The 144,179-nt window shown below is 47.4% G+C and overlaps 2 protein-coding genes across 4 annotated transcripts; both read right to left on the minus strand.

The window, feature by feature from the left end:
• Window positions 1-15,465: 15,465 nt before the first annotated feature.
• On the minus strand, window positions 15,466-16,436 carry LOC141409629 (uncharacterized protein C3orf36-like). The gene is given in 2 exon segments (XM_074031059.1): window positions 15,466-15,896; window positions 15,899-16,436. Coding segments are annotated over 2 exon segments (711 nt in total). The 5' UTR covers window positions 16,307-16,436; the 3' UTR covers window positions 15,466-15,593.
• A 3,556-nt stretch (window positions 16,437-19,992) lies between these two features.
• SLCO2A1 (solute carrier organic anion transporter family member 2A1) lies at window positions 19,993-117,542 on the minus strand. 3 transcript variants are annotated; one of them, XM_045386971.2, is made up of 14 exons: window positions 117,286-117,542; window positions 75,079-75,216; window positions 69,279-69,441; window positions 42,276-42,503; window positions 40,985-41,083; window positions 38,830-38,966; window positions 36,543-36,621; window positions 35,833-35,997; window positions 34,557-34,746; window positions 32,352-32,517; window positions 29,840-30,003; window positions 25,685-25,749; window positions 23,024-23,147; window positions 19,993-22,128 (listed from the first exon to the last, which is right to left on the minus strand). In XM_045386971.2, exons 1-14 carry the CDS (start codon window positions 117,379-117,381, stop codon window positions 22,011-22,013), a joined length of 1,932 nt encoding a protein of 643 aa, XP_045242906.1. In that variant the 5' UTR covers window positions 117,382-117,542; the 3' UTR covers window positions 19,993-22,010. The 3 variants fall into 3 exon arrangements, 2 of the variants coding, with proteins under 2 accessions (XP_045242906.1, XP_073887158.1); XR_012430707.1 differs by lacking the exon at window positions 32,352-32,517; XM_074031057.1 differs by lacking the exon at window positions 69,279-69,441.
• Between the last annotated feature and the right edge of the window lie 26,637 nt (window positions 117,543-144,179).

The raw sequence follows: 144,179 nt of genomic DNA on the forward strand, positions 1-144,179 counted from the left end.
TTGCCATTGCTTTTGGTGTTTTAGACATGAAGTCCTTGCCCATGCCTATGTCCTGAATGGTATTGCCTAGGTTTTCTTCTAGGGTTTTTATGGTTTTAGGTCTAACATTTAAGTCTCTAATCCATCTTGAATTAATTTTTGTATATGGTGTAAGGAAGGGATCCAGTTTCAGCTTTCTACTTATGGCTAACCAGTTTTCCCAGCACCATTTATTAAATAGGGAATCCTTTCCCCATTTCTTGTTTTTGTCAGGTTTGTCAAAGATCAGATGGTTGTAGATGTGTGGTATTATTTCTGAGGGCTCTGTTCTGTTCCATTGGTCTATGTCTCTGTTTTGGTACCAGTACCATGCTGTTTTGTTTACTGTAACCTTGTAGTATAGTTTGAAGTCAGGTAGCATGATGCCTCCAGCTTTCTTCTTTTTGCTTAGGATTGTCTTGGCTATGCGAGCTCTTGTTTGTTTCCATATGAACTTTCAAGTAGTTTTTTCCAATTCTGTGAAGAAAGTCATTGGTAGCTTAATGGGCATGGCATTGAATCTATAAAGTACCTTGGGCAGTATGGCCATTTTCACAATATTGATTCTTCCTATCCATGAGCATGGAATGTTCTTCCGTTTGTTTGTGTCCTCTTTTATTTCATTGAGCAGTGGTTTGTAGTTCTCCTTGAAGAGGTCCTTCACATCCCTTGTAAGATGGATTCCTAGGTATTTTCTTCTCTTTGAAGCAATTGTGAGTGGGAGTTCACTCATGATTTGGCTCTCTGTTTGTCTGTTATTGGTGTATAAGAATGCCTGTGATTTTTGCACATTGATTTTGTATCCTGAGACTTTGCTGAAGTTGCTTACCAGCTTAAGGAGATTTTAGGCTGAGACAATGGGTTTTCTAAATATACAATCATATCATCTGCAAACAGGGACAATTTGACTTCCTCTTTTCCTAATTGAATACCCTTTATTTCTTTCTCTTGCCTGATTGCCCTGGCCAGAACTTCCAACACTATGTTGAATAATGAGTGGTGAGAGAGGGCATCCCTGTCTTGTGCCAGTTTTCAAGGGGAATGCTTCCCACTTTTGCCCATTCAGTATGATATTGGCTGTGGGTTTGTTATTAATAGCTCTTACTATTTTGAGATACATTCCATCAATACCGAATTTATTGAGAGTTTTTAGCATGAAGGGCTGTTGAATTTTGTCAAAGGCCTTTTCTACATCTATTGAGATAATCATGTGGATTTTGTCTTTGGTTCTGTTTATATGCTGGATTACATTTATTGATTTGCATATATTGAACCAGCCTTGCATCCCAGTGATGAAGCCCACTTGATCATGGTGGATAAGCTTTTTGATGTGCTGCTGGATTCAGTTTGCCAGTATTTTATTGAGGATTTTTGCATCGATGTTCATCAGGGATATTGGTCTAAAATTCTCTTTTTTTGTTGTGTCTCTGCCAGGCTTTGGTATCAGGATGATGTTGGCCTCATAAAATGAGTTAGGGAGGATTCCCTCTTTTTCTATTGATTGGACTAGTTTCAGAAGGAATGGTACGAGCTCCTCCTTGTACCTCTGGTAGAATTCAGCTGTGAATCCATCTGGTCCTGGACTTTTTTTGGTTGGTAGGCTATTTATTATTGCCTCCATTTCAGAGCCTGTTATTGGTCTATTCAGGGATTCAACTTCTTTCTGGTGTAGTCTTAGGAGAGTGTATGTGTCCAGGAATTTATCCATTTCTTCTAGGTTTTCTAGTTTATTTGCGTAGAGGTGTTTATAGTATTCTCTGATGGTAGTTTCTGTTTCTGTGGGGTCAGCAGTGATATCCCCTTTATCATTTTTTATTGTGTCTATTTGATTCTTCTCTCTTTTCTTCTTTATTAGTCTTGCTAGCAGTCTATCAATTTCGTTGATCTTTTCAAAAAACCAGCTCCTGGATTCATTGATTTTTTAAGGGTTTTTTGTGTCTCTATCTTGTTCAGTTCTGCTCTGATCTTAGTTATTTCTTGCCTTCTGCTAGCTTTTGAATGTGTTTGCTCTTGCTTCTCTAGTTCTTTTAATTGTGATGTTAGGGAGTCAATTTTAGATCTTTCCTGTTTTCTCTTGTGGGCATTTAGTGCTATAAATTTCCCTCTACACACTGCTTTAAATGTGTCCCAGAGATTCTGGTATGTTGTATCTTTGTTCTCATTGGTTTCAAAGAACATCTTTGTTTCTGCCTTCATTTCGTTATGTACCCAGTAGTCATTCAGGAGCAGGTTGTTCAGTTTCCACGTAGTTGACTGGTTTTGATTGAGTTTCTTAATCCTGAGTTCTAGTTTGATTGCACTGTGGTCTGAGAGACAGTTTGTTATAATTTCTGTTCTTTTACATTTGCTGAGGAATGCTTTACTTCCAACTATGTGGTCAATTTTGGAATAAGTGCGACGTGGTGCTGAGAAGAATGTATATTCTGTTGATTTGGGGTGGAGAGTTCTGTAGATGTCTTTTAGGTCCACTTGGTGCAGAGCTGAGTTAAATTCCTGGATATCCTTGTTAACTTTCTGTCTCGTTGAGGTGTCTAATGTTGACAGTGGGGTGTTAAAGTCTCCCATTATTATTGTGTGGGAGTCTAAGTCTCTTTGTAAGTCTCTAAGGACTTGCTTTATGAATCTCGATGCTCCTGTACTGGGTGCATCTATATTTAGGATCGTTAGCTCTTCTTGTTGAATTGATCCCTTTACCATTATGTAATGGCCTTCTTTGTCTCTTTTGATTTTTGTTGGTTTAAAGTGTGTTTTATCAGAGACTAGGATTGCAATCTCTGCCTTTTTTTGTTTTCCATTTGCTTGGTAAATCTTCCTCCATCCCTTTATTTTGAGCCTATGTGTGTCTCTGCATGTGGGATGGGTCTCCTGAATACAGAAACTGATGGGTCTTGACTCTTTAACCAATTTGCCAATCTGTGTCTTTTAATTGGAGCATTTAGCCCATTTACATTTAAGGTTAATATTATTATGTGTGAACTTGATCCTGTCATTATGATGTTAGCTGGTTATTTTGCTTGTTAGTTGATGCAGTTTCTTCTTAGCGTCGATGGTCTTTACATTTTGGCATGTTTTTGCAGTGGCTGGTACCGGTTGCTCCTTTCCATGTTTAGTGCTTCCTTCAGGAGCTCTTGTAGGGCAAGCCTGGTGGTGACAAAATCTCTCAGCATTTGCTTGTCTGTAAAGGATTTTATTTCTCCTTCACTTATGATACTTAGTTTGCCTGGATATGAAATTCCGGGTTGAAAATTCTTTTTTTTAAGAATGTTGAATATTGGCCCCCACTCTCTTCTGGTTTGTAGAATTTCTGCCGAGAGATCTGCTGTTAGTCTGATGGTCTTCCCTTTTTGGTTATCCGACCTTCCTCTCTGGCTGCCCTTAATATTTTTTCCTTCATTTCAACTTTGGTGAATCTGACAATGATGTGTCTTGGAGTTGCTCTTCTTGAGGAGTATCTTTGTGGCGTTCTCTGTATTTCCTGAATTTGAATGTTGGCCTGCCTTGCTAGGTTGGGGAAGTTCTCCTGGATAATATCCTGCAGAGCGTTTTCCAACTTGGTTCCATTCTCCCCGTCACTTTCAGGTACACCAATGAGATGTAGATTTGGTCTTTTCACATAATCCCATATTTCTTGGAGGCTTTATTAATTTCTTTTTACTCTTTTTTCTCTAACCTTCTCTTCTCGCTTCATTTCATTCATTTGATCTTCAATCACTGATACCCTTTCTTCCAGTTGATTGAGTGGGTTACTGAAGCTTGTGCATTTGTCATGTAGTTCTCGTGTCATGGTTTTCAGCTCTATCAGGTCATTTAAGGGCTTCTCTACATTGGTTATTCTAGTTAGCCATTCGTCAAATCTTTTTTTCAAGGTTTTTAGCTTCTTTGTGATGGGTTCGAACTTCCTCCTTTAGCTTGGAGAAGTTTGATTGTCTGAAGCCTTCTTTTCTCAACTCGTCAAAGTCATTCTCTGTCCAGCTTTGTTCCATTGCTGGCGAGGAGCTGCGTTCCTTTGGACAGGGAGAGGTGCTCTGATTTTTAGAATTTTCAGCTTTTCTGCACTGCTTTTTCCCCATCTTTGTGGTTTTCTCTACCTTTGGTCTTTGATGATGGTGACATACAGATGGGATTTTGGTGTGGATGTCCTTTCTGTTTGTTAGTTTTCCTTCTAACAGGACCCTCAGCTGCAGGTCTGTTGGAGTTTGCTTGAGGTCCACTCCAGACCCTGTTTGCCTGGGTATCAGCAGCGGAGGCTGCAGAAGAGTGAATATTGCTGAACAGCAATTGTTGCTGCCTGATTGTTCCTCTGGAAGCTTTGTCTCAGAGGGGTACCTGGCCATGTGAGGTGTGAGGTGTCAGTCTACCCCTAGTGGGGGGTGTCTCCCAGTTAGGCTACTCGGGGGTAAGGGACCCACTTGAGCAGGCAGTCTATCCGTTCTGAGATCTCAAACTCTGTGCTGGGAGAACCACTACTCTCTTCAAAGCTGTCAGACAGGGACATTTAAATCTGCAGAGGTTTCTGCTGCTGTTTGTTTGGCTATGCCCTGTCTGCAGAAGTGGAGTCTACAGAGGCAGGCGGCTGCCTCCTTGAGCTGCGGTGGGCAGCTTCCTGGCTGCTTTGTTTACCTACTTAAGCTTCAGCAATGGCGGGCGCCCCTCCCCCAGCCTCTCTGCCGCCTTGCAGTTAGATCTCAGACTGCAGTGCTAGCAATGATGGAGGCTTCGTGGGCGTGGAACCCTCCGATCCAGGCACAGGATATAATCTCCTGGTGTGCCGTTTGCTAAGACCCTTGGTAAAGTGCGGTATTAGGGTGGGAGTGACCCGATTTTCCAGGTGTTGTGTGTCACGGTTTCCCTTGGCCTTTGCACTTCCCCTTTGCCCTTCCCCTTTGTACTTCCCTTCCCCTTTGCACTTCCCAGGTGAGGCAATGCCTCGCCTTGCTTCGGCTCTCACTCAGTGGGCGGCACCCACTGTACTGCACCCACTGTCCAACATGCGCCAGTTAGATGAACCCAGTACCTCAGTTAGAAATGCAGAAATCACCTGTTTTCTGTATCACTCACGCTGGGAGCTGGAGGCTGGAGCTGTTCCTATTCAGCCATCTTGGAACCGCCCCTAACATTTTATACTGTAGAATATTATACACATAAGTATATTAAGTATAAATGTACAATTCAATGAATTATGACAAAACAATCTACCCACCATGAATTCAAGAAGTAGAACATTGCCACAGTCATAGAAACCTCCCTCATACCCCTCCCCATTACTAAAATTTCTCTCCTTCCCAAATTTAACCACTTTTATAACTCACAATATGATAGTCTAGTTTTGCCTGTTTTTGAAATTATTGGTTATATATTCTTTTGCGTTTTAGTTTTTCACTCAATGAAATGTTTGTACTGTTCATCCATGATGTTGTGATTACTATGGTTCATTTATGTTTATTGGTGTATGTATATTGGATATGTTTGTGTATATGTGTGGTATTGTTTCCAGTTTGGGACTACTATGAATAATGCTGTTAGGACATATCTTAAACATGTTTCTCGGTGCACGTGTGCAGTGCGTTTCTGTTGAGTATGTGCCTAGGAGTGTAATTTCTGGGTTAGATGATATGCAGGTATTCAACTTTAGTATGTCAAAATATCTTCAAAATGAATACACAAATGCCAAAATATCTTCAAAATGAATACACAAGTTTACACTTCCACCAGCAATATATGAGAGCTTCTATTGTTCCATGTTCTGGCCAATACTTAGTATCATCAGTCTTTTTAACTTTAGTCATTTTGGTGAGGGTATTGTAGAATCATGTTGTAGCTTTAATTTTCATTGCCTTGATGACTAATGAGATTAAGTACATTTTAATATATTTGCTGGAGATATCCTCTTCTGTGAAGTATCTGTTTAAGTCTTTTGCCCATTTCTCTATTGGGTGTATCTATTTATTGTTTACATGTAGAAGTTTTGTGTACATATTTTGGTACAAATCTTTTGTCTGCTGTATAAGTTGGTAATTTATTTTCTTCTCCATGGCTTGCTGTTTCACTCTTTTAATGGCGTTTTCAATGAAAATAAGTACTTACTTTTAATGTAGTTTAATTTATCAATTTTTTTTATGGTTAGGGCTACTTGTACTATGTAATGTCTTTCTATAAGAGGACACTACTGAGGTCTTCCACTTCTGTCTGGGAGGTAGAAAGCTGCAGGTGAATGTTGTTCCCATTCTTAAAACAACAACAACAAGCTCTGGCAGCCTGCAAAGGCATAACTTTTCATAAATCCATCAGAGAGTTGAGGTTGCATGGCAACCCAGAAACACACAAACTATTTTACCTTTAGCGAAACACAGGAAGAAGAGGAGGCCACCATCTAAGTGGGTAAAAGGAAATCAGCTAATATTTTCATAAATTCCTAAAAGCTGAGTTTGGTCTAACATATCAGTCGGGAATAACTGAGAGTTCCAGATACGAATTTGCACACACTCATAAGATTCTCCATGGTTCTTCCCTGGGTGCTCATTAGAAAGATGTGGCAGAACAAGAGATCAGAGAAGCCTCCCTTGGGTGGTGCAGACATGCAGAAGGTGATTGGCTATGGCTGAAACACCAGCTATTCCCCTCATCTCCTATCTTATACAAACCAACAGCCTGAAAACGTTGGGATGGGGCAGCAAGCCTTCACACCCCTGTGCTATTAGAGGAGGAGTAGGAACATGTCCTAGAACAAAGCACGCTCTAGACCTGCCTTGTAAATGCCTAAAATCAAGCCCTAATGAGATGCTTAGAGGGAACAGAATTTGGAGGTTGAGACCCAATAAATTAGAAGGACTTGACAAATATCTGGGATTTTTATAGATTTTTCCTGACAAAGTATATAAAACCAAGCCTACATAGGTTCAAGGTGGTCAGCTAATAAGTGAACCACCTACTAGAACAAAAATCACCATTCTTTAGATGATGATAGCAGAATCTGGAGTCTCTACAGGATAACATTCATAATATCCAACAGACACTAAAAAATAACTAGAATAGCAAAGGAAAAGGAAAATGTGACCCAAAGTCCAGAAATAAAAGTAATCAAGTGAAATTGACCATGAGATGGCCCAGATGTTGGATTTAGCAGACAGAAAATTTAAAGTAGCTATTATAAATAAGGAATTATAAATTAAAAATAAAGAATTAAAGGAAAATATATTCAAACAACTAAATGAGAATATTATTTTAATGAGTGAATAGTTCAGGAATCTCAGCAGTGAAATGGAAGTTATTAAAAAAGGATCAAATTGTATTTCTGTAAGTGAAAAATATGAAAACTGAAATTTAAAAAATCACTGGATGGTCATAAGAGCGGGTTAACAGAAGATGACAGAGCAATAGAAATTATCCAGTCTGAGGACCACAGAGGAAAAAGAATGAAGGAAAATGAACAAGACCTGTGGAATGTATCAAATGGTCCAATATGGTTAATCACAGTTCTAGAAGGAGATGAGACTAAATACGGGCTAGAAAAAAATATTTCAAGATATAAGGCTGAAATTTTCTCAACTGAAAAATAACAGTGAATCCCAAGCAAGATAAAATAGCCCAGTGAACTATAGATATAAATAAATACATAGAGATAAACATAAATAAAAGATAAATATAAGAGAATATAAATAAAAGCACACTTAGGGACATCATGTCAAACTGTTGGAAATCAAAGATAAAGAGAAAATACTGAAAGCTGCTAGAAAACAAAAGATAACAAGACACATTGCATACAGAGATCAGTGACATAAATGGACTGCTAACTTCTTAGCATAAATAATGGAATGACATTTTTAAAGTGCAAAGGAGAAAAACTGCCAACCCAGATCTTTATATTTATATCCAGTAAACAACATCTGTCAAAAATAAGTTAAAGTCATTTTCAGGTTAACAAAAGCTGAGACAATTTGTCACCATGAGAACTGTGGTACAAGAAATTCTAAGGGATGTTCTTCAGGCTAAAGATAAAGGATTCCAGGTAGAAACTTGGATCTATGGAAAGTAATGAAGAAGGCCAAAAGTGGGAAGTAGTAATCCAACTCTAAGTTTAGTAACTTTGGTAAATAGTTTAATATTTCTTTTAAAGTCAAATATATACTCACCATATGATCCAGCAATTCCACATCTAGGTATTTACCCAAGAGGAATGAGAACATGTCTTTAAAAGGACACTAACACAAATGTTCATAATGGCCCCCAAACTGGAAGCAACCCAAATGTCCATCAGCAAGTCAAAGGTTGAAACATGTAGATATATGGTATTTATACAATGGAAAACTACTGAGTAAAATGAACTTGGCACCAAAAACAGAATTCATAAGAGGAAAAATTAATAAATTGGATCTCATAAAAATGAAACTTTTTGCTTTGTGAAAGTTCAGGTGAAGAGGATGAAAAAATGAACTATAGACTGGGCGAAATAATTTGCCAATCACATATCTAACAAAGGACTAATATATACAGAGCATAAAGAACTCTCAAAACACAACAGTTAAAAAACAATGTAATTAGAAAATGGGCAAAAGATGTGAACAGACATTTTACCAAAGAGGATATACAGATGGTAAATAAGCACATGAAAGATGCTCAACACCATCAGGGCAATGCAAATTAAAACCACAATGAAATGTTACTACATATCTATCAGAATCACCAAACTAAAAGGGTAACAATATCAAATGATGGCAAGAATACAGAGAAACTGGATCACTCATGCATTACTGGTGAGAATGTAAACTGGTATTGCCACTCTGGAAAACACTAGCAATTCCTTAAAATATTAAACATGCAATTATCATATGACTCAGCAGTTACACTCTTGGATATTTATCCCTAAGAAATAAAAACTTTTCTTCCCACAAATACCTACATACAAGTAGTCTGTTTTATTCATTATTAGCCCCAAACTCGAATCAGCCAGATGTCCTTCAAGAAAAGAATGGTTAACATAATTCTCAGCAAACTAATACAAGAACAGAAAACCAAACACTGAATGTTCTCACTCATAAGTGGGAACTGAACAATGAGAACACATGGACACAGGGAAGGGATCATCACACTCCGGGGCCTGTCAGGGAATACGAGGGTTAGGGAAGGGATAGCATTAGGAGAAATACCTAAAGTAGATGATGGGTTGATGGGTGCAGCAAACCACCACGGCACATGTAAGAAACCTCCACGTTCTGCACATGTACCCCAGAACTTAAAGTATATATATAAAAAAAGAAGTGAATGGTTAAACAAACTGTGGTACATCCATACCATACAATACTACTCAGTAATAAAAAAGAACAAACTACTGATACATGCAACAACTTGAATGACTGTCCAGTGAATTATTTTGATATTGAGTGAAAAAAATACATACCATATGATTATATATACCATCTATTATGTATACCATTATATATACTATATGGTCTCCTCGTTACCATACATCTTCTCCCCAGGGAACCACTGATCTGATGTCTATCACTGTAGATTAGTTTTGCCTGTTCTAGAATTTAATGTAAGTGGAATCTTAAGTATGTCCTCTCACCTTAAGCCTTCTGGGTGAGATTCATCCATGTTGTGTGTGTGTGTGTGTGTGTGTGTGTGTGTGTGTGTGTGTGTGTCTGTGTGTGTATACATTCTAGAATGTACCTTCTAGAAAGGAATTTTAGGAAAAAAGGACAGATTTTAGAAATGAAGGATAGGTTAGTTACATTTTAGAAACGAAGGATAGATTAGTGTGATTGCCAGGGGCTAGAGATGGGGTGGAAGGGGGCAAGAGGAAGGGAGGTGAGTGTGTTTATAAAAGGGCAACAGGAGGCTGGGCGCAGTGGCTCATGCCTATAATCCCAGCACTTTGGAAAGCTGAGGTGAAGCCTGGCCAACATGGTGAAACCCTGTCTCTACCAAAAACACAAACATTAGCCAGGTGCGGTGGTGGGCGCCTGTAATCCCAGCAACTCGGGAGGCTGAGGCAGGAGAATTGACCCTGGGGGGCAGAAGTTGCAGTGAGCTGTGATCAAGCCACTGCACTCCAGCCTGGGCAACAGAATGAAACTCTGTCTCAAAAAAAAAAAAAAAAAAAAGGCAACAGGAGAGATTCTTATGGTGATGGAACTGTTCAGTATCTCCACTGTGGTGGTGGATACATGCAGCTACACAGGTGATAGAATTGTGTAGAGCTATAGGCACACACACATATATGCACACACCAATGAGTACAAGTAAAGCTGAAGAAATCTAAAATAAATGGATTGCATCAATGTCGATATTCTGGCTGCAATGTTATAGTGTTGTAAAATGTTACAATTGGGGATAATTAGGCAAAGTATACAAGGGATCTCTCTGTATTATTATTATTATTATTATTATTTTGAGATTGAGTCTTGCTCTTGTCGCCCAGGCTAGAGTAGTGCAGTGGTGCGATCTTGGCTCACTGCAACCTCCGCCTTCTCCAGTTCAAGCGATTCTCTTGCCTCAGCCTCCCAAGTAGCTGGAATTACAGGTGCCTGCCACCACGCCCAGCTAATTTTTGTATTTTAGTAGAGACAGGCTTTCACCATGTTAGCCAGGCTGGCCTCAAACTCCTGACCTCAGGTGAACCACCAACCTTGGCCTCCCAAAGTGCTGGGATTACAGGTGTGAACCACCATGCCCGGCCATTACAAATATCTTGTGGAAAATTAACCAAGCATAGGATAGTTAAGGTAGTATTTTCACTTTTTCAGATAGTCTTATCAGCATTTTTATGTGAAAACTGAAAAAGCAGACACTAAATTTTTGCCTTCATAGAAACTTAGATGATCTGATTGTCATAATCTGATCCTACTTAAGAGACTACCTATGGATATAATGGAAAACAAGAATATTCAACAGGCAGTCTTCATGATAAGCCTTTACTAGGTTCATTCTACAAATATGTGACTTTTAAAACTACCTATTTTATTAGATATTTAAGATGTAGTAAAATCATTTGAAACACAAACTGATGGGCTTAGGCCATTCGAAATAATGATTTCATGACTATTAAAGATGTTCATAATGTAAAGATTTAAAAACGATTTTTTTTTTTTTTTTTTTTGAGACGGAGTCTCACTCTGTCGCCCAGGCTGGAGTGCAGTGGCACGATCTTGGCTCACTGCAAGCTCCACTCCCCAGGTTCACGCCATTCTCCTGCCTCAGCCTTCCGAGTAGCTGGGACTACAGGCGCCCACCACCACGCTCAGCTAATTTTTGTATTTTTAGTAGAGACAGGGTTTCACCGTGTTAGCCAGGATGGTCTCGATCTTCTGACCTCGTGATTCGCCCGCCTTGGCCTCCCAAAGTGCTGGGATTACAGGCGTGAGCCACCGCGCCTGGCCAAAAATGATTTTTAAAGTTAAAATTCATTTTGCATGTGGGGTAAGGAATCAACTACTGATTCATACAACACCATGGATGGATCTCACTCAAAAGCATTCTGGTGAGAGGACATACTTAAGATTCCACTTACATTAAATTCTAGAACAGGAAAAACTAATCTACCGTGATAGACAGCAGATCAGTGGTTCCCAGCGGAGAAGTGTATGGTAATGAGGAGACCATAAAGGAGCAGGACAGAACTTATTTGGGAGATGGAAATGTTCTATATCTTAATTTGGATATGGAAGTCACATGGATGTCACATTTATCAGAATAAATTGACCTCACTCTAAAAATATATTGGCTGGGCACGGTGGACTCACACCTGTAATCCCAGCACTTTGGGAGGCCGAGGTAGGTGGATCACTTGAGGTCAGGAGCTCAAGACCAGCCTGGCCAACGTGGCAAAATCCCATCTCTACTAAAAATATAAAAACGAGCCGGGTGTGGTGGTGTGCATCTGTAATCCCAGCTACTCGGGAGGCTGAGGCATGAGAATTGCTTGAATCCAGGAGGCTGAGGTTTCAGTGAGCTGAGATTGCACCATTGCACTCCAGCCTGAGCAACAGAGCGAGACTCTGTCTCAAAAAAATAAATAAATAAATAAATAAAAATAAAAATAAAAATATATGGATACTATTGCATGTAAATTAAACCTCAAGATGATTGATTAAAAAGCACTAATGATGCCAAGTTTTCAAAATGATACAGAGCAACTGACTTCTCCCACACCAGTGGGAAGCATTAAATGGCATGACTTTGGAAATCGGCAGTTTCTTATAAAGTTAAATGTCCACATAACCTGTGATCCAGCAAGTTTTGCTTCTAAGTATTTCCCCAAGAGAAAAGAAAACATAGGTCCACAGAAAGACTTGTGCACAAATGTGTACTGCTTAATTTTTAAGTAGTTTTATTCATAATAGTAAAAACATTATAAACAACTAAAATGCCAAAAAACAAATGAACAGAAAAACATGTTTTGCCTAAATGCCAAAAAATAAATGAACAGAAAAACAAATGATGATCTATTTATCCAATGAAATACTGCCCAGCAATGACAAGGATTTGAACTACTTGTACACATAGCCACACGAATGAATCTCAAAAACATGCAAAACAAGAGAAACCAGATACAGAATGTATTATATGACCCTGATTATATGAGATTCTAGAACAGGTTAAGTTAATCTATAGTGAAATAAGGCTTATCATTGGTTGCTTGCACAAGGAAGGAGGATGGAGTGAGGAGGTAGGGATAGTATTGTCTGGAAAGAGGTATCAAGAAATTTTCTGGTGGTCATGGAAATGTTCTATATCTCGATTAAAATGGTGGTTGTATTGTTGTATACATTTGTCAAAACTTATTGAACAGTAAGTAGGCTTAAAGTTAATGCTTTTCATTGTTCATAAATTATACGTCAGTAAAGTAGATTTTAAAAAGTCTTTTTAAAGCTTATTTTCTATTGCCTCCAAGTTTTTGGTCTAATCAACTAAGGTTGGAATGCCATTAACTGAGACAGGAAAGTCAGTGAAAGGAGGTTTGGGGAGGACGAGGAGCTTAGTGTTGGACTTGATTCTCTAGCAGGCCACAAGCAGTCACCTGGCGATCACCCTTGTTCCTCACATCTTCTGCCCATCCATCCTCAAGCATGGCCAGTCTTCCCTGGTCATTATTTCTCAAACAGCCTTTCTTTCCTTCTGGGCTTGTCTGTTCCAACATCCACCTGGATTTCTGGTGTTTTAACTTGACTCTTTAAGGGTGTGTGTATGTAAGTTTTAAATACCTACAAGCGCCAGGCAGATGATGTGGGAACCGCAGCTACCCTGAGAGGACATCTGAAGGTCCATCTGAAGGACTGCCCTCTACTCAGCTCCAGTCCACTGTTTTTGGGCTGGAGTGCTGCACCAGGGTTTTTCAAGAGAAAACTCGAGTCAAACTCTCCTGGTGTTTGGAGCTAACTTAAAGACATGTAAATATCTTGTAAGCCAACTAGAACCCTTGTGCTGGGCCCAGGCTCAGCCAGTTTCCAATGCCTGTTTTATAACAAGGCAAGTTCTGGTGCTAGGATGGGCTCCAGTGTGGCCTTTTGCTAACCCCGCATTCTGCACTGGCTCAACCTGGCTGCCAGGAGCCTGTGGGTGCCTGGGATGCTCCTGCTGCTTGCTGGTCCTGCCCTTGGCTCTGACGTCTCCCACTCTAGTATCCCAGTGGCCATAATGACAAGGAGGCCTCCCTCCTAAGGACTTTTGCCAGCCAGATTTCCTCTTCCAAGTACACATGTAGCCCCAGTGGCCTTTTACACCCTGAAATCTGGTTGTATCTTGCTGCTGTTAAAAGTCTGTCAGTGATGCCCCATCATCCACTGTTAGTTACTAAAGGAGATGTGCATGATACACTCTCCCTCTAGAATCCACCTTCCACCACGCTCTGCCTGAGGCACCTTGCAACTGGGGGCACTACTTACACCCTGCCCTCCAGGCAAACACTGGTCCAACTTTCTCACCTCTGAGTCTTCACTCCTGTAGTCCCCTCCGCCCAGAACACCTTCTCTAAGGCCCCTGTCAACAAACTTACCCTATCCTTCAAGACACAGTTAGAGTTCACCTCTGCTCCAGATCTCCAATCCCCTAGGGAACGGGCCTCTTTCACCTTTGTTAATCCACCACATACACCCGCTTCCCCCTGCATTTCCGTGCAGGCATCTGTTTGCACTTCTCCTTCATGGCACTATTGCACCTGTAATTGATCGGCCAATTGCAGCCACAGTTTGGATGCTTTCTTGGTTGTCTATCTGCCTTCTGTTTGTCTTGTTCACGCCTTTAGGCCTGGTGCCCAGCTTGCTCGGGTGCCTGAGTCTGTGATGGGATGGGTACCTGTCTTGCCCGGGGTAGACAGTGCCCGGAATGCTGACATCAGTTTCTTTCTGACATGCACGCCTATCTTAGGGCCAGGCCCCCAGGAGGTGCTCTGGTGAAGGTTTTTGGATTTGGAAGGAGGAGGAAGCAGAGGCTACTGAGCCCCCTGCAGTGGCTTAATAATGGGTCCCAGATGGTGCCAGTGACGCAGTGGGGAGGCTGACAGCTTCTGGGTGCGAATGGCCCCACAGTGCGGCCGGGGACCACCCTGCCCACGGCCGGTCAGAGAGCCTGAGGAAGCCGCGTGTGCCTGCGGGCCCTCTCGGTGCCTCGTGGCACCTTACCCTCTATTCCCCTTGTTCTCTAACGTGTTTAATACACTTTCGTGCTGAAAATATAAACAGACTAAACGGTGCTTTACCCCGGGGAGGCAGACAGGAAGTTTCCTCGAGGCCGTGTCCCGTGAGCAGGCGCCAGTGGGCTCAGTCTCCGGGCTCCGGGGTGGCCCGAGTAGGGGGAGGCCTGCGTGCAGTGGGCGCGGGGAGCCCAGCGGGCCGGAGGGCGCCCCGGTGGGGAAGCGGACTGTCCGAGGCGAGCTGGGTGGTGGGAGTACCGCCTGGCTCGCTGTGGGGCCGCAAGGGGGTCCCGTGGCGGGCTGGGCGTGGAGCCTCCGCGGTTGGCTTCCCCGGGCCGCACCGGGGCGGGGCGGGGGGCGGCGCCCCCTGGTGGCCGAATGAGACTCCAGGGCGCGAGGGGCCGCCCACCCCGCCTCGCCCACCCGGCGGGGACCTCGCGCCCTCTGTGAGGAAGCCAGAGGAAAGGAGCCGAGACCGCAGTCCCCTGGACCCGTTTCCTTGTCTGTGGGATGGCATGATAATTGCATCTCACAGGGCTGTCGTGAAGATTCAAGGAGCAAATGTATGTAAAGCGCTTCGGATGTCTGGTACATTGTGAGCCTTCAACCCACCTGAGCTGTTGAAACTCTGGGATTCAAGCGGCTCGGGTCAAAGAGGAACGGTGTGACACCTGCCTCTGTCCTTTCCAGTGTGGACTCAAGGGAAAGCGTGTGTCTCATCCAGACCCCCCAGTCTCTCTTTTGTAAGCTGGCGGTCATGAAATGTAATGAGGACAAAGGTTTAAACAAATATTGGTCCCTGGGATCTGGGACCTCTGAAGTCACTTTTAATGGATTTGGGGATTTCACAGATTTAAAAAGGGGTGCCTGCTGTGTGGCCCATTTATAGACCTGTAGAGCGAAGAGAAGGAGATTAGTCACACTGGGGGCTGGAGTAGAAGCCATTTTAAATTAGCTGCCCCGCTCTGCCTTGAGACTGAGACTTTCTGACTCTCACTTTCACGCTTGGGTTCCAGCGCCCAGATGAGAAGAGAGAGAAGGTAGAAGAGGAAGGGAGGGAGGGAGGGGATAGAGCAGTGGCCACCAACTCTCCCTGAGCGGGGCAGAGTGGGTCGTTCTCCCCAGGTGGGCAAGGTGGGGGCCCCATGGGTATGCTGGGCAGGGGTGGAGTGTGCTGGGAGCATGCGGAAGGACTGCGCCTCTGCTCCTCGGGGTGTGGCGCGACGCACTCAGGAGCCCCTTCTCTAGGGGCTCAGGAGACTCCAGGAGGGTACTCTGAGCTAGGAATGCCTTCCTGAGCCTGGTTGGTGGGGCCTCTGAGGCCGTTCCTTCAGGCCCTGAGTGGGCAGAGGGGCAGGTGAGCACTAATCCAGGAGCCAGGACTAGGCTGAGCCCACTACTCACAGCCTGGGGTAAGCCAGCCTCAAGACCCTCCAGGATGGTCTCAGCCTGGATCCGACTGCCTCTCCTGCCTGACCACTGTGCTCCTTCACAGGCCTCTGGCCGGCAAGTTCTCAGGATGTGCACAGGTTTTCCTGCTTCCTTACCTTTGCACACCTTTGCTTGTTCCTTTTGCCCAGAAAGTCTTTCCCAGCACACTTGACTGAAACCCAGTCTCTCCCACATGGCTAGTATCAAGCCCCTTCTCCCATCGCTCATCAGATGAACTCAGAGCACTGGTACTTTGCCCTGTGTTAAGGTCTTGTCCTAGCTCTGGATTGCATGTCCTTGAAGGGTAGGGGCCATGTGTTTGTCACCTCTTGTCCTTATACACATCAGGTACTCTACACAAATGAAGGGAGGCGTGAGGGACAACTGGAAGGGGCCTTGTTTTCTTCATGTGCAGGATGGGACTAGTCATAGCGGCCCCACAGGGCTGGTGGGAACTCGGGTGCGATTCTGCAATGAGAGTTACCCCATCTCCTCCTCGCCCACAGAGTCTTGCTCCGTCAGCTGTCCTGCTGGACTCTGCAACCTCCCCATCCTGTGGCCCCCTGCCCCAGCAAATCTCTTCCCTCTGAAGCCATCTTTTCTTGACCCTGCATCTCTCCCAGCCACCACCCCATCTCTGCCTCCTCTGAGCAAATCGTCTTTCCCACCTCCCCAGCCCTCTGCAGATGCCTCGGCCTTGCCTGGGCATCATCTCCTCAGCTTTGGGGACCCACAGTTGGTGCTTCCTCCATTGGGAAATCTTTCCAGACTGTGTTTCCCAACCCCGACAGTCCCGCAAAGCTGGTTTAAGTGTCCTCTGGTGAGCAACTGTGTCCACCTAGATTCACTACCCACAGTAGAGGGTTTTAGCGCTCAACCATATCTGCTCTTTCCTTCTTCTGAGCACACGGAATATTCTGTCCTGCTCTTGTGGCAGCTAGACTGGGAGCAGAGTGAAGAGTGTTACTTTGGGACAAAGCATTGCTTAGCAGTGCGGGATCTTCCAGAACTTTCTTCCCCTGCCCCATCGATCATAGCAGCTTATTATGAAATGGAGGTACCTCAGGTTCCAAACAGTCTGGGTTACTGAGACACTGGCTGTGGGGGGGCGGGCTCTGAGGCCATATGTCCAGGCCCTGAGCAGGCAGAGGGGCACTACTGAGCCACTGACCTGAGAGTCACCCAGATCACCGCAGGTTCTGTGAGTGAGATATCTTTTGTTGTGTCAAGTGACTAAGATTAGAGAGGTCTGTTACTACAGCATAGCCAAGCCCTTCCCCACTGATTTACTGATTAAAGAAGTGTTCTAAATGGGTTAATGGCTTGGTAAACTGTGAAGATCTGTGCACATTTTAGTTATTATTATTGCTGTCAAGTTGTAACAGGGCTGGAGACGTGATGCGGCTGGGAGAGTGGAGGAATGGCCAGGGTATGTCATGGAGAAAAACCCTCTCATTTATGATTTGCCAAGGGCTTGCCCAGGATCTGTTTCCATATTTAATCTCTGATGAAAGGTTATAATGAGTCTGGTATCTGGTGCTACTGACAGAAGATGGACCTTTCTCCCCGGTATTTAATTCCTGTGGTTGTGAAAGATAGGATGTATTTCTCCTGGATTTGCTACAATATAGTATTTTAATATCGATTTGATACTGACTGGCTTCAGACTCCAGCTTAACTCTATCTCTCCATCTTTGAGAGTGGTTGAAGAAAATCACATGGCTTTGTTTCTTGAGCAAGAATCTGCTAAGCAGTCACCAGATGGGGCTGTTCCCTTGAAGGCCTGTGTGCAGGATTCTCAGGGCCTTTTCTTCTCAAACCCCTTCCCTCTTTTCTCCACAACTCTCCTTTAACTCATGGTGCTATAGGGATAAATTGCCCTGTTTAATGAATAGCTGTTGAATAGAAGGTAAGTACATGAACTGTTACCTGGTTCTCCTGCCTCCTTTACCCACTTTAATTGGCCCTCAAGAGATTCCCCCACTTCTGTCCCATGGGCCAGTGAACATCAGTGGGAAAAGAGGGGCCTCTCCACCATTTTAGTCCATGCTGACTCTTCAGAATGACTCAGCTGGGGAGATTGGGCTGGACCAGAGAGAGGTGGACAGCCTGGTTTGAGTCTAGGCCTGGCCAGCTATTATGTGAAGCTGTCCACAATGGTTGCTTCCTCAGAATCAGATTCCTCACCTTTAAATGGGACATCCATCATGGAGGATCACCCCAGAGGGCTTTGGGCCAAAGGATAATTGATAGAGATATGGTATTTAGTTATCACTGTATTTGTACTTTTTCCAAGAAGCGTCAAAGAAGGATGGACTATAAAAGGTTCCTGCACACTCTTCCTTTTCTGGCTTTTTTGTTCAGCCCGTGAGGGGCTGGATTGGGTGAAGAGAGGGAGTGGTGCAGAGGAGTGGGCTTCCTAGGACTGGGGCTGGGAGAGGGCATGGCTGCGAGTGTGCACAGGGAGGTGGGCCTAACCCTGGGGTCTAGGCTTTGTAGGATTTCCAGGCTCAGGTGAGAAGCAGGGCCATTAAACAGCCTCAAATGGGAAAGGGACCAAAGACCCACAATGGCACCCTTGATTCAAGGGTAAGTGGCATCCAAGGACTTTCAGATGGCTCCAGGAGCCAGAACCAATCATGGTTGATACTGAATTTCCAGCCAGACAGCAGGATGGGGGGTTTGAAATCAATAACTGATTTAAAGAAATAAGTAATTTTTTTTTCTTTTTGCACATCCAAGCTTGTGAAATGAGAATGTCTCAGTACTGATAAGAGCCTCATATAAATGTGAGCTCTCGGATTGTTTTTCATGCCCACTCACTCTTGGTTGCAGTCATCCAAAAAATCAGATTCACAGGCATCTCTTCACAGGCATCTCTTCACCTTGTTATCCTTCACTCACCTTTGAATATACCAAAGGCCTATTGAGCCTCTACATTTCTCAGTGGCCTAAGCACAAATGGGCATCCCCCAGGCTCCACTGCACTGACAGTCCACCTCACAGGGTTTGGGAACCATCCACATCAATCTCATGAGGGGCCATTAAAAGTGCCATTCCTGGGTCCCTCTCAGACCCACAGAAGTAGACTCTGGGGCTGGGTGGAAGGTGTTGGGAATTTGCATTTTAACAACATCCTCTATGAGTGTTACACACTCAAGAAAGTTAAGCTTTGCTCTAGAAGTGAAATGAAAGTGACACTATTATATTCCCTGCTGACAGCTGAGAAGAAAGATTTTCTGGGGAGTAGTGGTACTGGTTGTGACCATGTGATCAATTATGATTATGGTATTTATTCTGTTTTGTGCCATGGACTTAGCCGTTTGCGTCCAACTCCCCTTCTGGATATAAACCCAAGAGCAGTGATCTGGCCTCCTCAGAGCCCAGCAGAACTACACTGAAGGGATAAGCAGTGTCTGGTACCTGCCTGATACCAGGCTAATGGGTTGACAGTTGCATTACCTCTAATCCTCATGGCCATGGGCTCCTGGGGTTTATGTCATAAGCACTTTCTCCGTTTACAAGATGCAGGTGCTGGCAGAGCGCAGTGGCTCGCGCCTGTAATCCCAACACTTTGGGAGTCCGAGGTGGGAGGATCACTTGAGGTCAGGAGTTTGAGATCAGCCTGGCCAACATGGTGAAACCTTGTCTCTACTAAAAATACAAACATTAGCCAGGTGTGGTGGCGCAGGCCTATAATCCCAGCTGCTCTGGAGGCTGAGGCAGAGGCTGAATCTCTTGAACCCTGGTGGCAGAGGTTGCAGTGAGCCAAGATTGTGCCACTGCACTCCAGCCTGGGTGACAGAGCAAGACTCCATCTCAAAAATAAAATAAAAATAAAATAAAATAAAGTGCAGGTGCTCTCTGTTCTCTGACAGATGTATATGACAACATAAATTCAGGACCAAGTTACCTCAATAGCAAAATTAGAATATTTTAATAGTAATATCATAATAGAATAAAGGTTTGGGAGGGCAACCATAATCTTCTAGAACCTGAAGGTTGGCATTCATTGTTCATAAACTCAGCTGAAGGCAGTGCCTTCCAAATTTGGTTAGATTGCTGTGGGAAAGACCAGGGTTAGTTGCAGGGAATCATTTTCCAAGCAGAACCATTTCAAATGCTAAAACTGGCCCCTGAGGTTATATTGAGCCTCCCTTCCTGAGTGAGATGTTTGGAAATGAGGTGGCTTTGGAAATAAGCCTGTCTGTAACAGTGGTTTCCACAAAGACGTCAGTCTCATGGCATTGGATATTGTTTGGACACTGACATGAATGTTTTGGCATATCACCATATGAGGCCTTTCCAGAGGTGGCTTCTAGTATGCTTCTGGAGGGGGTCTTCCAAGAATAGTGGCACTTAAGGGTCATGTATGGCCATGACCCATGCCCAGTTGTTCCAGAGGTCACGGTGAGACAGAGCTGTCTGGCAAAGGGCCAGGTGCAGAGTCAGTCTGGGGGCCATGGATGGCATGGATAGTGAGGTCAGGATCCTTCATGCCAATCTGTGGCTGCTTGCTGTCCCCACCTCTCCTCCTGCTCTCACCAACTCCCATGCCCCCAGTCCCACACTGCCACCGAGCACACCCTGGGAGGAGGCCCTAATGTAAATGGAGGGAGGTGAGGTAAAAGCTCAGGGAAGCTCCTTGGGGAACCCTGTATTAGCGCTGCTTTGCACATAGTCGGTCTCCGATAAATATATTTGTTGATGAATGGCCTCCTTTGTTGGCTTCTGTCTCTCAACCTCTATCACATAGCAGCGGTGTCTGTCAGCCCAGGCACCCACCTCTCTGGAGGCAGCAAGAAGAGGCTGAGAAAATGGTGATGGTGTGAGCACATCTGAAACCAGGAAAGCCACCCTTGACTGGCTCTGTTTTGTGGGCCGCAGCTTGCCCTCCAGCTTGGTGGCAGTGGACATCCACTCTGCTTCGTCACTTGCTTTGCTGACATGTCTTCTGCCTCTCTACTCCTTGGAATACGGGCTGAAGTCCAGACAGGGAAGAGCATGTGAAGCCACCTCATCTGCTGCCAGGGAGATGTGGGAGTTCTTCCCATTACTCTGAGATGAAGGGGTCGCGTCCCCACATTGAAGGGGTGGGAGGTTGGGCATCAGGACCATTTCATAGGCCTTCCTTGGGTCTTCACTATGCTGTAGCTTTCTCAGTTTGAAATGTGCCCCAGAAAGACAGGGATAAAATGTGAGGATCTAAGGACAGAAAGTCCAAGGTTCATATGGACAGCACTTAGATGACCCATCCTTGGGGTTTCTCAGTCCCCGCTCTGGTGCCTGTGTGCAGGTAATGGGCAGAGCCTGTACTTCCCAACATGGCAGCATCCAGAATGGCCTCTAGGTATAGGAAGTGACGATCTGAGGGGGAGGGAGCCAGCCCCTCCCATAGTCTGTGCTGATGCCAAACCCAGGTGCAAAGGGGGCTACAGCCAGGCTCCCCAGTCTCCCAGTGGCTCTGGCTATTAATAACTCAGCCACTTCCTTCTTCCTCTCACCCCTGCCACTCTGCAGGGTGTGGGCAGTCAACGGGAGCGTGGAGCTGCCTGGCAAGAAGGGCAGATACCCTTTTCTCTCTCTGTTTAGGATTCGCCCCAGGGCTGGTGAGGGGCCTGGCTGCCTCAATGGGCATCCTCGATGAAGAACTCAGCACTGAAGTGAGCCTGGGCATCTGGAGGCCCCTTCCAAGGGGCCAGGGAAGACTCAGCCCCCCAACTCTGGCCCATGCAGCCCAGGTGCACAGTGGCCCTTAGGAACTGTGGGGAGGACTCTGGGAGGAGGAGGTAGGGAAGGCAAATGAGGACTGGGGTTTTCTTTCTTGTTTAAAAATACAAAAAGGAAATGACGTGTTAACATTAGTGAATATAGGCAGGTGTGGAAGAGGCACGGTCCGCTCTCTGGAGCAGGGCAGTGGCCCGGGCGGGGGTCAGATGAGGCCTGCCGCCTTCTGCACATTGTACTCCTTGTTCTTCTTCACCCTCCAGCTGATGAAGCAAAGTAGCAGCATGCCCAGCGCCTTGTAGCCCATCTGCAGGCCCAGGTACCTGTGGGCAAGAGGAGGCAGGACTGGTGAGGGAGGGGGCTCTGCAGCCCACATCCCAGGGCCAGGACCACCGGGAAGAGCCACGTCATTCCCATGCTGGCCCACGAAGGGTGTGGGCACCATCCAGGTGTGGATCACTTTCCTCATTTCTTTGACCCAAAAGGGAACAAAGCTGCAGGGAAGCAGGCAGGGAGTAGGCATGGGACTCCTAATCCGGGGCTCATCATCCCTCCACCGGCTCTTTCCAGAGGACCAGAGGTGACCCAGCTGCCCCAGCCAGCCCTGGAGGGTCCTGTCAACCAAGCAGAGCCAGAAGGAGAGGGGCCTCTTCTCATTGCCCTCTTGACCTGTCCCTTTTGCGGCTTTCTCTGCCACTCCCATACCATTTCCAGCCCCTGCCCAGTCCCCTGAAGCCCACCTTCCTGTGGTTTCTGGGCCATATGACAATGGCAGCAGGTGAGGTGGCTGGAAGGGGTGCAGAACCCAATGGCACTGCAGCTGGGCATGGCCCATTGAGGCAGGTTGGTCCGCCTGCCCTGGACCTCTGCCAGGAGCCATGATATGGCCCCTCTGTCTCTGAGCAGCAGGAGGCTGCCCCCATTGTTCCACAGCCATGGCCTCTTCCTTGGGCTGCAGCCATCCCCACCCTTTCTTTCTGCTGCTGCCCCTTCCAAACGCTTTCAGGTCATGGAAGTCCCTGGACATCTCCCTGTGAGCCCTGAAAAGCCTGTTATAGTAGCCCCTGCTCCCTGTCCATGGCAGGGCCGCAGAGCTGGCCCTTCATGTTCTCTTCTTCGGAAGCCTGACAGCCCCCACAGTAGCCACCGGGCATATGACTACTGTCATCTCAAGCCCAGGGCCTGGCTCCGGGACACACATGCGTGTTGGGCCCTCACCTGTCTCGGAGAGCATCGTTGTCATAGTAGGCGCAGGCCCCTCGCCTCCCCAAGCACAGCGAGTTCCACCGGATGCAGGAGTGGTCAATGGTGAGGCCATAGAGGGCTGGAGATGGCAGCCAGGCTGGAAGAGGGTTCGGAAAGCCCTGGTCAGATGGAACTGCAGGCAGAGGTGCCCAGCAGGGGTGTGGGAGCCAAGTCCCCTGCACGGTTCACATATATGAGAATGGCTCTGCTGCACCCATAGGACTCACAGTGACTCTGGAAAGCAGAATAGCTTTCAGTGAAGCCTGAATTTCTCTTTCACCAGAAGGCTTAGAAGAGAAAAGGGACCTGGGCCATTGTTTCAAGGCAGAGTAAGTCACAGGGATCACCTTGATGCCAGCTCAGACATCCAACATAGTTCTCCTGAGGTCAGCTCAGAGTGGAGCTACATGGGCCTCCACTGTGTGGCAGGAGGCTCTCCAGGCATCGACTTCTTAGGTCCTCACACTGGCCCTGAGGTGTGGGTGCCCACTTTTTAGTGAAGAGGAAGGGGTTCTTGGCTGGGACACTGTAACATAGCCAAGAGAAGTCAAGGCAGGACTTTGAACCCTGGTTTATGGAGGTTCGAATCCCATGCACTTCCACCACACCAAGCTGCCCTATTGGATTAGACAATACCCCTCTGCAGACCTCCCAATACCTGGCTTCTCAGAGCTTCTTCTCCGGGCCCCCGAACTTCCCAGCAGCTGAGTGCTAAGATTTGGCTCGGCAGGGGCTGTGCCTTCCTGGCTGTGAAATATTCTGGACGCCTACACTATGCGTGGGTAGTGTACCACTAGCTACAGCTCTAGGCAGTTACTGGACTGGGGAGGGACTTGTCCAGGATTTACACCAAGGCTGGCCCATCCCATTCTCAGAACCAGGGTGCTGAGAATAACCTCCCAGACTTTGTTTAGGGCCCTGTGAGCAACTGCTTCCAGAAGAAAGACAGACAATATTCCACTTGTGGCGCTGCCCACAAGTGGGAAACTACAAGAAGAAGCCTCTCCACTCAAATCCTGCTCACTCCCAAGTCTCCAGGTGAACAGAGGGATGAAAACTGGCCAGGCAGAGTGACATATGACACTTCCCTGCATAGAAACAAAGTCCAGAAACATTGTCGACCCAATCCCAATGGGTAATTAAAAACCTGTAATAGGAAGTCCTTTTATCTACCCAAGAGTGGATTGTGTTCTTGGGTGATACATGGAACCCCTCCAGGCCTGGGTTTTCTCACTGTGGTCCCACATTGAGTTATCTGAGCTCAAATGGAAAAACAAAAGCAGCAAGTGCTTCGAGCAGTGCGATAGAGTCGAGAGAGTCCTTGTTTTCAAGGCCATTTTCGTGGTTGCTGGAGGAAGCAGGAAAGGGCTCTTTAGAGCCTGTCCTAGTTGCTGGATGGGCTGAGAGGAATGTGAGGTCTCCTTCCCAGCAGAGGTTTTAGAGAAAGTTAAGTTATAAATGAAAATAAGGAGCTCTGATGACAACAGAGCCTCTGCTGGGAGGACAGGTAGATCCTGGCCCCCTGCTTCCTCTGTTTATAATGCAGGCAGCAAGAGCAGGGTCTAAAGAGGCTCTGCAGGGACTAGAGGAACAAGAAATCCCACTGAAAAAGCTGGTTCATTCCCATCATCCAAACACTTCTCCCAACCTGGGGTTGGATTGGGCCCAGCAAGGGCTCCCGCTCACCTGGCCCCAGTAGGAACATCACCAACACATCTCAAAATGGGGATGGAAGCTGCTGCTCTCACCGCAGGGTGCGGTGTTGACTGAGGCACAGTGGGCTATACATCATTTCAGCATTTATGGTCAGAAATGACACCTTATAGTAACTGAAGTTCCTCTTGCTGGAGTCTCCACATTCCCCTCTGTAGTTTGCACCCTTAATTAATACATCCTCAGTTCAATTAGGTCCCTTTACTTCTGTGTGCCTGACATTACAAGGATCCCTCTATTACTGCCTTGTGTTAAATCTAGTGTACGGATGTGTCAAGAAGGAACAGCCAGTGTGAGCAGTCCAGGAACGGGCCTGCATTGTGCCCCCAGCCCTCCGCCCAGGCACCCCTGCTTGAGGCAGCTTGAGCACCCCTGCTGCCTCAAGCAGCTCGCCCTCCCGCAGGGCACTGTTGATCACTTGTGCACAGTGCCATTCCTCTGGTGGGCTCTGGACTGCTTGAGGGCAGGCAGGACTCACCAGCAGAGGGCCCCACGTGGAAGAAACTTTGGCTGAATAGTTTTAGGAGGAGTGAATTTTGTAAATGGAAAGGAAGCCAGGGCTGGGCTCAGCCGCTGCTCTGACTTGGCAGGAATGCAAAGTTTTGTTCCTACAGTGAGTTTTGGGAGAAAGATTTAAAAATACCTGCCTTTAACACTCTATTAGGTATTCTCAGCTGTGTTCACTTTTAATTTTTCTTACATAACTTAGTTAGGAATGAATGCCACAGATGGAGTCTTTCCTAACCTCAAGCAATCTGGGAAACCATCCACATGGATTTTGGCATCTGCTGTTGATTATGCACAGCTTCTCTTTGCCATGGAGATGAGATGGTGCTTCCTCCATCGCTACCTTGCACCCATAGCCCTCGGATGCCCCATCGCCTGCGGCCACTTTTGGGAAGAGGGGTCTTAGACACTTACCCAGCAAGCGCATCAACAAGAACTGCACCCCGATGGCAAATGACTTTTCCTCCTGGTTCACCACACTGAAAAGACAGACAGCAAATCAGCAGTGGGAGGATTCAGGGCTGCACGATCCCTTGGCTAAGGGACAGCCAGCCTCAGAGCAGGTCAGAACCAACCCTCATGCGGCCTGACAAGCCCTCTGGTGATTGGGTTCACCTGGGCTGAATGCTCTAGTTCTTTACATCAGTGGTCTCAAAGTGTGGTCCCTGGATCATCAGCATCCCCTGGGAGCTTGTTAGATATGCAGATTTTCAGGCCCACCCCGGACTTACTGAGTCAGAAAGTCTGGGGATGGGGCCCAGCAATCTGTATTTTACCTCCAGGAGATTCTGATGTACCACTGAAAACCACTGGTCTGTGTGATTTTCAGGGCTGCCCAGAGCCCCCTTCAAGAAGCAGAGGGCAGTAGAGGCTAGGAGTGGAGAGAAGGATGCTGTGGGTGTGTTGATAGCAGCAGGTCTGAACAACTCCCACAGAATGTCTTATACCAGTAAAAGACAGCCCTGCTGCAAAGTGTAATTAGAGCCCTTGGGCTGCAGGCTTCTGTGCACAGCTAAAAGAATTCCCTACCCCGGGCTAGCTCTGGGTGTGTGCATACAACTCCGCCCTCAGAAAGGTCCCATGTTTGGCTTAATGCTCTGCTGCAGCTGTCTGGAAATTCTTAATTTTTGAGCCAGGGGCTTTACATTTTCATTTGTAATAGGTCCTACAAATTAGGTAGCTGGTCCTGCCCCTAATCATCTTCCTTCAAGAGAGGAAAATGTGTTTGGCTAAGGAAGGAGATTCAGAGAGAGCGGGAGACAGCCCTGCCGTCCCAGCTGGGGAGTGGAGAGAGGGAGAGGACACCCCCACACAAGGTGGGGAGCCAGCAGCTGGCCAGCAGAGGCACCTGATGAGTGACTTTACTCCAGGACTCTCTGTGCTCTGGGCACACACACTCCCAGTGAGTGCTTGTTGGGAAGAGCTTTCAGTACTAGGGGACAGTGAGGAAGGGAGCTCAGAAGTAATCCCCAGGCCTCTACCTATGGTTTGTTTCACCACCACCATCACAGTTCCACTAGCAAACTGGAAAGTGACCTTTGCCCAGCCCCTGAGGGATGGTCCGGTGAGAGAAATACTCACTGGGGCAGGGGAAGAGGCACCCCTTGGGGCCCCCCAGTATAAAGTGTCTCAAATCCTGTTGTGCCTACAGATCCCTCCAGTGGTCCAGTTCATAATAGATGCCTGCCTTGTCTTGGCCCTTGCCCTGGGCCCACTCATTCTCAATGAAATGGGACTTGGCCACCCCAATTTGGCTTTTGATTGAGGTCCTGGGCCCCTTCTAGTCTCTGTCCCATGTGGCCCTGAATGAAAGCTGGCTTTCTGACCTCTCTTTCTCCTTCCACATTTTCAGCTAGCCTTCACTTCCAGCTTGTGTTCCCATGGCTAAATGGGGGCCAGGGCTCATACAAATAATGCTTGGGTCACCTACAAAGTCATTTTTTTTCTTCTGAGACAGAGTCTCATTCTGTCACCCAGACTGGAGTGCAGTGGCTCAGTCTTAGCTCACTGCAACCTCTGCTTCTCAGGTTCAAGCAATTCTCCTGCCTCAGCCTCCCGAGTAGCTGGGACTACAGGCGCCCGCCACCACGCCCGGCTAGCTTTTGTATTTTTAGTAGAGACAAGGTTTTGCCATGTTGCCCAGGCTGGTCTTCAACACCTGACCTCAAGTGGTCCACCCACCTCGGCCTCCCAAAGTGCTGGGATTACAGGTGTGAGCCACCACACCCGGCCTATGAAGTCATCTTTAAGCCTCTCCTTCTTCACACTAAATAGCCTCAATTCTGTCATGTTTCCCAGTGGGATTTATCTTTAAATCGTTGTGGGATCCGGGGGCCTCCTCTCCACCTCCTACCCCTACTCGACCTAGAAAGGAGAGCTTTTTCTAGAGAAGCCCATCTTGTGGTTGAAATGATGCTCTGTTCTTCCTGACTTCCTCGTCCCTGGGATTTGACAGGAGTCCTCTGGGAGGAGATTTGACAGGGATTGCCCTTTTCCCTGCTGCACAGGGACTTGCCAGGGAGATTTTCTTACCCTGTCCCATCTCCTCATCATGGCCTTGTGTAGTTTTATGTCAGGGCTAGAGGGTCCACTGTGGTCCATCTGACCCAAGGTGCAAGAAGGGAAGCCTGCTGAAGAGTCTCTGGTGAAGGTGTCAGTGCTTTGAATGTGCAGGATGGGGAGCAGCAGAGAAGGGAGTGACTGTGGTGTCAGGGAAGGCAGCACGCTGTGGGTTCCAAGCATCCTTGCACCTTCTTGCTGAATAAGCTCAAAATGCAAGGTCCTGACTGCTGTTTTCCTGCACTGTTTCTCAGAGTTGTAGTTGCAATGAGCAACCTTGAGGCATGAGTTAACGTTTCCTCCAAGACCAGGAGCAGCATTGCTCACTGGTCACCGTAGAAGTGGCGGCTCTTCTATGCTCAGTGTTCTTACAAAGTGTGCACCTGGGCCTCTCTGTGTCACCCCTGTAGGATTTGGGGGGCAAGGACAACTGACACACCCTAAGTTTTGTGCTTTCTGTGCTGTCATAAAGTATTTTGTCTTTGACCCAGGAGTCTCACATCTTCTGCCAGCATCCTTGAAATAGTATTTGATTTGATAGCTTTCAAGCTAACTTGATAGCTCACTTATAAATACGGTAAAATCCCAGATCCCAACAAGTGGCTGCATCTGCTCCTTTCTTTTCTCTGAGCCTTCTGGGGAAAATAGGTCATAGACACCTAGCTGGCTGTTAATTATTATTATTATTGTTATTTGATTAATAGTGATAATTAACCAATATATAGAACACCTTATATTTGCAAAGCAATTTACCATGTAATCCTGACACCAACCCTTTGAGGTCGATATCATTATCATCATTTTATGAATGAGGAGACTGAGGCTCAATGAGGCTAGGCAACACCCTAACACAGCCAGTATGTGGCAGAGCAGGGACTTTGATCCTGGCACCGGGAGTCCAAATCCTATGTTTTTGCCCTCTCTACTTGCGAGGTGAGTGAGGACAGGAGGGAGGGAAGCAGGGGTGGGTTAGGTGAATTTGGTACAAGTGTTGTTTTCTCCTTGCAGCCAGTGAGGTGAAGAGCAGGTCATTCCCAGTGAAAAGCTCAGAGGCATTCATTGCCAGCTGCCAGCTGTAACGGGACGCCCTGCTCCTCCCCTCCAGCTCTGGCCAGCCACTCCCTTCCTGACCTGAGGACTTGGTCCTGGAGCCAATCATACCGGGATTTTCTCATTTTCATCCTTTTCCATAGCCCTCACTCTGACTCTGAAACTTTCCACATTTTCCTGCCTTGCTTTTATGCATCCAACTAAATTCTCTTTGCTCTTCTCATTTCTTTTAGAATTTAAAAATAAGCAAACCTACAGGAGTTTCCAAGGTGTGGAGCCAGGCAGCCTGGCTTCAACAAGTGGCTCAGCCATTCACTGGCTCTGCCATACTACACTAGTGATTTTTTTAAAAATTATTATTATTTTTTGAGACGGAGGCTCACTTTGTCACACAGGCTGGAGTGCAGTGGCATAATCTTGGCTCACCGCAACCTCTGCCTCCCAGGTTCAAGTGATTCTTCTGCCTCAGCCTCCCAAGAAGCTGGGATTACAGGCACCGGCCACCACACCCAGCTAATTTTTGTATTTTTAGTAGAGATGGGGTTTTGCCATGTTGGCCAGGCTGGTCTTGAACTCCTGACCTCAGATGATCCGCCTGCCTCGGCCTCCCAAAGTGCTGAGGTTACAGGCATGAGCCACAGCGCGCAGCCTAGGCTTGTGATTTAACCTCCAATGTTCAGAGTGGAGGCACCAACAGGGCCTGTGTCACACGGACGCTGTGGGACTGAATGAGGCCCTGCAATGAGGAGCTCAGCACAGCGCCTCCTAGGGCAGGGCTCCCAGCACTGTTGCCATTATTATTATTTCCCCTCAGCAAAAGAACATTGCACTTGTCATTCAAAGGACTCTGAGGGCGAGGAAAGGGGGGAGAAATGAGAAATAGGCAACTAGGCGCAAAGTCAAAGGGAGTTGTGGGGAAGGAGAAGCCATGCCCCAGACCCCCAGAGGTTTGCCACTCACCGCAGAACCATCATGTAGAGGGGGTTGTGGGAGATGCAGGCTATCAGGGACACGAAGGAGATGAGGAAGATGGCCGGGAGCAGGAAGTGGGCACAGGGGACAGGGCACGATCCTGTCTTTGCTGAAGCGGATCCCCCAGTCACACAGCTGCAGTTCAAATAGATCTTGAAGAAGAAGGGGAGGGGAAAAGGGGAAACTTTGTGATTATTTCACTTTCACACACTTCAGAGGTCTGCACCAGCTCTTCCTGGAGACTTAGCTTTCAACCCTTGTGTTCTCTGGATCTGGTTCCCAGGGAAGCTGGGTGAGGCTGAGGAGGCCAGGTGAGGATTTCAAGCTGGCCCAGGGGTCCCACCTCTGTCACTGTTTGGGCAACAGAAACCATCTTCTGGGATGGGCTGGGCTCCTCCAGAAGTCACATCTGCCTCTGGATTCCCCGGGAACACTGCCAGGCTAGGCCCCCCACCCCCAGCTTGGAGCCAGGGGCTCAGGAGGGCTCTCCTTTGGGCCAGTCCTCCTGTGCCCAGCAGTGGCGGTTTTGCAGATTGTTGTTTTTGCTGTTTGTGTGTTTATTGCAGAGGGAGGCATAACCAGTAGGAGGGCAACGGGAACACAGTGGAATTCCCTGAGTTCTGATGCTGTCAGGCCTTTGCTGGAGCTCCCTGCCTGAAAGAAACTCCTTCTGCCTAGAAGGGACTCCTGAGGAGGCCCCTGTCTCAAGTCTGCAAGTCCATATGGCTCAATACTGTTGTCCAACTCACTTTAGTGGCCACTGCCCTTGTCTGGTGGTCTTCACCTTCCTTCGCTGCCCTTGTCAGATGGCCCAGCCTGTGACAATTTCAGTGTCCAAGCAGTTACAGGACTAATATTGGAACTAATGGACTAGTATGTCTCCTTCTGCCAACAGTGGTAACTATGCACCCTCTTCACTTGGCCCCTAGGAAACTCCAAAGTTAGTTATATACAATATGGCTATTACTCTCTTCAGTCTAGATTTTTTAAATAGAGACTTTTTTCTTTATAATTTACTGTTTTTTTTCTTGATATTTTGCTAATGGATTTTTGTCTTGAGGTACGTATGCTGTTATGGGAAACTTGCCAAGATTATTTCTGGAAGTAGGTGACTCAGAGGTAACTTAACAAAGATAAGAAAACCACAGAAGCCAACACAACTGGAAGGCAACTCAAAGAGCATCTTGTCCAAGTTCCTTGTCCTTCCTCTGCCTGGGAGCCACGCTCCTTTGCCCACGGAGGTGGCAGTGGCAGCAGCCTTGCCCTGTCCTTTCAGAGGAGGTTGGTAACTAGGCACTAGCCTTGCCCATCTCCTCCATACAGGCTTAAGGGAATAAGGCATGTTCCTAGCTTACGTTAACTGCACAGTCTTCTCATTGCTCAGCAGTTCCTAAGCCTGGCCCGCCTGGCTCTGGCTCCTGCCTGCTCCCTGGCCAGCTGGGCGTGACACTCCTCCTGCAGCACCAAGCCTGGCCTTTTCTCTTCTTTCCTACAGCGTGCCCAGTACATTCATGCCCATGGGACTTGTACTTGCTGCTCCCTTTAGCTGGAATGCTGCTCCTGGTGTGCATAGAATTCTGTTCTGATTGTTCAGTTCTAATGTCACCCCCTCCGGGAGGCCCCTGGGAACTCTCCATCCTATTAAGTCCTTCCATGGCATGGGTTACTTTCTAGAATTACCCTGTGTGTTTATTTGATAGAATGCACACTCCATGAGAACAGGGACCTTGTCTGATGGGTTCACTATCACATCCTCAGCACTCACGGCTGTGCCCAGTGTTCTGTTTATTGAATAACTAAACAAATGACTCAAGTCAGTTTGCTGCTGGCTGATCCTAGGAGGTGTGGAGCCACAGAAAAATGGACTGAACTTTGCCAAGCGGGTCCAGTGAATGGAGGCTGCCCAAGTGGAAGGCTGGTGGCCAGAAGATAAATGGCTTTGAATAGAAGTGCCCCAAACTGAGGCAGAGCCCTGCGTTCAAGTCCCAGGTCAGCCCGAAATAGCTGCATGACTTCAGGCCAGCCATGTGGCCACACCTGGGAGTTGAGGGGTTGAACCAAATGCCCTCAGCTACTGCTTCTGGCTCTACCCTTCCAGGTCCATGTCACAGAAGGCTAATGCCCTCAATTTATCTGGGCCACGGCCAGCCTGCAGGACCCAGAGATGCCCGTGAGGATCCTTCAGGATGGGGCTCCAAGGCCTCAGCTGAAGGAGTGCTTTGACTGGTTTCTGCTCTGAGCAGTTAGGCCTCAAGAATGTGAATTTGTTGGATGTCGGCCAGTCTTTAATTGACTGTGGGCTGTCGGCATCTGGTCATGACCTCAGGGGTAGGGAGGTAGAGAGACGTTGGATGTGGCTCAGAGGAGGCCAGGATGCTGGTAATGAGTGTGTGTGTGGAGCCCCGCCTATCCTGGAGCCGAGAAACAGTCTTTGAGGGCATGCACTGAGCTCCGAGATCCTGTGGGGCTCCTCTTGCCTCTGGACCCTGGCTGCCCTTACCAATTGCTTGGAGGTTGCAGAGCTCATGTTGATGTTTCTGCAGCCAGCGTGGCAAGGGGAGAGGTACTCAATTCCATTGTCCCCACAGACCGGGTGGAAGATAGAATCTGGGCACGAGCAGTCCCTGCGGCAGGCAGGAGGCTGCGGATGTATAGAACTTGATGTGCTGCCAGCAAAAGAGGAAATGGGGAGTCAAACAAAGCAAGACCAAAGAAAAACCCTACCCTCCAGCCCAGTGTGAGTTCCTGGCCTGATGAGTGTGTCTGTGCATCTTTATTTATTTTGGGCCAGTGCCACCCTGGGATGTGGATTATGCCTGGTGGAGCCAACAGTGAATTTGCCACTGGTTAGTGGTCACGGCATCTCTCCATTTCTTCTGCCACTAGGAGCCCAAATCCACTAATTATGCGCTGGGAAGGCCTGAGTGGTGAATCCCCTGCCACAGTAGGGGTCAAGACAACCAACCAACCAGAAAGGGCAGCTGCAGTGGGCAGGTCACAGACAATATTTGCCTTCCCTCTTCTTCAGCCTGAAAAACAGTGGCTGGGACCACTGAGGCAATCCAGGATTTAGTTAGCTCTCTGTCTCCTGGCTTAATGTAGACCTTGCCTAGGTTACTGTATCCCCTTGAGCTTCAACCAGAGCTTTCACTGGTTGATCTCACTGTTCCCCGGTATCTGACATTCATGACCTTCTTCAGGGAGGGTTGGGAAAGGGGCTGACAAACCACTGTCCAGATATTTCACTAGTATAACTGTACAAATGAGAGTTCATCTCATGTGCCAGACGCTGTGCCCGGGGGCACATGCATAATCATCACAATGAGTCTACAGTGAATTACTCGCCTTCTGTGGATTAGAAAACCAAAGCTTAGAGAAGGTAAGTAACTCCCCCAACTAGTAAGGAGCACTGGCATAGAGTCCAGGCCTGTCTGAGGACAAAGCCGTGTGCTAAACTCCCAGTGGACGCTGCCAAAAGGCCCAAAGGCTTCTCGACTTTTCTCAGTCCACAGTCAGCCTGCAGAAGTGCCGTACAGACCAGGGGTGAGCTCCCTACCCCAAGCAACCCTCCCTTCCCTCAAACCCCTTCTCTCCTTCACCCACCAAAGAGAGAGGAGGTCATTTCAAAGAAAAAAAAATAGAGAAAATACCAGGGCTAAAAGGTACAGCATCTCCAAATGTTGCAACTTTATTAGGCAAAGTCTAAAAAAAAGCTTGTTGACAGGTGGCACCTGGGAAAAATAATAATAAAATGTCCCTTGCTTGGCTTCGTCCCCCTCACAGGGCTCTGAAGCTCTTCCTGAACATAAAGCCCAAGTTAACACTGTGACCCATATCGCTGTCTGCAAACCCACAGGCAGACTTTACCTGCCCTCCTCCTCACCTGCCCTAAGTTTTCAAGTCTGCCATCACTCTCATTATTATTCTCCAGATCTTTTCAAGTCTCCTTTCATCTCTCTTCAGCAGCTCAATGAAACTGAAATTCTAGCCAGCACAGAGCTGATGCTAAACATAGCTTATTTCCTGGTTCCTGTGGCTCACAGCCCTACAAATTCATCCTGAAATCAAACAAATTAGTTTTTGGTGCTTCTTAAGAAAACAGAACTCTAACCCTGATTGCTGGTGGCCCAGTAAGAGCCTTTGATCTCTTCTCATAATGGAGCATACCATTCAATACCTGATTTTCTAAGTTGCCACGTGAGAGATCAGATCAAAAGTGGGCCGGGCGGGGTGGCTCACGCCTATAATTTCAGCACTTTGGGAGGCTGTGGCAGGCAGATCACTTGAGGTCAGGAGTTTATGACCAGCCTGGCCAACATGGTGAAACCCCACCTCAACTAAAGATACAAACATTAGCCGGGTGTGGTGGTACACACTTGTAAGGCCAGCTACTTGAGAGGCTGAGGCATGAGAACTGCTTGAACCTGGGAGAAACACTTGAACCTGGGAGGTGGAGTTTGCAGTGAGCGAACTCCTTGAACCTGGGAGGTGGAGAAACACTTGAACCTGGGAGGTGGAGTTTGCAGTGATCATGCCACTGCACTCCAGTCTGGGTGATGGAGCAAGACCAGAATCTGTCTAAAAAAAAAAAAAAAATGTGTACAGCAGAGAAGAGAGTTGAGGAAGCAGGAAGGAAGATGTGTAACAGCCAGATCTAGGCCCTGGCCTTAGCAAAGGGGATCTCTGTGCCCCTTATTCCCATTACCTAGGGGGGTAGACTTCGGCCACAGTTGGGGTGGAGCATCCCATGAAGAACAGAGGAACACAAAGGATCATGGAGATGGTGATGATGGTGGTAGCTACGCGGGGAATGGTTTGCAGAGAGAAAACAAAGCGCTTCATGAGGATTCCTCCAAACAGCATCCCCAAGGCTGCAGCAGGTAGGTTCACAGCACCTGTAAGTGAAAAGAAGCAGGTGATCCAGGTGCACAGGCCTGGGACTGCATGTGGGCTACAAATAGTGAGCCGGATCACTGAGAAGGAAGCATGGTTTCAGGAAGGAACAGTTGGTATGTTAAATTGTAATATAAATAGCTGACATTAATTGAGCATCTACTGCTTGCCAGGCACACCTAGAGAAATATCTTGAGACAGGATTGCCTTGCCTATACAAAGAATATAGAAGTGGGGTTCTTGTAGCTTAAGAGATGTGGGTTGAATATGCATTTATTAAGCACCTTTCATTCCTTGGGGCCTCTTTGCATGGGACCACATGAGGTTAGCAACACGAGAGTGGTGACCCCTATGTACCAGTCAGAGATGGAAGGCCTGAGGGGTAAAGTCACAGCCAAGGACCAGCCAGGGGGTACACGGGAGTCACCCTCAAATCTCATGCACTGATCACCTTGCCAACTCCATATGGTTAAACTCACCTGTGAGTTGAGCCCAGTGATTTCCTAGGGTACTTGGTGGGACCACATCTGTAGTTCTCAACACAGTTGAAAAAATACTAATGCTGGGCCCCACCTCCAGAGATTCTGGTTTCATTAGCCTGGGGTAGGGCTGGGCATCTGTGTTTTGTAAAGCTCTCCAGAGGAGCCTCTGGTGCAGCCTCGGTTGAGAATCACTAAACCATGTACTCTCTAACCAAAGCAAATATATTCAGGTCCCTGGAGAAGAAGAGAAAACCCAGGAGGCATTTTGTCTAACCTCAAATTCAACCTTCCCTCTTTTCCTGTGTTGTCCCTGATGGTGTCAGGGCCTTTGGGAAGCTGTCAGACTTCCAGCCCCTTTACAGGGAGGAAGGCAGCCCCCAGCCTCCACCCACTCCTGACTGGAAGGATAGGAGTCAGAAATCTGCCAAGAACTTTCTAGATTGCCAACCAGGAAAACTGTCCTTAAAATTCTTTCTCCTGGGCAGTCCTCCTCTGGCCCCTGCCTGTGTCCGGTCTGGCCTGCACCCATCCCTGAATGGATGGCTGGAGTGCCTGCCTCCTGGCCCAGGCAAGCCCTGTGGCTCCTGCAGCACCCTCTGGACTCACCAATGAGGAAGTTGGCGTAGGCCGCTGAGGTGCCATACTGCTTCTCCAGGAACTTATTGAGGAAGGTAGAGAGGCCAGCAATGACGGAGGAGAAGGTGCACTGGGCCAGGACCACCAGCACGAAGAGTGGGTTCATCAGGAGCCTCAGAAAGATGCGGGGAAACTCTGTGAACAGACCATCGTCAAGAGCCGGCTTCTGTGGCAGCCAGCATGGGGCACCCCTTCCTGCCCCCTCCTTCTGAGGAACTCTCTTTTCTAGGAAGGGGCAGAATCTGAGCACCAGGATGTTCTGTGGCCAGTCTAGGGGCATACAGCCACTCGAGCCCCCTCTCCACATGCTCATAGTGCCTAAAAGAAACCAGGTGGCAGGCAGATAGAAATAGGACTAACACTGGAAACAGTCTCCTCACATGCCTGCCACCCCACAAGAAGGCAAGAGGGGAAGTGGGAGAAGAACATGGGACCACGCCGCGGGGTGGCCACGTGACTGATCCAGTGCAGTTTGGGTCTCCTGGTCCCTGCAAAGCAGTGGTCACCAGGATCCCTGGCAGAACCCCTGGGCTGCAGGCACACCTAGGGGATGGGCCAGTTACAGGCCATCTGCTCCTACTGCCCCTTACCACATACAATACCACAGGGGCTGGGGTCCCCTGGCCATTATCCTCTCCCTTGCACTGTGCCAGCCCACCCAGGGCTGCAGGGTCAGTTACGTTTAATGAAATCCACCAGGGAGCCTCTTGACTTGGCCTCCTCCAACTTCCTTGCTTCGTCTGCTGTGGCAGGATTCCTCTGAAGGCAATAAAAGGGGTGAATGTTCATGGCTCAGGCTCACTGCAGCTACCCTTCCCTGGAGTCTCTGGCCTCAGAGGCTCAAGGCTGGGTGGAGGTGAGCCACCCCAGGCGTGTGTGCATGGGAGGGCATCCAGAGAATGCTCTCTTAAAGCAAACAACACCTGCATTTCCGTGAGCCCGGTGTTTTGGCCGACAATCAAAACACATCTATGTCAATGCCTCCCACGATACCTGTGGGCATATTATTTCATATCTAACTTTCCCATGACTGTTGCCAAAGGTGTCTTCCTGGACCCCACTCCTCACCCCCATCTGTCATGGCTACACTTCTCCCCTACGCTCAGATTCCAGGGGATACTGGCTTTTGGGATACTCTGGTCTAGAACGCCATCTGTTTCCAGTCCCACCCTCCTCCCCCTCTCTATCTCCTCTCTGGGATTCTTGCTTCCTCCTGAGCCTAAAGGTGAGTGCTGCTCAAGGCTCTGTCCTAAACCTTTACCTGCACTTTCTTGGGTATACTACCCCAGGGAACCTTCGTACCTCTTCTGACCTTGTCAGCTCCAGCTTAAGGCCCTGCAGCTCTGAACTACCTTTCAGATGTGAGGCCCCTGGGCTCTGACAGCATTAGGATCCTGCCGGGAACTCATTGCCAGGAATAGGCTCTCCCATTCACTGAGTGCTTACTCCCTGCTGGGCCCGTGCCCAGTATTCACATGCTTTGTCTCATTCCTCACAACTCCTTCCCATATCGCTACTCTAATTAGCTGGAGCACTGTAAAGAAGAGGAAGCTTAGGAACAAAGAAACTTGGCAAAGATGACTCAGCTAGTTTATTGCTTTTTAATTTTTTAAATTATTTTTTTAGAGGCAGGGTCTCACTCTGTCACCCAGGCTGGTGTGCAGTGGTGCAGTCATAGCTCACTGCAGTCTTGAACTCCTGGGCTCAAGTGATTCTCCCACCTCAGCCTCCCAAGTAGGTGGGACTACATGCACTCAACACCATGCCCAGCTAAGTTTTTAAAATAAATTTTTTTTTGTAGAGATGGGGTCTTGCTATGTTGCCCAGGGTGGTCTTGAACTTCATTCCTTCCCTACCCACCAATCTCAACCTGGGCTCAAGCAATCCTCCTGCCTCGGCCTCCTAAAGTGTGAGATTACACACCTGGCCAACTCAGCTGGTTTATAAGTAGAAGAGCTGCATTCAAACCCTGCCTGACCCCAGCACCTGCATGATGTGCAGCCAACCTCTGAAATTCTTCCCCAAGACAAGCTGAGGTCCTCCCATCCCTGCCCCTCTTCCCCTGGCTGGGCCTAGATTTTATATACCTCATTGTCAAACATTGAGCTCTATTTTGAGGCTTGAAGCCTGGGCATAAACTTTAGCTCCTTCTTCTCCTCCAAGCCAGCTCACTGCTGAGCCCTTCTGGGCATCCACCCTAGGAATGTCTATCCTTATCCTTGCCCTGTCCCAGCTCTCTGACAACCATTGCTGCATTCCCCATCTCTCACCTGGTCTCTGCACTGGCCTCTTCAGATCTCCAGCCTCCATTCCTTCCCTACCCTCTAAACTCAACCTAGCTGCCATATTGCCACCCAAGTAGCCACCCAGTCACTGCAGTGCTCCAGAACTTCATGAAATTAGAACAATCTTTAGACCCTTCAGCTTGACATCAAGCCCCTACCCAGACTTCTCTTCCTTGCTCTCCATTCTCATCCTGCCCTCATTCCTTTCCCCAGTAGATATGACGAAGATGCTCAGAAGGTCCCCCGCTCAAAATATGCTCCAATCTCAGCCACCCTCATACTCTTCAATGCTAGAAATCCCTCAGTTTTTCAGGTTCAAACATTGACAGGCCCTATTAAATGTAAAAGTTGACTATACCAGGTCGCAGACTTGGCTTTTATTGGCTCTTAATTCTTTAGCTCAATTTAGATAAGCTCAGTGTTTCCCAAACTGTTTCCTGGAGGTCTCCTGACCCTCGAGATGCTGACATGGTAAGGGAACATGGAGGAGATACCACCTTTTGGAAATTCACCAACACCCTCACCTCTCAAAGCCTCTGGGAAGTCCTGCATCATGAAATTTGTTTAGATTTCACCCTGGATTTGCTTAACATGCTGTAGCTTTTTAGCTCTATTTATTTTCTACCCCCACATCCCTTTCTTAAACTCCAATAGGTAGAGTCATGGGCTCTTGGAACCTTACCTTTGCTCCTATGGGCATTACTCGAGGGAAGAAAAAAAAGGGGAAAGACGTGAGAACCAAGAAGACTGAAGAAATAAGCAGGCCTAGCCACCAGGCTCCAATCCATCGGGGGTCGCCCGGGACCAAGTTAACTGCAGCTGAAGAGAAACCAAAGGGTGCAAGTGTTTGTTGAATGCGTGATCTCACCTTACTGGAAACAGAAACCTCTGATCAGAGGGAGTTTTACTGATTTTCTTCCCAGGATGGAGAAGAGGCAAGCCATGAGCTAGATTCTTGGTCAAAACAGCATTCCCTCTCCCAGCTATTCGTCTTCCCAGAGGACCAGGGCCACTGCACATGAAGCAGAGCATCAGAAAATCCCTGGGCAGGAGGGAGCAGTACCTTCACCTCCTTATTCAACTCCCAGCCCGTGGTAGGAGTAGTGAAGAAGGGAGCTGACTCTCACTCACAAGGGCACACCATGGGCCAGACCCTAGACCACGTGCTTTCCATCTGTTTTCCACTGGGTTCTTCTAGCAAGTCTGCCCACTTCTCACCAGTCGAGAAACTGAGGATAGAAGGGGTTAAGTCCCTTGCCTCAGGTTAAGGCTAGTATGTGCCATTTCATTGGTCAATTTCAAACCTATGTCTTCCTGATACGCAAACCTGCCCTCTTAACCATTAAACTACTGCCTCCCAACTTTATGGATCCTTAACAAAGGAGGCCCCATAATCCTTAGAAGCCTAAAGAAACAGCCATCAACTGTGTGAGCTGCCTGGCTTCCAAAGGAGCAGCTTTCTCTTGGCAATTCTCTTGCACATGTGTAAAAGTCTGCCATTGTGTTTCTCTGGGTAAAGAAACTATCCAGGCATAAAGGGAAGGAGAAGGTGGCAGAACGGTTCAGTCAAATCATGACAAGCATCCCTGGGCACTGCCCTGAGTGGACTGGGCGCTCAGTAGCTGGTCTCTTTGGACAACCAAGAGCCAGGAACCAATTCGGGAAGTGCCAGCAAAAGGACAGAGATGGCTTGATTCTGAGATATAAGACACCCCCCTGGCTTTCCACTTTCATTTGAAGTACAGCCAAATGACACCATGCAGATGGCACTGTGGTCTGACAGTCCTAGGGATGGGAGTCTAGGCTCTGGCAGCATGGTTGCAACTAGCACCTGCCAGATATCTGTGACCTGACCTGTGTGCAGGGCACTGGTGTGGGTGCTCTTCCTGGAGTCTGGCTCAGTCCTGCCTTTCAGCCACGGCTCCAGCTGAGCTGGAACTTCGTATCCCACCCACACACTCACCACACTCTCCACCCTACAGCACTTTGCCTGTCCCTCTGTTATGGTGCTGACCTTCCCCGTCTTGTGGGAGACTGGGTAGTGTGGGACATGCTCACAAAGGCGGGAAGCCCTTGCTTGATTCATCCTGGGGCTGGCTCCCTGAATGGTTATCGCAGAACTTATGCCAGTGTCTAGGGACTATATCTTCTCATCCATACCACTTGTTGAAGAATACAAACTCATACTGTTCACTTCTTAATATACATCAGGCTTGTTCTGATCTTTACAACTTTATTTTACTATCATTAGCTCCATTTTATAGATGAGGCAGCTGAGGCACAGAAAGACAAAGTCGCTTGCCTAAGATCACTTGGCTAGTAGGAGATGGAACCAGGCTGAGACCCAGGCAGTCCCATCCCAGCACCCACACAGTCAAACACCATGTTATACCCTCTGGATGTGAGTCATCATCCATGTGTATATTTTATATGGTGTTTCCTTTTTTCCTCAAAAGAGCTCTTATTAAATTGTTTCTTTTTTTAAAAAATAACCAGCAATATCTTAGAATCAAAGAACCATAGAAATATTTTTAATGCCACCACCAACATGAGCACTGTGGTGGCAAAACCTGAGGTCCTGCCCTAGGTCTCCAAACTTCTTAAGGACAGAAAGTGAGTTTGCTTCAGCAGGTTGTTCCCCCCAGTAGCCAGCGTGGGCCCTGAGAGGAGGCACACACTGTCTGTTCCTAGCTGTCTGAGGGACTGCAGGGATGAATGAGGACGTGGCAGAGCACATCTGGATCTGAAGCTTCATTCTCTGTTCTGATTGAATGAGGGGGCCGGGGGCTGCTTTATTGAGCTGGGGATGGGAGTGGGTATCCTCTGCACACACTCACCTGTGTTGACTCTGCCATAGTCCACGTAGATCTGCAGCATGACAGAGCCCAGCAGGTACCCGAAAGCCGGTCCAAATACAGAGATGGCAAATAAGATGGCTGGAAATGGAAGTAAGGGGAAGGAGACTGAAAGAAATGGAGAGAGTCTGGCCGTGGGAACTCCCAAGCTGAGGGAGAGTCTTGAGATGTCACTCCATCTGTCCCCAAGCCTGATAAGCACACACCTATGGCATCTCCCACCAGCAAGGCCAGAACCACTCAAGATTCCAAGACATATAGAACCAAGGCTATTTCTACCTCCAGCCAACTTCCAAAGAGACCTGCTTGCCAGGAAGGAAACAGGCTCCAAGGCATTTAAAAATGCCAGGTGATGCTCCCTGTGGGTACAATGCTGAGGGCCCTCGGAGGAGCTTATGGTGCCACAGAGCCTGTGGGGGTGGTCTGTCTCATCTGGAGTATAGGCCCTGAGGATGCTCAAAGTGGCTTGTTCTATTTTTTTTTTTTTTTTTTTTTAGGTGGAGTTTCACTCTTGTTGCCCAGGCTGGAGTGCAATGGTACAATCTTGGCTCACTGCAACCTCTGCCTCCAGGGTTCAAGTGATTCTCCTGCCTCAGCATCCCAAGTAGCTGGGACCACAGGTGTGCGCCACCATGCCCAGCTAATTTTGTATTTTAAGTAGAGACGGGTTTCTCCATGTTGATCAGGCTGGTCTCGAACTCCCGGCCTCAGGTAATCCACCTGCCTCGGCCTCCCAAAGTGCTGGAATTACAGGCATGAGCCACCATTTCCAGCCCAAAGTGGCTTGTTCTAAGGGAAGGATTTGGGCATTCACATGGTCATCTGCTATCTGCTTTGCATGGGCTTCCTTGAGGCCAACCTTCCCCTAAGTGGATGTCTCAGAGAAGACATGTGTGTCCTGGCCTGTGCCTGAGGACTAGACAGCAACAGTAGCTGCTGTTGGTTTAGGGTCTGTCCAGTGCGCAACACCAGCTAAGTGGTTACATACGCCATCTCATGTATCCCACAGTCATCCAGTGCACGGATAATATCAGCTTCATTCTAGAGGTGAGAAACCTGGGGCCCTGGGGTTCAGCCACTTGCCTCAGATCACATAGCTGGGAGGTAATAGAGCTGACATTCAAACCAAATCTGTCTGATCTCCAGGCCTTTGAATTCATTTGCTGGTTGTAAGCAAAGAGGGTGGGACCTCAGTTTAGTCCCCCAGGGCCTCATCAAGTGCTATATCAGGACCTCACCCCTCCCCAAAGCCCTCTTCAAACCGGTGACTCACAGATATACAGGGGCGAGTTGCTGGGCTCTGAGAAGTCGTCCACATAGGAGATCCCAAATGGCTGAATAGGCACTGTCCCGATGCCAGCCAGCAGCTGGGCAACCACCATCAGGCCCCACATGCTGCTGGTCTCCTTCTGGGGGTTCTGGGTGGTGCTGTGGCACTTACTGGGAGGCAGGTCCTGCCAATGCTTCTGGCAGAGCTCAGCCTGCAAGTGGCTGTTGTTTCCTGCAACGAGAGTGCTTGCTGGTCTCCAGGTTCCATCGGCTGGCCTCTAAACCTGGCCTTTCTCCCAGGCCCCTTGGGGAAGGACCAACTCTGGCCAGAGGCTGTGCTAGCAAACAGGACATGGCCCCTAAGGATCACGTCCTTCTGTCTGGCCAGCAGGAGGGACTCTAGAAACTAAGCTGAGAGAGAGGTAGAATGTGGGCTCCCCAGCACCAGGAGCTGCTGTTTCTCAGGTGGAGAGGAATCTTCCTCTCGTGAATGTCCATGCCTTCTCCTCCATGGGCACTGGTGGGCAGCGAGCATGGAGAGGCCAGTACCTTCATCCATGGAGGAAAGGGGCACCCAGCTGGAAAAGGGGGTTCCAGGGTCAAAGCCCAGGACTGTGGGCCTCCAGCACCCTGTGCTCAGCCCTGGGGCTCTGGGCCTCCAGGGTTCTTTTCAGTAGGACAGAGGTCATGCTGTTGCACTGGGTTGGTGTCACCTATAGCCTGGGTTGCATCCCTGGTTGTGACTCCCAGAGCCTTCACTTCTTAGTGAACCCAGCACCAAGTCACACTGGAAGACCTACTGCCAAAGACATTTAATATCCTTGCCATTCTGGGGAAGCTCCCAGAACTTCTGATGCTGGAGGGGCTTTAAGACCCTCTAGTTCAACCTCTCATATTACAGGTGGGGAAGCTGAGGCTGCTTCTTGAAGCCCTTCTGTGAGGGTCCCAGACACCCTGGGTGAGGCCTGTGGGCACTGTGGTTCCTGTGGCTGTGGCCCTTGCCAGGCTGGACTGCCGCTTCCACGCGTCTGTTTTTAATTTGGCCCACACCAAGCGATTAGCATTGTCAGCTCTCCAAAGCCTTAGGGGTTCTTGAGGGCTCCTTTCCATGAGATCCCCTTTTCCTGTCTCATTCAGGCTAATGGAAACCAATGATGTCACTGATCTCACTCACTTAACACTCATGGGATTCTGTTTAATTCTCACTTGTGCTGCCCTGAGCTAGGTAAGCCTAAGTCCCACAGAGAGGAAAACCGAGCGCCATAGACTAGCCCTGCTCCTCACACTGGACTGTGCCGGTGCTGTTGGGCTCAGGGCTGCCCTGGATGGTGGGGCTGGGGAGAGGGGTCTGTGCTCTTCATTGCCCTTTCCCCTCTCCCCAGTCGCACACCCCTCACCCAGCCTGGCCCCACTGTTGTCTGCCCCCTACATGGTGTCTATGCAGGACACATTTGAAAGTTGCTGTCATGGGAGCTCCCCCATCAGTCAGGGAAGCCTGTCCCAGGAAAAGGAAAGGAAGCCAAGGTGTCTGTTTGGTCAGGGTCATCTAGACCTTCAAGAGCTGTGTTCATGGAAGGAAGCATCCAGGCAAGCAGCCAGGGACTGTGGTCAGGGTCCCTCTGTACCTCCCTCTTCCCACTCCATGTTCATTATCCTGCCTTTCAATGGCAGAATTCAAATAGAATGGCCCGACCACATGATGACATAATATGCAACCTTTTAGAATTAGGGTGAAAATATAGCCTTTTTTTTTTTACATGGAAAGACAGCTGGAACTGCTTATTAGAATAAAAAAAAAGTAACTAGTAGTTTGGAGAAGAATATGTTCCCTAATTTATAAAACGTTTGTGGACTACTTGAATATGCAGAGAAAACCTCTGGAAGACTAAGGCTTTCTCTGGGTAATGAGACTGTGCTGATCGGCTTTCTCTGGGTAACGAGACTGTGCTGATCGGCTTTCTCTGGGTAACGAGACTGTGCTGATCGGCTTTCTCTGGGTAACCAGACTGTGCTGATCGGCTTTCTCTGGGTAACGAGACTGTGCTGATCGGCTTTCTCTGGGTAGTGAGACTGTGCTGATCGGCTTTCTCTGGGTAGTGAGACTGTGCTGATCGGCTTTCTCTGGGTAGTGAGACTGTGCTGATCGGCTTTCTCTGGGTAACGAGACTGTGCTGATCTTTTTTTATTTGCCTTATTTTGTGGGGAAAAGAAAGAGAGATCAGCCTGTTACTGTGTCTATATAGAAAGAAGTAGACATAAGAGACTCCATTTTGTTCTGTATTTGAGATGCTGTTAATCTGTGACCCTACCCCCAACCTTGTCCTTGCAAGAGACATGTGCTGTGGTGACTCAAGGCTTAATGGATTTTGGGCTGTGCAGGATGTGCTTTGTTAAACAAGTGCCTGAAGGCAGCTTGCTGGTTAAAAATCCTGCCCGTCCCTGGGCAATGGAACATCTCGGTGTAAAACCCGATTGTACGCTCTGTTTACTGAGATAGGAGAAAACCGCCTTACGGCATAAGGTGGGACTTGCTGGCGGGACTTGCTGGTGCAATGCTGCTAAAAGGTTTATGGAGATGTTTGCATATGCATATCAAGGCACAGCATTTTCCTTTGACCTTATTCATGTCACAGAGATCTTTATCCATATGTCTTACTGCTAATTTTCTCCCTTCAATGATCCTATTGTCCTGCCACTCCCTTATCTTTAAGATGGTAAAGATAATTATCAATAAATACTAAGGGAACTCAGAGACCGGTGCTGGCGTGGGTCCTCTGTATGCTGAGCGCCGGTCCCCTGGGCCCACTTTTTCTTTCTCTATACTTTGTCTCTGTGTCTCATTTCTTTTCTCAAGTCTCTCGTTCCACCTAACGAGAAACGCCCACAGGTGTGGAGGGGTAGGCCACCCCTTCATCATTTATTTTGTAATTTGTCTGAAATGAACACATGATACTTTTGAAATTCAAAGTTTTTGTAAATAAATATGTCCAAAGCTTAACAACGTCTCTCCCATTTCTTCTTTGTCCCATTCCCATTGCCCTTCTTTCTGCTCTAGGCTCTAGGCCTGCAACAGTGGAGCTGAGTCTCTGCCCACCCCCACCAACCACAACCCACCGCTGACGTCACCAGTCTCACTCACTTAATGAAAGGACACAAAGATAGATGTGTACCCGCCCCCCACCCGCTACACCCTTGTTCTGCTCTCTAATCTTTGCACATACCAGAGATTTCGTAAGTTCTGTGAGTACCTGGTTTTCTGCACGTACCAGAGATTTTGTTTTGCACATACCAGAGATTTTGTAAGTTCTGAGGCAAGGTCACAAGACGTGTTTAAGTAAGATAAACTCTTGCTGCCATAAACCTGCTCTCCCGCCTCAAAGTTTGAACCAAAATATCAGAAATGGCGGGAACCAACCATAGTTAGCCAAATCGCCTTGTTCAAACACTAGCCAATCATATATCTGATTTGTATAATAACTCTATGCCCACTTTTCTTAGACTATATAACACTGCTCGGAGCTCAGTGGGGGAGCTCTCCTGCCTGTCTCGTTTCACGAGCAAGGGAGAGTTCCAGGTTCGAACCTGTAGTAAAGATCCTTGCTGCTTAGCTTTGACTCTGGACTCTGGTGGTCTTCTTCGGGGAATAAACGGTCTGGGCATAACAAATGGGGGCTCGTCCGGGATTTCCCCCAAGCCCACCAGACCCCCAAGTCAATGGATCTTAATCTGTAGGTAAGCCGGCTTTGTCACTGTCTCTGTCTTTGTCTCTGTCTGTCTCCCTGAAATTTCGCGAAATCCGTAATCTGTAATCTGTATTGGTCTGTTTTATAAGTGGCATGGTCTTGGTGGACGCGCTAAAAGACAGCCACTCGGGACTGGTGGGAGACGTCCCCCAGTGCCCATCTGGGGGCCTCCATCCTTGGTTGCCCTGTCTGACTCAGGTCGGAAGTCCGACACGCGCTCGCGAAGGCTCATCGTTTCTCACTGTCTGTCCGTTATTGTTAAGTGTTAAGTGTAAGTCCAAAACGAAACATAAAACCTTTTCTTCCCCTTCCAGGACCGGACCTGTCGGATACTCCCCTCTGCTTCACACTCATTTTCGTCCCTCCTTCTCTTTGTAGGAGCAGTCCAAAGATGGGCAACAACCAGAGCACGCCACTCTCACTCCTTGTTACCAATTTTAAGGATGTGAATGCTCGGGGGCGTAACTTAAGCGTAGAACTAAAGAAGGGAAAGCTAGTTACTTTCTGCCGTTCGGAGTGGCCCTCTTTCGGCGTAGGGTGGCCCTCCGAAGGAACTTTCTGTCTCTCTATTATTACTAAGGTAAAAACTAAGATTTTCCTGCCAGGGCAGTCAGGACATCCTGATCAAATTCCTTATATTCTAGTGTGGCAAAATCTTGTGGAAGACCCACCGCCCTGGATAACTCCATTCATCCTTGAGCCTTGCAAGGTCCTAGTAATGCGACCTACAAGACAAAGGACTCCCTCTGCTCCCTCGGCCCCTGTGCTGCCAGACAGCCAGGACCCCCTAACGTTAGAACCCACACTTCCCCCACCATATCCGCACCTTATCCCGCAGGACCCAGTCCCCCAGGGTGGTGCTTCCGTAGAGGGAAACCGAGAAGCAGAAGCAGCCGAGAGCGAAAGTAACCCGGGGGGGCCAGCCGGCCTAACGCGAGGCCGTGTACTGCGGGACCAAGCTTCCCGACTCCCTGACTCCACCGTAGCCCTGCCTCTCAGAGAAATAGGATCGCTCGATGATACCGGGCTCTCCCGTCTCATGTATTGGCCTTTTTCCACTAGTGATTTATACAATTAGAAGTCCCAAAATGCTCGGTTCTCCGATAATCCCAAAGATCTAACCTCGTTGTTAGACAGTGTCATGTTTACTCACCAGCCAACCTGGGATGACTGTCAACAGCTCCTCCGAATCCTGTTCACAACGGAGGAGCGGGAAAGAATCCAAGTTGAGGCCAGAAAGCTGGTTCCAGGAGATGACGGCCAGCCAACTGCAAATCCTGACCTCATTAACGCGGCTTTTCCTTTGACCCGGCCCAGATGGGACTACAACACGGCAGAAGGTAGGGGACGACTGCTCATTTATCGCCAGACTCTAATGGCGGGTCTCCGGGCTGCAGCTCGCAAGCCCACCAATTTGGCTAAAGTATATTCTGTGTTACAAGGTAAGACAGAAAGCCCCGCTGTGTATTTAGAGAGATTAATGGAAGCTTTCAGACAGTATACCCCTATGGACCCGGAAGCACCGGAAAATCAGGCTGCGGTAGTAATGTCCTTTGTAAACCAGGCAGCATCAGATATTAGAAGAAAACTCCAGAAATTAGAAGGTTTAGAGGGAAAGCAGATTCAGGACCTCCTTCAGATGGCCCAGCGAGTTTATAATAATAGGGATACTCCAGAAGAAAAACAGTTCAAGGCAACCAAAGAAATGACCAAAGTTTTAGTAGCAGCTTTCCCCCAGGCAGGGAATGGCCAAAGCAGAAAGCAGACAAAGCAAGGCTCTAGGCAAGGATTAGAAAAGGATCAGTGTGCTTATTGCAAGGAACGTGGTCACTGGATTAAAGACTGCCCAAAGAAACGGAGACCAGCTAACCCTACCTCCGTACTCGTTACCCAGGACTCTGACTAGGGAAGACGGGGTTCGGACCCCCTCCCCGAACCCAGGGTAACTTTGCAAGTGGAGGGGTCCCCAGTTCGCTTCTTGGTCGATACTGGGGCGGAACGCTCAGTCCTAACCAAACCAATTAGAAAAATGTCTAAGAAAACATCCTGGGTGCACGGGGCCACAGGCATCAAAAAATACCCCTGGACAACCCAGAGGACTGTAGACTTAGGAACGGGAAAAGTCTCCCATTCCTTCCTAGTCATCCCAGAGAGCCCCTGCCCTCTACTAGGGAGGGACTTGCTGACAAAAATGGGGGCCCAAATCCACTTTGAGCCAGAAGGGCCCAAGATAACTGATTCCCAAAACAGGCCAATATCTATCCTGACTGTCACCTTAGAAGATGAGTACAGACTCCATCAAGAGCAAAAGCCCCCCGATCAGGAAATTGACTCTTAGCTCCAGCGTTTCCCTGAAGCGTGGGCAGAAACTGGGGGCTTAGGGCTAGCTAAACATCGACCTGCCATATTTGTGGAAGTTAAGCCAGGGACGGACCCGGTTCGGGTTCGGCAATATCCTATGCCCCTGGAGGCAAGAGAAGGAATTACGCCCCATATCCGCCGACTCCTAGACCAGGGAGTCCTACGGGCTTGCCACTCATCCTGGAATACTCCACTGTTACCTGTTCGTAAACCCAACAGTACGAACTACAGGCCAGTACAGGATTTAAGAGAAGTTAATAAAAGGGTCATGGACATACATCCCACTGTGCCCAATCCATACACCCTTCTGAGTGCTTTACATCCCGAAAAACAGTGGTATACCGTTCTTGATCTAAAAGATGCTTTCTTCAGCCTTCCTCTGGCTCCCAAAAGTCAAGGACTCTTTGCATTTCAATGGACAGATCCTGAGAGGGGCATCAACGGTCAGCTAACATGGACCAGGCTGCCACAAGGGTTCAAGAACTCGCCAACCCTGTTCGATGAAGCCCTTCATGAAGATCTGGGTGAGTACCGGCGGCAACACCCTGAAATAACTCTTTTGCAATATGTTGATGATCTCTTAATAGCAGCCAGATCCCCGGAAACTTGTGTTCAAGGGACTGAGGACCTCTTGAAGACTCTGGGGGAGCTAGGCTACCGAGCCTCAGCAACAAAGGCTCAGATCTGCAAGTCGGAGGTAACTTATCTGGGGTACCTATTAAAAGGGGGGCAACGCTGGCTAACCAAAGCCCGAAAGGAAACAGTCCTACGCATCCCTAGACCCCAGTCGACACGGCAAGTGAGAGAATTCCTGGGGTCGGCAGGGTTCTGTAGGTTATGGATACCCGGATTTGCTGAGTTAGCCAAGCCCCTATACCAGGCAACAAAGGAACGGCAGCCCTTCAATTGGACGGAAGAGGCTGAGCTGGCCTTTCAACAAATCAAAACTGCCTTGTTATCAGCCCCCGCGCTGGGGCTCCCTGATGTCTCCAAGCCCTTCCACTTATACGTAGATGAAAGTAAAGGTGTTGCAAAAGCCGTGTTAACACAGTACCTAGGCCCCTGGCAGAGGCCAGTTGCCTATTTGTCAAAAAAATTAGATTCAGTGGCTGCTGGCTGGCCACCCTGCCTACGGATAATCGCGGCAACCGCCCTAATGGTCCGAGATGCTGATAAACTTATCATGGGGCAAGAGTTGCGCATTATAACCCCGCATGCCATTGAAGGCGTCCTCCGGCAGCCGCCGGACCGATGGATGAGTAACGCCCGGCTCACCCACTATCAAGGACTGCTGTTAAACCCCCTCAGAATAACTTTTCTGCCCCCAACCTCTTTAAACCCTGCTTCACTGCTGCCAAATCCAGACTTGGACGCCCCGTTCCATGAGTGCACTGAGATACTGGCTCAGGTGCATGGGGTGCGGGAGGACCTGCAAGATCGTCCGCTCCCCGACACAGAACTCACCTGGTTCACTGATGGCAGCAGCTACGTCCACCAAGGCCAGCGGTATGCAGGAGCGGCTGTAACGTCAGAGACTGAGATACTTTTTCAGGATGGACAGAAGCGTTCCCAACTAAGAGAGAAACTGCTCAGGTTGTAGCAAAGAAAATTTTGGAAGAAATCCTCCCCAGGTATGGCTTTCCCGTCCAAATAAGGTCAGACAATGGACCAGCCTTCGTTGCTAAGGTAAGTCAGGATTTGGCTTCCATTCTTAGGGCAAATTGGAAATCACATTGTGCTTATAGGCCCCAAAGCTCAGGACAGGTAGAAAGGATGAATCGGACTCTGAAGGAGACCTTAACTAAATTGACCATGGAGACTGGCGCTAATTAGGTAGTACTTCTCCCCTACGGTCTGTTCCGGGCCCGAAATACCCCTTACAGACTAGGCCTCACACCATATGAAATCATGTATGGCAGACCCCCACCCCGGTCCCCAGTCTAAAAGATGACTTACTCAAACCTGAAACTGAAAATGTCTCTGAGCTCCTGTTCTCCTTACAAGCCTTACAGAAAATTCACCAGGAAATTTGGCCCAGACTACGAGAACTGTACGAGGCAGGACCTCCGCCGACGCCTCATCCGTTCCAGCCGGGAGACTGGGTCCTAGTCAAGCGCCACCGGCAAGAAACTCTTCAACCCAGGTGGAAAGGACCACTGCAAGTACTCCTGACTACTCCCACCGCTCTCAAAGTAGAAGGCATCGCTTCGTGGATCCACTACACACACGTCAAACCAGTGGACCCAACATCCGACCTTCTCGAGCCGTCTGGAGCACCGGTTACATAGACTGTAGACAAAGCTAAGAACAATCCCTTAAAGCTAACCCTGCGCTGTCACCCACATAGCCGTAACCATGTCTAGCTTGCCTATGCTTTTATGCCTTATACATCTGACTCTCCTAACTGCTGCGCCGTCTAATCCCTATGTCTGGAGGTTCTGGCTCTATAAGAACAAAACTCACCCCGGGGAAACCCCCCAAGCGGGTAAACTGCTAGCTAGTGCAGACTGCTCCCCCTCCGGGTGCAATACTCCAATTTACCTCAATTTCACTAATTTCCAAATTGCCCAACCAGGGATACCCATGATTTGTTTTGAATGTGATCAGACTGAATATAATTGTAAGAATTATTGGTGGCACCAGAATGCAGGTTGCCCATACCACTATTGTAAAATGCACTCAGCCAGGGTATAGTACGAATACCCGAGAAAGTCTAACCTCCTCAGGACTCGCTACCTGACAGGGACTCCCAACATATTCACTTGGATAATAACAGATCCAGGGCACTCCCGATGGACATCGCCCCAACATAGGGCAGTCTACTACGATGCCAGTAGTAGCTGGCCTAGTAGCCACCTGTACTTGTGGCGGAGTCTAGTCCAGATTCGACCCTTAATCCATACACAAATCCACAGACAGGAAACCAAGCTATCACAAGACTTGCAGCCCTTCTCCTGGCTAACCCTATTACAAGAAGGGCTAGCATTCGCCAACCTCACCGGTTTAGGCGACCTGTCCTCTTGCTTTATGTATGCAACCTTAGGAAGACCACCATTAACTGCTGTTCCCCTTTCCTCCCCACCCACAAACTATATGCCAGATTCTAATTCATCAACAGTTGCAATACCTGATGTAGCCCTGTACCGTGACCCATACCAAGAGAAATACCCCTACTGTTATTCAGCATTTAGTAGCAGCCTCTGCAACCAGACGGCTACATACCCTAATAGCCCCATACGTGCTCCCCCTGGTGTGTTCTTCTGGTGTAATATGACTCTGTTAAAAACTCTGTCCAAAAGCATCTCTGACGGACAGTTGTGCATCCCTGTTACACTAGTTCCCCGACTGACCCTGCTGACCCCGGCAGAGTTCATAGGCTGGGCAGGGACCGCCCCAACTGAAACTGCGCGACATAGACGAGCAGTTTTTCTACCACTAATTGCCGGAATATCCTTAACCACCTCTGTCGTCGCAGCGGGGTTAGCAGGAGGGGCCCTACAACACTCCATGATAGAAAACGACAAGCTGTTACAACAGTTCTCTGTTGCTATGGAAGACTCCGCCTATTCCCTAGCCTCCCTTCAGCGGCAGCTCACCTCCCTAGCACAGGTCACCCTTCAAAACCGCAGAGCCTTAGACTTACTCACGGCTGAGAAAGGAGGTACCTGTATGTTCCTCAAAGAAGAATGCTGTTTCTATATAAATGAGTCAGGGTTAGTTGAGGAAAGAGTCCAACGCCTACACGAACTAAGCTTAGAAATGAAAAAGCAACAATTCACTACAGCCGCTAACAATTGGTGAAGCTCTTCAATGTTTTCCCTTCTGGCACCCCTTTTAGGCCCCCTAATGTCTTTACTACTTCTATTCACTATAGGCCCCTGTGTGGTAAATAAAATTTTACAATTTGTCAGAGAAAGGTTTAATACCATCCAACTAATGGTCCTCCGTAGCCATCACCAGCCTCTCCTGCACCCAGAAAGTGAGGCTATATTATAAGACTCTGGAAATCCAAGATTGGACATCCAGTTACTTATGAGAAGGGGGAAATGAAAGGACACAAAGATAGATGTGTACCCGCCCCCCACCCGCTACACCCTTGTTCTGCTCTCTAATCTTTGCACATACCAGAGATTTCGTAAGTTCTGTGAGTACCTGGTTTTCTGCACGTACCAGAGATTTTGTTTTGCACATACCAGAGATTTTGTAAGTTCTGAGGCAAGGTCACAAGACGTGTTTAAGTAAGATAAACTCTTGCTGCCATAAACCTGCTCTCCCGCCTCAAAGTTTGAACCAAAATATCAGAAATGGCGGGAACCAACCATAGTTAGCCAAATCGCCTTGTTCAAACACTAGCCAATCATATATCTGATTTGTATAATAACTCTATGCCCACTTTTCTTAGACTATATAACACTGCTCGGAGCTCAGTGGGGGAGCTCTCCTGCCCGTCTCGTTTCACGAGCAAGGGAGAGTTCCAGGTTCGAACCTGTAATAAAGATCCTTGCTGCTTAGCTTTGACTCTGGACTCTGGTGGTCTTCTTCGGGGAATAAACGGTCTGGGCATAACATTAACACTGATGACATTCAGTTTAATTCTCACTTGTGCTGCCCTGAGCTTGGTGAGCCTAAGTCCCACCACACCCCACCACCACCTCTCCCCTGTGGAGTGTTGGGCCTCTCTCTGATTGACAGGCTCTATGGTAGAGACCCAAGTCCAAGCACCAGAGATGTCAAAGCCCCATGTACTACTGGGCCAGGCCCTGTGCCAAGGTTGTGATGTATGTGGTCTCCTGCCCACAGGGGTTATTGTGAGCAGGAGACTACATTAGACCATACCTAAGCGGCTGGTTTGGGGGTAAAGCTGGGATCCAAACCTGCATATGTCTGACTCAAAGTCCAAACTGAAATCAAGTCTGATGGCAATACAGAACACACATTTTTCAGGGATGGAAGAACACGGCATGGGAAGATGTCCTCCATCCCTAGCCACCTTCAGACATAGGAGCTCTCTGACCTCTGTAGGTGGCTGGGATCTTACACCTACTTCCTGTCAGGAAACGGGCTGGCTGCTGGGATGTGTGCTAGAATCTGGGACAATAAGATGAAATAAACACAGTACAGGGAGTTAAGAAATTGGCTTTATCCCTAAGTAAGATAAAAATTGGTTTTATCACTATATATTCTTGAGCAAGTTTCTAAATTTCTCTGAGCCTTAGTTTCCCTTGGCGTAGTGGCTAGATAGAAAGATTATCTGTGTCATGAAAGAGGTAGAAGACTATGGTTCCAAAAAGAGACCCAAGCATGAGGAGTCAGACCCTGCCAGTCCCACAGCAGGTCTAGTGGCTGTGTCTGCCATTTTGAAAGAAGGCTTGTGCAGCTCAGTGATGCTGCAAGGGTCCTGAAGCACAGAATTGTAAAATGCTCCTGCTGAAAGACCACAGGGGCTGTCTGGCCCACCCTCCCACTCAGGAATCCTTGTATCAGATGGACTATTTCCAACACCCAGAACTGGGTGTGGCGCTGGCCGACTCCTGCGAATCCCAGGGTGAGGTCAGGGTGGCGCTGAGTGGGTAAGGCTAATAGATGTTGGAAAGCCTGGACTGGGAGCCTGGGACCCAGATTCCTCTGACCCTGAATTCATGGCTCTCTATGTGGTGATTTTGACTTTGAAAGATCTCAGAGGATTCCAGGGAGGGACCAAGCACAGCAGAGGGTGAAAGGCCGCTGGTGGATCTAGTGGGCAGAGTGTTAGGCTCACTGGTCACTCTCCCAGGGCAGCAGCCAGACAGGACACCTGGGGCTGCTGCCCCAGGTGGATAAGGGTTTCCATGCACAGGCTATGCTGGCCTTTGGAAGGAGTGAGGGACAGGTAACATGGCTCCATGCTCTTCTCAAGACCAAATAGGCAAGTAGGGGAAAGAGAGCTAAGCCAGCTGCTCAGCTTGGGAAGTGTTCAAGCACTTATACAAACCCATCTGACTTGGCATGGCCAACTGACTCAACACGGCTGTGCAGTCACTCAAAGAAATCAACATGCACACTTCTCTGCTAACTTCTCTGTGCCAACTTTGACCAAACTGATGCATTTCTGAAGGACCAACATATACTTTGCATCCATAAATAAAAGGGCTGCTGCCACATTTCCAAGTGGGTATTTATTTCTGAAGATTCAAACAAATCTTGGGTACACTGTGTATGGAGAAATGAACAAAGTCTGGATTCCCTAAAACCTCAGGCTGTTGTCATTCACAAGTGTGCTGGGCTGAGCCATTCCCCTCAGTGTGACAGTGGCTCTCTGTGGCACATTGTCTCATAGGCTGCGGGGTGGCAGTCTAAGTTATATGGGAGCACGGTTTAAAGCCAATCACAATACCTGGAAAGACATGCAAAGAATCAGCCTCTGTTCCCAGTTCAGCCACCGAAGGACCATGCCTAGATGCCTAGGTCTGAGCGGCTGTCCCCTCAGCAGCAGTGTGATACCCGCGTCACAGGGGAAAAGGAGAACGTGGAGTCCTAAAAAGGACCTGGACCCAGTTTCATTCATTCTTCAGTCACTCAGTTATTTGGTTGATAGTGGTGGGTGGGCACTCTGCTTGGGTGGGAGATGTGGGTATGACTGAGAGGCACAGGCACTGCCCTAACAAACCCTTTGGTCCACTGTGGCACCCAGAGCATCAAAAAAGCAACCATACTGTTGCTTTATCAAATCAAAACTACAATGAGGTATCACTTCATACCCATCAGGATGGCTATTACTAAAACACAAAACAAAACAAAACCAAACAAGTGTTGGCAAGGGTGCGCAGCAATTAGAACCCTGTGTATTGCTGGTGAGAATGTAAAATGGTGTAGCCAACGTGGGAAGCAGAAGGGTGGTTCCTCAAAAACTTAAAAACAGAATCATCAATGTTGGGCGTGGTGGCTCACACCTGTAATCCCAACACTTTGGGAGCCAAGGGGGAAGATTGCTTAAGCCCAGGAGTTCGAGACCAGCCTGGGTAACATGGCAAAACCCTGTCTCTACTAAAAATACAAAAAATTAGCTGGGCATGGTGGTGTGTGCCTGTAGTCCTAGCTACTTGGGAGGCTGAGGTGAGAGGTTGGCTTGAACCCAGGAGGCAGAGGCTGCAGTGAGCTGAGATCGTGCCACTGCCTGGGTGACAGAGTGAGACCTTGTCTCAAAAAAAATAAATATTAGTAAAAATAGAATCATCATATGATCTGGCAATTCTACTTCTGAATATATACCCCCAAAAATTGAAAGCAAGGACTGAAAGAGATATTTGTACCTCCATATTCAGAGCACTATATTCCTGATAGCTAAAAGGTAGAAACAGCCCAAATATGCATCAACAGATGAATGGGTAAACAAAATGTTGTATATGCAATGGAATATTATAGAGCTGTAAAAAGGAAGAGAATCCTGACACATACTACAGCACAGATGAGCTTTGAGGACATTAATGCTAAGTGAAATACACCAGACACAGAAAGACAAATGCTGTGTGATTTCACTGAGATGAGGGATCTAAGAAGTCAAATTCATAGAAACAGAAAGTAGAATGGTGGTTGCCAGGGACTGGGGGAGAAGGGAATGAAGAGTTAGTGTGTAACAGATACAGAATTTCAGTTTGAGAAGATGAAAAAGTTCTAGGGGGGGATGATGATGATAGTTGCACAGCATTGTGAATGTACTTAATGCCACTGAACTATACACTTAAAAGTGGTTAAACAATAATCTTTATGTTATATATATTTTGCCACAATTTAAAAATATTGTTCAGGACATGTGAAGCTGGGACAGAGTGCCAGGGAGCATAAGAGACAGGCAGCAGACCCAGTGTTGTAGGAGAGAACATTCTAGAAAAGGTTTCTGGAGAAAGTGGCCTCTGAACTGAGAAGAATTGACGGGCATAGATAGAAGATAAGGGTAGGGATCGGGGAGGTATGGAGGAGAGAGAGTGTGTGGAAGGGCTCAGAGGTGGGGGTGGTACATTCCACAACATGAATAAAGTTCAGTGAGGCTGGCGCTCAAATACAAGCCCTCCAGGGTGAGGCCTGGCTGCCCTTGGAGAGCTTGTGCATGATGGGAAGGGGCCTGGATTGTATCCTAAGGAAAACCCCAGAAGGGTGAAGATTATGAGGGGGCAGTGCAATGAACACACTAGAGGGCTTAGGAGTAATGTGCAAGGCCCTGTCAACTGAGACGGATAAGGAGGGGAGTTGATTCCATCAAGAAGCAGCTGTGCATAGTATGAGAGGCAGGGCTTAGTGGCTGCGAGGATGATGAATGCATAGTCCAGAGGGTGTGTGCGTAGACAGACAAGGCCAGGCTGCTGTAGGAGAGCAGGGGCGTGACGTGAGAAACATCACCGGGGAAAGAAAGGGCCAGAGAATGTGTGGGTTTTTTGAATGCTAGTTCTTGATTCTACTGATTCTCATTAATTTACTTAATACAGATTTATTTGAACATTGTTGCTGACTTGACTAGCAAAATCATTTTTTGCAAGATATTTAATGGTCATCAAAGATGGTAAACACATTGAAGGACTTATTAAGTCTTCATACGGCATGTTGCCTGCTGCACCAAGGCCACAAAAATCCTCATGAAGTTCATCTCATGCGGTGTTCAGGAGATGAAACTTTCTGGGGATTGTTTAACTGTTACCACTAACTTTAAAAATGTTGGATTACATGTCAGAAACTGCCTTTATTAAAGTACGTATTTAAAAATAATCAATTGGCCCCAATTACATCCAAGTCTACTGAGTTCCTCTTGGCCTATTCTACATTCCAAACTGATTCAAGATCTTGCAAAGAACTTTCTTCTTTATGCCAGCTCTGAATAGGGCCCAAACCCATCCCACATCCCAGATCAAGTTCTGACACATGTAAAAAGGGAACAGCAGTTAAATGCAACCCCCGAGGTCAGTGCTGTCAGAGAAGCAGTGACCCACTAACAGAACTGGCTTTATGGGGGGACAGGTGTTTATGTCAGAGACAGACATAGTATGGGCTTCCTAGACAATCAAGCCTGAGACACCCTTGGCAGCGGGTGGCCCTGGCTGGCACATTCTGGTCAGAATAGAGTCTTCTAGAATTTATTTTTATTTTATTTTATTGTATTTTTAAGATGGAGTCTCGCTCTGTCGCCCAGACTGGAATGCAGTGGTGTGATCTTGGCTCACTGAAACGTCTGCCTCCCGGGTTCAAGCGATTCTCCTGCCTCAGCCTCCCAAGTAGCTGAGATTACAGGCACATGCTACCACACCCACAAATTTTTGTATTTTTAGTAGAGACGGTGTTTCACCATGCTGGTGAGGCTGGTCTCAAACTCCTGACCTCAGGTGATCCACCTTCCTCGGCCTCCCAAAGTGCTGGGATTAGAGGCATGAGCCACCACACCCGGCCAAGTCTTCTAGAATTTAGAACATTAAGCTCTTCCCTTATAAAAATAAGAGGACACAAATTTAAAAAAATAAATAAAATAGGAGGACAGGGATAGGAGTTCAAGGGGCAGGAAGAAGGGGAAGAAAAGACCTTGTATGAGGATCATCCCCATGGGCAGCCTCTGATCTAGTGACATTGATGGACAGTCCCTGGCAGACAGAACGCAGGACTTGGCTCTCTTTGCATCACTCCACCCCTCTCCTCCCTAGAGCAAAAGCTCCAACCTTTTTCAGGAACTCGGGTGCACATTAGGGAAGAAGCAGCAACCTCTCACGGCTTCACAAGCACTCTAGCAAAGGCTGGAACACAGCTACTCCATTTAACTTATAGCAGCATAGCAGGTTAGAGGTTGCAAACTCTGACCTTTCCACCATGTCGAATCCTGTGGTAAGGTCAGGAACTTGCCTGTCTTTTCCAGCCACCGCAGCCTCCAGAGACTGCCTGCCCAAACACAGCCACCTGCCCCTATCTTGGAGGGTTCTGGAGGAGGGAGGGGAGTCTTTTTCTTAGCCAGGTATCGGTCTGTTTCTCATCTTCCCCCAGGAAACCTTCTGGAAGGCTCAAGTTCATCAGAGCACATTTTTTCCTGTAGGACACCAGAGGCCCGGCTTTGCCAGTCTAGTTTTCGCAGGGCTGTGAAACGTTAACTAGAAATAGGCCGGACCTCTCCCCTCCTTCAGCTCCCCCAGCCCCACCCCACCAGCACGTGAGTCAACCCTCTGACTCACCCCACCATTTAAATATGCAGAATTTCAGTTCTAAATTCTGGACCCTCAGCAGTTTTAGAAACGTAGGAGTCTCTGTCAGGAAGGTCTACTTCCCTTGAAAGGGACCTCCAGAGATGGGGCAGATCTGGGGCAGGCCAAGGTCTAGCCATTCCCCTGTTCGAGGCCACATGTTTCAGCACTCCGTCCCACCCCTCAGAATGGCCAGGCTAAGGCCAGCCTTCCAGCTGTCAAGGGAATAGTAAGAGGCTTTGCACCAAGGTCTAGAGCGGGGGTAGGGAGAGGACCCTAGAAGGACCAAGCAACACGAGAAGGCCATGGCAAATGGGGCTTTCCTTTGACTAGTCATTCTCATCATTCTAGTAAAGCAAACAGAAGTGACTTCTGCCAGCAAAGAGGAGGGCTCCTTCAAGCCACGGCTCTTAAGAGCCACCCATCCACTCCCTGCTCAGAAGGAGACATGGCTGTCATCTGGGAGTGTGTGGGTGAATAGGGTCAAATGGGGAAGAGGTTAGCAAGTCCCAAACTTCAGAAGCAATCCGCAAGAGAACAACAGAGAAAGGCAGGCGTGTTTCCAGAGAGTTATCTGGAAGCATGGCCAAGGTGCCAAGCCCTTAAGCTATCAGCACAACTCCTGGAACCTCATTCAGAATGTTCCACTCCGAAGGACTTATTTCCTCATCTCCTAAATTCAGCTACTCTACAGTTCCTCCCGAAACTCTGGCAACACCTACCAGCAGGCTTGGAACAGGCTGTCCCAAACTTACTCGTGATCTGAGATCTCAAAGTCGATTGTAAATTGGGTTGTTTGCAAATCAGAAATGATTGGGTTTCCAGTGTAGTTCACAAAGCCTAATTAATCCATAATGCTCCAGTAATAACATATGTTCTCTTCCAGCTAAACTAAGCCTCCATTTATAAAATAATTCCTATGGGCAAATGCACTCAGTTTCATCTTGGAAAACTAGGAGAACATAGTCTTCTGCCCCAGTGGAAAAAAAAGAAATGACATTGACAGTCTGGGGCACATTGTGGGGCAATGGAAGAAATTCGCACCTTGTAGCCAGACAGAGCAGGTTCCAATCTTGGCTCTACTACTTGATAGTCAGAGGCCTGTCAGAATGAACCTCAGTGTCCTCATTTTCAAAACAGATAGAATACCTATCTTACAATATTCTTATGAGAATTTAAAATAATGAGTTTATTATAACCTGGGACATAGTGATTATGCGATGAGATCGATTTTCATCCAAAGAGATGAGTAACTGTGAGAAACTCAAATAGATAAGAGAAATGGGAGAAACTTGGAGACAGGCAATGTTGCCCAGGCCTTTAAGAACTTGGAAACTGGGTCCAGAAACTAGATACCAGTAAGATCAATGCTGGTCACCAGCAATGGATGGATTATAATAAGGTAGTTACAGGGCAAGTGAGTGTGCTTGGAGAGGTTCACATCTGTGGAGAAAAAGGAGCTCAGGGCAGTGGAAGGAGGAACTGCTCTGCTCCTCTCTCAAGACTGGGTTTCCAAGACTAGTTCTGAGACTGAGGCTGGATGTCCCTTCCCATACTGCCACCTTGGCACTAGAGGGGGCCCTAGGGAAAATGCCTACTTGTATAGAGGAGGTTGTGCCATGAATGAGCTGGGCACAAGATGGTAGGCTCACTGTGCATGCCCAACAAGGCAGGGCGCCGCTATATTGCTGGCCAGGGGCTTTCTCTTCCACTGCCCACATCCCCACACCCTGGCCCAGCACACGGTCTGGCACCAGCACCTGGCTCAGCTCATCATCAGAGCTGGTTCTTTAGTGGATGAAGGGAAGGAAGACATACCTGAGGGAGCAGGATGCAGCTCAGAGCCATTTAATTTTAACATTCAAAGAAATGTGAGCTTAATTAGTACTCCCCCACCCCCACGGGTGTGAGGCAGAATTTATTGTTCACAGATTTATGCAGTAAGCTGATGAGAAGCTCTTTGAAGGGAAAAAAACAAAAAACAAAACGTTAGCGGAGCCAACATGAGCTCATCAAAAGCCAGTCTTGCCAAACCAATCTCATTTCCTTTGTTAATGGGGCTCCTGACCCAACAGGAAGCCATAACATGGTGTTACTTGACTGGAAGAAGACTTTTGACAAAGCCTGTCATGATATCCTGCTAGACAAGACGGGGACACGTGGCTGGGGAGTCCTCAGGGAAAACTGGCTCAAAGCATGCCTGGCTCGGGTGCCCATGGGCCAGCGTCACCCAGAAAGAAGCTGCTCTAAGTGCATGCCACTCAACACTCGTCATGGACTTTGGAGAAAGAAGGAAACTGCTTACAAATGTGTGAATGACGTGGATGACACGAAGCTGAGAGGATTAGACAGTCCAAAGGCTGATAACTCAAAATTAGACCCACGGCTATAAGGAGGGACTCCAACCAAGGAGAATGATTCCTATGGGGAGAAAATATGAAACTGGACCATAGCTTCAAGGAATTCAGCTAGTCAGCAGTTGGAAGGGTGATACCTGGTTTGGCACAATGTATGGGGACAAGTCCCTGGTGTTTTGACCACAAGTTCACAATTCCAGCCTGTGAGGAGGACCCTCAGATTCAGATGTGAGCCTCCCTCTGTCTTCTTCCCAGGGAGACCTCCCTGACAGCACCACACTGGGCCCAGGCAGCTTGGGCCCCCAGAGGGCTGGAAGCCTTATTTTGTGGGGAAGAGTGAAGGCCAGCAGCTCAGGACGCAAAGGCTCTGGGCTATGCGATGGCTGTTTCCACCACTGTGAACTGATGGGCTGGTTCTGCATGGTTCCAGAAGACTGACCTGGGCCTGATGGAGTAGAGTATAGGAAGACAGAATTCAGGGAAATCTAGGAAAATGAGTGACATGGGAGAGAGGGAAGGGCCATGACTGTCCATATCCAGGCAGCCTTGCAGTCCCCATCCTTGGGCTTCAGCTCCAGAGGCCTGAGGGCAGTAGTGGGCCTGGCAGAGGGAACTGTCTGGTCCAGAGATTGGCAAACCACAACCCGTGGGCTGCGTTTAGTTCCCAGCCTGTGTCTATCAATAAGTTTTATGCGGACACAGCCATGCCCACTGCTTATCTATTGTGAAGGGGAACTTTCGTGCTGCTACAGCAAAAAAGTTGAATAATTTCAGCACAGACCTCATGGTTCACAAGTCTGACATATTCACTACCTGGCCTTTTACAGAAAATGTCTGTTGACCCCTGGTCTAGTCCCATGGTGTTCAAACGCATCAACCACCAAATCTTTCTGCAACCAATGCTTCTGGAGAAGCACAATGTATGAGACAGACAAAAGCAGGTGTCATCAAGACAAAATGACGAGAGGGGAGTATGGAGTCCCCTGCTCACACCTCTCCACACTCCAGCCCCAGGCCAAGAAGAGGCCAGGAAGGGGCTCTCCAGAACATTCCAGAACACCAGACAGCCCCCTTAGGGTCCTGGTTTGTGCGTCAGTCCTCTGTCACGCTAACTTCTCTTTGCTGTTTTCCTCTTTTAGATTTCTGAGCCTCACATCCTCTCTGACTGTGTCCAGTCCAAGCTCTCAATCCTGAGAAGTCCTTTTGTTCCTGAAAGAAAGAAACTCTCCTTGTTGTTTCCGACCTCCTGGTGGGTAGTACGCTGCCCAGTCGGGCCCAGTGGTCCCCATTTCAAGGCTTCAGGGCCACAGGAGGTGCCTGTGCACACAGCCAGCATCCCAGCTCTACAGCTCTACTAAGTGTGGCAGGAAGAGCAGAAAGGTCCTCCCTGTCTCCCTTGGGGATGCTTAGGGAGCTCAAGGCATCTTGCAGGGAGCATCAATGGTTTCTTTGAACCACATTTCCCCGTTTCTGTGGGGCTTTCCCTCATTCTCAGCATTGTTCCCAGGATGCCCAGGGCCACTGGAACAGTAGCCAGCTTTCCTTTTTACCCTGGATACTAACTCCCAAGGAGGTCATCCTCCTGCTGTAGGTGGGCCCAAGACATGGTCGAGGTCATCCTCCTGCTGTAGGTGGGCCCAAGACACGGTCTGCTGGCCTTCCCAGAGAAGCGACTCTCGGTGGAGCAGGCTGCAGCTTGCCTCCGGGACCCTTCCCCCAAGCAGACCTGTCACTCAGCTTTGTTCCTGAGCAAGGGAAATGACCAGGCATGCCTGAGGGGCCACACTCAGGTCTCCACCAGGCCTGTGCTAGAGACGCAGAACAAAGGGTCCAGTTTCCAGGCGAGCCAAGGGGAGTTGTGCCTTGCCCATAAAAACAGATGACAGAAAAGCCTGACAGAGTCAGCTACTTTTATGTCACGGCTCAGGCTCAGGCCTTCAGAGAGGCTGCCGCGCCATCACCATGGAGCGCAGAGCTCTCCCGCCAGTTTCCAGCCTCGCTCTTTCCCGGGCCTTCTCCACCACAGTCTAGTGTTTTCTATCATTTCTCCATGTTTATTTCTATTCTTTCCTACACCACGCATTTAAAAAATGTTCCACATCAAATCGCATTAAGTTTTGTTCTGCTCATCCATTCAGGGCTCTATTTCTCTCAGTCGAATTAATAACACCCATGTGTTTTGTGATTTTCTCTGTTGTTTATTTTATCTTTCTTTTTGAGTTAAATAGATCCACTGGCCAGGTTGTGCAACTCCCACTAGGATGGTCCACCCTGCCCTCCACCAACACATACACCCTTTCTCCTCCTTCCTCGCACATCTGCCCATCCCCACCCTCCAACCACCTACCACCCCACTTGCTTCCCCCTCACAGGCACCCACCCCACCTCCATACCCCCCACACACATGAACACACGCTTCCCCCTCACAGGCACCCACCCTACCTCCATACCCCCCACACACATGAACACACGCTTCCCCCTCACAGGCACCCACCCTACCACCATACCCCCCACACACATGAACACATGCTTCACCCCCACAGGCACCCACCCTACCTCCATACCCCCCACACACTTTCCTCGATATGTACCCCACCCCACCTCCATACCCCCCACACACGTGAACACATACTTCCCCATCACAGGCACCCCATGCCACCTGCATACTCCCACACATGCACACACGTTTCCCCATCACAGGCACCCCACCCCACCTCCACACATTTCCCCCATACCACCTCTTCCCTCACACCTTCCCCTTCACATATACCCCAACCCTCACCCCACAACTCCACTCACACATCCTCATACTTTACTCTCCTCTGCCTCCTACCCCAGTCCTTCTCATCCCCACACACCCCCAACATCTCCACATACGCCTACGTCCCCTCCGCACCCACACACCTCCTCCCCATACTCAGCTTTCTACTCACAGACACACCTCCCTCACATACACACCTATACACGATCACCCACAAACACACTCAGGCTGCCCAAACCATGGGTGCCCCTCTTGTTCCTCCAGGGCTTCCTAGCACACCCATCTCACACCGTAGGTGGCTGTTCACTGTGGAAAGGCTGAGCTCCCTGTCCTGACCCACTCACTCAGGATCTGAGGCTCCCCCGCCCTGTGCCTTCCCACCACCTTCTTTCCCAGGGACACCCTTGGGATGTGCAAGCCCAGGTTGGGGAAGGCAAGTTCATGAATAAAGGACTGGAAATAGACTCTTCTTTTTCTTTTTCTTGCCTGCTCCAAAAATACAGTCATCCCCCACCCCTCCTAACCTCCAGGAAGCTTCCTGCCTGCGGCATCCATTGTCTGCATGTGGGCAGACTTCCCTCTGGACTTGGCTGAAGGATCGTTCACAGGTTACACCTAGTCCTACCAGACACTGGTTTCCGAAGCCCCTTCTCTTATCTCCTGGGAGGACTGGTCTCACGCTGGCCTGTTTCCCGTAGAGGAAAACGTCTCTAGCCTTCCAGACATGGTCTTAGAAGCTTTGGCTGGATAGCTCGTCTTTTCTCTGAAGGCGCCAGGGCACATTTCCGGACCCCACTGACATTTAGAAAATCTAAATATCCAAAAATGTCTTCATGGCCTTTAAAAGAATTAGCAATTAGTCGTTAAAGGTCTCTGTGATTCCCAAAATGTTTAGCCTTTCTTTAACTTTTTTTTCCTAAAACACATTGCTACTCTTCATTTCCCATGTTCATTTCTGGAGCAGCTTTACTCCAAGAGGAAGGAATCAGTAATCAACACAAGTAATAGGTCTGAGTAACAGATTTCAAATGCCACAACGAGGGCAGGCAATTAGAAATATGCTGAGCAGGCCGGGCGCAGTGGCTCATGCCTATAATCCCAGCACTTTGGGAGGCCGAGGCGGGTGGATCACAAGGTCAGGAGTTGGAGATCAACCTGGCCAACATAGTGAAATCCTGTCTCTACTAAAATATAAAAAATTAGCTGGACCTGGTGGTATGCACCTGCAGTCCCAGCTACTCGGGAGGCTGAGGCAGGGGAATCGCTTGAGCCTGGAGGCAGAGATTGCAGTGAGCCGAGATCATACCACTTCACTCCAGCCTGGTGACAGAGCCTTGATTGCTGTCCAGGCTGGAGTGGAGTAGCATGATCATAACTCATTACAGCCTCAAACTTCTGGGCTCAAGTGATCCTCCCACTCCAGCCTCCCAAGTAGCTGGGACTACAGGCATGTGCCATCATGCCTGGCTAACTTTTTCTTTTTCTTTTGGTAGAGATGGGGTCTCACTGTGTTGCCCAGTCTGGTCTCGAACTCTTGGTCTCAAGCAATCTTCCTGACTCAGCCTCTAGAAGTGATGGGATTACAGCATACCTGGCTTATTTCATTTTAATTTTACTCTCAGAACACACTGAAAGTCAAGGTATTCTTGCTCCCATTTTATAAGTAAGGAAACTAAAGTTCAGAAAGGTGAGGGAGCTTGCCTAAGAAGACTTGGCAGGTAAGTGACTGAGCTAGGATTCAAATGTTGAAGTCCATATGGAGGTGGGGTGGGGGGCATGTCCACCCATCACACCAGGCGGCACCAACACGAGGATCTGGGAAGAGAGCACAACAGCAACGTAAGCTTCCACCAACAGAAATCCTAAGGATTCACATGTGAGGATGCAGCAGGGACTGTGCCAAGGGAGGCGCCCTGCTCCGGAACAGAGCAAAGGACCTATGATGTAGACCAGAAAGGAGCTGCCTTCAGATGCCCCCAGGCCACCCAGCCCATAAGGATCACACTCTTCACAGGAAGTAAGGTGCTTTCTCCTTTGGGATCCAGAGAGTCTACTAGTTTATACAACATCACATATGTATTGTCCCTACCACCGTAGGGACAAGAGCCACCACTCAGTGATTACTGCATGTGACAGCCAACGGGCTAAATTGTGAACATGCATCTTCTCAGCCCCTGCAGCCCTACGAGGGCTATAAAATAGACACTCAGGGATGAACTGAAACTCAGAGCAGGGAGGAAGTGGCTTGAGCCCACTTGGGAGTCCCAAAGCCCAGATTCAGACTGAGGACTGCCTGGTTCCAGTAGACCATTCAGATTCACACCCCCACTCAGAGTGGTCCATTTAATGAAATGCATTCGTTCCTGATGACCTTGCATGATTCAAAACTAAAATTCCCATAAGAATACATTTGAAGTAGGAGTCACATTTTAAGCTATTCCCATGAAGTAAGACTTTATAAATATTTTTATTTGCACACATTAGCATAGCACACTCACGTGGTGCGCTGGTACCCAGTGTGCAGTCCCAGCTAGATCGCATGGATGAGGTTCCTGGGCCAAAGTCCTCCTCATCCCACCCCCTGGCACCAAGAAGATGCCTGAAGGTAGCTCAGCTCTGAGTACTTCCAGCATCTGCTTCTATCCCAGCCAGACTGAGGGAGACTGCTGTGCCCTATTGTTGCAATTAGAATTTGCAGCAATGAACAAAAACTACAAAATAGCCCACTCTTCTGGCCTATGGTGCCCCCCTGAAGCTCTGAGAGGCAAGCTGTAGTCTTTTCAGAGCACTTCTGTCCTCTATCAGAAGATTTTGGCTTAGAGCACTGAGGTCAAGGCTGGAACGGCACAGTGTTTCCTTCTGAGCTGAGAGGGTCATGGTGGGTTGAACCCAAACTCACTGATTATTCCTAACAAGGAGCAGAATGAAGCCATCCTAACCAGTCTCCCGTGGCTGCTCAGTGTGAGGCAAATGCCACTGGGATGTGGGCCCAGGCTGCGGGAGCCGACTTGCCAGGCTGAGCAGGCCACGATGTGTGGTGCCTGGCAGGAGGCCCTCCCCTCAGCCTGGCCCCAGTGCCCCAGGCTCCCTTGCTGATTTCATTATCCCAGTCTTCACGTGATGAGGAAGGGCAGGGATTGTGGCTCTGGAAAGAAGACAGTGCAGCCAGCCTGGCCACACTGCTCTCCAGGAAGATGGCCAGCAACTCCTGACTTGCTTCAGAGCTGGTCTCAAGCTCTCATTAGACCAAGGGGGAGAAAGTGTATGGCAGGACTCTGGGGCTCAGATCTGTCCTCATCCTCTGCCCACTTGAAGCAGGATTCAGCCCCACGGAGTCCATACATTTATGAGAAATGACCAGTTCACTGGCGATTTATAAAGAGGTGGGGGAAAGAGTTCCATGACCAGAACCCAGGAGACATTTCATCATTAGACACCCCCGTTCTTGCCCTATTCTTTTCCTGTCCCAGGCACTTTGTTCTCTCCATCATTGGCCTCACAATCTTAAGGGATGCCCTCTATTATTCTAAGTGGTTCATCTCTTGAACCTGGTCTACATATCTGATTGAAAAAAATAGCCTGTTTTCTAAGCAAACCAGAATCAATTATTCCCTCAGCACCTCCCTGAGTGGCTCATTTAACTTCAACTCCAATACAGTGGACTAAGGGTGAGCATATATGAACTAGTCCTCTCACCAATGTGCATCACAAAACCACAGCCACTTTCCACAGTCCTTAAAACAAGTGCAAATTCATCCTAAGTCAACACATTAACATAAAATTAGTTCCAAAGCAGTGATTGTCCTGAGTGCTGAGTAAATGTAAATGCCAAACCACTCTGTAGGGCTATTTCCTAACCCTAGTCCACATACAATTTCTACAGGGAAAAAAAGCCCCTGCAAATGGCTCATGGTCAAACATAAGGAGGTAATCCACCATGAACAAGAGCAAGCAGACATAAAACAATGGGAGAATTAACATTCTTAAAACTTGAGCTAACAGAATGATCTGAAAAAGAGTATAATATAAATATATTTAAAATAATTGAAGATATCAATAACAATACAAAAGAAATCATAAGGAAACACCAATAGACTGTGTCAATAGGGCAGAGAGATTTGAACATCTATTACAAGAACTTTAGGAATTAGCAAAATATGTAGTGCCATTAAAATTTATAATGTCAAAAATGGGTCTGACACCAATGAACAAAGCTGGAGAGAGACTAAGTAAACAGAAAGTTGTACTTTAAGGAAATCACCCAGGATGTAGCATAAAGCCCTGAAAACTATGAAAGACAGGTTAAGAGACAAGGAGGCCAGAAATGAAAATGTGAAGCCATATGTAAAAGGAGTTCTAGAAAAAAGGATGAAGAAAATAGGGGTGTGCAATATCAGGAATGTTTTTGGCTGAAAATTTTTCAAAATTAAAGAAAAACTCTAATTTTCAAAAGAAATAGCATATCAAACTTTCTAACAGATAAGTGAAAATTAAGCCATACTCAGATACCTTATGGTAGACATACAGAACAACAAAGAAAAGAAAAGAACAAACATTAAATAGAACTAGAGAAAAAACAGGATACCTAAGAAGTTATGACAATTAGACTAATGGAAAAGTCCCAACACCGGAAGAAAGAGCCGTGGTACCTTCAAAGTGTTGAGAAGAAATAACTATTGATTTAAAATCTTGTTTGTAGCTAAACTGTAATTCAAGAGCAAGGGTAAAATAGAGGTATTTTTAGACAAAGACTTAGAGATTTTCTTACTCATAGGCCTACTGAAAGTAACACTAAAGGATATCCTTCAAGAAAAAAAAATAATCAACAGCATGGGTGAAATGCAAGAAGCAATCAATGGTGAACAAAGAAACCAGTAAACTTGTAAGTACATAAATAACCACTTACTTATTTATAAATAACAGAATAGTAACAATTTATAATAATGACCACTGTGGGGAGGTTAAAGACAGGTAGAACAAAAATATGGGTCAATGATAAGTGGAAAATGAGAGAGGATGGTGGGCAAAAAAGCATCTAGGATCCTTATTTTGCGCTCTTGGAGAATAGAGACATTCATGAACTTTAGTGGTTTTTATATCATACGTCAATGTTAAATATAAGGGTAATAGTGGGCACCCTATGTTCATGGACTGGCAAACTCAACATAGTAAATATGATCAAATGAGATCATTGTACAAGTGCACTGTCACCTAAGGACAGAAGAATGTACAAATGTCACAAAGTGCTACAATTAAAAGTAGACAAAATCCACAGACTTCATAATGATTAATGCTTTGACCCTCCTCCTGCCAAGCCCCATTGCAGAAACTGCTCACAGTGTCCCCAGGGAGGTAGAGCTTGGGTCACTCCCGGCATAAAGCACAGGGAATCACAGCAGGAGGTGAGCCATGCACTGCACACTTTCCTACACAAACCAGAGTTCAGCTGCTCCATAGCTCTACATACTTCAGTATATTCTGAGCTTCATATGTCCTCTTCCTGGAGTGGTATCCACTGCCCTAGGAGTATCCCCACTAATTTTGTGAGATGTTCACCCATCCCTTCCTCCCTTGAGGCAGGGGTTGGAGGCCACTCACCAGTGCTGGCCAAGGTGTACTGGTAGGGCTCGGAGAGGAAGTGTGGGAGGGTGAGGATGAAGGCACCTGCAGCCAGGAAGAGACCCCCGATGCCAATCAGACGTGGACGGTGCACCCGGCTGCCAAAGTAGCTGACAAAGATGATGAGGATGGCATTGCTGATCTGAGAAGAGAGCAGAAAGGCTGAGTGAGACAAGAGGCCCTGTCCTCACCCACCCACAGAGAAGACCTGACCATATCTTATCCAGGAAAACTGGAGAGGGAGGGGGCTGCCCAGTGTCAGCTGGGGCCCAGGCAGAGTTACAATGTCAGCTTTTCCCAGAGAGCTTCACAAGGGGGCAAGCGTAAGCAATTTTGGTTTTCCCTCTGTTATCAGAAACCCTTCTGGGTCTCCATCTTCTAGACCAGACCAAAAGAAGTATCTGAAGATTATGAAAAGCTCAAAACCTAAACTTTAACCATCTTAGAATCAAACCTTTTTGGGAAAAAGCCAAAGAAACCTCCAATCCTGCCTGGCTCCTAGGAATAAAACATGTCCCCTAATTAAACTTGAGAGTTTGTACCTAAAGTTTAGTGCAAAATCCCAGGTTTAATTAGGTACAGATGAAAGGACCCAAGGACCCTGGCTTGGTGGCCAGAATAACAAGCGAGCAACATGCTTATCTCATTTAATCATGAAACAATTCTCATTTTACCTGACAAAACTGGGGCTCCGAATATTAAGTAACATGCCCATGACCATGAGGTTAGGGAGTGGCTTGAACCAGTCTTGCCTGACTCTAAAACACCAAGGCTTAACTAGAGTTGTCTGTCACCTCTTGGAGAACAGGGTTTCTGCCCAAGCAGCTCTGCTACTATCCTGCCCCTTCCCCTGCCTTGGTTTGTTTTCAATTCTGTGAAATGAAGGATAAGAACTAGAGGACCCCAAGGCCCTTCTAGCTGGAAATATGGGTAACTCCATGCTTCTGGTGCTCCCTGGAAGATGTGCTCTCTGAGCCCCACCAGAACCAGGAAAGGGAACTGAAGGCTCCAGCATGGGGAGTAAGGTCTTCAATGGTAAGGGGATGTTGCCAGGCCTTCTGACCACGTCTCCACCAAAGATGGTCCTCTCCTCAGAGCACAGTTCACCTGGACTGGAGGAGCTCTGTAAATCTGCAGCCATAGCCCTGTCTTGTTACACCCCAGTTTCCTCCTGGCTGGAGAAACAGGTGCTGCTGTGTCAGGAAACAGAGGCTAGAGCCTCAGAACACGGCTGTCACTAAGGTCGCCAGTGGCCTCATTGGCAAATGTACTGGTCAATGCTCAGTTCCATTTGACTCAGTTGACCATTTCTTTTTTCCTGAAACACTTCCTTCAGAGTTCCCATGACACCATCTTCTCCTGCTTCCCTTCTCCTGTCTGCTCCTTCTTGGTCTTCTTGGCTTATTCCTCTTTATCTGCCTGGACTCTCAACATTGGGGCCAGAGCTCTGCCCCTAAGTGTCCAGTTCCATGTCTATTTATGCTCTGTGTGTGCTTCTAAGTCCCATAGTCTCAGTTCATCTAAACTCTCACTCCTCTTCCTCCCTCTAAAACTCCAGTCCCCTGTCCTCGTCCTCCTTGTCTCAGTAAATGGCACCTCCATCCTCCCAGTGGCTCACACAAAACACTCGAACATCATCTTGACTTCTCTCACACTCATATGTAATCCATCAGCAAATCCCCTTGGCAGGACCTTCCATAGCCACCTGGAAACCAGTGACTCCTCAACCTCCAATCCTGTCTGAATTACTGTGGCAGCCTCCTAATGGGACCCTGCCTCCATCCATGTCCTGCTACTGTTCATTCTCCACCCAGCAGCCAGAGGGGTCCTGCTGAAGTATCAGACCATGTTCCCTCAGCTCAAACCCTCCAGTGTTAAAAGGCAAAGGCTGTCCCAGAGCCTCCTGAGCCCTACACAGCCTGTCCTCAGTCACCTCTCAGGTCTGCGCTCTTCTGCTCCTCTCCCTCCCTCCATCCAGCCACACTGCCCCCAGCTGTTCTTTGGCCACACCAAAGAACAAAGGCATTCCCCCAGCCCCCTTTGGTTATTGCTGCTCCTTCTGACTTTAGGTCCTTAGGACTCAGTTCTTATCAACCAGATTCAGGCCTCTGCTCAGATTGAATCATCTCATGAAGGCCTTTCTCTGACCTCTTCATTTAAAATACACCCACATCCCCACCACTGTGGCACCGTGTACCTTTTCCCATCCGTGACTTTCTCTGTCTTCATTGCACTCATCATAACCTGATCGACAGTATGTTTTATTTCCATAAATATTATATTTATCCTTAGAATGATATATGAGCAGAGATTTTTGTCTGTTCATTCCTGTTTCCCCAGCACCTAACAGTGCCTAATATATACTTGGTGCTCGTTAAATATTGTTGAAGAAATGAATGAATGAGTAAATGGTAGACATTTTCGGGAGGAGGACATAGTTGCCCGGGAGACCCGTCCGGCATGGCCAAGAGTGAGATGGTTTATGATCTACAGAGAAAGGGGGTGTGAAGGTGTGTGAGGGGCAGCCCCTGCCAAAGGTGGATCTAGGACATCCTGAAGCCCACACCTGGAAAGAGAGTTTGATTCTTCTGCTTCCTAGATTTTGTTTATTTCCTTCTTATTTCCCTATTGCTTTTCATAAAATGATTGTAAATGCCAGATCATATCAGCTATGCTGACTGTGGCTGACTTTGGAAGGCTTGGGTGAGGGTGGGTGGAGGACCCCAAAGGGGCTCTCAGGGAGGAGGGACAGAGGAGAAGCTCTTCCACACTCTCTAGGGGCCTGCACTTGTTTCTCTGTGGGAAGCTGAACCTCCACAGGTGTTATGGCTAATGCCGGCTTAAGACCTTGTTCTCAAACTTTTCTTCAGCCACAGAGTCCCTTTGAAAAAACTGTTTTTCCCTAATATAAAACAAACCCCCCAAATGCAGCTGTTCTGGCTGAGAAGAGGGCCTCAAGACCTCAGTCTCCTCAGCCCTGGAGCAGCCCCTGAAATACTACCATGTACTTGCTGTGAGACTCTTTGAAAGCTATTACAATGCCCACTGTGACATGCCCCTGCCCTTCAACATCTCAAACCAAAGGGGAGTAGGGGCCACTGGTGGGCGGCATGAAGGGTAGGGAGCCTCTAGGGCTCAGCACTGGCCTTTCATAGTGGGCAAGAGAAGCTGCTGCTTCAAGCCAAGTTGCTCCATGTCTTCTCTTGTTAACTAAGTTCCTCCTCCTGCTGCTGGCCTTCTACGCCCAGCCCGTCAAAGGCTTCACATCAACTCCTGGGCCCACAGAAGGCTCTCTGAGACTGGGAGCTGCAGACTGCAGGTTCATGCTTCCTGGAGGTTCGCTGCACACTCCATGACCCAGATAGCCTCACCCTCCCCTTGCACCAGGCCAGGCTCTCTTCTCACATCCCCCTAGGCTTCACACATATACTATACACAGGCAGACACATACGGAGTTGCACATAAATACTCAAACATACACAGACACAGATACACACACACACAGAGGGTTATAAGGTCAGGGGAATGAACTATCTGATGATATTTGCTTCAAATCACGCCCACAGGCATGAGCTGAAGTCAGATTCTTGAAAAGTTCATCTGAGACTCGGAAAGGTGTTACTGGGTGAATTATTTTTATTTTTTGATTGAACTCCATCCCTGGGAAAATAGTAAGCTCTTTCATTGCCTAATCAACCTCCTGTCTTAAGCAGATCCTGCTACAAGTCCTAACTAGCTACTCCCAGCCCATTGAGGAATCCAATTGTTTCTGGGCCCACATTTTTGTTCCAAGCATAGGGTCAACATTTAACGAAAATTTAACCATGGGAGATCACAGATTTGGCTACCACCTGGGCTGAGGTGAAAGAGAATATTCGCCTCATATGCCAGCTCTGACTCTGATTAGTAGCAGGACTCAGAATACTGTGTTGAGAAGGATTCTGAGGCTGTGCATGAACTCAGCAGGAAAGGGACATGGGTAATTAGTGATGCCTGCCAGGGCCACGGAACAGCACCGTAGTGACGCAAATGTCAGACATTTGTTTTTCCTGATGTCCATCATGAGTGAGGACAACATGTGCCAGCGGCATTGCCAAAGTCACAGATCAACATCGATGAGGGTCATTCTGTGTGAACGCAGGGCAGGGACACCAGGGTGCTGTCCTGGAGGAGGAGGCAACCACACAGTCAGGCAGACCTAGTCACCAGGCATCACTAGGAAGCTCAGGATAGCAATACAAGCAGACACACAGAGACACAGGCCCACACGCAGACTGGTACACAGACACACACCTGGCACAGAAAGCAGGGAAGGCACACATATGGGCCTGGAAGCTCAGAGGAGGAGGTCTCAGGCCAGCAGGGATGACTTAGACAGGCTGCAGGACTGTGCGTGTATATGTGCATGCATGTCATATGTGTGAGGAAAGAGCCCATGGTCGGGGGGGCCATGAAGTGAGGGACACCAGTGAAGATTCCAGCAACGTGTGTGGAGGTTGAGACTGGCTGGAGCAGTGCTTGTGAGCAAGAGACTGGAGGTGCGGTAGAGAAGACAGGGATTCACAGAGGAGGCCTTAGCATGCAGCCCTCAGACAGCCCTGGGCTCAGACCCTGGCTGCACCACGCACATGACGGGGCTGACCTGGGTGGAGTACTCAGGCTTTCTGATGCAGGGTTCCTTGTCTGAGAAACGTGACTGTGAAGAGCACCTCCCTGCTAGGACTGTAGAAGGGACTGGCACAGGAAAGTGGTCCTGGGGTCACTGCTATGTGAACCATCAAGAAACGGGGAGGGGTGAAAGAGAAAGCCTTGTTCCAGCAGGAGAAGGCTGGGGAGAGGAGATATCTGCCTTCTTTTACAGTTCTGTTTCGGCCAGAAGCTGCCACGGGACAGAGGCGCAGGCTCTAAGTGACAGCAACGACTTGAATTTCACTAAGTCAAGGGAAGACCTCATGACGCTCCAGAGGAGCAACCGGCTCTGGGGAAGGGACCATTGCCTGCCTCCATCCAGGAAGAGTGGCCCTGGGGAGAAGATGGAAGACAGCCCAGGAGCCCTGTCTCTAGGCTGTGGAGACAGGATGAAGGGGTTCTGCTGCCTCCACTCACTCTCTCTCCCCAGCTTCCAGTGGCTCCTGGCAGGCCCTGCCCTCTGACCTCTTACCTCCTCTGGCTTCTCAGCCCACCCTGTCTTCCTCTAACTTTAATATGCAGTCACTGAGGGATGGCGGGAAATGCGAGGAGGCCATAGAGCTCTGATCTCCTCTGGGAGTCAAGGCCATTAAGAGCTCTGGCTCTTGTGGCCCTCATAAGACAGGAGACGCCTGGGCCCAGGGCTGCTGACCCACCTGAATGCCTGGAGCTTATCCTCCCTGGACTACATATGGAACAGGGGCCCCACAGGCTGGCAGAGTGCACAGAACTCAGTTAGAAGCACAGTTTGAGGGCAGACAGCCCTGCACACCTGGAGCAAGCCACTTGTACTCCTGAGCCTCAGTATCCTTATCTGAACAGAATACCTGCTGGCAAGGCTGCCATGAAGAGGCCCCCAGGTCGGGTGTGGGAGGCTCTCAGCTCAGTACCTGGCACAAGTCAGGCCTCAGGAAATCTGGCTGCTCTTACTGCACCCACTGGATCTTTGCTGTTTCATTTGCTGTTACCCGGCAGAAAGAGATATTGCACCTATGTGCACATCTCAGTCCCCTGTTCCTCTGCTTCTCCTGGATCCTGCAGTCAGAGTGGTACACAAGTGGGGTCTGATGGACCAGAACCTCCTGCTTACCTCATTCAGGCTGGAAATGAGACCCGATGAAGAACTGGAGAGCCCAAAGCGCTTCTCAATGGTGGTAAGGCTGCTCTTGAAGTAGGCGCTGTACAGGAGTTGGCAGAGCTGCAGGAGGCCTTGGCAGAGCACAAACACCTGGGGGAAGAGTGATGGGCACATGAGGTCTCTGGACGACAAGCCCTGGTGCCCTCCCAGCTATCTGTTAGGGGCCCCAGCAGGCTGACCTCTGTTTCCTCGCCTGTTATCTAGAAGCACTCACTTCCCAGGGTCTCCAGGATGAAATGTCACCATTGCAATATTGTGTTGCACCCTGCAGGAAGCATTCCAAAAGTGCTAGCGATTCCTGTTATTACTGCATTCTCATCACTGTTGTGATATGTGGCCCAGTGAAACCACAGGGTGTTGAAGATATGACAGGGTTGGGGACTCATCCCCAAGGGAAGGGCCTAACTGCTCAGCTGAGCATCTTGGATTATTCCCCAACAGTACCACAGTGCTCCCCAGGCTGCACGTTTGCCCTCCTGCTGTGCCCTGTGAGGGCTGAAGGCCACTCCCCACCCAATTCAGACCGCTCTTGGGAGATGAACAAGCCTGAGTCATGTGGATCCATCTCTCTTGACTTGTCTTCCATTCCCGACACCTGTCCTCCAAGGCCCACCTCTAATGCCTCCAGTAAGGCACCATAACGCAATCCCCAAAGCACCTGGTTTGAATGAATGTCCCCGTCCACGTCATCATCTCTTACCAGGACTATCTTGGCCTCTCATCAGGAATGTCTGTGACTGATTGTGCTTGCTGCCTGCTCAATGGATGATCAAGGCCCCAAGGAAGGGACTGAGGCCATTTATCTCCATATCTCGCCTGGCCTCATACCTGGTCCCGGGGTACTGAGTAAATGTGAGTTCCATGGTGGATGGGGACAGATAACACATCAGGGAGGGTAGGAGAAGGGTTTCATGATATCCCCATTTGGCTGCAGGCTGAGCTCTGGGCTCCCCCAGGTTCTCAGCTGTTGTGCTAGTCACCTGATGCTTAGTGTGGACCAGGTCTGGATCTGCCTCTCACTCAACAGAGAAAGCTTAGCCAGAAAGGGTCTTGTCTCTGTCTAGAGACAGAGTTTGGAGGGCATTAGTCTTTAGGGAATGGTCAGAGGAGGAGGATCTGGAGAGGCATCAGAGGTCAAATTGCCTCTTTCCTAGCTCTGACCTGGACCAGGGAACAATTTGGGGTTGGGTGTGCTTTTCCCCCCTCTGTGCCCTGGGTTTTCCCAACCGTGAGGTAACTGGGCTAAGTCAATGGTTCATAACTCAGCTTTGATTCAAAATCACACGGATGAGGAGGTGGGAGTGCCTTTGAAATACAGAGGCTAGGCCCAATCTCAGACCTACTGAATCAAAATCACCAGGAGTGAAGCCACAAATGTGTTATTTGGGAAACTTCTACCAGCAGAGTCTGGGGGGCAACATGGTTTCCAGGCAGTGGGCTAGAGGACTTTTTCTGGCTCTGACCATCTGTGTAAAGGGTAAGATGTGAAAGATTAGAAAAAGAAAAGCAAGGCCGGGCGTGGTGGCTCACGCCTGTAATCCCAGCAATTTGGGAGGCCGAAGTGGGCAGATTATGAGGTCAGGAGTTCAAGACCAGCCTGACCAACGTGGTGAAACCCCGTCACTACTAAAAATACAAAAATTAACTGGGTGTGGTGGCACATGCTTGTAATCCCAGCTACTCAGGAGGCTGAGGCAGGAGAATCTCTTGAATCCTGGAGGTGGATGTTGCAGTGAGCTGAGATTGTGCCACTGCACTCCATCCTGGGCGACACAGCGAGACTCCGTCTCAAAAAAAAAAGGGTGACAGAGCGAGACTCCGTCTCAAAAAAAAAAAAAAAAAGAAAAAAAAAAAAAGAAAAAAAAAAAGAAAAACAATCATAGAAATTCCCTAATCCATAGGAATTGCCACTATAAGGTTGAAGGAAAGACAAGAGCCACAATATAGGTTATAAGTTATAGGAAAGCAGCACAAGACAGTGACAGTGATAGGGATGGGATTTGTCAACATCCTGTCATTTTCCATGGAAACAGGGCACCAAAGCTCACTCGAACCCAGATTGTTCCCTGGTCCAGGCCAGACCTAGGAAAGAGACAATTTGACTTCAGATGCCTTGCCAGATCCTCCTCCTCTAACCACTCCCTAAAGAGTAATGCCCCCAAAGCCTGCCTCTAGACCCCTTCTCTGGACACAATCCATTCTGCACCCGCTCATAGGCAATCCCATTTGCCATAGGATGATGGCCTCCAGTCTCAGGTCTTCACCCAGAACTTTCCCCAGAGTTTTACATGCAGGTCCACCCCACTGTCTGCTGGATGTATGGATGTATCTGCCTGGACACTTGTAGGTCCCTCAAACCAATCATTTACCAAATAGGACTCATCATCTTCCCCCATAAACTGCTCCCCTTTTTCCTTCATTCCCCATCACCTTCACTCAGTTTCCCAAGCCAGAAACCAATACTCCTTCTTGATGTCCCTCCTCCTCACCCTCTGGCGTTTGCCCCCTCCCTGAGCCCCGTGGTCTCTTCTTGGTGTCTCCCACGTTGGAGCCCTGCCTCTTCTCCAGGTGTAAGCCTTGACTCAAGCCCTCACCATCCCTCCTCAGATCACCGCAACAGCCTCTCACAGGTCCCCTGCCTACCCCTCTCAAATCTTCCACCACACCACCCCAGAGGGAGCTTTCTCCAGCACAAACTTTAGCAGGTCACGCCTGAATTAGTCTCTCTCACTGGCGCCCCACTTTCTGTAAGGTAAAAACCAACACTCTAGGAGTGATAGCCAAGATGCTACAGTCCTGGACCCAGCCTGCCTCCATATTTTCTGCTGAGACTGATCGTATTTTGCCAAGATGGCCATACCAATCTCTGCCATCCACATACACCTCTTACAGTGACACTCCCTCGAGGGGTGGGGTCTGTGTTCTCTCCCTCTGAATATGGGCCAATCTTAGCCCCTTGCTTCTAATGAAGAGAAGTGATGCTATGTGACTTCCGAGGCTGGTCCTAAAAGTGGACAAAGAATCTGGCTGGCTCTTTCTCCCCTGGGACCCTGAGTACCCTGACATTACACTGTAGGGAAGCCCAGTCTTCCTTGCTGATGGTGAGGCCACATGTTAATGTTTCACTGATAACTCCGGTTCAGATTTTGGTCTTCAGCCAGTGTCAACCGCCAGACATGTTACTGTGCCAGCCTTCAGATGATTCCAGCCCCAGCCCTCGATGCCAAGCAAAGCAGAAATGAGCTATCCCCAAAGAGCCCTGTACAGATTGCAGATTTGTCAGATTTGTCAGCAACCTAAATGTGGCCATTGTTTTAAGCACTAAGTTTTGGATCGTTCTGGTATGCAGCACTAGACAGCTGTAGCACCTGCTGCCACCTTGCCCTTCAAACACATCAAGGTCACACTCTCGGAGTTCCCCAGAGGCACTGTGTCAGTGCCTTTGCTCACAATCTTCCCCTTCTTTGACTGAATAACTTCCCCTGCCCTTCAGGAGCAGCGTGGGGCCCAGCATGGGGCTCAGTTGTGTGTCTAGTTCAAGGTGGCTTCTAAAAATCCCAGCACCCTGTGCTAACTCCTGTACAGAAGCATCTGAAGGCTTGGCACATGGCTGGTGGCAAGAGTAGCATCTAGCAGAGGAGTGAGGGCTGTCATAACAACTGTGGGAGAGACGAGGGCTGACTGGGGTAGTGGGCTGTGGAGAGGCACCAAATTAGAGGCTCTTGCAAAGGCTGAGTTGACACGGCTGTCACTGATTCAGCGTGAAAGAAGAGAAGGGGCTATGTTTCCAGCCTCAGGGCCAGGAAGAGGGCAAAGCCACGCATGCATGGAAACGGGGGCGGGGGGATGGGGGCAGTGTCCAGAAGGAGGAGCGTATAAGCAGATCAAGGGATCAAGGACCATGAGTTCAGTTTTGGAGCACTTGAGTTTCTGATCATGAGGCTTAGAAAAGACCAGTCTCCCCCATCCAAATTAGTAATGAATTAACAGGAGTGACTAATCACCACCAACTTCCCCAGCTGTCTCATGAGGGGAAGATAGGGATGGTGGGAGAGGAAATTTGTCTCAGATCTTTTCCTGAAACACATGCCTCTAAGTACAGAAACTCCCCCACTTTCTCCTCCCAGCTACGGGGTGAAAGACTCCAGCCAGAGCTGGCTCCTTTCCACATCCCCCACCCCCTCACAGAGCCAATCTGGCCACCAGCTGTTGGCCCCTGCAAGCCCTGTCAGGTCTGGGTGCCTCATGGGGTCCCTGGCAGAGGTGTTCGTATATATCTGGGCCCCTCAGTTCCAGTGGATATGGAGAGGGATCAGACTGATGGCTGCAAGGTAGAAAAGGGCAGGGAGAAAAGGCAGGGAAAAGGGAAGTAAGTTGATGGATGATTCTATCAGGGTCACTCAGGGTCACAACCATCTGGCCCCATATACTGAGCTTATGTGATGGGAGCATGACCTTGGCTGCTCAGACTTACCATATACCTCCTACATGGCCAGCATGAGACACAGCAAGGAACACTCGACACCGTGCAGATAAAACAAAAGTGTATCCCTCGAGGAGGACACGGGTTCAAGAGTATATGGAGATGCATTGGTGGGAGTAGGAAAAGGTTTGCTAGTTGGGTTGCAACCTACCCTTCCCCATTATTTAGGCAATAAAGTTTTACAGTTTTTGATTATTTGAGTTTTGGAGTCAAACAGGTCTAGGTTCAGGTCTTGACTTTGTAAGCCACAGTGTGACCTTTGGCTACCAACTGGGTCTCCTTGAGCAGCAGGTTTTCCTATTAGCAAACGGAAATTATGGTAACACCTGAGTTGCGAGGCTTGCACCACAGAATGTTGCAGGCCCCTGTCACCTGCCCGGCACACACCCTGCCTGGTGAGCGCTCCACATCCTGGAGGGATATTCAGTAATTTGAGGCTTCCTCCACTCCCTCTTCTTGCCCTCCGAGTAATTTAACTTCCCGGTTGCTTTCAGTTCTCCTATAGTCTGAGAACTCTAGAATAGAATTTCTCACAATGTGTTACACAGAACATCACTTGCTTAAGATGCTCTAGGCCAAAACAACTCCCTGGAGAAAAAAAATTGGAAAACATAACATGCTACAGTCCTCCCTCATGAATATGTGCAATCACATTAGCATATTAAAGGTTCTGAGTTCCATAGTAAAGACCTAGTTAATGTTGTTTAAGCCAACTTTTCCATGCACCTTTAACTATGTAACTCCCCATCCACACACACACATCACCACTACTTTATAATAGATGCTAGCACTCTCCAGAATACACTTTATGGAAAGATAACATGTGCCTTTTAGAAAACACCTTTGGTAGAATTTGAGTCTTGCAATTTCTTCACAAAAGGAAAAGAAAATAAAGATGGATTACATGGGCTGCGTCATCTTCTTTAAAATGGTATATACCATCATTTTCTATCTCCTCACTCCACCTTTTTTCTTTACTCGGCAGGTATTGCTTCCCCAAATTACATCATGCATTTTATTTCTCATTTATTGACATTTTCTCCCACCAGAATAGAGACTTCATGGTGGAAATACAATGTGTGTTTTTTAGAACAAATCCACAGTGCATGAAATGATGCCCAGTTCGTAACTGGAGCTCAATTGTTGTCAAATGAACAATATGTCTGTGAAGCACTCTAAGTGATAAGCCCAAGCTCCAGAATATACATCCACCACAGTAGCCATTCTGGGAGGCTGCAGATTTGTTCCCATGGTCTGTCTTCAATCATTTATACATTGCTCCTTTGGTGCTGCTTTTGATCAGTCTACAAGCCACACAATTTACAAGGCACAAAACAGCATTTGTCAGTTCAGCTGCCCTACTTACTCACTTGGCTAAACCCAAACTAAAATAAGATTTGCAGTCATGTATGAAGGGACTTTCCACTGTGATGGAAACATTCTACATTTTAATTTTGTGGTGGTATTTATACAGGTTTATACATTTGTCAAAACTCAACAAACATTTAAAGTGTGTGCATTTTATTATATGTAAACTAGATACCTCAATCAAGTTGGCTAAAGAAGAAATTCATTTGAAAAAAGATTTGCAACCATGAGGTATTCAAAATAATGTTCTGGGACTTTGAAGGAAATTCGACAGTTTTTTTTGTTTTTGTTTTTGTTTTTTTAAATTATGAGCATTGGCAATGTCATTGGAATACCTTTGTTTATTCAAGAGGCCTACTTTGACAGGTTCAAAACCCAGGTAAATATCTAGGTTTGTGTGTGTGTGCTAACCTAAACATCTAGGTTGACAAGGGCTCTGTGTGTGTGTTAAGGTAAACACATCACTTGAGACACATCTTATAGAAGGAAGCTGGCAGAGAAACCCCACGGAGGACGAGCAACATTCTTGCAGGGCAGGGAGGGCAGGAGGCACTCAGGCTTCTAACTGTCACGGCCATACTCACGACAGCCTCATTCATTCTCCGATCCTAACAAAAATAAAGAGGAAGGAAGCGCAGAAACTGGAGTGGCCATGAAGATCTTTAATAAAGAGAGAACTTTTTACCACCTGTGTCAAAGAGCTAAGAAAGGCTAAAAAGCTACTGAGATGCAAGGTAAAGTTGGGGGTGTGCGGGACTTGGCCCAAGCCACGCTTCAGTGATGTAAGTGAGATGACCATGGCAGATAAGCCACAGGACAAGGAGGGAGGCCCCCATAGCTCAGGAGGAAGGAGAAAGCATCAAAGGACAGTCTAGACATGGCTTTTTTGATCTACATGTTCATGCCTCTCTTTTCCAAACTAAACATTGGAACTATGATCTAACCATTTTTAGGTCACAGTGGCATCTAACCGTGATTATAGCAACACCCGCGGAAGGTCTGAAGTGTGATCCCCATAGGGTTATTACCTATTTAATGACTGACTGTGCTGTCAACCCACTCCGATGTTTTCCACACAAACCCCAGGGAAGGAAAACTAGAAAATTCAAATGATGTCTCATGTCCATGTAAACCCCCACCCATCTCCATTGTGAATGGACTTCCTCCTCAGCCAGAGTACTCTTAAAATTTAACCTGAAAGACTGGTTCAGGTCTCAACAGGATGTGGGGGTCAGACAGGCCTCATTATACCTCTCTGGCATTAACATCAACACAGACCTGAAGTCTAATAAGAAACATGTAGAATCTATTCTCTCTGAAGCCAGCCGGCTACCTGGAGGCTTCATCTGGCTGATAAAACTCTAGTTTCCACAACCTCTTATCGCAACCCAGACATTTCCTTTCTATTGTTCCCACGTCTTTAGATAAACTCAACCAATGTCAATCAGAAAATTTTAAATCTACCTATAAACTGGAAAGCTTCCCCCACCCCACCCACCACCACCTCGAGTTGTCCCGCCTTTCTGGACCAAACCAATGTATTTCTTAAATGTATTTGATTGAAGTCTCATGTCTTCCTAAAATGTATAAAACCAAGCCGCATCTCAACCACCTTGGGAACATGTTCTCAGGACCTCCTGAGGACTGTGTCACGGGCCGTGGTCACTCATATTTGAAGATATTTGAAGAATAAATCTCTTCAAATATCTTACAGAGTTTGACCCTTTTCATCGATATCCACTAGGATGCGACTTCTCTGAGGTGATTCCATGTACTGAAAGAGTCCAGGAGTTGGAGGAAAACCATTCAGGGCAGGAGACAGGGCTGGACTGAGATACACAGCCGGTGACCTCCCAGTTTGAAACAACTGCTTCTGTCCCTAAATGGCAGCTATCTGCTTTCTCAAACAGGACTCTGACAGGGCAATCTGAATGAAACAATTCTTCCAAGGAAGGAAGAAAGGAGGAAGGAAAAGGGAGAAGAAAAGAACAGCACAGAAAAACCTTATTCTCACCCCCACCAGGTATAAACCAAAAAGAAAATTCTAAGTATTCCCCCTCACCACCCCAACCATCTGAATGGACTTCCTCCTGGTCAGGACACTCTTAACCTGAGACACTGTTTCAGGCCATGATGGGAAGTGAGAGTATAATGAGGTGACGTGACATGCCTCATTATATCTCTCTCTCCAGCATTGACATTGACACAGTCTTTAAGCCTGGTAAGAAACATTTTACAACCTATTCCCTCTGAAGCCTACTACTTGAAGGCTTCCTCTGCAAATAAGAACTTGGGTCTCCATAATCCTTTATCTTAACTTTACCCAGACTTTCCTTTCTATTGGTCTCAGGTCTTTAGGTAAACTCAACCAGTTGTCAATCAGAAAATTTTTGAATCTAACTATAGGCTGGAAGCCCCCACTGCAAGTTGTGCCGCCTTTCTGGACCAAACCAATGTATTTCTTGAATGTATTTGATCGAAGTCTCATGTCTCCCTAAAATGTACAAAACCAAGCTGCACCCCGACCACCTTGGGCACACATTCTCAGGACTTACTGAGGGCTGTGTCACAGGCCATGGTCACTCACATTTGTAAAGTATTTGAAGCGATGTATTTGGAGCCAGAGTTTGACTCTTTTCATTGACAACAGGATGCAGGGAGGGAGAGTTCGGGTGCTGAGGGCCATGCTGCAGTTCTCTGAAAGAGGGAGGGGCATCCAGGTGCTGCTGGCTTTAGTCCCTCCCAACCTCTGAAAGTGAATTTGGCCTCAGGGGACATTCTGCTCCTCTGCTGTCTAGGCCGAGCTGACAGCATACCAGACAGGTGGGAACACCTGAGACAGGAGAACAGAGTCTGGAGACAAGGAACTTAAGGCTAGTTTGTGCTAACTTCCTCAAAAAAAAAAAAAAAAAAAAAAAAAAACCACCAAGGTCTGGGGGCAGGGAGTCTAATGCCAATTAACACAAACTTCCTAAAGCTAAAGCAAAAGGGAAAACCCCATCTCCCTACTCTGAGTAACAAAGGATCAAAGGCTACTCTCCTTGCGGCGCTCCCACTTCCACCACAACTCAGATGGAAAAGGAGAGTGCCTTGGATTGGCCAACAGGCCCAGCAGGGACCTTCCCTTTATCTACATAAGATGCCAATTCACCTCAGCCTTTAATTAGTCACAGGCCAAATTCTTCATCCAGACAAAGGAAAGAACTTCAAATGGGTACTTAAAGCCCAGAAAACTTCGTAACTGGGCCTTTGAGCTACTTGCTAGGGCCCACTCCCACCCTGCGGAGTTCTTTCTTGCTTTAATAAATTCCTGCTTTCACTGCTTCACGCCTGCGTTTCATTCCTTCGGTACTTTGTTTCTGCATTTTGGTCAATTCTTTGTTCAAAATGCCAAGGACCCGGACAACTCATAGTCAAGACCCTCCAGTGGTAACACCCCTCTGAGACTGACACCTCTCTTGGGAAGAAGCATAACTGCACAACCACACTGACAGGCCCCCTGGATTTGAGCAACAGTGGACAGGCATCCAGTCCTCCCATTCCACAGTTAACTGGAACCCACCTATGGAATTAAAATCAATTTACATTTCTTTCCACATTTTATTTTTTTTAAATCAGTGTAACACGTGCATATGTTTAAAATATCAAGTAGTGTGGAAGAGCTTAGAATGACAAAGCCCCGCTCTGCACTCAGGCCAGCCCACCACCAGTACTGCAGGTTGGGAACAACCATCTCTGCTTTTAGTTTTTAGTTTCTCTGTTGATGACATCCACACATCTCAAAATAATACACTTGTTCTGCAGTTTCTTGACTTACCATTTTATGGTGCCTGTTACTATAGAAGAGGATTTAGCACACTTATACTTGCAATGCTCCCTTCTCCCTACTCCTCCCAACTTTTAATAGTTCTATCAGTATCTTTATTATCAGATCACTTTGTGGGAGGCAAACTGGGAGCCAGAGGAGCAAGGGCTTCCCTCCTGGGCACAAACCTTTACAGTGTCTGATAGTTCCGTTAATTCTAGGAGAGAAGGTTGCTTGTGTTTTCTGTGGGGTAAAGCGCTGTTCTATCTTAATCCCTTAATCCCACTTCTCCTTCTGCCACATTCGCCAATTCTAAATCTGTTGCCTCTCTGGGCTGTGCCAAGCCTGCGGGCTCCCTACTTCTGCAGGCCCCGTGCACGCAGTTGACCACCTGTCTTCCTCCATTCTATTTCATCCATCAACACTTCCCAACCACTGTCCACCCTGCTAAAATTATTGAAATCTTTCATCAATTCATAGTCTCTCTCCTTCTTCAGTTTTTTGTCATTGATTTTTCTCCTTTTTCTTCAGTAGTTTCACTATAATAAAGGTGTCAGGGAAGAGGGGAGACAAATGTGTTCAGTCGGCCATCTTGAATCATAAACCAATCTATTTCCTGGTGCTAAACCTAGCAGACAAATCATTTTGTCCCCAGTTTTTCAATGGGAAAGAGAAAGGCTTCAAGAAATATGTGCTTGTCAGTAGACTAGGCTATCAAACCAAAAAATATACCAAATCCTTCCTCTCCTCCCACTATACTCATGAGTCTTGATACCACCTTTATTTTACTAAGTCTTCCAAAATGGCTGGTGTGTCTCCAACAGATGGCAGGTGGTCTGAGGGTGGTGCTGGCTCTGGGTGTATGCCCATCTCCACTGCTCCATTGCACTGTCTCCATTCACACAACTCATTCTTGGTCCTGGCTGGCAGTTCTCCTCACCTGGGAGGTGAGGCTTGGGGCTCAAGAGGCCCTAATGCAATAAAGATAAAGAAGTGAACTCAGAAGGGTGACTCCTGGCTACTTCCCAGTGTCATCAGACATGCAGGCATCTGGCCAAGCATAGTGGCTCACGCCTGTAATCCCAACACTTTGAGAGGCTGCAGTGGGCAGATCATCTGAGGTCAGGAATTCGAGAACAGCCTCGTCAACATGGTAAAACCCCATCTCCACTAAAAATACAAAAATTAGCCAGGTGTGGTGGCAAGGGCCTGTAATACCAGCTACTCAGGAAGCTGAGGCATGAGAATCGCCTGAACCTGGGAGGCAGAGGCTGCAGTGAGCCAAGATCGCACCACTGCACTGCACCAATGCACTCCTGGGTGACAGAGCAAGACTCCACCTCAAAAACAAACAAACAAACAAAAAACTGCAGGCATCTGAAGGTGGGAAGGGCTTCTAGGTTGGCTTCTCGGAAGTGCATCTGAAAGACCCTCAGAGCTGAAGCAGGGAGTAGGATCCTTCTCCCTGCCCCCAGCCCCTAAAATGAAGGAAGCAAAGCACAAGTCCAATGCATTCTAGAATAAAAGCCCTCCATCAGCGGTAGGCCTGCTCACCCCTCCTGTCCCTTCTGCAGGGTGTGGCTGTGAATCCAAACCATGGCCCAATGCCCCAAAGGAGAATGACTCTTTCAAGAAGTGATTCAGGAAATCCAGTATTTTCCCACGCAGGAAGAATGCCTGCACAAGATAAAGTTCAGAGATTTAAAATAGTCAGCCTGGGGTCAAAGTTGGTGATATTCCTCATAGCAATGACAAAAGGTATCTTTAGTATTATTCATTTTATTATGAATTAGAAAAAGCCTTTGCTAAGACATGGTCCTGCGGGTCATTGGAGATATAAAAATCAGAACAATCTAGGAAGAAACACATAGATTTCCATCGCAGCTTCCTTGTTCCTTAAGAGGGGAGTAGCCAGGCTGTGGAGCTGGGCCTGAGACCCTGCCTGGGAGGGGAGGCTGCAGGGGGCTGGAGGAGCCAGACCTCCAACAGATCTCTCACTGCTCGGTGTAACTCTTTTCCTTTCTTCTCTCCTGAGTCCCCTTACCAGCCTTTACTGCCCACAAAGTTGACCTTACTGTTTGGCAGAGTTCCCCAATATGACTGAGCAAAGGCACCCTCTGAGGCCTAATGAGAACAGCCTCTGGGAGGACTGGCACATCTGTCCTCAGTGGAGGCCACGGGAAACCACAACAGGCACAGAGAAGCAAACTGCAAGGTGGATTCTCTTTCCACCTTTAACACTGCCTGGGGGACTCTGGTTAAGGGAACTCTCTGAACAAAGTCTTGACTGAATTGGACCTGACCAGGATCTCTTGACCAGTTTTTTAGGTTAGCATACTCAACTTCAACAAAAATCTCACTTGAAGGTCATCATATAAGATACAATTTAAATGGACACTGGAAATGCCAATCTGCATAATTTTGTAGTGTTTTGTTGTTATTTTGTATTTTTGCACCTTGTGTTATTATGAGCTTAAAAAAGCCTTTGATAAGAGAGGCTCCTGGGGGCCCTTGAAAGGACAAAGGTCAAGACAATCTGAAAAAGAAACAGATTTCTACTGCAGCGGCCTTGTTTGAAGGAAGATAGAGCACAAGAAAGGGAGGTAGACAAACTTCTTAGCTCCTAATAACACCAGTCATCCTAAAAAGCTTTGTATTGTGGTTGTGATAGGGACAGGAGGCAGAAAAATTCCATGCAGGCAGAAGAGGGCAGGTCCCTGGCGAGGGCCCCACCCTCAAGCCTGGAACTGTGGCCCAAAGTGAGAACTTACATTCCTGTTTTCCGACTTGAATGTTGCCTTTTCCACAACCACCCATGGCCCGCCCTGCACCCCCATCCTGAGCCCATAAAAACCCCAGGCTCTGCCAGCAGAGGGAGGAGAAACAGCAGGACATCAGAGACTATGGTTGGATGTTAGAGAGAAGCCTCTTGACTTCAGAGGGACAGTCTGACAATGTACCTTCGGAGAGGTGTCCGTCCAGGGACAGCTGGACTCCAGGGAAGATTACCTTCCTGCTCCCTTTTCAGCTTCCCTTCCAGCTGAGCCACTTTCACTGGCTGTTAAATCCCCCGCATTTACCATCTTCAATTCGTTCGTGCCACCTTATTCCTCTTGGACACTAGACAAGAATTTGGGTGTCACGAGTATGGGTGCAAAAGGCTGTCACACTGACCCTCCACTAAGCTGTTAATACTTAAGCCATCCGTGGACAGGCTAAAAGGGCACTGTAATATTCCTTCTGGGGCTTCAGGGGTCATGGGCACCCCACCTCCAGGTGCTGCCATGGGGCCCACAAGGAGTTTTGCTCCTGCTGGAGCCCAAAAACGCTAGCCCCAGCTGTTGCACCTGCTGACCTGTGCTCCCCATCCACAAGGAGTGGAACACAGTGGACTTGAGTGAATGGAGTTCATCCTTGCCAGTGCCGAAGCGACCAGCTAGGTCCAGCGCCTGTGCACTCCAGTTCCTGCCCGTGAAGGGGTAAGGGAAATATCCTGCTTCAGTTGTTTTGTGTTGTGTTTCTTTCCTAATGGTGCCCTATTCAAAGCTCAGTAGTAGGAATGGAGCATGTGGATAGCTGGAGTGGTGAGGTCTGTGAAAGAAGGTGAAAGGGAAGCTCCCAAGTGAAAGATTGCCCCACGGCAGGGGGCCAGGGGTCTGGGCTTTAGATACCATAGATTGAAAAAAAATTCTGGAAGAGAGGAAACAAGCATGTGAGACAAGATGAATTTTCCAGGTCAGCTGGAAGCCTGGTTTCCCAGAAAAAGAAACACTTCAGAACATAATTATCACGGATATTTATGTAAATATGTGTCCAATTTCTTCTTTAGAAATTTTCCAATTGATTTTTTTTTTAAGCCAGAAACATTTTCATCAAGTGCCATCTTGTCTTTCTGGAAAGTTGGCAGTAATTTGTTAGGTTGAAAAGAACCTGCCTTGCATCCATTTATGGCAGGAATAGGACATTCAGACCTATTAGACATTATTCAAACATCAATATGGAAACTTCACTATTTTATATTCTTCCTACTCTGTTCTGATAATAGGATGGGATGTCAATATTTTTTCTTGCATCCTGGAAGAGTTTGAAGATTAAGCCCTTCTCTTCCTGCCTTCAAGGAAAGAGAAGCTAGTTTTTCAGAGTGAGAAAGTGGGGTTTGGGGATGTGGTATCAGAAGAGCTAGGATGTTAGAAGCTGACCCCAAGGAATCTGGTCAGGAAAGGAGTGACCCCACAGTCCAAGAAGGTTGGGTGATGGCTGCAGGGAAGCATGGGGGGCGTTTATTTCCTTCACATCAACTCATTGATTTACTTATTTCTGTCTCCCCACTTGTCACTCTTGGTCACTCTGTAGTTTCTGTGTCTGACTGACTATCTAGGATATAATAAATGTTTAATAAATATTTGCTGAATAAAGTTAATCCTCATATCAGCCCTAAGAGGTCCATGTGATCCCTTTTGTTTACAGATGAGGACACTGAGGCTCAGGGCAGAGTTGGCAAATAGTAGCAGGCTACTGATGCCAAATCCATCACCTTGCTCCACCATGCTGCCTGGGGTGAGCGGGAAGGTGCAACTGAATTGTTTTTACCAAGACTGCCAGTTATCTAAGTGCCATGTCCAGTGGGCCCTCCAACAATGGCTTTACCTATCTTCTGCAGGGTTCCCCTTGCCATTTGTGATGTCACTTGCTGTCCCTGTGTTCTAGCTCTCTCTCTCTCTGACTGTTCCTTCTTTGAAATCCTTGTGGCAGCCTTCTTCCTTCTCCCCACCTGATGTTGATGGTGTCTGGGTTGTGTTGTTAGTCCTGTGCCCATCTTCCCACATGCCTCCCATGGGCGCCCTGCTCATGCACCCTGTGGGGATCCAGGGCTTCACACTGAAGTCTGCTAGGCCTCATATCAAACTTCATCCTACACATTTCAACTCTGATTTCCCCTCAGTTCCTCAAATCCATGCCCCCAACCACTGTCTCCGCCCCATTCCAGTTCTTGCCCTGCCCTGCTTCTTCCAACTCCAAACCAAGTCCCAAGTCCACTCTGCACGCTCCACCTGCTTGGTCACCTCCAGTCCAGGTCCCAGTAAGCTCTCACCTGGCCCACTATCATGACTTCCTACCTGTTTCCTACACCCACTCTTTTCTTCTGATCTATTCTTTAACCAACAGCCAGAGTAATCTTTCAAGAACTTTACTGACATATAACACTCATCTTTTAAAAATGCATACATCATAAGAGTACAGCTTGAAACATTTCACAAGCTAGGTACACTCGAGGGACTGGTATCCAGATCGAGAAAGAGATCATCAGCTTCCCAGAAACCCCTAGAGCCCCTCTCAGTCACCACACACCTCCACCTCCAGGGGAGCCCGTCTTTTGATTCTAACAGCAAAGATGAGTTTGCCTGTTTTGTACTTTATATAAATAGAATCATATAGTACGTCGGCATGATCTTCAAAAATGGAGATCAGAGCCTGTCACAGCCCTGTAAAAACCCTACAGTGGATTCCCCCCACCTCAGATTAAAATTCAGGCAAAGCACCTCCAGCCCTCCCAATGTCGCTGAGCTCCCCACCATCATGGCCACCTCTCCAGTACCAAGCTACCTACATCATTGCTTGAAAATAAGCAGTAGAAATCTGTAGCTGAGTGGAAAATGCATGGCCCTCCTCAGGTGATGTTTTGTCTCAGAGTCTTTGTGGGTGGAGGCCATCCCTTCTGCCTGGGGTGAGCTTCCACTTATCCGCCTTCCTGCTGGTAAAGAAAGTCCCTCCTGTTACCCGGTCTCTATTGTCCCTTCAGGGCACTGAGCCCAGATTGCGATTACAACCACCATGAGTGTTTTGGGCCCCACAGCAATCCTGTCACCCAGGACACACCTGTTGTGCCAGCAAGGCAGAGGAGGGAAATGACCAGAGAAGCAAGGAGTAATCCTCTCCACAAACAATGACAAATGATTTCAGAAGAAAAGAATAAATGTCAGTGAATGACCCCATTGGTTACGTAGGCACTCATAAGCCATAAGTGAGTAAATATAAAATTAACAAATTGGGTTGTAAATTCATTGTAGAAACAGGCATTTTCCTTCTATTGTATCCATTTATCTCCCCCCATATTTCTGCAGGAATAGTAAGTTATTCAGCAAGCCCTTGTCGATATTTTAGGGCCAGCTCCATACCAGAGCTCCCAATACAACCATCTCCATTTGGAGAATGAGAGCCAGTTTTGACTCTTGGCCTTTTCAAGGTTTTTCTGTAGCAGACAAGAGACTAGAGACTCACCCCTCTGTGCAGTGAGGAGGAGACGGTGTCCCTGGGGCTGGTGGTGAACAGCCCGAGGAGGTTTCATCAAGAACAAGTTAGTGCCCTGGCAGGACAGGGAAGGAGCCCTCATCTGGGGGAACCTCTGCCCGGGGGTGGCCTGGGCCCGCCCATCACCTTTGGCAGCAGCTGCTCCAAGAAGACCTCCCGACAAACCACAACACACCCGGCCTGTTCAAAGCCACAGTGGGGGTCTAAGAACAAAGCTTCGAGAGTCTGTAATCAGACCCAAAACAACAGATGCTTAGAAGCAGGACGGGCAGGCTGCCCACCCCCATGAGAGCAGAAGGTAGGACGGACGTGCATGGATGCCTGTCGGCTCTCCCCAGTGCTCCGCTCTGACAGTGGAATTGCTCCTGAGGCTACGGCATTCCAGAGTCACACATGCTACAGACAGGCTAGCTTAGCCTCTGGCTGAACCTCATGACACTGGGACACTGGCAGAGGCGGCAGCTCCCAGCCTGCTGCTGGCAGACACGCCTTCTGGCATGGGAACATTCCCACACCCCAACCTGGTCACCCTGGCATTCCCCTGCCTGCCGAGAGATCTAGGATTCATGACCACAGGTTGTCTTCCAAGACTCCATCATTCCAAAAGTGATGAGCAGCCCCCTGAAAATTGGGTCCCGTATATAGCAAGTCTTTGGCAGCCAGGATAAAGTGGTCAAATAAACAAAAGAAAAACCCAGTGTGCAACACAGTCGGTTCCCTCCACACAGGAAAATCGCACACTTCTGTGGTCACTCCTCCCAGTTTTTCTGGTGGCAGGTAGAAGGATGGCAGCACGAGAAGGCTTTGTCCAAGATTCAAATCTCTCTGTCCTATGGGATACTTCCAGAGAAAGTCCTCCCTAAGTGCTAAGCTCTGAGCACAATTCCAGATCCCACTTGACCTCCTGTGGATCATAAGAGGGTCACATAACCCACCGTCTTGGCTTACAAATGATCAAGAACAAAGTACCAAAGATACAGACCTGAAGGGCCACATCTCCTGGAGATGTCCACGTCCATCCTCACCACGCCTTGGGGTCCTCCACTTCCCTCCCCAGAGTGTCTCTCACCTCCAGCCCTGAAAGCAGTCCCCAGCACTCTTTGCTATGATCCCCACGACTGGTCTCATACCTCTCTCCACCCTACTCCCTCTGCCTCTTCAACTCAAAGCAAAATGCTGAGGACATTCTCTGCCCCTAGTCTCCTTGCTGTGTATCACAGGCCAAATCATGCCTCCCATAAAGATATGTGGCAGGTTTAACCCCAGTACTCATGAAAGTGACATTATTTGGAAATAATAGGGTTTTCACAGATGTAATCAAGTTCCCATGAGACCATGCTGAAATCAAGTGGGCTCTAATCCATTGCCTGGCATTCTTACAAAAAGAGGAAATTTGGATACAAAGACACACAGGGAAGAATACCATTTGACAATCAAGGCAGAAGTTGGAGTCGGGTGTCTGCAAGCCAAGGAACACCACGAGTTTCCAACAACCGCTAGAAGCGAGGAGAGAGTGCTGGAATAGGTTCCCCATCAGAAGGAACCAACTCTACCAACACCTTGCCTTTGCACTTCTAGTCTCTAGAACTGTGAGAGATTCCATCTCTGCTGTTTTAAGCCACCAAGTTTGTGGTATTTTTTAAATGGCAGCTCTAAGAAATGAATATCCAGGCCAGAACTCTGGCCTGAAGGCAAGGGTAAGGGCATGGGCTTTGTTGAGAGACCTGAGTTTGATTCTTGACTTTGCTCAGTATTACAGACAGTAAAATGACAGGCAAGTTACACTACTTATATTAAGCCTCAGTATCCTCACCTGTGAGGTGGTGATAACAGTAGGGTCTATGAGCGGCTGTCTAGGAGTGTTTGGAGACATTGTAAAGCCCTAGCTCACAGCCTTGCTCACAGTGCCGGGGAGGCGCTGGCTGTCTCATGCCAGGGATCGCTCATCAGAAAACCTGCCTTCAGCAAGAGCTGCTCCCTGCTCTATACGGGCCGGCTCCAGGAGGTGCACAGCTGCAGCAGGAGACACGCCATGGGATCCCCTTGTTCCGTGGCAGAATCCTGTCCCTTCCAGCACAGACTTCCCGTTTCACCTAGGCCCATCACACATTTCCTCCTCCACCTCTGGGGAGAGTCTGCTTATCCTTTTCTGGCTTTCAGGTGACTTAGGAAGCAGTCACTTTATTTTTATATTCTTCAAGTCCCTCCAAACTTGCCCGCTATTTCCTTAATTCATCTATTACTCAGTTAGTGTCTGCTGAGGACAGATGTGGGGACAGTCAGGCCTCCTATGCCTGCCGCCCATGTCCTTCCTTTCCCTGCTCCCACCTCTTGACCTGTCTTGCCTTTGGGCTCCACTCTCCTGCCTGGGCATCCTCTTTTCTCATTCCCAGGCTCTCCTGTCCACACTCGCCTTTTGTCCACACGTGGAGGGTTCTGGCTGTTCATGTCCCATGAGCATCTTCCTCAAATGCACAGACCTCTCCTCTGTGTGAGCCACACAGCTACAGGAAGCCCACACACACGGAAGGGGGCCTTCCTTTTCCCTGTAAGTCAAACCTTTTCCTCTCCTTCCTCTCGAAGCTGTCGTACAGAATGGTGCGCTGCCTTCTCTGCTGATGGCAAATCCTTGCAACCACCGGAGTGGGTCTACAGACATTTCTCCACCGACCAGTGAATGCCTCTTCACCGATTCTTCCAGATCTTATAAAGGACAAGGCTCCAGATTGATTTGCTTTTCCACACTCACTCTAAACCTGTGCCTCCCAGCACAAATCCCTGGAAGAGGCATCCTCCCCCCGCATGGCGGCTCAGGAAGGTGGTGGCAGCTGTCACACTGACGTTGTGCCATACCTCTATATCTGGATCCTGACTCCTTGTGTATTCTATCCCTCTGCCTAGAGCACTCTCTTGCCCCCTCTCTGGCCTTCTTGCCTGCCTAGCTCTGACTCCATCGGCAGCTCTGTTGGAACATCGCCTCTCCAGGATGCCTTTCCTGATCCCTTCTCTAGGCTACTCCTCAGCTTACAGGCTCCCCCAGGGACCTGTGAGCCTCTCTCTACCATCACACCTGCGATTCCAGGCCAGGTGTGGCTTACATGGAGATACACTCCTGAAGATCGCAGTTCAAAACACACACTGTTCAAGACTTATCAGGAAATGGATGCTGGGTCTCCCTGTGGTGACTGAAATGGTGCTTCCCTCTGGCAATGGTGCAGAGAGTTTATAATTCCTCTGGCCTGCCAGCTTGGACAGATTTTATCAGGGGCTGTGTGTGAGTATGGGTGGGTGTATTGTTGCTAATTTTTCCCAGAAGGAACATTTGAGATTATATAGTAAGCAAATATTTATTGATTATTATTCTAGACCAAGCACATTCACAGGAGACCAAGGGCCAAGCAGGGCTGCCTCCCCCAGCCCTCCAGGGGCATACTATTACTAAGATGAGGCACATGCACACAATAGTGGCAGCTATTCTCAGGGTGATATGGCAGATGCCAAGGAGCGGTACAAGTAGTGGTGCCAGAGGGGCTCAGAACACGGGAGGGTGAGGAGAGGTCCCTGGAGAAGTGAGGCTGGAGCTGGGGTTTTGAAGACAAGGAGAATTTCAGAAAGTGGAAAGGAAAAAAAGGAGTCATCCTAGTCCTAGGAGACAAGATGAGGAGGGGAAAAACCTAAGGGTGATGAGAGGTCTGGAAAAGATCCAGTTAGTCTGAGAGAGTTCCAGGGAGGTGAGAAGAGACAACCAAGTCAGAAAGAGAGTTGGCGCCTGAGAGAAGCTACCGAGTTTTATCTCCATCTGGCCATCACCGAAGACTTCTGAGCAGAGATAATGAATGTCAAACATTTCAGAAAGAGAAATCTGTAGCAGGCTAGAGGGGGAGAGGCCATGTAAGGTCTTGGGACAAGGCAAAAAAAAAAAAAAACCCTCCAGTCAGGCGGTGGCAGTGGCCAGGGGACGGCAGCGGGAGAGACACTGAGGGGAGGCAATGGCCGATGACTAGGAGATGTGGGGGATGATGAGTGCATACCTGAGTCCAAGAGAAGGGAGGGTGACGTCAGGGAAGCAAGGAGCTCAAGAAGCCAGGGGGAGCTGGGCGAGTGCGGGGAGGCAGCTTGAGGCCGTGGGGCTGGGAGACCAAGTAGAGATGTCCAGGGAGGCACTGGGAGTGTGGGAGCAGATCCAGATGCAGTCAGGCCAAGGACACAGGTCTGAGTGGTCCTCTCTTCAATTCCACAGAGAGGTCACTGAGGAGAGGGGGCAGGGAGGTAGGGATGGGGGTGCCTACAGCAAAGGGAAAAGGGTCAATGGGAGGTGTTGTGAGAGAGGCTAGGCACGTTCTGACCACCTAGCACAGTAAGACCAGTTCTCTCCTGGCTTGTAAACAGATTGTGACAACTTGAGTCACATACCTGGGGAAGGGGGTGCAGGGGGCTGACTGGCAGGAGCATTAGGAATAGATCCCTGGGTTTTAGCCTAGGGAAACTCCACTCCAGGGAAACTTTAACTTTAACTCTAAGGAAAGGCAGCCTCACTTCTGCCAACTATTCAACCTCACATCCTGGAAGAAAAGATAAGGTCCCGTCTGGTGCACCTGGAATCCAAGACCAATCCCCAATTTAAAATGGCAATCCAGTAGCAACATTTGGGATTTTGAAATAAACCCCCCTTGGGCTTTACACAATGTTGGAGCTCCCCGAGCCTGAGCTTTCCTTAGCCAGCTAAGGAAAATGTCTTGTCTTATTACGTCTGCTACCTTTTGCTTCTGCTCCCTGAGACCAGAGCTTCATGCCTTGTCAAACTCTGCACATCTGCACAATTCCCTTGCTAAGACGGAGGGCTTGCCTGAAACACAGCTGCAAGGATACCTGTTCCTAACAGAACTTCACTTGTTAAATTAGCAAGAAAGCAGGAGGACAAAGGCCTCATCACTTGGCGTATGTTCTAATACATCTGATCTCTGGCTTCTGAGAGAGCAAGGATCTGGAGCCCCATAGGTGCTGTTGGTGGGTTCACAGAGTCTTTTGTCTAGTTTTTTTTGTTTTGTTTTGTTTTGTTTTGTTTTGAGAGGGAGTCTCACTCTGTCGCCTGGGCTAGAGTGCAATGGCACGATCTCAGCTCACTGCAACCTCCGCCTCCCGGGTTCAAGGGATTCTCCTGCCTCAGCCTCCCAAGTAGCTGGGATTACAGACCCATGCCACCGTGCCCAGCTAAGTTTTGTATTTTTAGTAGAGATGGGGTCTCACCATGTTGGCCAGGCTGGTCTCAAACTCCTGGCCTCAGGTGATCCACCCACCTCAGCCTCCCAAGGTACTCGGATTACAGATGTGAGCCACCTCACCCAGCCTTGTCTAGTCTTTAGATGGGAGGAGTCTGCTTTATCTCTGGAGGCTGCACCAAGACTGGACTTTTCTCAATAGAGGGCTGGCTGCTCCTTCTGCGAACTCACCTCTTTGACTTTTCCCTGTGTCTCCCAAGGCATTTTCTCCTCCCTTTCCCCTCTGCCTTCCCCCTCTCTCTACTCCTCAGATCAACAAATACAGGCAAAGAGGGAGAGAAACATCTGCAGGGTCTGGGTAAGAAAAGGTGGGAGAAAGTGAATGAAAGATGAGAGTTGGGGGCTTCAGTCAATGCCATAGAAAATACCCAAATCCCTTCTCAGAAAAGCTCCCCCAGGTTCCACGCTGATATGAGAGAGGAAAGGAAACTTATATGCAAAGGTCAAGGCAGGAGGTCAAGAAAGGCATGCTTGCTCCTCTCCCATCAGAAAACCATGTTTAGATGATAGCAACCAGAACCTCTTCTCTTCCACCCCACCACCATGACCCCAGGGAACAAGGCGAGTAGATCACAGTGATCACCACCCTTGTGAAACGGGTTAGTCACTCAGGACATCAAGGTCTTCTCTGCACCATGAAATGTTCAGTTAAGGCATGGAAAATAAGGGCAAGAATAGCCACAAAAGGGACTGCATCAGCCAATTTCTCAAATTCCTTGCTTACCTACAGTATTTAACTTGAACCTATAAACATCATCAGTGAGAACACTCCTGACCTCAGCCTCCCAGAACATTTGCTTTTTCCAAACTATCTGGGGGCAAAAAGAGACAGAAATGGAACTCAGCCTAGCACAGCAAGCGCGTGTGCTACGAGCACTCCTACAGACTCTCCAAATTCCAATATGTGGTGGTCTTTCCTTGCTGAGAAGGCTCCGCCCTCAGCACCCTCCTGCCTTCTGGCCCAGGGGTTCTCAGGGACCGAGGTTCACAGCCCTCAGCTTTTGCCCCAGGCCACGGCAGAAAGCTCTGGGAGGCCTTCCCTGGCAAACCTAGGATGCTCCTGAAGTTCCTCCCATCAATTATAGCTCCTGCATTAGAAGCTCATGTTCCCTGGCAACCATTTGACTTGAATATCCGTTACTTCCCACCAATCACTTTAATGAATACCTTGGCCACTAGAATATTACAGCCACCTCAGTGACTGCTGTGACTGCTGTGTAGGAATCACTGCCCTGAGATGTGTTTGCCTCAGAGCAGATGTTCTTGAACTTTAGGGTATATTAGAATTACCTAGACGGCTTGTTGGAACAGTTTTCTGGGCCCCATCTCCAGTTTTTCCTTCAGTAGGTCTGGGATGGGGCCCAAGAATTTGCATTTATAATAAACCCCCATGTGATGCTAACACTGCTAGTCCAGGCACCGTACTTTAAGAACCACCACCTTAGACTCAAGTAGGTCTTCCTGAGCTGTAACCTAAATCTTTCCTTCTTGATAACTCTTTCTCGGAAACAAGGCTAAACCTCTTGTGCAAACCTATTGTATAAAACAGGGCAGCTAAAAAAAAAAAAAAAAAGCCTTTCTCTGGGGTAAAATTGATTCAATTCCTTTATTTCTCTGTACTCCCCTTGGCCATCTGCCCATCTGGGCATGGGAACTCCACACAGAGGGTCTGGCAGCACTGTTGGTGTGGGCTGAGAGCATTCCAGGACTGATCCGCTTCCCAACTACTTTGAAAATTCCGCTTCCCTCACCTAGAGTTCTCAAAGGCAAGTGCAAGGGAATGTGGTTTCATCATCTACACCTGGTTTGTTTTGGCTGGGATTTCTACCTGTATGTTTCAAGAGTCCTGAATGAAATCATCAATAAGCATCTTTAGATGAGGAAAGATTAGCTAAGCAAATACTTGACACCTACCAGTTGCAGTCCTAGGAGAAGCAGACATGAGCTCACCTACCTTTCCAGCACACGGGTGGATTCATGTCTGCAGCCCAGGGCCTGTGACCTTAGCAGTGGGTCACAGAACACATACTGGTAAGCCACATAAGGAAGGGACAGCTACATACTGGTGATATGCTGGGTATCTGATCTTTTTTTTTTTTTTTTTTTTGAGACAGAGTCTTGCTCTGTCGCCCAGGCTGGAGCGCAGTGGCCGGATCTCGGCTCACTGCAAGCTCCGCCTCCCGGGTTTACACCATTCTCCTGCCTCAGCCTCCCGAGTAGCTGGGACTACAGGCGCCCGCCACCTCGCCCGGCTAGTTTTTTGTATTTTTTAGTAGAGACGGGGTTTCACTGTGTTAGCCAGGATGGTCTCGATCTCCTGACCTCGTGATCCGCCCGTCTCGGCCTCCCAAAGTGCTGGGATTACAGGCTTGAGCCACCGCGCCCGGCCAGGGTATCTGATCTTTATGGCTTAGGCAGAATTTGTGGATAGGAGAGAAGCAGACCCCTCATGGGATTTTCAAACTGTGGGAAGGCATAGACAGAATGCCCCGTTCCAGGTCTCCTTGCAGAAGCTTACCCCAAGCATGCCTTCCTCCTCCCATCAGTGACTTCAGTAAAATACCTCTGGCTCCCCGCATCCCTCCTTTTGGGGTTTCCTATTGCTCAATGATGCTCACCATTCCTGGAGCCCTCGGCCTGCTGCTGCCACATTCTGTCCTATACCTGTCTTGAGTGCCACTGCCCTTGGTCCCCATGGCAGTCTTTTTGATGTGGCAACTCGGCTAGGCCACAGTCTGCAGTTATTCAAATACCAGTCTGGGTGTTGCTGTGAAGGGACTTTGCAGCTGTAATTAAAATACATAATCAGTTGACACTGGGTAAGAGAGATTATCCTAGATAATCTGGGTGGGCCAGACTCAATCAGTTGGAAGGCCTTTAAAGCAGAGGTTGAGAGACGAACAGAAGGCGAGAGAGGGAAAAAAACAGAGAGAAATTCCCCCTGTGGACAGCAGCTTTGGCGCTCGTAAGTTCCAGCCTGCCTGGGATCATCCCTTCCTGACTGCCTGCCCTGTGAATTTTGAATCTGCTTAGCCAGCTCCTCAAATTATGTAAGCCAAATTTTGTAATAAATAATAAATCTCTTCGTGTGTGTGTGTGTGTGTGTGTGTGTGTGTGTATCTGCTACTGTCTCTGGCTTGGTTGAACCTTGTGTTAGACAAAATAATGGCCTCCTCAAATGTCTACATCCTAATCCCCAGAACCTGTAAATAAATGCCTTATATGAGAAAAGGGATCTTGTAGACGTGATTAAGGATTTTAAATTGGGAAATTATCCTGGATTAGCTGGGTGGTCTCAATTTAATCACAAGAGTTTTTTTGTTTTTTGGTTTTTTTAGACGGAGTTTTGCTCTTATCACCCAGGCTGGAGTGCAATGGCATGATCTCAGCTCATTGCCACCTCTGCCTCCCAGATTCAGGTGATTCTCCTGCCTCAGCATCCTGAGTAGATGGAACTACAGGCATGCACCACCATGTCTGGCTAATTTTGTATTTTTAGTAGAGACAGGGTTTCGTCATGTTGGCCAGGCTGGTCTCGAACTCCTGACCTCACGTGAACCACCCACCTCGGCCTCCCAAAATGTTGGGATTACAGGTGTGAGCCACCGCTACCGCTCTCAGCCATAAGGGTTCTTAAAATAAGGAGGCAAGAGTCCAAAAAAATAAAAAATAAAAAATAAAGGTGAAAAGGAGAGCGATTCAGATGGTAAGATGCTAGTTTTGAGGATGGAGGAAGGGGCCACAAGCCAAGGAATGTGGGTGACTCTAGAAAGTGAAAAAGGCCAGGAAACAGAGATCCTCCACTAAAGCCTCCAGAAGGAACACAGCCCTACAAACACCTTAAGAAATCAAGGACTTCTGACCTCCAGAACCATTAGACAATAAATTTGTGTTGTTTTAAGCCACTCAGTTTATGATAACTTGTTACAGCAGCAATAGGAGACTAACAGCAAATTTGTCAAACTGGGGGCTTTCCAGTGAAGGAAAACAGGAATTTCTAGTTGCCAAGCATTACTCAGCCATGGAGAAGACAGAGGTTTACAGTGGAAAACAATGACCATGACTTTCAGAGAAAAGTATAGAGGGTAGGGCGAGCCCAACTGGCATGCCAGTCCAACTGTCCAAATCCTTCACACATTTTCTATTAGGTTTCTTGTAGATTATCAAGATTTCCTTGTGCATTCTATATATTCATCCCTAGTCAGTTTCAGACACTGCAAACATCTCACATTCTGGCATTCTTTTTGCTTTAAATACTCTTATCTGTTATTAAAGTAGATAAAACATCTTTCTTTAGCTAGCATTCTTCTGTTATATCTTCTTCTGTCCCTTGATTTTCAATCTTTCTGTGTCATATTGTTTTAGGTGTCTCTTTTAAAGAGCATGTAACTAGATTTTATCACTATTTTAATCCAATCTGAGATTGTCTAGCTTTGAAATAATGAGTAGTCCATTTTCATGTATTATAATTTTTGATAAATCTAGATTTGCATCAACCTGATTATATTTATATTGTGTTCCTATTTACCATGAAGCTTATTTTTGGCTTTTTTATTTTTTACCATTTCCCCCCTCCTTTTCTAGGCTTTTATTGTTTAATTAGGTTTCTTTATTCTTTACTGTCTTCTGTTTTAGAAGGTGTATTCAGTGTCTTTTGTCTTAATGATTACCCATATATTTTAAAAATTGTGACAAAATGTGGGCAACATAGAACTTGCCATATTAACCTTTTTATTATTATTTTTTGAGACAGAGTCTTGCCTAGGCTGGAGTGCAGTGGTGCAATCATGGCTCAAATGGCTCAAAGCATCCTCCGAGGCTCAAGCAATCCTCCCACCACAGCTGGCACATGCCACCATGCCTGGTTAATTTTTTTTATTTCCTTTTTTATTTTTTGCGGAGATGAGGTCTCACTTTGTTGCCCAGGCTGGTCTCAAATTCTGGGCTTAAGCAATCTTCCTGCCTCAGCCTCCCAAAATGCTGGGATTACAGGCATGAGCCACCAGTGCCCAGCCCATCTCAAGTTCAGTGGCATTAAGTACATTCACATGTTGTGCGACCATCACCATCATCCATCTCTAGAACATTTTTCGTCTTGCAAAACTGAGACTCTATACCCCTTGAACAATAACTCCCCATTTCCACTTCCCCCAGCTCCTGGCAACCACCATTCTGCTTTCTGTCTCTATGAATTTTACTATTCTAGGTGTCTCATGTAAATGGAATCATACAGTATTTTGTCTTTCTGTGACTGGCTTATTTCATTTAGAGTAATGTACTCAAGTTTCATCCGTATTGTAGCATGTGTCAGAATTTCCTTTCTTTTTAAGGCTGAATAATATTCCACTGTATGTATATACACATTTTATTTTTCCATTTATCTATTGATGTACATCTGGGTTGTTTGCACCTTTTGGCTATTGTGAATGATGCCACTAGAAACATAACAGCACAAATATCTCTTTGAGACTCTGCTTTCAATTATTTTGGATGTATACCTAGAAGCAAAACTGCTAGATCATATCATGACTCTACTTTTAATTTGTTCGGGAACTGCCACACTGTTTTCCACAGCAGCTGCATCATTTTACATTCCCACCACTAGTGCACAAGGGTTCCAATTTGTCCCCATCCTCGAAAACACTTGTTATATTCTGTTGTTTTGTTTTGTTTTTTTATAGTAGCCATCTTAATGGGTGTGATGTCACATTGTGGTTTTGATTTGTATTTCCCTAATGATTTGCAAGGTTGAACATCTTTTCACGTGCCTTTTGGCCACTTGTGTATCATTTTTAGAGAAATGTCTTTTCAAGTCCTTTGCCAATTTTTTAATTGGGTTTTTGTTGTTGAGATGTAAGAACCTTTTATATATTCTGGATATTCATCTTTCATTACATATATGATTTGCAAACATTTTCTCCCATTCTGTAGATTGCCTTCTCATTCTCTTGATTGTGTCACTTGATGCACAGAACTTTTAAATTTTGATGTAATACAATTTATTTATCTTAATTTTGTTGCCTGTACTTTCAGTATCATATCCAAGAAATCCTTGCCAAATCCAATGGTATAAAGCTTTCCCTGTGTTTTCCTCTAAGAGTTTTATAGTTTTAGTTCTTACATTTAGATCTTTCATTCATTTTAAGTTAATTTCTATATAGGGAGTAAAGTAAGCATCACTATACCGTGTGGATGGCATAAATTCTGTTTCTGATTCTATGTGATATAGCCTTGGGGTTTTAGCTTCTCAGAGGAATTTTTTACCCAGAAATGTTGTTAGAGACAAACCCCTGCTGACCCGGGAGTAGTGGGCGGGGTTTTAATTAGTTCCCTTTTCACCAAGGCACCTAGCTTTATGAATGGGTCTGAGTTTCAACGCCCCATATCATCATTGGGTACCTGTGTGAGTACTAAATTCCAGCATCCATTAGGAGTTCCTTTAGCGAATCCTTACGGGTCTAATCACACCACACACATTTCCTCCTTATTCCTTGCTGCAAGGTCAACTGGTGTCCTCATTTTTCCTGTGTTCGATTCATTCTTCATTTCTTTCACCTAAAGATTTCACTTTCTTTCTTGCGAGTTCTGCCATGTATTTAAATCTCTGGTGCTGTTCTATTTTATGTGGTGTTTGTAGGAGGAGGGATTCCACATGAACCTGTCACGTTGATGGAAACCATAATTCACAATAGCTCCTTATGGGTCATCTTACCCCACCTAACCACAGCCTTTGGAAGGAAGATAGGGACCTTGTCTGATTCAGTCATGTTCCCCATACAGAGGTTCTATATGAGAACCATGAAGGTGACTTGTTAAAATTCAGAGTCCATGACCCCAGATGCATTAAGTAGAATCCAGTTATGTCTCCCACAAAAACCAAACCCCATTCTCTCTCACAAAACCAAACCCTTTTTTCTCTCATATGATGTGCTTTGTAACTGTATTTATTTGTGATCTGTCCACTGTCTATCTCACTCATATGGGCATAGTTCACTCTGTTTTATTCATTATTGGATCTCCAGTGGTTGATGACAGAAGGTCAATAAGAATAAACGAATGAATAAATAGGTCTCTGGCATCCATTCCAACACCACTCTTGGCCTCAGAATTCAGAAACCCCTGCTGTTTACACTAGTAGAGTTTTACCTTTCAAACAGTGGATGGTCAATAAACTCTCTCCAACGACTGGGTGAAAACCCACCCAAGAATGTTCCCCACATCCTCCCAGGCTCAGGACCAGACCCCTCGTTAGCACCTAGCAGATCCCATCCTGGCTTCCATCCTCACCACTTCACCATCAGGCCTACTCTTCCTACATGGCAAGGAGCTGATCAGATACATTTGCTTCTCTAAGATGTTTGGCCAAACCTTAGGGCGAATTCCTACACTCTGAGTCAGCCCCTGGGAGTGGGCAGCAGAAGAGCAGAGAGCACGGATTCCTGGACAGAATCACTTCTTGATCTTCCCAGAAAAGAAAAAGCTCCACATTCTTGCCTCCCTTTAAGACTTAAAGTATTGTTATCTGACTTTGCCTCAATTTCTGGAAAGCCATGACTCAAATGTGACAACAGATGGAAAAATGCAGTGGGAACAGTGATGGCATTGCAGGGGTCAATCCTTCTAGACAACCCCATCCTCTTGGCTGCAATCCCAGCTGCATCCTTGGTCCACCCTCAGGTAATCGGAGAAGAGCCACTTCCATTGTACGTCACATTTTATATACTACAATGAGATGTCTTAGTACACCTGCCAAAGGAAGCTGGGGCATGACCATAGACTGTAGGGTTTTTTAACTAAGAGATTTTTCTAAGTATAAATACAGGACATGTTTACTGTAGAAAATGGAAAACACTGAAATTCACAAAGACAAAAACAAAACCATTTATAGGTTTCACACACAGTATAGGTACATGCCCTTCAAGTCTTCTTGCTCTGTATACTGTGATTTTGACAAATTTGGATCATCTGTACATATGCTTTTCTATCCTGCCTTCTTTAGTTAACATTAGAGAATGAACTCTTCCCCCAAATTTCAACTATCCTCCATAAGACTTTTTAAAAAACAATTTGTATGTATTTTATAGATGGATGTCCCACGATTTATGTATTGACTCTCTGACTGCTAGATATACAAGTCACCTCCTCACTGTAAGTTTCTGAAAAGGTGAGTCATATGATAAAGCACTGTGCAGCTGACTGGGTTCCCATTTATTCTTTCACTTAGAAATCAAGAGTTTAAGCCACTTGATTGCCCCACACCCATGCAGGGTGTAAATGCTCATGTGCCACACAGCTGGAGTGTGTGTCTAGGCTCACAACCATGGGTCAGGGAATGTGCAACGAAAGAAGAAACTGAGGAATGAAGACCTTCAGGACCACCATTGACGAACTTGGCTTGGAAAAATACAGCAATAGATATAAATAGGCAGTTCTGGTGGGTCTACTGGTATAAAGTAATCAAATAGCAAAGTCTGGCTCAACAGTTTGTGGTTTGTAGTGAAGCACATAGAGGAAAAAATCTTAAGACGGGGACTCCCAGAGAGTCCCAATTCCAGCTCTGTCACTGTGGAATGAGGCAATTCCCATGGGCTGCCTCCCAATGTCCTGCAATACATACCTCACAGTATGGCAGGGAGGGTTTAGTCAGATAGTGCTTCTGAAAGGGCCTCCCCTTGTCCATATTATCTCAGTAAATTGGGTATATAATGGGTACTCCCAGCAAGAGGCCTCAAGGGTATTTGCATTCACAGCTAAATATCCATACACTGCCCTGTGTTTCACCATATGTGTGTCCTAAGGAAATGTGCCCATATTTGTGATAGTAGCTCAGAAAATTATAATTGCTGCTAAAAATGTATTGGTGCTAAGGGTGGTGTATTAGTCCGTTTCACACTGCTATAAAGATACTACCTGAGACTTGGTAATTTATAAACAAAAGGGGTTTAATTGACTCACAGTTCCACATGACTGGGGAGGCCTCAGGAAACTTACAATCATGGCGGATGGTGAAGGGGAAGCAAGGCATATCTTTATAAGGCAGCAAGAGAGAGAGGCAGAGAGAGCGAGAGGAGAGTGCAAAGGGGGAACTGCCAAACACCTTAAAAGCATCAGATCTCAGCTGGGCGCGGTGGCTCACGCCTGTAATCCCAACACTTTGGGAGGGCGAGGTGGGCAGATCACGAGGTCAGGAGTTCAAGATCAGCCTGACCAACATGGTTAAACCCTGTCTCTACTAAAAAAATACAAAAATTAGCTGGGCATGGTGGCATGAGCCTGTAATTCCAGCTACTCAAGGGGCTGAGGAAGGAGAATTGCTTGAACCTGGGAGGTGGAGGTTGCAGTGAGCCAAGATCGTACTGCACTCCAGCCTGGGTGACAGAGTGAGACTCTGTCAAATAAATAAATAAATAAATAAATAAATAAATAAATAGCACCAGATCTCCTGCAAACTCACTCACTATCACAAAAACGGCATGGGGGAAACTGCCCCTATGATCCAATCACCTCCCACCAGGTCCCTCCTCAGACATGTGGGGATTACAATTCATGATGAGATTTGGGTGGGGACACAGAGTCAAACTATATCAGGTGGGAATTCTAAATATTTGTGATTTTAAGGCAATCAAAACAGGCTTGACTAATGCCGAACCCCAGTCTTTATAAATTTTACACATTTACACATTAAATTTTGTCTTTTTTTTTTTTTTTTGAGATAGAGTCTCCCTCTGCTATTGCCCAGGCTGGAGTGCAATGGCACGATCTCGGCTCACTGCAACCTCCGCCTCCTGGGTTCAAGCAGTTCTCCTTCCTCAGCCCCCAAGTAGCTGGGATTACAGGTATGCATCACCACACCTGGCTAATTTTTGTATCTTTAGTAGAGAGAGGGTTTCATCATATTGGCTAGGCTGGTCTCGAACTCCAGACCTTGTGATCCGCCCGCCTTGGTCTCCCAAAGTGCTGGAATTACAGGCATGAGCCACTGTGCCCAGACTACACATTAAATTTACACATGGATTCATTGGGCCCATGATGTGGCAGTCCTGGGACTGAGGACTGAAGAAGAAGGAGGCTTGAGCTGCTGTGAGGAAGATCTCAGCTGTGCAGAAGGCAGCGTCCTGATACAAGCACAATTTCAAAATGAAATTGACAACCACAGCCCTGTGAGTTCACTTTCCAAGTCAGGGACATGTTACAGAGGTGGAGTAGGTGCCATATACAAGGCTGGTTCTTCATTAACTTGGACCTGCCACATACCACGCTGTTGTATGTGGGGTACAGCCCTGGAGCACAGGCTGGGACCCAGAAGACCTGTTCCTGCTAGCACTGGGCGAGATGCCCTGTGTGCGGGGTCTGTTTGCCCTCTGGCAATGAAGCCAGGGAATGTTGTCTCCAGTGAGCCCCTTTTCTCCTTCCTCCAGAGAGATGTTGTCCATTAGAGGCTGGAGGGTGGAGTCAATGACCTGTCTAGGATACTCCATGAAAGCTCCCAAAGTTGGGGAACAGTGACAGCTGGGGTATGAGAACAGAGGGAGGCGGGGGGTAAGAAGGAGGAGTGTGAGAGATGACGTGGGCACAGATCTGGGGGCTGATGAGAGCATCACAAACTCGCAAGGTCTAGTGCAGGGGGCATCATGGGAGGGTCTTTGTTGGTTCCACGGGTCCTGGGCCACTTTCCAGCTGCTGCCACAAAGCCTGAGACACTCACATGAGTGGTGACCAGGCTCCTGGCAGTGACCAGAACCAGCAATGAAACCTTTGTGATCTGGGACATCAGGCGTTGGGGGCCACACATGTCCCAGCAATGCCCACCTTCAGAGCTTAGTTTGGCTTTCAGAGGAGGGTGGCCCTAACTACCTGGTTTTCTATTTCAACCCTGCTGAGCAGTCCACAGTTAGAGGGGCTTCTGGGAGAGGGGAGACAGTATTCTACTAGAAACAGTGAATCAAGTGACTCGGGAGTAATGAGTTCTGCTAGCTTCACTCTGGGAAACACACATGGAAGGGCAGGTGAAGATTTTAACGCCACACAAGAGAAACCTGGTAAATGTGCTACAATGTTCTGGGTCTGCCTTGTGCTACCGTGAGCTCCCCATCAGAACTCTGCAAGCCGAGGCAAGGACAGCAAAAGGATTCCTGCGTCTTTGAGCCGATGAGCTTTCTCATCACTGTCTAGTCTGAAATTCAATAATTCCATAAGCCAGGAAGCACCGTCTTTCAATAGCTCAGCTTTATCATCATTTATACAGATTCTATACAATAAGATGTTTAAAAACACTATAAAAATCATGACCAGCAATGAAGGTGGGAAGCTAGGTGGGAGGACTTCTACATAGAAACCAGAGAGGGCACTGAGCCCCACCGCCGTGCAGAGGCCCAGCAACTGCCATCCTGGCTCTCACTTGCCTGCTCTCTGGAAGTTCCCCATTTCTTCTCCCCGTAGGTCCCTAGGGTTCATTTCCATTCTTGGACACCATCCCTGGCTCTCCTTGGCACCTCCCCTGCACCACAGTTAGAAGGTGCGAGTTTGTTCTTGTAAAATGTCACAGCAAGGGAGGCAGTGAGGTGACCAACTCCTTCTAATTTGCTCACAACTTTCCCAGTTTCAAAACTGAAAGTCTCGTGTCTTAACCCACTCAGTCCCGGGCAAATGAAGACATTTGGTCATCTTGGAAGGCAGGGAACTTACAGGCAATTTTTTCTTGGAAACCTGGGAGACTTTCAGGGAGCCAGGTATAAACAGCAACACCTAGTAATGAGCTTCACCCAGTAGATACTCAATAAATGCTTACAAAATAGACACTCAATAGATGCTTACAGTAGACACTCAATAAATGCTCACTGAGTGAGTGAGGTCCTGGCTCCACGTCAGTCTCAGCTCCCAGACACGTATCCCAAATACACTGTAAATCAAAGGTACAGGAGGAAGTTTTCAAAAGGGCTTGTGGCACTAGGGAAGAATGACTTGTAAAACAGTCTGAGAAAGAGATCAGTTTAATCCTATTCTGCAATCTCTTTGGCAGCCAAACAAGCAGCAGAAGTGTGACTCTGGAAGCCTGCTTTCCAAAACTCCACCCTTCCCTTCAACTGCTGTCCCTATGCCCCAGGCCAACAGGGCCTCACTGTGCTCTCTAGCTGGTTCTGTCTGGTGGTGTCCCACGGGGCCTGGACCAGGAATTTTCTGATGTCCACGCCTCACACACCTGTCCCACTTAAACTGTCTAGGTACCGTTCCCTCTGCACCTGACAAGCTGGCTGGGTAAGCCAACCACATAAACTAGTTCCAATGTGAGGTCTGCCTGTGTTGTATTTTCCAAACTCAATTCACTGTACCTGGGAGTCCATATCTGGGAGAGCCGAGTTAGACACACACACCTTCCTAGAGCATCAATGTTACTCCAAGGTTTGGAGAGAAATATGACATATTATTTGGAAACACATAGATTGTGGAGGATGATACATCATTCATTTGATTTTAAGATAAAGTATAAAAATATATCAAAGAAATGTAATAATCAGGAGTCAGGCCACATCCCCAGACATCTCCCCTCACCCACCTTATCCTACCCCTACATGGAAACTTCTTCATTCCATTCTAGAATTCAGGGCCTCTTGGTGGGGCAGTTTGATAAACAGTAGCTCAAGGTAGCCCTCTCTCTGATAACACAGGTATTTTAACTGAGGCTGTCTGTGCTCTAGGCCAGCATTTCTCAAGGGTGTTGGATGGAGCAGTTTTTAGACATAAACAAGTATGACTGATATTTGGGTAAACAAAATGAAACTTGTCATCAGGACTCTCAGCTTCCTACAGGATTCCAGTAGTGTGCCACATTTCTGAAGGTAGGGGTCAGCCCTGTTTGGGGGTGGGAGACAGTGCCAAATGCTGACCAGACTGAGTTTCTGAAGGTCACAAGTCCTGGGGTTAATGCTCTGGCTGTGTCTGAGCCTCCAGTGTATCCCTGTGAGCCTCCACAGCCTTTCCCTTCAGCGGGGCAAAGAGGCTGGAAAGAGGCTCAGGAAGAGAGCTGCTGGCTGCAGAGTATCATCCCATCCTTCAACCCCTCAGTGCAGTCTCAGACTTCCTGCCTCAGTTTCATCTCCACCCCTGGGCAAATTTAATCCATCCCAAACAGTAAGACACACTCAGGGAATCAAGGTCCTCTCAACTTGAAAGGACTGGGGATTGCTCAAAGACAATCTGGGTGCTTTTGCCAGGTTTCATAACAGGTCTCCTAGAAGAGTCCAGACCTAACTGGCCCTGCTCCTAGTCTCATCTCAATCAGCAACTTAAAATCATGAGATAAGAATCTAAGAGTCTGAAAGGACCTCAGAGATCACTGAGCTCAGGCCCAAATGCTGGTGGACGAGAGAATCCAGAGCTGAGAGGTGTTCTGTAGTCATGGGAAGAATAGGAGCGAGACGACCAGGTGGGAATTCCTGCTTTGCCAGTTACTGGATATGTGGCCTTGGATGAGCCTTGGTTTCCTCAACAGTGACATGGAGATGCTGATACCTCTCTTGCAGGGCTGTCATTAAGATTAGAAAAAAATTAGGAATATAGACTTGAAAATCAGCTTCAAGGGGAAAAAAAACATACCAATCAGCTAAGGGCAGAAGAAAAGCTGGAGCACATAAATACATAAGATCCCACTCACTTACCAAAAGCAAGCGTTAAACCTGCCCTTAAATCTTCCTAAAAGCCAGAATAGAAGGGAAACTGAACAGGTAATAAAATTTGGTATCTGTAAGATAAACACATACCATTGCCAAGTAAAACCAAGCTTTTATCTAACTTCAGGACTTGCTCTACATTACTCACAATAGCCAAGATATGGAATCAACCTCAGCATCCATCAGTGGATGAATAGGTAAGGAAAAATGTGGCATGTATACACATGGAGTATTATTCAGCCTTTAAAAAGGGGAAAATCTTGTCAGTTACTACAACATGGGTGAATCTAGAGGACATTACGCTAAGTGAAATAAGACAGGCACAGAAAGACAAATACCTCATGATCTGACTTAAATGCAGAATCTAATAAAGCTGAACTCATAGAAGTAAAGAGTAGAATGATGGTTATCAGAGGTTGGGGGTAGGGTGGGAAGGGGGGAATGGGGGGTGATTGATTCAAGGTACAAAGTTTCAGATACATGGGAGGAATAGATTTTGAGATCTGTTGCATAGCAGAGTGACTACAGTCAACAATAATGTAATATATATTTTAAATTAGTAAAGAGTAAATTTCCAGTGTCTCAACATAAAAAACGATAAGCAAGGTCATGATACATTAATTAGCTTGATTTAATCATGCCACATTGCACACATATATTAAAACATCACATTGTACTCCATAATGTATACAATTATGCCAATCAAAAACTTGTCAATCAAAAATAATAATTTTTTAAAGAAAATAAAGATGGATGGGCTCATCAACTAAAAAAAAAGACTTGCTTTAGCTTCAGGAATGAAGACAGACTGCTATCAGCAGAAAAATATACACATAGATCAACAAAACAAAATTAAAAACCCAGAATAGATCACACAAGTACAACCAACTGATTTTTGACAAAGGTGCAATGGCAATTCAATAAAGGATAGTCTTTTCAAAAAAAATGGTGGAGAAACAACTGGATAGCAATAGGTAAAACAACAAACAAACAAAACACCTTAACCTAAACCTTCCACCCATTCAAAAATTAACTCAAAATAGAAAATAAGTTTAAATGTAAATGAGAAAAAAACTTTTAGAATGAAATATAGAAGAAATCATTCGGAAACTAAGGTTTGGAGAAGAGTTTTTAGACATGACACCAAAAGCAGGATCCAGAAGATTGAAAATTGATAAATTAAAATTCATCAAAATTAAACATTTTTCTCCGTAAAATACCTTGTTAAGAGGATGAAAAAATAAGCTACAGTCTAGAAGAAAATCATTTCAGACTGCATACCCAACAAGGGACTTGTATCTAACATATATAAAGAACTCTCAAAATTCAACTGTTAAAACAAAAGATTACAATTAAAAGATGGGCAAAATATAGGGAAAAAACATTTCAATGAAGAGGAAATACAAATGGTAAATAAGCACATGAAAAGATGTTCAATATTACTAGCCATTAGGGAAATGCAAAACAAGACCATGATGAGGTGTCACTATTCATACCTGTTAGAATTGCTAAAATAAAAATTTGTGACAATACCAAATATTGATGAGGTGTCACAGCAACTGGGTCTCTCACATATTGCTGGTGAAAATGTAACTGGTGTGATCACTCCAGAAAACAGTTCAGCAGTTTAAAAGTATCTCACCATGCAACTAACATATAACCCAGCAAACACACTTGAGCATTTACGCTAGAGAAATGAAAACGTCCACACAAAATCCTTTACACAATTGTTCATAACAGATTTATTTGTAATAGCCCCCAGATGGAAATAATCCAAATGTCCTTCAATAAGTGAACGTTTAAACAAATTATGGTATAGTCATACCATGGAATACTACTCAGCAATAAAAAGAAACAAACTATTGATACACAAAACAACTTGGATGGATCTCACGGGCATAATGCTGAATGAAAAAAGTCAAAAGGTCACAGATTGTATGACTCCATTTATATAACATTCTCAAAGTGATAAAATTATACAGGTGGAGGGGACAGATTAGTGGTCACCAGGGGTTAGAGATGGTAGTCACGAAAGTGAGGGGACATGACTGTTAACGGTCAGCACAGGAGAAATCCTTGTGGTGTCGGAATAGTTCTGTATCTTGAAGTGGTGGGGTGGTGGTTACACAAATCTTCATATGTGATGCAATGGCACAGAACTATACACACACTTGATAGCAATGTCAATGTTCTGCTTTTGATATTATACTGAAATCATATAAGATGCAACCACTGGCAGAAACTAGGTAAAGCCTACACAGGACCTCTAAGTACTATTTTTCCTATGAATCTATAATTATTATAAAATAAAAAGTTTTTTAAAAAATTCTAAATCAATCATTTTGTTTGGCACTAGGAACTCAGCTGACTTTCTCTATGGTGGCTCATGAGGCCCCAGGTTCTGCAGTGACAACCATCTGTGTTGATCCTCTGGGATACAGACAGGTGCAGATTCACACAGCTGTCCTTCCTCAACAGAAACAGAATGGGATGGCCAAGCACATGTTAGTGAACCTAACTTCAGAATAGGGCCCAAACTAGCCTGGCTCTGTGCAGGCTTCCTGATGGGCTCATTTGCCCTGGGAGCATCCCTGGCTGCTTAGTTCCACCATGACTGGCTCTCAGGCTCTGGCCCATAAATGGTCTGAAGGCCAGCGCCACCACAGGCAGAAAGGGGATTGAAGTGAGTGCTGGGGCTGGTTAAAGACATGGGGCAGGATAAAACTAAGTGGGGGTTGAGAAGAGGGAGAATGAAGAGGGGCAAGGCCAGGGGACTCCCTCCATTCCTCTGCATACACCCTGGTCTGTTACACAAGCAAGACAAAAGAAGGCAAAGGGAAGCCATGTGCCCCTCTCAATGTTCCAACATCACTTCTGGATCTCTCAGAATGGAAAAAACAGGTAGTCACCGTCATAACAAAAGACAATGATCAGAAAGAGGTGAAATCAGCTATGTATATTGCGAAACATACAACACTGTTCCACTTGTTCCGTGTGAGTACCACCAGAAGACAAACTGAAAGCTAAGGAGGGCTTTGAGCATCATCCAGGAAGAGGAGGTTTGAGTGACCCATGGTCCACCTGACTACCCATTCCAGTTGTTCTTCCTTTCTCCCTACAAGCAGGGGAAGCAGGCCTCTCAGGAGGCAGATGCCTAGGAACAGAACAATGCTGTCCTCAACGTTAGAGAAACACCACCCCTGGGGAGGAGTGGGCCTATCTTAGCACACTGGAAGGAATTCTTGGGTTCAGGGGATTCTCTTGAGAGTGTTTTCCTGAGCATGAATCTGGTTGCTGGGATAGAGCACTTTGCTCTGGAAACTGATTAGTTAAGCAAGCCCAAGATGCCTCCCCATCGCTGGGGGTCAGAAGCCTCAGGAAGGGATGGACATAGGCCAAGACAAAGTAATTCTCCTCTACTTCTTGGTCCTCCCAGGTCAGAAGTCACCAGGGCCACTGAAGCCAAGCTGTGAGGTTTGCCTTTCCCTTCTTCCCACTATTCTCCAGCCCTCAGTCTCCACTGGGATATTCCCTCACTGATTGGATATACATTACTTCACTACACTGGAGCTCTGGGTGTGTGATTTCCTGAAATTTGGTAGCAGTCACCAACCACTCCTTCTATAAGATAACCTCAGTTTGGTCCCGAGGGCAAGTTTTATTTTAAGGAGAAAGAGAGTTTCCTGAAGCCGCCAGGATAAGTCAGCTGCAAAAGCTGCCTCCCATCCCCACCCTCAGGATTACTAAATGAACCTGTTTTTAATTTAGCATTCCGGACACTGAATGCTGAACAGTGATTGTGGAGCAGATCTTTGCTTCTTAAGATTCCTGACTGGGCGCAGTGGCTCACTCCTGTAATCCCAGCACTTTGGGAGGCCAAGGAGGGTGGATTACCTTAGGTCAGGAGTTCAAGACCAGCCTGGCCAAAATGGCAAAACCCCGTCTCTACTAAAAAAAAAAAAAATACAAAAATTAGCCAGATGTGGTGGTGGGCGCCTATAATCCCAGCTACTCAGGAGGCTGAGGTGGGAGAATTGCTGGAACCTGAGAGACAGAGGTTGCAGTGAGCCAAGATGGCGCCAGTGTACTCCCCCTGGGCAACAGACCGAGACTCAATCTCAAAAAACAAAACAAAAACAAAAACAAAAAAAATCCTGTAAGCCAGAGGCAACAGAGACTGTAAATTAAATCTGGTTTACTACCGCAGGAGAGGAGACACATAAAACCCACCTGAGAGCTGCCACATTCTGGAGATGACAGTTATGAAGAGGGAAAGCGTATCAGCCCGTTAGCCATTGAGAGCATCCATCCTGCAGCCACTGCTGCTCCCCTTGGTCACAGCTGGGATGTGTGTGTCACCAGGGCCCAGAGAAATCACTGGCCACTGGGAATAAGCACACCCCTGCTAAACCAGTGTTAACTAGCATAGTGTTGATGGTGAGGGCCAACTTGAACAAGGGTTTGGGTCTTTGACTCTGAAGTCTCACATACCTGGTTCCTCTATAGTCCACCCCTTTCTGGTTATGAGAACAATTTCACAATGCCTTGTTTTCCTCATTACTAATGAGGACAATAATAGTATCCATTCAATAGGGTTGTAATGAGGATTAAATACAGATAAAGTATTTCCATAGTTCCTGGTACACTCATACAGCTCAAATACTGTTAGCCACTATTACTATTATTTTAATCATCATTATTATTATTAAATGTAGTTTTTCTTAACTAATAACTATGTCTCATGGAATTGGTGGAACAATCATTCCTAAATGTTTGAACATGAACAAATCCTATTTGTTGAAGCAAGAATTGATCTCAGATGGGTACTGATCCTGAGAGCACAGCATGGTTTACAACGCCCTTTTCCTATGCCTCATTCCACATAATCCTCATTGAGTCCCATGAGCTGGTTATTGGTCAATTACCAGCTTTTTCAGGTAAGGACCCTGAGGCCCTGGAAAGGTAAGAAATGCTTCCCTGCATCATCCCATTAGTAGGTGGCTGGGATGGGACCTTGGATCTGAGTCTTCTGGCTTTATCCACTTCCCCTAAACTATATGGTTTGTAGGTATTTGCAGGAATGTCCAAAGTCGATTGGTTAGTCTGTCCAGCAACAAGGAATCTAGACAAATGACAGACCCTCTGGTCGAGTGTCCCCTGTTCCCACTATGTCATACATGTCCCAAGATATGTGCAACCCATCCCCCACTGCGAGGTGGCAGGGCTATGACAAGCACTCTCACTGAGAGGAAATATTCCTTCAAATAGCAGAGCTTCCAGTTATTGCCCCAGGAGGGAAAGGCGCAAGTGACTTTAACTGGTGGAATTTGAGATTCAAGATTTATCTTGGACACCATAAGCTATCCAACCTTGTATCTGGTTTCAGACTGATGAGTGGAGTTAAGTGGAAGTCGCTCCAAACTCTGGTCTTACAATTACTGTGGATCAAAGGAGGTGATGACTAACAGAATCTCATTTTTAGAGTCAAGAAAAACTCTTAACTGGCATGAGCACTTAACTCCTTTAGGAGGCCAATTGGCCTGAGCCCAGCCCTCAGGTACATGTGGATAAATCATCGACACATGAGAAATCATCTTATTTATATAGATCTCCAAAGAAATTGCTGGCATAAACAGTTATTTTAGGGAACCAGGATGGGTTCTAAATGGATCAATCTTATTCAGCCTTTCCCTCACTGTCAGGAATCTGTCCTGGATACCCATCCCTCCTGCCCTTCTTGGTGAAAATGAAGGGAGGTTGCTCCACCCTAGTTCCTGTAGAGGCCCCTTTCTTTAGACTATCTAATCCTAGTCCCCACCCTTTCCTCTCAATTCCTAATTTATAAATACCAAAGGTTCCAAAATTCCCTGATGAAACTTCTCCAAAATGGTGGAACCAAAACTGCACACAACATTTCCATCCAGCTCTGGCCAAAAACGAGGAGATTTGGAGATTATTTTAAACTATCTCAAAATTTCTGTTGCTTATCCATATCCAACTACAAACTCAATTCAGCCTGTATTTATTGTGGTGCAGAAAGAGCAGAAGCAGGAGTGGAGATCCCAGCTGAGTAAGTATGCAGGTGAGATCCACTCTGACCTCCAGATCCCTTTCTGTTTGACACATATAACCAGTGCACCGATACCCCTTCCACAAAAGGATGACACCATCATCCCTTTGTGTAATCTGGCTTCCCCTTAATTGCACCACTGGAGGCTTTATCCAGTCCCATCTGACTGTATGGTTGTGGGAAACAGCCTCTCTACACCAGAATCCCACCCTGACCAGAAGAGGCCTTGATGCAGTCTCTGCAGTCTCCCACACCCTCACGGCAGCAGCTCTGCCCTCTCAGGAGGTATCTTCCATTGTTACTTCTGCCTAGCCAGAATGGGCAAAACAGCCCGAGTGTGGATTGAACCATTCCAGGTCCTCCTGGACCTGTGAGGGAGTGGAAAGCCATTTCCGACCCCTGGGAAAGGTGCTCTCATCCTAAGAGCTGCCAACACCCTATCTTCTCACCCGCTCGGCATATCTTGCCTGGTGAGTGGCACCTGCTTAGACCTTACTGAACCGTGAGAGCCGTGGCCTTCCTGGGGTCATTTCCAGATCAGGGAAGCCAATCCGAGCACGCGGGTTTGTTGCCAGCCTGGGGGAAGCTGCCCGCTGAGAGAGAATTCTCAACATAACCGCGAGCAGCACAGCCAGGTAGCAGAGCCCCCCACCTCCGTTGGCGGGAGAAGAAAGCCTGGGGAAGGAGAACATCCCTTAGGCCACCCACCCCAGGACGAGGGGGCTCGGACGAGACACAGTCTGTCCCTCAACGCGCGGGTGGCCCCCTGGCACCTCCAAGCCCATCCCACTGACGAAGTAACCGCCCGCTGGAGGCCGAAAAAGGGTTCCTCGAGATAATCTTTTTCAATCACCGAGCAGGACAATTCTCTCGCTTAAAACTCTGCCTGAAGTTGTCCCAGTAAGCAGTAAGCAGGTACTTCCATTGTCCCATTACTTACTCCGATAAAGGCGTGTGAACACACACACACACACACACGCACACAAGCGTGCGCACAGACACACACACTCGCACACACACGCCCAGCACGCGTCGCCCGGGGATGAGATCCGAGCGCAGCACGGGAGGGAGCTCGGGGCTTCGCAGCGCCTCCTGGCTCCGGCAGACAGACACGGGTGCCCAGCCGAAGGTGCGCCCGGCGCGGCCCCGGCCCGGACGACCCCGCGTACTCCGCTCACCTTAATGTTGCCGAAGACCGAGCGGGCACAGCGGCCGGCTCGGCTGGAAGAGGCGTCGCTGCCCTGGGGCGCGCCGAGCTTGGGCAGGAGCCCCATGGCTGAGGGCGGTTGGCCGGGCGCGGAGCAGCGCGGGGGCAACGGGCCCCGGGGCTAGGGACCTGGCGCGCGGGGGCCGGGGCGCCTCGGGCTGGAGCGGCTGGGCGGGTGAGAGGCGAGCGCGGCGGCGGCGGCCGGAGGAGATTCGCGGAGCCGAGACTGAGCCAGGGAGTGCGCGCCCAGAAGTTTTTATAAGTGGCAGCCGCCGATGATGAAACCCGCTCCAATAAGAAAGCTGTCTGAAACCCTCCTCCCTCTTTTACTCGGGTGTCAAAGGCGCTGCGAGCCCCCGCCCCTCCGCCGCCACCGCCCCCTCAGACAGGTGTGACGCCGCAGCGACCCGCTAGGCTTGACTGCCCCGGAGAAGATCCCGCCTGCGGGGAGGCGGAGAGGGAGGGAAGGAGGTGGCGGGCCGGGGGAGGGGAGGTGAGGGCTGTGCGGGGGCAGGAGGCTGCAAGGGGGTGGAGGCTCCTGCGGACTGGCGAAGAGAGGGTGGGTGAAGCGAAGGTGGGTGACTGGAGGGGATGGAGAAAGAGGTTGGCAGGGCTGGGGGGCAGGAAGGCTAGGGTATGAGGAGGCCCGAGGCGGGCGCTGGAGGGGCCAACGGGATCCAGGGGGTGGAGGGGAGCCCCGGCACCCCTCCCGACGCTCTTGGGGAGATTTACGGAGCCAGTCTCTGCTTGTTTGCACTCGCTGAAAACCTGGGCCCTCAGTTCCGGTGATGGCTCTGAGACTCGCTGCAGCTCTGTTTGTGTTGAGGACTGATTTATATTTAAACTGCTCTTTGCGCTGGAGAGGGGGCTGGGCAACAAGGTGAAAAGGTGGGGGCTGGGCCCGAAGTCTCTGGACCTGAGCCAAGGTAAACTGCAGGGGCTGTCAAGTGTCGGCATGGCTGGGTCTGGCCTGGGGTGCTGGGGGGAGGGGTAGAGGGGGTGGGAGGGTGTGGACAAACGAGACTCACCCCACTGACCTCCTTCTCAGTGCTGGCATGAATAGTGGGTTTATTTTTTCCCCAAGATTTTTTACCACCAGGATTCCAAGCGCGGAGAAGAGACAGTGAGGCTTCTCAAGGGAAGGATAACAAGGTTCTTCCAAAAGCAGCTGCAGTGAGGAATCCAGCTCTGGAGGCATTTTTCCAGCTCCCTCATTCCTGTAGTCCCGTACAGAGGGAACCTCTCCAACCCCACCCCAAACCCAGGAAAAGATGCCGTCAATATCCAGGAGGCTTTGGCTAAGACAAAGGCCACAGGACAGATGGACCACATAGGCTTCTTATTTCTACCCAAGATCTGATACCTTTCTGGGCCTGGTCTGGCCTGGCCTGGGTCTGGGGGCTTCTGTGCACCTGTGACCCAAGGTCCCTGGACATGGCAGCATTCCAGAGCTGTTGAACAGTGGGCAGCCCCTGGCCACTTCACTCAGCCATAGAGCAAGGTGCATCCAGACAGGCTTCCCACAGCTCTGTAGCAGCCCCAGCCTCAGGGCAGGCATTAATTCCAGCTCCCATCTGTCCACTGGGAGAACATGGCACGCAAGGACAGATACCAGCATGGAGCACTTGGTGTGTGCTGGGCATACCAGGCCCTCTGCTGAGCACCCACATGCAGGATTTCATGAAGCCCCAACGTTAGCCCTACAGGCATAGGTACTATTAGAGTCTGGACTCCACAGACAAGGATGCTAGAGCAGTCCAATAAGAAAGCTGTCTGAAAGCCACAGCTAGCAAGTGGTGGAGCTGGACCCTGAATTCAGCCTTGTCTGACTCTAAAGCCCAGACTTGAAGCATTATGTTTTCTGATCAGTTGTCTAGTCCAGCAGCCCCATTTTGCAAGATGAACTAAACAGGGACCAGAAAACCCCCAGGCCAAGGTCACAGGCACCTTAGGGCTACCATGGCTGGAGCTTCTTTCTCAAACCCTGAGACCTCACTATGATCCTCTGGTAGAACCCCTGGAGGATCAGCCTCTCCAGCCCTCACCTAGTCCCGTTCTGTTAATCTGGCCCTCTGCCTCCCGTCAGCGCCAGCATCATCTCCAAAGGAAAAGCCTATTCAGAAATGCTCACAGATGCTTATCTTCCTTCATTGACCTTTACTGGGTGGAGTTCAGCTAAATGTAATGGAGAGCCAACCAAAATGACTTAAATGAGATTTATTTGTCTCTCATAATAAGAAGTCTGCTAGTAGGTAGTCCAGGGGTCATAACCTAGGCCCTTCAAGATTCCTTAGCCTGTGGTTCCCATCCCCATGGCTGGCTCATTGTCACAAGATAGCTGCTCCATCTCCAGCCTCCTCTCCTAATTCCAGGAAAGACGTGGAAGACAGGAAACAGGAAGGGGCCATGCTTACATCAAGAGAGCAAATCTCTCCCTTGCATGCACAGCTGCTTTTCCTTAAGTCTTCTTGGCCAAACCTGGGTCACATAGCTACCCCCTGCAAAGGATGCTAAGAAGTATAGTTAACACTATTGCTGTCCTCTGAACAAAATTGGGGTTTTATTAGGGAAAAAATAATAGTGTGTTTTACATTTTCAACACCTGCACATGGAGTAACCCATTTGCTTTCAAGAGCACTCCCGGAGTATGCCTCCCAGACTTTCTGTCCTTAAATTTCGGTAAATATTTCCTAGCACTGAAAAAATACAAAATCAGGCTGGGCACGGTGGCTCATACCTCTAATCCCAGCACTTGAGGAGTCCAAGGCGGGCAGATAACTTGAGGTCAGGAGTTTGAGACCAGCCTGGCCAACATGGTGAAACCCCGTCTCTACTAAAAATACAAGATTAGCCAGGTGAGGTGGCAGGTGTCTGTAGTCCCAGCTGCTTGGGAGGCTGAAGCAGGAGAATCGCTTGAACCTGGTAGGCAGGGGCTATAGTGAGCCAAGGTCGTGCCACTGCACTCTAGCCTGGGCTACAGAGCGAGACTCTGTCTCAATAAATAAATAAATAGATAGATAAATAAAAATAAAACAATAATAATAATAATAAAAGCTAAACCACAAGAACATCTCCTGACCTCAAAGACTCTATGGTCTCAGGGTGGGAAACAAGAAGAGAAAGTATGGCTTTGATGTAGGAAGAAAGCTATTGTGCACAGCTGCTATGGGAGCATGGAGGTGGGGCCCTAATTCACCTTGGACAGCAGGAAGACTTCTGGGAGGAGGTGACTGTCAAGCTGAGCCCTAAGAACTAGTAGGATTGAGAGCATTAGGGTAAAGAGGATAAACCTACTCCATGGTTTCAGTCTGGCTGGAGCTCAAGACCAAGCGCAGTGGGTATGTGGGTATGAAGCAAAGAGGCCGAGAGTTTAGGCTGTCTCCCCAGCACAATGGGGAGCTGTTAAAGGCTTCTGACCAATGGTGACCTGGGCTAATTTGCATTTCACATGGACCTCTCTGGCAGCCAGAGTGGAACTGGGCAGTCTGTGGAAGGAACCCCAGGAGCTATGATAAAAGCCTGCATGGCAGCAGTGGGATGGTGGTAAGAAGGAGAGAAAAGCTTAAGAAATGTCAAAGGGAGGTGGCACCCACATATCAGTGAGAGGAGAGATGTTAGTGATGACTCCCAGGATCTGGCTTGGGCAACTAGCATTGGTGATGCCCACTCCTGACAGAGGGGGCCCAGAAGGAGCAGCCACTATTGAAGGAAGCCAGTGAGTATCCTGGTCGCATTCTGAATTCAAATTTCCCAGACTACACCCAGGTAAGGATCTTCAGGAGGCAGATGGGTATGTGGGTCCAGCACTCAGGGTGGACACTGGGCTATTGATAGGGGCTTGGAAATCCCACGTGGAGGTGATGGTTAAGCCTCAAGAAGGGATGAGTCTCCTGGAGAGGCTGTGTTGATGAGAAATAGGTCCAGGATGGGCCACAGCAATATCAAGGTGGCACAAGGGATGGAGCCAGAGTGGAGGAAAGTAAACCAGGGGAGGAGATGTTGACAGAGCAAGGGTACTCTTTCAGAAGGGAGGAGGGCAGGCACATGGCCAGGCTGCTGAGGAGGCGAGAGAAGGCCTGAGGAGTGGCCACCAGGCTGGCAACGCTGGCACTGAGGAACTTGGCAAGAGTGTCTGCAGCGGGTGATGTGGGCAGGAGAAACTGGAAAGGAGAAAATGCAAATAGAACCCATCAACTACTTTCTCAAGGTTGCGGAGGGAAGGAGAAAGATAGAGAGCAGCTGAGCAGCTCTGGGCTCTCCTCTCTGCCTGAATTGTCTCCAGCTGTCTTGGCCTGGTGCTGGGGCAGTTAAATTCATTCCCACTTCTGGGCTTTTGCTCATGCTGTTCCCCTGCCTGCATGGCCTGCCTCGCAATGCTTGGCTTCTTTCTTCAAGGAGTGGTTCATGTTATTATTGCCTGTTCTGGGCCCCATAACAACAGTAGAATCATGTCTTGCAGTGGTACAGTCCTGTCATGCACAGACCTTGTAGTCAGACAAAATCGCTGACTACCTTCGATAGCTTGCTTAACCCATTGGCTCTGCGGTGCCTTCTCTTCATGATGAACTGTTGCGAAGTGCATATGAGATGATGCATGGAGTGCCTGGAGCATAGCAAGGTCTCAATGCTGGGAAGCTGCGTTGCTGTGGGGGTTGGTGGTATAGATGTTAGTAAACTGCACTCTAGGTATCTTTCTCCAACTCAGCTGTGAGCTCTTCAAGGGCAAAGGTTCTGTGTCAATTCTCTTTATCTCCCCCATTTGACCTAACATATCCTGTTGCTCAAAAATGTTTATTAAGTGCTATTAAGCAGAAATGAATTCTAAAAGGGCCCTCGTGACTGGAAAAGGCCTCATTGCTCCTAGACCTCCATGCCATTGTTCTCTCTGCCCAAACCCTGTTCCTTCTGCCCCCTGGAGGCCTCTGGGTTGTCTCTGGGTCTCAGCCTTGTCTCTTCTCACTGGTGGCTGGTCATGAACTTGGTGGGCCACATTGCCCACTCCTGCAGCAGCTGATGAAGCTTCCTTGGCAATTTAGATATCCAAGTGTGATCATAGGTTAACTCTCAACAGTGACTGCCTCTCCTGAGTCAGAGGCCATGTTTGCAGCAAGGGCTCCACTGCTGCTTTGTCACTGTCACTGGTGGGGCAGCTGTTCCTCTGCAAGTCACCCTGACCACTATTTCATATTTTTATTTAACAGTGCCAACAGTCTGTGCCTGGTTCTAGTACAAGGTTGATTCTTTTTTTTTTTTTTTTTGAGATGGAGTTTCGCTCTGTTGCCCAGGCTGGAGTGCAGTGGCGCCATCTCGGCTCTCTGGAACCTCTGCCTACCAGGTTCAAATGATTCTCCTGCCTCAGCCTCCCAGTAGCTGGGATTATAGGCGCACACCACCATACCCGGCTAATTTTTTTGTATTTTTAGTAGAGATGGGATTTTACCATGTTGGCCAGGCTAGTCTCAAACTCCTGACCTCAAGGGTTCCGCCCTCCTTGACCTCTCAAAATGCTGGGATTGCAGGCATGAGCCACTGCGCCCTGCCAAGGTTGATTCTTTTAATCCTCAAAACCACCAAATGAGGAAGGTTATTTTCATTAGTTCCATTTTACATGAATTTCAGCAAATATTTCCTAGCACTGAGAAAATACAAAAAAAAAAAAACCCAAAAAACAAAAAAAAATTAGCCACAAGAACATCTCCTGACCTCAAAAACTCTACGATCTCAGAGTGAAAAAAAAAAAGAAAATGTGGCTGTGATGTAGGAAGAAAGCTATTGTGCACAGTTGCTATGACAGCATGGAAGAGGGGCCCTAATTCACCTTGGGCAGCAGGAAGACTTCCTGGAGGAGACTGTCAAGCTGGGTCCTAAGAACTAGTAGGACTGAGAAGATTAAGATTAGAAACTGAGGCACAGAGAGGTAAAATAACTTGGTCAGGCACACACACATGCACACATGCACACATACACACAGGCACACACATGTACATGCACACACATATGCACACACACATGCACAGACATGAGCACACACAGGCACACACACGCACATGCACACACATACACACACACACACACTCTTGGCAGGCAGGCTTCGTTAATGCTCTCTTGGCATTTCCTGGTTAGAATTGCTCTCCTTGTGTCCTCACCTTGCTCGTAGCAGGGTCAGCCCGTGGAAGCTGCAATGAGGAGGTTCCCTGCACATCCTTATTTGTTTTCTGGATTCCCCACAATGCCTGTATCACTTGTATAATCACTCTGGGGCTCATGTGCCCTGCCCGGGGTCCAGCCCCTGGTCTGGGCCCACGCTCCCACCTGCCCTGGCCTCACTTCTGGGAGGGATCTCTTCCTTCCTCAGTCTTGCTTCTTGGGCCTCTTCTCTCCCCTCTCTTTATTTGCCCAGGTCTGTGGCTTCCTCATTTATTGAAAGGCCCCAGGCTCCCTATTTCCTGCCTTCCTGCACCTCAGCCCCTGTCCACAGAGCCCAAGGAATACGTATTGAGCCCTGTTTTTCTCTCACCTGGGAAAGGGAGCGGGTGCCCTGCATTGCCTTGCACACACCCTCTCTGCACTGTTTGGACTGACCCCATATCAGGTAGATTGTGAGCCTTCAGGGCAGGGACCAAGTACAAACACAAGTGCAGATAGCAGGATGCCACCGCCGGAGACACAGCAGGGCTGATTTGTCAGAAGAGCTTGCCTCTCCCCACCACTCCTGCGCGAGGGGCTGATGGGAGACGCACGCAGTGCATACCTTATTTCCCAATTGAACAAAGCAGGGGCCAAGAGCACTGGGGCTGGGCAGCGGCTCCTGGCTCCTGGACCACAGCCTCTCCCTGTGCTTGGCCCCTGCCCTAGGCCAGCCTGGCTCTCCCAGGCAGCGTCAGTTCTGCCTTCTCTGCTGTAAACATCAGGGCCAATAAAAGTTCAGTGAGACCCTTTACCTGGGCCCTGGTCTGCAACACACCCTGGACTCAATATGGTGCTCTGAGTCACCTGGTGAGGTCACTAGAAGTCAGGCCTCCTCCCTGTTCATGGTCACAGGGAGGGAGTGCCTGGAGGTGTGGCTCCATTGCAGGGCACTCAGGAAGAGAATGCTCGTTGCTTCCCTGTGCAGGCAGCAGGCGAGGAGGCCGAGGAGAGTGACCAGGGAGGACTCTGACCTGAGGACAGTAAGCCCATGGCTCTCTCACAGCAGGGTGTGGAGACTAAATACACGCAGGGGCTCCTGGCCTCACCAGCTCCGAGAACCTCCCTCCAGCGACAGTAGTAGGAATGATGGTCAGCAAGGTAGACCTCTTCTGTTTACTCCTCTCCAAATCTGTCCCTCTTCTCGTGAAAGTTCCCCGACCTTCCTTCGGGGTCTCAGCCCTCCCTACTCTCAGGTGCTGAGGCCTAGGTAAGCTGACATTCACTGGGGCAGGAGGGCATGGGGCCTAGGCCTGGCCACTTGGGCCCCCTGCTGGAGCAACCAGGACAGTGTGCTCTCTCCCAGGGCCAGCGTCAGGGCAGACGGCTGCCTCCCTCAGTGTCAAGGTCTAGGGAGCCCTGGGGAGAATCTGCCCCAGGATGTGGCCACTGGAGGAACAGGAGTGTGGGCCAGAGGTCACCGAGGCCCATGGCCACGTCCTTTAGGCTGTCGGTCTCAATGGGCCATTGCATCTGGTCTTTGCAGTTCTGTGAGCCAATAAATTTTTTTTATAGTTTAAGTTTTGTTGAGCTGGATTTCCTGTTGCTGGCATCTGAAGAGTTCTATTGAATCCAATAAACCAAGTTTTCAACAACACTGGGCAATTCACACAGCAGCCTCAGAGCCAGCATCTCACTTAACCCATGCAGCTACCATGAGAGGTGGGTCTGGTTGTTGTAATCTATGTTTCAAAGAACAGGAACTAAGGCTTGGTTATTAAGGGCTCCCCAGTCCATGTGAAAGGTTAGTGTGACCTGGCACCCCCGCTGTGAGGTCATTGTGACCTGGCACCTGAGACTTCTGAATACAGACCTTGTCTTCCTGCTGGGTCCCAAGGAGCTACTGTCACTGCTGGGATCAGGCCCCGGTGGCTAAGAAGGTAGTAAGGGTGGAGGTAGGACTACCCAGCACCTTGGGGAGATGGTGGATCTGCCATCCCCGTTGACCCTGCCTTTTGGGGGGTTCTTCCCAGTCAAACTCAGCTGGTCTGTAAGGTTTTGTGGGGAAGTTCACACCAAGGGCATTGGAAGGGACATTTTCATCAGGTCAGTGCAGTGGATAACCCACATTTTAAGATTCCCCTGCTGATCAGCCACCTTCCAGCACTCCTTTTCTCCTGCTGGCCTTATGAGCAAAAATTACAGTCCATGGAATTGTAATTGGCTAGGTCTTTGGACAAAAACTACTTAGGGTAATCTTAAACTTTGTTGGCAAAAATGGGGCTCCTTTGAAACTCCAAACTTGCCTATTTGCGTGCACAATTGGAACAAAGAAAATACTGAGCCTCCCAGAGAAAATGGGAAGGAAGCCTAAGTCTCAGTTGGCCCTTTGAAAGTTCTAAATGGAATCAAGAGGCTACCATTGCCTCCATTAGAGAAAATAATTCCAAACTGAGTGAGTGCCTTAATGAAACAGAAAGAGATAGTTCTTGCAAGACTGAAATTAAAACTGTTAAAACACCTTTGAAAGACCCTTATTCCACTAGCCCCCTTGCTCACCTCTGCCTGACTTCTGCACCTTTTTCACCATCTCTGCTCTATTGTTCACTCCCTCCTTCCTCTTTCACTCTTTCAGCTGGTTATCTTGAAAAGGTTCCTACATTTTCTCTAGGCTCATTTGCATGTTTCTTTGTAAAATCGTGTGATAAATTGCTATGATTTATGTTACCTTGGCATGCATTTTAATCCTCCTCTAGCACACTTGAACTCCTTCTCGAGAAAACTTAAATTCTCTCTGTGCTTGAGATGTAAATTTGTACCTGTTTTATCTGAAATTCAGTAAAGGCTTTGGCCACGGGGGACAGATAAATTTCAGCCTATTCCATTTACAGAAACACAGTTTGAATCCAACTGTCCTTTTAAACTAGTGAGTTTTAAAATTAAAGCTGTAAAATCTTTGTGTCTTTTTGTATTTTTGTGTATATGTGTGTATACATATCTGTTTGTATATTGTCTATGCTACCAAATTGGTTTATAAATGAATGAGTACTCATAAATTAAGCAAATAAGTCCAAATGCTTGTCAAGTTCATGTAACTTAGTAATCTTTTGGCGGGTGGGACTAGTCTAATATTGTTGGTTTGGTGGGAATCACTATGTCTTCTGAGTTATTAGAAAAATATGCATGTATTTAACTTTAGGGTTCTTGCTTTTATGATACTTGCCTGGCATGCAATAATGTAAATTTGACTGATGAAAAAATTTAGCTTAAGACGGTAGCTAGGTTTGTCTAGAGTCTCATGAAGTTTTCCAAATATAATTGTTAAAAGTAAAAGAATTGAATGGATGTAAATGAAATAAAAGTTCATAAATGAACTGTTGATAATGGTTATGCTTTATATGTTCACTCGAGAAGATTTCTCAAATGTCTTTTTTTTTTTTTTTTTTTTTGAGACGGAGTTTCACTCTTGTTGCCCAGGCTGGAGTGCAATGGCACGATCTCCGGCTCACCACAACCTCTGCCTCCTGGGTTCAAGCAATTCTCCTGTCTCAGCCTCCCAAGCAGCTGGGATTACAGGCCACCACACCCAGCTAATGTTTGTATTTTTAGTAGAGACAGGGTTTCTCCATGTTGGTCAGGGTGGTCTCGAACTCCCAACCTCAGGTGATCCACCTGCCTCGGCCTCCCAAAGTGCTGGGATTACAGGCATGGGGCACTGTGCCCAGCCTCTCAAATGTTTTTAGTAATGATATCCTTAGGGTTTGCTAAGCCAAGTTAAATGATGGATGCACATTGAATGTCTAGATCATTTTCAGATAAGACGTAATGCCGAGACATTTGCTGCTGAATATTTTGGGTTTAGGTTCATATACTTTTGGCTTCTTATTTCTGAGAAACATAAGTGGATCTTCTAGTAAAAATATCCTGTTCCATATTAAAGAGTTGGTTCTATTAGAAAGTATGTGTTCCTGGAAATTGTAAAATGTGTATTCATGGATTGTTGGTACATGATTGATGGTTAAAAGCTGCTTACTTTCTAGGCTTTTACTGAAAATTAGGGTTGTCAAGAGTTAACATTGTAATTAATGTGTGTGATTAAACCACTGTTGATGAGAAAGACTGTTCTGTGTGCAAGCATATGAGGAGGGTAAGATGTATATTTAGTAAGGAAGATGAAAAGAAAAGAAAAAAGAAAAGAAAAGGAAAGGAAAAAGAAAAAGAAAAGAATTTTATATGAGAAAAAAATCTTGGGTGATAAATTTCTGTTCTAGATTAAATGACTGATTATTCATGAAAGAGGAAGTGTAGGACAAACCAGAAAGTACAAGCATGTTGTTAATGATCTAAGTAAATCATGATAATGTTTATGAAAAGACAATTTATAAGAGGAATTTTCTGTGTGATCAAGTGAGTTACAATTGGAAGGAAATTGTGTATGAGCCTTTCTAGAGATTGATGTTAAAAACACACTAATACAGAATGTAAAATGTTGGTCCCCTATGTTAGAACAATGAGGTGTTTCATAAAATGTTGATTTGCTTTTAATAAAATTGTAAGAAGTTTTGATTTTTGGTTCTGAAATCTGTTTCTTAGCAGTAATCCTCTAAACTACAAATAGTTTCTATTTCTGCCACATTTCTTTCTGCGATCTATCTAATTTCCCTAGTTTCAGGTTAGAAATGCAACTCTCCTTCTTTCTACCCTTGAAAAGGTCTATCTTTTTGCTTGGCTGGGTTGATCACCCTCTCCTTCAACATTTTTGCCAAGTCCTGTAACTTTTTCCCTGGTTTTAGCACAGCTGTTACAATTTGTCACTAAAGTATTTATCTTTTGACAGACTTGCTGACAGACTTGCTCTGTCACCCAGGCTGGAGTGCAGTGGCACAATCTTGGCTCACTGCAACCTTCACCTCCTGAGTCCAAGTGATTCTCCTGTCTCAGCCTCCTGAGTAGCTGGGATTATAGGCATATGCCACCACACCCAGCTAATTTTTATGCAAGTTTTTATCTTGAAGGTCTAGGAAAGCAGTGTTTCCTCCAATACAACTTGATTCTGTACTTTTTTTTTTTTGAGATGCAGACTCACTGCAACCTCTGCCTCCCAGGTTCAACCAATTCTCATGCCTCAGCCTCTTGAGTAGCTGGTATTACAGGTGCCTGCCACCACACCTGGCTAATTTTTGTACTGTTATAGAGACAGAGTTTCACCATTTTGGAGAGGCTGGTCTTGAACTCCTGACCCCAGGTGATCCACCTGCCTTGGCCTCCCAAAGTGCTGGGATTACAGGCATGAGCCACCATGCCCAGCCTGATTCTGTACTTTTGACTTTTCCTGATATGTCTGAATTGTCCCATGTAACCAGGAAATTTCCTATGTTATTACTAAGAGCCAGACATTCTCTCGTGCAAGGTACCAGTTTTCTTGCTTACATTTCTCTATAACATGGGGTACATTCATAACCCTGGATGCACACCTCCTGTGCCTGATTATATTCAAGTACCCTTTTAGTTAGGCTTAACTTCCAGGTTATCTAAAGGGACATTGTATAAATAAAAGCAATCACACTACAGGCAGTTTTCTTTCTTCTTTGCCCTTTAGAAAACTGGCCTAGGTAACAAAGATTCTATGCTTCACCAAGACAATTTCCTGTGTTGCATGTTATCTTTATTGAGTTTTTGATATTTAGGAAAACCAAACTTTAAAAGGGTTAAAGCTTTTACATCCATGTAACTTTCTATAGTGCTTTTGAAGTATTTTGATTACCACTCTAGTTAAATGAATAACTATTATTTAGCAGTGACCTATGATTCTGTTCAATCAAGTACCTTAGACTTTTTGACATCTTTGGTAGATTTCCCCAGGATCAAAATTCAAAATTAAATCTTTTTGACCTAAAATTAACTTTGGGATTTTCCAGTTGGGCTCCAGGAGAGCCTCAAAAATATATCTCTCATCTTGCATAAAGATTAAATGATTAGGCTTATTGAGAAATCATAGGGGAAGCATTATCAATTAAGAAATGATATTCAACTTCCTTTAAGTTATATTTATATATACGTGGTATTAAAATATGTTCCAAAATTGTGTGAGATTTCTAAAACTCTGATATGTCATGACATGTACCATCAGACATGATCAGGCTATTACGTTAAATTTTTATAAACACAAATACAACTAAATTTTCTTGTCCACTGTTCACTTTCATCAGATGTTTGAGCATGGCTGTTTTAGGTTTTTGTTACCCACAGTTATTGTTTTAAATTTTTCTCAGGAAGCATTTGCAACCATTTATAGTCCAAAATTGCTTTTCCTGGAACTGCTAATCAAAATTGAGCAAAACAACAGCAAAATTAATTAAATGAAATTAAGTAGTTGATAATTGATAAGGTTGGTTTTTTCCTCTAGTGCTTACATAAGGAGACAAGGATGGTTAGTTCTTTACTTATGTGCTCTATTTTTCAGATTCAAGGAAATTTTCTTTCATAAATGATTTATAGTCTGCTATAATTTAGTGAAATATCCTTTCATGAGCAAAAGTAGAAGCATTTGATTTTTATACCTATTTGATTCCTCCAAAATTCAGAAATTATTTGTAAGTATTCTTATTTTTATTCATGTAAGTTCAATAAAAACCTGCTCTCTCTTTATATGCAAGATAAAATTGGAAACCTTGGTTATATTATAAAGATTTTGGTGGAAATGTCATATTTAAGAAGGTGCAAAAATGCCTGGCTTCAAGAATTCCTGGCCTTACAGTGAATGCATAAAAATCATCACTTCCTGGCAGGCCCAAGAACCTGAAGATTGTAAGCAAAATCTAAAGCCTCCCTTGGTCTGGCTTGTTAGCCATAGAGGTTTTTTAAATCTGAGATTTCTATATGATCAATGTGGAGAGAAAAAGTTATGTTTCTGGGGAAAATAAAACACTAAAGGCTACCTCTTATTAGATTGTAGTCCTGTCCATTGTTTTCAAGTTGTAGACTGGACTAGATCCTGAATTCTTCTAATTTCCTCCAGTATTTGGCTATGACTACATGTTGATAAAGCCCCTGGCTCCCTTCTCTCATGCAAAACTAGAGATGCTTCAAGGACATTCAAGGGACATTTTTCTCTACTTGAAATTAACCAACCAGGAGAATTGGATATTAAAATTGGAGACAAACTAATCAGAGCTGTGGTTAACACTGGAGCTATCTTGTCCATCCTTAACCCTGATATGCATTCAATGAGCCCTCCTCCCCAGAGTTCTGAATTCATCCAGATGGTCAAGGTGGCCAGTCAGCCTACAATGGTCCCTAAATCTCTACCTATCCCCTTCCAAGTAGACTCCTCACTGGCAGTCATTGCCTTTTGCTTGTCCTGTTTGTCCCCATACACTTCCTGGAAAACACTTCTAAGAAAGTCACCAGGCTTGTATTTCCTTCCTCCCAAATGGGGAAATAATGCTGAAGTTATCCTCATCAGGAGATTTTGCCACAGAAATGGCTTTTACCCAAATTTCCATCTTTTCCATTAGCCTCACCAATGCTACCTGCCACCCTGCTCTCCAAGAGCTAGCTAAGAGTCTTTGGGCACAATTCAGCACCAGTGATAACCCTTCAGATCATGAAGATAATAGTTGTGTGGACACTCTCAAGGACACTCTCATTTACCTGGGAGTGATGGGGAGATTAACCCTAGTGAAGAAACTAGATGGGTTTGGCTTGAACTAGGCCCTGCTTGGAATGAATATATATGGTCAGAAAACTTTCCCACACTATTAACAGAATTGCTTGCTCTGCTGCCTGAAGCATAAGGACAAACCAGAGGTCCCTTAGATTCCCTTGCTTATGTGGTCATAGACAATCACATTGCTTTAGACAATCACTTCACCACACTGGCTGGTGTTTGTGCTGTCACTAACAGTTCTTGCAGTACCTGGATAAATACTTCCAGTCATGTTGAACTGTAAACATCTAAGAGCAAATCTGGTTAAATCTCTGAAAGGAACATCTTCAGAAAGCCTTCTGGCTGGACTTACTGGACTAGATTTCCAATTTCCAAATATTTTCAGCTGGCTTTGCCCTGGTACAGGATCCCTTATGCTTTCCACCCTACAAGTATTAATGACACTCCTCCTATTTGGGCTAAGCATTTGGCTCCTCTTTAAAATTGTTATAGCCTGTTTTAACCTCCACCAGGATTGTGCTAACTTGACACTATGAGACTTTAAACTTGCTCCATCCAGACCAGAACCAACTTAACTCAAGAGACTTTATTCAAATTTGACAGGTACCTGAGTACCTCTTATAAGTAAGTGGCTCTAATTGTTCAATTGGTCACTGTCCTGACATTAGAATTCCTGCACAGGACTAGATAAACCTGGAGCACGTAGCCAACCACTCCAGTGCCACAATGATTGGTTGAACCATCACTGATGATTGAATCAACCTATTCAATCATCAGCATGTCTACCAACAGGTTTTGATCAAAATGGGAGAATGTGAACAAATGTGAATCTGTAAGAGCCAGTTCTTCAAGATGGATTCCAAGTGGCTAATGGGGCCTAAATTTTAAGTAGAGCTAAGTGACCATTTGCTGACTAGAGGTCATACTACTCTGAGTTCCCTGAAAACCCACATCTCTGTCTAACTCTGGGACTTTCAGATCTCAGTTGTATCAACCAATCAGGGCTCAGCTGTATTGACCAAACAGAACTCAGCTATGTTGACCAATCAGAACTAAGTAAGTTTGAATCATTCACTTGCATAGCTAGATCTGATTGGGAGCCTGGGCAAGGCTATAAAAGCCAAACCCAGAAGGGCATCGTAGCTCCCACCTGTAATCCCAGTACATTGGGAGGCTGAGGTAAGAGGATCACTTGAGGCCAGGAGTTCAAGACCAGTCTGGGCAACATAGTGAGACTCCATCTCTTAAAAAAAAAAAAAAGAAAAAAAGAGCATAGTTGCATGTGCTTGAAGTCCTAGCTACTTGGGAGGCTGAGGCAGGAGGATTGCTTGAGCCCAGGAGTTCAGACCTGGCGTGAGCCATGATCATGCCACTGCACTCCAAACTGGGTGACAGAGTGAGACCCCATCTCAAAAGTAAATAAATAAATAAACACCAAACTCTTCATTTGTTCTCTGGAGTGCACCTTTATTTTACACTTTAGGCTGTGTCTCCCCAGTTTGCAAACCGTTCACTGGAATAAAGTCTCTTTCCTCCAAATTCCTTTTCAGAGACCTTTTGTTTATACCTCTATTCCAAAACATTCCTGGGTAACTTGTTTATTTGTCCCTCTCACAAATATTTATTAATCATCTGCTATGCACACAACACAATTTTTGTTCACAAAGGAGATACAGAGGACATATGAGAGACCAGCACACCCCAGCAACTCATACCACGGCTCAGCAGTCTCAAAGGGGAGTGTGTGCACCCTGGTGGGAACATAGGACCATTTCTTGGGCAGTGGGCAGAATACATCACAATGTTTATTTAGAGGTATTTGCTGCCATCTCATAATTTTAAATTTATACTTTTTATGCATTTTATAATATACATAATAGATTGCTATAATAATAGCTACATAAAACATATGTGACAAATCTTTGATTGGTGTATAATCAAAAAAGTTTAGGCCGGGTGCAGTGGCTCATGCCTGAAATCCCAGCACTTTAGGAGGCTGAGGCAGGCGGATCACCTAAGGTCAAGAGTTCGAGACCAGCCTGGCCAACATGGCAAAACCCTGTCTCTACTAAAAATATAAAAATTAGCTGGACATGGTGGTGGGCACTTGTAATCCCAGCTACTGGGGAGGCTGAGGCATGAGAATCACTTGTGCCGGGGGGGCAGAGGTTGCAGTGAGCCGAGATCACACCACTGCACTCCAGCCTGGGTGACAGAGCTAGGCTCTGTCTCAAAAAAAAAAGTTTAGGAGACCCACCAATTTTATTTATGACTCCCTATACATAAAACTATAAAATAAAAATGCAAGGTTGGAGATTAAAATGAGACAGAATATAGTAAGAGTTCAAGGTTCAGGGATGCTCAAGAAAGACTCTCAGAGAAGGTGGGACCTGAGTTAGGGTGGGTGGGCTTTATTCAGAGAGAGAGAAAAAGTTATCAAAGGCAACAAGAAACAGTCATCAACAGAGGCTTGACTTTGGTGATGTATGGGCATAACTCAGGAAATGTGATCACAACACTGGCCTGGGACATGGCCCTAAACACAAGGTTTTCAGTTTCTGATCCTCTGTCTCCTTCACCCCTTAACCCCTCTATGCTTCCTCCCAGACCCAACCTCCCACTGCCCTGCCCCTTCCAACCCCTTCCCAGCCCCCTGGATCCCTGGGTCCATGGTCCATCCCCCACCACCTCAGCCTCTGCCATCTCTGCTCTTGCCGCCTTCGTCTCTGCTGGAACCCAGCTGCCCTCAGGGGCCCTGCTCCCTGTGTCCTTCTGAGCAAAGGCTGCTCTTTCTCCAACATTCAGGGCCAGGAAGTGGTTGGGTGTGGGCTTTCACCTGGCTCTCTGAGGCCCCTTCCCACACTGTTTCTTCATCTCTATCTGTGAGGCTCCACACCCCACCCTTTCCCTGTTTGCCGTGAATTCCTCTCCAGGTCCCTCTCCCTCATCCTTCCAGGCTGAGGCTCTAACCTAGAGCACTTCCCCTTAGCCTCTGCTCACACCACTGCCATACTGAGCAATGTCCACGTCCACAGGGACCACCATCTTTTGCCCACACCGTCACTCCCTTGACTTCTTCCCCTTCGGAGGGCATCACCTCCAGGCCACATCAGTCACCTGTACCCACACCCAGGGACCCGCCCCCACCAGGGGGCACCCCACCTCTGAAACGCCCACACTTTGCTCTCTGGCTTCATTCCACCTGAAGTTGGCCTTGCACTTCATGGAGCCACGCAGGGCTTTGGCACCTTCAATTCTCCCATCTGTTTGTCCCTCCTATTTTCACTTCCTGTCTGGCCTACAGAGAATTCGGTGGAAAGACAGTCCCCCTTCTTGACTAAGGGCAGCCCCTTGAGCTATGCTCTGGATCCATTCTCCTCATTCTCCTTTCCCCACCCCCCTCTCTGTTTCTTTTTCTTGAAACCAGAAAGTGGAAGTTGCAGTGAGCTGAGATCATACCACTGCACTCCAGCCTGGGCGACAGAGTGAGGCTCTGTCTCAAAATAAATAAATAAATAAATAAATAAATAAAAAAAAACACCCAACCAAACAAAAAAACTCATTCCATCGAAGTCTGCACTTCCCCTGGAAGTTACCAAGTTCACATTTTCCCTCTCCTTATAAACTTCCACAGACTCTGCTGTGGGGTTTGAGTCTTCACCATTCTCTCTTTGTACAGAAGCTTCATTATGTTAAAGGGAAGGAGACATCAACTCCTGACGGCAGAAGATGGTGGAAAGATGTCAGAATATCTACTCCAGCTACAATTTGCTTCTCCCCCTTTTGCTGTGTCTGAAGACCTAAAATATATTAGGGGTAGGTCTTGTGCCAGAGGTAATTCTTTCCAAATTACAGGAGATTCATACCCTCAAGTCACCTAACTTTGATCTTACTATGCAATCAGGCCATCTGTCTTTCCTCTGACCTCGGTTTAGCTTGCAAAGCTCTTCTGCTACCAGTCCCTTAGAGAAAGCATCATAGTTATATGGAAGGTGGGCCCATCTGGTCTCTAGAGGAGCACATCTTGGGTTCCAGTTGTCTCTGCTGCTCTATGTTCCTCACTTCCATGGAATTTCAGTAAACATTGGTGAAGAGAGAAGCCCATGGGCAGCAGCAGGGCCCTGAGTTCAGAGACTCAGGCCACTCGCTGAACCTGGGGATCTGGGTATTCTGCCCTGGAAAGTCTGTGTGGAAACACTTGCCTGGCCTGGCGTAGGTGGCTGTGGAGGGATGAAAGCAGGGTGCCCATGGAGAGCATTGGTGCTCGTACTTGGGTGTGCATCAGAAACCCTGGAGCTTGTTCAAACACATGGCACAGGACCCTGCCCTGGGGTTTTTGATTCAGTAGGACTGGAGTAGGATCTGAGATTCTCCATTTCTTTTCTTTCTTTTTCCTTTACTTTTTTTCTTTCTTTCTTTCTTTCTTCCTTCCTTCCTTCCTTCCTTCCTTCCTTCCTTCCTTCCTTCCTTCCTTCCTTCCTTCCTTCCTTCCTTCCTTTCTTCCTTCCTTCCTTCCTTTCTTTCTTCCTTCCTTCCTTCCTTCCTTCTTCTTTTTTTTTTTTTTTTTTTTTTTTAGGGTCTGACTCTGTTGCCCAGGCTGGAGTACAGTGGCATGATCTTGGCTTACTGCAACCTCTGCCTCCTGGGTTCTAGTGATTTTTGTGCTTCAGGCTCCTGAGTAGCTGGGACTACAGGCGTGCATCACAACACCAGCTAATTTTTTTTTTTTTTTTTTTTAGTAGACATGGGGTTTTGCCATGTTGGCCAGGCTGGTCTCGAACTCCTGCCTCAAGCGATCCACCTACCTCTGCCTTCCAAAGTGCTAGGATTACAAGCATGAGCCACTGCACCCAGCCTCTGCATTCCTTTCTAACAAGTCCTCAGGTGTAGCTGCTGCTGCTGGCCCAGTGACCATGCTTTCAGAACCTCTGTTTTAGAGGAAAGCATCTTGTCCTGTCCCCACTCAATGCATATAGTAGGCTCATACACAAGAGGGCCCACTCCAGCCTGAGCTAGAGGGATGGTGTGGCTTACTGGCAATGGCGAGTCCCTTGATGCTGGCTTGCTTCTGTGCCTGGACTTTCTTGGCTCATTTTCTAACTTATTCTTGGTCATTGTTGCTCTGGCTGAAGAGCAGAAAAAGGAGTTAATGGTGTGCAAGGCCTAGGTAAGTGGCAGCGACGGCCATCAGAAGGGCGATCTCCCTGCACCACCCTCTCCTCCCTCAGCATCAGACATTCCTTTTATGCTTGTTCTATTTTCTCTACGCCCCATTCATGTATGTTTTAGAGGACACAAAGCCACACTTTTGCAAAGGCCTAAAAATGTTATGAATTACATCCAGAATACTTTTTCAGTTTCCTCTATGCTCCCTGAGTTCCCCCCAGCACCCACATTCCGGACTGAGAGTCAGAAGGACTTTCCACATGGGGAAGATGCCAGCCCTGGAGAGGAAACGGAATAAACACATTTGCTGATGTAGGAGCAGGAGGACAGCCTCCAAACTGAGGTCAGCATCGCTCCCCAGGGGCACAGCCTCAGAGCCACCCTGGCTCCTTCCTCCTTGCCTGTTGTCTGCCCAGGGACTAAATAGATGGCTTTTACCTTGAGCTTCTTGCCAAATGTCTGCCCTGTTTTCCATAGTCGGCTAGGGCTGATCATATCTGCACAGGAAGAAGGGGGCTCGTTCTCAGAGGGCTGAAGACATATATATGCATGACGGTGTGAAGCGGTGGAAGAAGGGGTTGCGTTTCTGTGAACAAAGCCTAAATTATATCTACATATACATTACGCTGTAATAAATGGTCCTCACTTTTCTACAAGACCCAGATCAGATTTAATCATTCAAAACAGCTACACTTTAATAAAGTCACTGGTGCAGGGCCTGGGTCACAGCCTGGCCCTCCAAAGGTACTCATGAATATTTGTTGAATGAATGAATGTGTTCATCTCAGGATTATCTATCTTGATTTGAGAGGATCTGATGTGATCCTGGCTACTCTCATTTAAACTGAGTTCCTGTTTCTTTTAAGGTTCTCAAATGAGGCATTAAACAAACCATCTTTCATTCTGCAGCTGGCTGCCCAGGGACAATGGAGTGGTCACTCGGCAATACAGAAATTTCAAAATTCCCCGAGCATGGGCTTCCTGCCCGTTTGGAACCCAATCAGCCCTCCAACCCATTGTTCCTGATATGGTCTGGCTCCGTTTCCCCAACCAAATCTTATCTTGAATTGTAACCCCCACGTGTCAGGGGAAGGACCTCATTGGAGGTGATTAAATCATGGAGGTGGTCCCCTCATGCTGTCCTTGTGACAGTGAGTGAGTTCTCATGAGATAGGTTGGTTTTTATAAAGGGCTTTTTCCCCTTTGCTCAGCTCTCATTCTCTTTCCTGCAGCCCTGTGAAGAGGTACCGTCTGCCATGATTTTAAGTTTCCTGAGGCCTCCCCAGCCGTGCGGAACTGTGAGTCCATTAAGCCTCTTTTCTTTATAAATTACCCAGTCTCAGGCATTTCTTCATAGCAGTGTGAGAACGGACTAATACACTCCCAGTCCTACCCCACCTTCTGATGGCTCCCCAATGGGATGCAAGCATCCAGGGCTACTTGCCCTTCTCTGGATGTTTATGTGTCCAGGAATCTGCAAGGGGAGGGCTGTCCTGTAGTGACTGTGAAGGCATCCCTACCCTTGTAGATTCCTGAGTCTAGGGTCCCCTGCCAGTCCCTAAGCCTCAGAAGATTTGGGGCTTGAAAGACAACTAAAGAAGGGCCAAGGATGGAGGCCAGGGGTCAACAAAGAGCAGATGAAAGATGTTTTTAAAAGATTGATTTGAGCACCAATATGTAAAAACCAACCTGCCTTGTCCAGGGCCAAGAGTTGAAAATAAGCACTTCCAGCTATGCTTCTTTTTGTGCCTGATTCGCCTTGTTTATTGAGCTCTCTATGCCAGATCCAAGGGGATGCCACAGAAGTTTAGAGATAGGTCATTTCTTTAAGGAAGTCACCGTCTCCCTGGGGAGGTAAAGCCATGTTACTTAAAATGGTTAATTAATATGATGATGTGGCATAGGCTGCACAAATCACTCTGCAATATACAGTGATATAATAAATGATTATTGTTGATATTAATGTCACATTTTTCTAGTTTACATTAAAATAAATCCATAACCATTCACAAAAATACTACAGTTTGTTTGTGTATGTAAAACCATGTCAATTACCCTCCCCCTGCCCCCATGGGATGTACTGTTTCTTTGTGAGATGTTGCCAATGGCCCTGGAAGGATTTCCATGTGTTGCTTCAGCAGATGAGTATTGTCTCCCAGGTCCAGCCAGGTGGAGCATAGTGAGGGGCACAGCTCAAGCTAGATGGAGTTGGGCTGTGCTGCCTGTCTGGATTACATGGCCCAAAGGCAGAGCCCCAGGCTTCCCTCTCTCTCTCTCTCTCTTTTTTTTTTTTTCCTCTTGAGACGAAGTCTCGCTCTGTTGCCCAGGCTGGAGTGCAGTGGCACAATCTCTGCTCACTGCAGCCTCTGCCTCCTGAGTAACTGGGACTACAGGCACATGCCACCGTGCCCAGCTAATGTTTTATATTTTTAGTGAGAGGTGGAGTTTCACGATGTTGGTCAGGCTGGTCTTAAACTCTTGATCTCAAATGATCCACCATCTCAGCCTCCCAAAGTGCTGGGATTACATGCATGAACCATTGCGTCTGGCCTCCCTCTCTGAACTCAGATGCCAAAGTCATTTATCAGGGCAGAGCCCCAAGGGCAGAGTGGACAGGCAGTCCATTCGTCAAGTCTACCAAAGTTGGGGTCTGCCTGCTGCCCTCCCTTTCTGACCCTTTGCCTGCACAAGTAAAAGGCAGTGTGACCCCTTTATTCTCTGCTGGCTCTTTCACCATCTGAGCTAGCTCGTGGCCCAGCTTCCTTGGGGAAACCACTTCAAAAAGGAATGCGAGGCCCCCAGCAGATTTCTGAGTCAACCAGCCAAGGCTGCTGTGGAGGGAAATTGTGGCTGCTGACCCGCTCCAAGCTGAGGAGTGGGAAGCCCACAGCAGACTCTCTGAACCAAGGGAAGGAGCTCACATCCATGACCCCCTCCCAGGGCCAACCCAGGTATTGACACATCCCCCAAAAGTACTGTACAGGCAAGCAGGACAGAGTGTGCTACAAACATTGTATTATGAAGCAATATCCATCCCAAAGAATTTCACAAGCACGTAAATAAACAAATCAGTCAAAAATCTGACACTTTACAGGATCAATGAACAAGGTTAATCTAAGTTCTCAAATGTTGAACTTTTTTCAATAAATATTGATTTTGTTTATATATCTTCAATCCACAAGTATTATTAACAAGTTTTAGAAGGGTTATTGAAGACTAAGAATCAATACATTTTATTTGTTATTTAATTGACTGATGTGTATCAAGGTGTCATTAACCTGAATAATGTTATGCAAAAGTCCATCTCTGCCCTTTCAAAGACAGTCACGGTGTCATCCTTGCTTGCGTGCAATATCAAAAGGTGGATGCTCTCCTCATGCTGTCTTCACTGGGCTTGCCTTCTTCCTTTCCAAAAATGTATTCATGGGCCAAGAAGAGAAAGAAAAACAAGCGACTGTGGAAGTGTGAGCTCAAAGTACCATCCAGCTAGAAACTGTCCTATAAGGCCCTGCAATGACCGCTGGGGGCCTGAGGGCTGGGTATCAGTGGGGGTGACCAGAGGTAATCCCACTCTCTAAAACCCGAGACAGCGAGGTTACTGCCAGGAGAAGCCCTAGTCCACACTCTAGTGTGGACCATTGACAAATTCAGCTCTTTGCTATGGGGGTTGCGAGTTCCTTGCACAGCCTATGATGTGTGATGGCTCATGCCAGTGAGTGTAGGCACTAGATTAGGACCACCAGGTCAAATGTTGATGCCTAGTTCAGTTTGAATTTTAGATAAACTACCATTTCTTAGCATAAGTATTCCATACTTAGCAAATATTCCATACTTGGGATATACTTATGCTAAAAAAGTATTTCCTGTTTATCTGGTATTGTTTACTACATTGAGCTGAGTGCCTTGTATATTTTCACTTGCTAAATCTGGCAACTGTACACCAGGTGGCTTGGGGCCATTGTGGGACACATCCAGGATGCTGGTGACAAGCACCCAGCCTGGCCAGGCCTCCCCAGACAGTTGGGGAAGGGTAGTGCCACTGGTCAGGTGGCCACTTGCGTGACCTCCCAGGTAACAGGCCCATTTAATTCATTCCACGAGTGAAATGTCATCATGCTGGCATTTCATTTCAGACACAGGAAGCATTTCAGTTGGATAAAAGTAAACACCAGTCAAACGTAATGTGAAGATTAAGGTTGGTAAACTGAGTCTAGATGCTTTATATCAAACGTGTGATTGTTTCTTGGTTTGAGGCCACAGATGTCAAACATTTAATGGAAGGACTTAAAAGAGAGAGAATTTTTACCATTAACTTGATTTCTCCTGTGAATTGGGAAAGACTGTCATCATTTTATCTGAAATGCAGAACATACTCATTCTAACTGGAAGAATGTCAAGAACCCACCAGGACACATCTTGTTAACACAGGCTGGAAACACAGATGGTGGCCCGGGAAGGTGACCTGGGGGAGCCAGCAGGGCAAGCTTCAGGCAGAACTGAACAGTTGATGAGGGCCATGAGACGGGGCAATCAGCGGAGCAGGGGAGGGCGCAAGGACGCACAGCACCTATAAGAGGTGAGAGAGCGTGAGAGGGCATGTGTGTGTGTGAGCATGTGCGAGAATGTGAGTGTGTGTGGGTGTGAGAGAGAGAACAAGAGAGCGTGTGTGTGAGCGTGTAAGTGAGCGTATGTGTTTGAGAGAGTGTGTGTGAGAGACAGAGACAATGAGAGTATGAGCATGTGAGTGAGTGTGAGTGTGTGTTTGAGTGTGAGTGTGTGAGTGTGAGCGTGTGTTTGAGAGTGTGAGTGTGTGTGAGACAGAGAGTGAGAGAGCGTGTGTGTGTGTGTGTGTGTGTGGTGTTGGAGGCACTCTGGAGCATGCAGAATCCATTACGAGTGTGCAGCAGGTTCCAGGCACACTGAAACTTGGGAGCGTGGGGAGCTGGGAATCAATAACCCAGGGGAAAGCTGGGTCTAGCTACCATGGCCTGTGCACAGGAGGGACCCTACTGGGAGCAGGCAGGACCTGTCTGAAAGGTTGAAGTCTCAGGCTGAGAAGCAGGGGCTGATTACTCTGGAAGAAGCCTGTCAGATGAGTGGGGCCCAATTGGAAGTGGTTGGGGCCTGTCTGGTTGGTTGGGGCCTTCTTGGCACCTGATCAGGCATGAAGGGACAGTGAGGGCAGGAATGAAGTGGCCAGGGAGGGCCAGGAAGGCATCTCTGGGTGGACAGAGGTGCTGGGAGCTATGTTGTCTGGCATAGGCTGTTATTATGCAGGATAGAAATTTAGCTCCTACCTCTACCTACTGTTGGCCAATCAGCCAGATGTCTCCCACTAGGCCTGACAGCTGGCTTTAGCACGAATCATATCTTTTTGGACGAATCATCTCTCTTCTCGGAAGCTGCTTTCTCATCAGCCCAAATGACAGGACCCAGACAGTTACAGTTTGGTGTGCTTGGGGAAGTCAAAGTCTCTTTCCTGGATGGGCTGGCTGATCACAGCAATTGGCATGGATCCACAGGCAGTCCCTGAGCCTAGAATGTCTACATGCAGGATCACCTGCCTTGGCCCTGCACCTCACGATAGTGCCCGAGACTCGGGCACACGTCACACCAGTCCTGCCTCACCTTTCTCAGTGTTTAATCAAGGGAGTCTGAAAGTGAAAATAACTGGCAAGAAAAGTGAAACTGCCTCTCCTCTCTCCCTGGGGGAAGGGACAAGGAGCAAGCAGCAAGCCTAAGTGGCAGAGGAGGCAAAGGTCACTTTGTGCCCCTTGAAACGGAAACCCAGAGGAACCTTTGTGACTTCCTCATTCCTAGTCTCATCAGTTGTTCCTGAATGGCTCTGGTTCCTGGAACGCAGCAGGCCCCAAAGGCTATCATTAGAGCCCTGTCAGCCAGGTGACCCTGGTGGCCTGCCCCGCGCATTCTATATGAAGGTCAGCTGAGCTGCTGAAGGCGAAGAGAGTGGCCGCACACAGGAGCCACGGGCAGAATCACATACACGACTGGGCATGCGTGGCCATGCACAGGATCACACACGCCTGTGTACATGCATCCATCCTCAGGTGTACACAGCTGGGGACACCCTCACCCACAGCTCTCCGACACCTCCCCCAACACACACAGCTTTCCCTAGGTACAAGCCCACACAGACACACATAAACATGCTTCCCCACCGCCAGCCCTGCCTGCATAGCATCTCTCCTGGCACAAACACACAGGTGCCCATGGCCATGGGACATAGGACGCTCTTGCATGTACACCTTTTCCTGTCCACGTACATGCCCGCTTGCTCAGTTCACAGACACATAGCCAGCTGTGCAGCTTCACTGCTGCCATCAAGCCACAGGGGTGCTGCTGTGACTTGATGTCAGCAGTGAAGCTGCACAGCTGGCTGCGTGTCCTCTGGACAAGAACACCAGCTTCCCCCTCCCCTCCAGTCCTGAAACGGCCTCCGCCACCTCTCTGTTGTTCAGCAGAGCAGTGTCCCATAAATGCATTTTGTCCAGTTTGCACTGACCCAAAGGGCACTTGAGATCCAGGCCCTTCAAAGCTCAAACCAACCATTTGCCAGCTGCTTTTCCCATGTGGATTTAAATGCAGAGTGGCTACCTGGGCTCTCTGGTATTGAGAAAGTTTTCAGTTCCATGCTAGAGAGGCTCTTCCAAGCTGCAATAAACACAGGCACACTCCAGTTGCTTTGAGTCATGAATGTTTATTGTAAAGGAGAAAGGACAGACAAGTGGGCAGGACACCATCAGTGCAGTTAGGACCTAGGGTTTAAGATCCATTCATAGGCAGCCTTAACAATGATGATAGCAGGCAATTGTTGAGCACTTTCTCTTCCTGGGTGCTAGGCATGGTGCCAGATACTCTGTGTGCTTTATCCTGGATGCTGGCAACAGTCTTACGGAATAGGTTGTCATCATTATCCCAATTTGTCATCATTATCCCAATTTGAGAAGGACGTTGCAGCTTAGAGAGGTTTGTAACTTGCCCAAGTGCCATAGCTAGTAAGTTCAGGGCTAGGGTGCAAACCTAGCTGTCAGGAACCCATCAATGTACCCCAGGAAAACCGCTCTGCAGAGGAGACCCCTCCATCCTGCTACTGCCCAGATGCTGGCATCCACGGCTCCTGCCCTGGGGGATCTGCCATTCTTATGACACGGCTTCACTCTGTGTCTCTCTCTGCTTCCCACTCTCCTTCTCTGCTCTCACTGTGCGTGTCCCCAATTCAAAACTTCCTGACAAGACCTTCAAGGTCAGTTGGATTCCAGCTAGTGTGGAACCACTCTGAGGTAAAGGAAAGAAAACACTTGACTAGCTAAACCCACGTGCCTGGGGCTGCTTCACAAGCTAGTGGCTGCCTTCGGGTGGGACAGTCAGCTGCCATCCAGGCAGCAGCTCACGGTCCACATAGGACCCCTGTGGGTGGAACAGACATCTACAGACCACAGAAGGTCTGGTGTGCTTTCAAACGCCGTTATTGGAAATCTTTACGGAACATGTTTCTTACGTTCCTGACTTTGTAAGAATTATCTAGTACACATAATTGAACTTTTTAAAATTGGTCCAGATTGTATGACTCCCAGGATATCAATCTGAATTCCAATTGGATCAGGCTACAAAAGTAGGAGGTATGGAGAACTATTTTGTGGTGACAACCAGGAAATTCCCTAAACATCTTTTAAAAATACATTCTTGCTTGGTTATTTGCCCTCGTTTTAATGTAGAGGCAACAATGAGAAGGAAAAGTCCCTGGCAATGGGCTCCAGGGAACTTCGGCTTCATGGTGGAATCTGCAAATGCAGGCAGGTCCCGGCAGATGTGGCTCTCTTCTCCCAGGTGCTTCCAGGCAGGCTGCTGAGAACCATCTGCCCTGAGGGGCTTCCAGGGACTCC

This window comes from Macaca fascicularis, chromosome 2 (assembly GCF_037993035.2).
Source record: "Macaca fascicularis isolate 582-1 chromosome 2, T2T-MFA8v1.1".
NCBI classification, from domain to species: Eukaryota; Metazoa; Chordata; class Mammalia; order Primates; family Cercopithecidae; genus Macaca; species Macaca fascicularis.

What these genes read in the sequence shown, in the direction of transcription:
- SLCO2A1 (XM_045386971.2), bottom strand. Translation starts at nt 117,381, where the DNA reads ATGGGGCTCCTGCCCAAGCTCGGCGCGCCCCAGGGCAGCGACGCCTCT. An exon ending in TCATTTCCAGCCTGAATGAG is followed by an intron (nt 69,442 to 75,078) that starts GTAAGCAGGAGG and finishes CTCTCTTCTCAG; the next exon opens with ATCAGCAATGCCATCCTCAT. An exon ending in GCCGAAGTCTACCCCCCTAG is followed by an intron (nt 32,518 to 34,556) that starts GTAATGGGAATA and finishes TTTTGCTGGCAG; the next exon opens with CACATCAAGTTCTATACATC.